This window comes from Rhipicephalus sanguineus, chromosome 4 (assembly GCF_013339695.2).
Source record: "Rhipicephalus sanguineus isolate Rsan-2018 chromosome 4, BIME_Rsan_1.4, whole genome shotgun sequence".
Taxonomy (NCBI): domain Eukaryota; kingdom Metazoa; phylum Arthropoda; class Arachnida; order Ixodida; family Ixodidae; genus Rhipicephalus; species Rhipicephalus sanguineus.
Window position 1 is genome coordinate 65,209,735 of NC_051179.1, and position 144,179 is coordinate 65,353,913.

General features: G+C 46.3%; 3 protein-coding genes and 8 non-coding genes across 12 annotated transcripts; 7 read left to right on the forward strand and 4 right to left on the reverse strand.

Annotated features, from left to right (window-relative positions):
• Positions 1-2,797: 2,797 nt before the first annotated feature.
• Trnak-cuu (transfer RNA lysine (anticodon CUU)) lies at positions 2,798-2,870 on the forward strand. The gene has a single exon. It is a non-coding gene; the product is annotated as a tRNA-Lys (tRNA).
• A 19,802-nt stretch (positions 2,871-22,672) lies between these two features.
• On the forward strand, positions 22,673-22,763 carry Trnay-gua (transfer RNA tyrosine (anticodon GUA)). The gene is given in 2 exon segments: positions 22,673-22,709; positions 22,728-22,763. It is a non-coding gene; the product is annotated as a tRNA-Tyr (tRNA).
• Positions 22,764-25,758: 2,995 nt separating this feature from the next.
• Positions 25,759-25,831, reverse strand: Trnak-cuu (transfer RNA lysine (anticodon CUU)). The gene has a single exon. It is a non-coding gene; the product is annotated as a tRNA-Lys (tRNA).
• Positions 25,832-30,131: 4,300 nt separating this feature from the next.
• Positions 30,132-30,222, forward strand: Trnay-gua (transfer RNA tyrosine (anticodon GUA)). The gene is given in 2 exon segments: positions 30,132-30,168; positions 30,187-30,222. It is a non-coding gene; the product is annotated as a tRNA-Tyr (tRNA).
• A 307-nt stretch (positions 30,223-30,529) lies between these two features.
• Trnay-gua (transfer RNA tyrosine (anticodon GUA)) lies at positions 30,530-30,620 on the forward strand. The gene is given in 2 exon segments: positions 30,530-30,566; positions 30,585-30,620. It is a non-coding gene; the product is annotated as a tRNA-Tyr (tRNA).
• A 307-nt stretch (positions 30,621-30,927) lies between these two features.
• On the forward strand, positions 30,928-31,018 carry Trnay-gua (transfer RNA tyrosine (anticodon GUA)). The gene is given in 2 exon segments: positions 30,928-30,964; positions 30,983-31,018. It is a non-coding gene; the product is annotated as a tRNA-Tyr (tRNA).
• Positions 31,019-35,072: 4,054 nt separating this feature from the next.
• Positions 35,073-35,163, reverse strand: Trnay-gua (transfer RNA tyrosine (anticodon GUA)). The gene is given in 2 exon segments: positions 35,073-35,108; positions 35,127-35,163. It is a non-coding gene; the product is annotated as a tRNA-Tyr (tRNA).
• A 960-nt stretch (positions 35,164-36,123) lies between these two features.
• Positions 36,124-36,196, forward strand: Trnak-cuu (transfer RNA lysine (anticodon CUU)). The gene has a single exon. It is a non-coding gene; the product is annotated as a tRNA-Lys (tRNA).
• A 9,203-nt stretch (positions 36,197-45,399) lies between these two features.
• LOC125756102 (solute carrier family 13 member 4-like) lies at positions 45,400-68,208 on the reverse strand. The gene is made up of 13 exons (XM_037656203.2): positions 68,017-68,208; positions 67,229-67,378; positions 63,711-63,826; positions 63,066-63,202; positions 62,704-62,752; positions 60,883-61,014; positions 58,548-58,664; positions 56,873-56,959; positions 56,228-56,335; positions 49,848-50,025; positions 47,575-47,736; positions 47,246-47,383; positions 45,400-45,654 (listed from the first exon to the last, which is right to left on the reverse strand). Exons 1-13 carry the CDS (start codon positions 68,194-68,196, stop codon positions 45,424-45,426), a joined length of 1,785 nt encoding a protein of 594 aa, XP_037512131.1. The 5' UTR covers positions 68,197-68,208; the 3' UTR covers positions 45,400-45,423.
• An 8,582-nt stretch (positions 68,209-76,790) lies between these two features.
• On the reverse strand, positions 76,791-94,115 carry LOC119388793 (tRNA (cytosine(72)-C(5))-methyltransferase NSUN6). Of its 2 annotated transcripts, none has more exons than XM_037657711.2 (9): positions 93,787-94,111; positions 93,251-93,388; positions 92,218-92,407; positions 90,577-90,730; positions 88,645-88,846; positions 87,100-87,232; positions 82,713-82,855; positions 81,632-81,757; positions 76,791-77,002 (listed from the first exon to the last, which is right to left on the reverse strand). In XM_037657711.2, the coding sequence occupies exons 1-9, from the start codon at positions 93,952-93,954 to the stop codon at positions 76,838-76,840; spliced, it is 1,419 nt and encodes a 472-aa protein (XP_037513639.1). In that variant the 5' UTR covers positions 93,955-94,111; the 3' UTR covers positions 76,791-76,837. The 2 variants fall into 2 exon arrangements, with proteins under 2 accessions (XP_037513639.1, XP_037513637.1); XM_037657709.2 differs by lacking the exon at positions 76,791-77,002 and adding an exon at positions 79,573-80,092 and having other exon boundaries at positions 93,787-94,115.
• A 4,174-nt stretch (positions 94,116-98,289) lies between these two features.
• Positions 98,290-101,777, forward strand: LOC119390147 (THAP domain-containing protein 11). Its single transcript, XM_037657712.2, has 5 exons — positions 98,290-98,591; positions 100,359-100,520; positions 100,737-101,013; positions 101,113-101,223; positions 101,528-101,777. The coding sequence occupies exons 1-5, from the start codon at positions 98,410-98,412 to the stop codon at positions 101,576-101,578; spliced, it is 783 nt and encodes a 260-aa protein (XP_037513640.1). The 5' UTR covers positions 98,290-98,409; the 3' UTR covers positions 101,579-101,777.
• The last annotated feature ends 42,402 nt before the right edge of the window (positions 101,778-144,179 follow it).

A 144,179-nucleotide genomic window follows, 5' to 3' on the forward strand; every position in this document is an offset into this window, starting at 1 on the left:
GGAATTGGATAGTTGTCGTAGGGTTCATCCTTTCACAGTTGGCTGATTGTAAAAAAATTCAAATAAATGTCTTATTTTAACTTAAGCATCTAGGAATAGAACTCCATGGAAATAAAATCCACCCACTACTCGGCTAATCCCCTGCATTAGGTATGAGCAATGGTCAGAGGAATGCAACGACAACGACAGCAACAACGAAGACGACGACGACTACCTGCAGCGCGAACAGACGAATACGAAAAGAGACACATGTAAGCACGGATTCCCCCGATACCATGGCATAGTCAGTCGAATGGCCACACGCTTTCGCCGAATACACTTTGGAATTTACAAAGTGTCCTTCAGTTTTTATTCCACGGAGACGAATGAATGAATGCACAACTTTATTTTTCCCTGGTTAACGGGAAGGGGGCAATGGGACAGAGGGTGGGGGGAAGACCTACTTCAAGTAGGACTCCGCTACCCTCTCAGCCCACTCCAGGATGGCCTCCTGAATGTCGGGCCTCGAGCTGCGCAAGGCAGCCTCCCACTGCTCCTCACTAGAAATTACGCGTGCCAGGAAATGAGGAAGAGGGTTTTTAGGGCAGCGCCACATGATGTGGTTTAAGTCTGCTGTAGAAGCGGCGCAGAATTTACAAGAAAGAGAAGGGTAACTGGAGGGATAAATGCGGTGTAGGAGGTAAGGGGAAGGAAAGGTGCGAGTCTGTAGCTGTCGCCACAGAATTTCGCACTTGCGCGGGGATTTGTGAATGAATGGCGGAAAGGTTAAACGTTCTAATCGGTAGTGTGTGCAGATGTCGTGGAATGAAATAAGCCGATCCCGCGCAGTAAACGGTGCCTCCTCCGTAGCGAGTTGCAACATGTCGGATGCTTGTAAACCGTTCCGTGGTAGAGGTATATACAGGTTCGCTGTAAAAAGAAAAAAAGCCGTACTTATAACGAAGATGTGCTGGCTTTTTTGCTCTGTGGTTTAACCAGAATGATACGTTAACTAGAAATATGCTATAATGCCAACATACGAGCTACACTACGAAGGAAACATCAGCAGCGTACGTTTCTGCTATTGGCTGCTCAGTGCTCCCTGACCCGGCGCCGGGGCCCATGCTTGTATCCTTTTTATTTGATTTCAAAGCACGACTGTGATTTTTATATAATTAAGTAAAGACCTGTATTTATATAAAAACAAAATGGCACACAGAACTAAATTTACAAAAACAAAACAGAAAAGTACCGGTTGGATTTTCGATCTGCCAATTGAGAGACCAGACCAAAAATGTTAAAAGTATACAGACTGGACTCTATATATACAGAAGAAGCCCGTTACGCCATCCCGCATTGATGAGGTCGAAACTTATTGATCTGCCTTCCATAAAAACCTAACTGTTAGACGTTGACGTGAGACAGTACGTACAAAGTGGACGATTCAGTGCGGAAGCATCTTGGAATTGGCTAGTTTGATTCACACAAAAGAAATTCTGCGGCGCGAATAAGACAAGGAGGACGAGCGCTGACTTTGAATTGAAATAATCACAAAAGTGGCATGTATATATATGTACGCGCATATAATCGAAAAATCCGAAGAAATCTGTTTCGTACTTCAGATGCATCGAATAGCTGTCATGCGCGTAATCTTTACTCGTCAACAAGAAACTTTTTAAAAGAAAGTTATGGCCAACTCTGCATACACACCACACACACTAGACAAATGGCAGCAAGCTACCCGACCTTCGAGTGAAAATACTTCTACGCGATGCACACACTGTCAGACGCTGTGCCGAGCAGATTTAGAATTTCGACATGCGCAGCTTTCTCAAAAGGCAGACGGCACATTCGACATCTTCTGCACGCCGACATGACAGCTCTAGGTAACTTAATAAAGTCTGACCATGAAGCACAGAAAGCTCTGGCAATATACGGTAGTCAAAGTGGCCTGTTTCGAGTGCTGCAGGGGAGGTCGACTGGCTCGTGCGATGGCTTGACATGAAGTTGCTCGTCGCCCATTAATCACCTTAGCCAGCCCCACATCGTCCCAAACAGCAGTCAAGAGTGGTCCTTTTCTTTCAATAAATGTCACATTCATTCATTCATTACTGATTGTGATAAAACTGTCAGTTGTTCAGGGCACGTGCTTTGTGCTTTATACACCTCGTCTTACCGTCCCTGCTGCGCTGCTCCTTGGACTAGACCCTTGCCTATTAATGTTTATATGCTTGTGCATCCTATGTATTTTGAGCAGTATAGCACACCTCCCTCCAGCCCCCCCCCCCCCTTTTTTCCGTAATAATGATTCCGTGGGTGCTGCAGCGTCTTTAAAATATTATAACACACACGTAAATATGGCTTCCGAAAAAAAAAATCGAGAATAAAATTTTACGATGTAAAAAAAAGTATGACAACGAAATCACGAAGAACACCTATAAGACAAGCTGCATTTTCTACTATTCCACGTAGGGGTATGAACCATCGAAGGTGGATAATTTCGCTAAGGAAACGATAACAATAGCCCGTAAAATTATCGCGGACGATGGTTTTCTCGTTGGCTTTAACGCACTGATGCTTACTGCTAGTGTTAGCGCAATGGGGATACGTTGTCGGTGCTGCTGGCACGATGCCACGCTCTCGACGTTTGCTTCCAGGTACGGCGCTTTGGAAGCGCGCCTATTACTGTGCGACACAATGAATTTTAGCCACGTGATCGAGAATCTACATGAGGATCGGGGCGAAAAATAAGTCTCGTGTCACTTGCATTACAAACGGAAAACATACTAGATGATGTTAGTACAGTTCGTCGTCAGTCGCCCGGCTAGCTCAGTCGGTAGAGCATGAGACTCTTAATCTCAGGGTCGTGGGTTCGAGCCCCACGTTGGGCGTGAAATTTTTTTCTATTGATTTTCTTATAATGAAAAACAATTGTAGTTTACTCATCGTGTCGAGCTGGAAGTCGCGGGTTCCATCTCAGCAGCGGTTGGCTCATATAAATGTAAAATGACAAAAAGGAACGCGCTTGTACTTAAGGTGCACGTTAAATAAACCCAAATAATCCAGAGCACCCCACCCATCACGTTGTGTATCACACAAGATCGTCCTCTTTGGCACGTGGAACAACGCAATTTAACAAAACAGTTTAACCTTTACAAGCTTAACAATTACAAAACAGTTTAACCTTTGTTTTTTGTTTTTTTTTTTTCAGCGTACCGGTTAGTTCAAAATTAGGGGTGTGCGAATATCATATTTTTCGAATACGAATCGAATACGAATATCCACCTTCGAATATCGAATCGAATATCGAATATTAAAGGCAAAATGCCCCCACACTAACAATATTTCATTTAACATGTAGCTATTTGAAAAAAAAAAACATTAACAGCCTGACTGGCAACACAACATACACTGCTATCTGCAGAACACAACGTCCAGGCTAGCACAATGCACCTCACAACACAACCAAATATCACGGCACAATGAAAGTAATGACTACATGTCATCATGAAGAAATATGAGTTGCTCCACATAATCAGGCAGCAGGCGCTCCCTTGTAACAGAGACATCCCCCCCCCCCTGCCACTGAAAAGGCACGCTCGCTTGGAACAGAAGTGGCTGGTATAGGGAGTTACATGGGGCAAAGCTTTGCCAGACTGGGGTATCTGAAGGTGCCTACAGTCCGCCACCAGTCACGTGGGTCACTGTCTTTCTTCAGAAGTGGTCCCGCATAGTGAACGAGTGGTAGTGCGGCACGTTACGGTCGCATAATATTGAAAATGTGCGGTTACATGATCGCCAACAGCGCTGCACGTCGGTGATGCACCAGCAATAAATCATACGTATTGGGGCGCTCGTCGCAGGCAGATATCGTGCCTCCGTGTACTTACGATGTGTATCGCTCCTCTAGGCAACGTTTCTAGCTATACGAACGCAGCAGAAATGTGGAAGACGAGTTATTTTATGCATGATAATCGAATCGCATATTCGAATTTTTCGAATATTCGAAACTTTTCGAATACACGATTTTCGAATCGAATGCGAATATTTCGAATGTAATATTCGACGAATATTCGAAACTTTCGAATATTCGCACACCCCTATTCAAAATAGCTCTAAGGATCACATAGATAAAAAAAGATGCTTTTACTAATGTCTTTCAAATAAAGTGTTCTCTAACTTTCAATGTCCTTCCCCCTCTCTTCTTTCCACTTCGCATTTTCAATCACGTTGTACATGCTCAGCATTAATTCCTTAAGTAAAATTCTTTTACAAAAGTGAACCAGAGCTTGCCGGAATCTTGGAAATGTTCCTGAAAATATAAGACAGTAAAAAACGCCAGGCCTGCGCTGAAACCGCAGCACAGTCACAGCAAAAGCTGGAAGAGCGGCGTTTCTAGAGCCCGTTAAGCTCTCTTGGGGCTTCAATACAAGTACACTAGAAAGGTACCCACTACGCCATAAATCACAATTTTTGTGTAGTTGGGAAGCACCTACTAAGCCATTATTCGTCATTCTGCGGAGAAGCGAGGCACCAGCTACACGTCTCTAAGGCATTATGTGCACTTTGTTGACGCGACGACTGATGTCGATGAAGAATTATGGCTCAGCCCTTCGTAATGGGTTGGAATCTTTAAACGGCCCACCAGTTAAATAATTTGCATTGGGTGACGCCCGGTCGCTATTTCCCTCCCCCGTCATGCTGTATAACATAAGTTGACGTGGGAGAGAAACGGGGAGGGGGGGCGAAGAACTTTACTGGGACCCCTAGGAAATGGATCACGCGCTTATGGGCTTCCTTGGCCACCAATACAAGTGCACTTGCGAGGAACCCACTACGCTATAAATCATTGTAATTTTACTGAGACCCCGAGGAAGTGGATCATGCGCTTATGGGCTTCCTTGGCAACCACTACAAGTGCACTTGCGAGGAACCCACTACGCTATAAATCACTGTAATTTTTTAGAAGTAGGGCCGCAGGCACTGTGCCATTTTTCGTCATTCTACGGAGAGCGTTGGTACCTGCTAAACGCATGTAAGGCATTATGCGCACTTTGTTGATGTTGCCTGTTGACGATGACGAATTACGGCAGAGCCTTTTGTAATGGGTTGGAAGCATTCAACAACCTACTCGTTGCGCAATTCGCATTGTGTGACGCCTGGTTACAGAATTCGCGTTGTGCGACGCTTGGTGCTTATTTTACTCTTCTACCACGCTATATTGCATATGCTAATGTGGTTCCTTTCCGGCATGAAGCCTGTATAGGACCTTTTTGCAAAGCAGTTTCAAGCACCGGCATGGCTCAGAGGTTGAATACTGGGCTCCCAGGCAGAGGGCCCAGGTTCGAACCTCGTTCCATCCTGGAATTTTTTTCTTATTTCGAGCGATACTGGTTACGGACACCGGCGGCGGCGGCGGCGGCGGCGGCGACGGACAACTACGGCGCCAAAAACGGCCGGTGAAATGATCTCATAACAGCTTTCGCTGTAAAATGTACGTACAAATAATTGGAAGTGTAGCTGTCGCACGATTGTTCCTGGAATGAACATGTAGACTATGTGGTTTCCAAAGCCGCAGCACCATTGAATTATGTTCAAAGATATTTGAGATGCGCAGATTCTCACCTTAGAAGCACGGCTTACCTCACTTGTACACGACCACTCTTAGTATAGGCCTGTACTCTTTGGGACCCATAACAAGTAGGTTTGATCAATGGGCTAGAGAAAATTCAAAAAAGAGCAGCCAGGTTTCTGTTGGGTAGGAATGAAAAAAAAAAAATTAAAGTTGTACCGAAATGAAAAGGAGTCGAACTGGGAATCACTGTCGTCCCGCCGTAAAAGATTGCGGCAGAAGCTTTTATATCAGATATTTAATAGTAAAACAGGAACTGAGAAGAAGATCAAGAAGGGAGCCGACGGATGGATACACGTTATAGGTTTCAAAACAGGAGAAAGTGCCTCAGATCAGGCTGGCCGACGTTTCGATAGGGGACCTATCTTTGTCAAAGGCGCCTTGTCATCCCTGGCGTGAACTGAGAAGGACATTTACTTGAAACAGCCAATTTATATATCAGAATGCACAGATCGCAATTACAAAATAAGGCAATGCCAGGCCAAGAATCTGTATGAAAATTCTTTTTTTGTTAAAACTATTAATCAGTGGAATTGTCTGACGACTAAGCAAGAGTGCAGGGTGAATAAACATTTATTTTCTTCAAATTTGTAGCCTCCCTGCTATATCGCCTTTAGGCAACTCGAGGAAATGTGTGAATAAAGAAAAGAAACAAAGAATAAAGACTTTCGTATCTGCTTTTTCTCGTGTCTCAAGGGCAAAAAAAAAAAGCAATTGAAGAAGGTAGTTACTCCGTCGAGCCGGATTCAAACTGCCGACCTATGGATGTCCATAGTGAGCAACCTCTGCAGTCCATCGCTCTACCAACTCAGCTATCGACGATGTGCACACCTCTTTTTGCAATCGCTACACCACGACAGTTCGTGCACTGCATGATGCCTGTGCTGTGGTGGACACGTTTGACAGGACAGTGGTCCCGGCGTGGCTTGCGCTGTTTCTACACGAATGACCCAATTTCTACACGACTGACTCCGATTCAGTGTTACTGCACTATTACGGCGAAAGCCTTTAATGCCTCATCAAACGTGAAGAGTGACCGTCGGCGTCCACACAAACGATGCAAAAAATCATCATGGCGTGATGACGTCATCCCAGTGTCGTACACGTTCCTCTAAAACAGGAACGAAAGCTCGTTCCTCGTTCCTTCCCAACCTTGGAACGAGTTCCCGCTACAAGTTCCTTTAGCATGAAAGGAACTCGTTCCAGTTAGATTTCAAAAATTGGAACGTGTCGTTACAATAACGTTACATTTGAATTTTTGATCAAAATATAGGGCCGGATAACCCTGAAGCGAATAATGTGAGCAATTTAAAGCTAACATTGAGCTACAAATATTTTACGAATTTGACATCCCCGGCAGTAGGTTATATATAGATAAAATGAATCTAAAGAAACGCTTCTAGACGAATTTTTAGGAGACCACCGGCCATACTACAGACATTTCTAACAGCAACTTTCGTGCTCGTCTATTACAAGTGCAACACATGGGGCACTTTCCATGTCAGTCTTCAAATTCGCCGTCAGAATAATGCGCTTCAGATATTCAAATAGAAATTCCCACACATGGACCAATATAAACAATATAAATAAGTTTCTTTCACAGGAAACCACACCGAAAAGAACAATACATAGGTGTTTACTGATTGCTGATTCAATATCGCAGTGTGAGTAGAAAATTATGTCCAGTATATGCATATTCGCAACTTAGTAAAATCCCTTGTTTGCGCTCAGCAAGAGTCGCATCTCGATGTTTTGTATCCGACAGAGGAACCTGTTTTCTCGTCAGCACTTCGTTGGCAATGTTGAATAGCCGTTCTATCAAGTGCTTGAGGGTACCGCCGTGTTGTACACAAATAGGGACAAGTCAACCGCGCTCGCCGTGGCGACGGCAGGCTCAGCGGGCGCAGCAATAATGTAGCGATGGATGTACGCGTACCGTTTATTGCATGACAGACGCTATCGGTGCGGCGGCTGTCGAACTGAACTATAATAAAGTTATAGAACGATAGCCGCGGAGATAACTCGAATGTTGAAGGGATGCTTGCCCAAGCGAAACCATCGAAGGCACCGGACAGGCGCCACTGTAGCACCCGCGTCCACAGCGTTTCGGTCCTCTTCCCCGCTATCCACTCATCCGGGTGTCAACAGACAGATTTGTTGATAGCTGCCGGCGGCATGCACGAGATACTAAAGGGACGATCGAGCCAGCCGCTAAAGACCACACGACAAGGGAAACATTTCCAGCAACTGGGCCGAAGCTTCGCAGTCGGCAGCGCGAGAACATAAAAAAAAAACACGGTTGATCCCTCCGTCATAGGAATCGGAATAACACGAAAGTAAAGCGTGCCCTTACAGAAGTAACTGAATGCTTACTGTACATTCATATAGGAGAGTTTGCACAATGTATATTGATGTCTGGCCGCTAATCGCGCCTTTTAACGTGTATGCACCCACTTTCATGATTGGTGGTACATCTCCATCCCGACGACTAACGTCCATGTTAAATGATTAAACAAACCCTTGTGGCAGCTGTAGTAGTTTACGGTGAAAGCGTAATCAGAGAACTAAGTTTGACAGCCATAAGAGCGTCGCATTTTGGATGCAGAACTTGGTCGCCGTCCCGCGGCATGTTAAAATGTGATTGAATACCACGGCCGGACTAGAGGGAGGTAAACGCAAAGCGCGTCGTGCCGCCCCGGTAGCCCGGCCTCGATTTTTCTCGAGGCGAGCGCGTGAGCATGGAACGCGGTGTTACAGCCAGGTGAGGCAGGCGCGCGTCGCAGAGCTATTTTTCGTTTGTATTAGCGTGATGCTGAACGAGGCCGACGCTTTTACGACGCTTGGGCAAAGGTCGCCACCTCGCGGTGTGTTAAAGCATTGACAAAATTCAACTTCTATTGAAAACGCACCGAATGGGACGGACGCGTAACGCGTTGCAGGTGCTAGTCGCGGGGCCACAGCAATGACGAATTACTTCACCTTACCACCCCCAGAAGTCAACGCCACCTAGCCGACCGGGAGAGTGGTAGATATAAAAGGCGCGTTCGTACGGCCTCCAGAGTGTGACCGTGGCGCAGTGGATAGCGTGCCCGGCATCTGTTGTTGCGGACCGAGTGGTCGTGGGTTCGATGCCCGTTGTCGGGTACCTTTTTTTCTTTGTAATCTGATTGTGTATATTTTTTCGACGTCATTTCCGTGACGGAAACACGTCACTGAAGTCTTGGTGGACCCCGGCATAAAACACTTTCGTGTTAAAAAAATCACAGCATATCCACGGAGTGAATGATGATGAGTGGGCGAAGCTGCGGAGGTTCATCGGTAAACCGTGAATCTTCCGTGAATTCTGCCCAGTACATCATCACCGACGTGAGATCGGGCGCGTTTATACTAAAGGTTCGATGAGTTATGACGACTTGCAGCTCACTTTAATTTTACATGTACGCTGTGAGTTTTCATTGTTTAGAAAACCATTGCTTTAGAAAACATCTGGCGTCTTTCGTTAGGCAGCTGGCGTCTTTTCGTTTTGCTTTAGAAACATCTGGCGTTCTTTCGTTTTGCTTTTACAAAACATCTGACGTCTTTCGTTGGTTTATTTCATCAATCAACGGCGTTTTGAACAAAATTTTTATTGTTTAATCACGTACAGGAGAAATCTCACCAGGCACTACCTTGGAGGTAAACAATGGCTGCTAATGGCAATGAGAGACAGAAGAAGTCGGCTTTTAGCTAACACTTACACTTCTACTTCTACTAACGTTTCCTACTGGAACATGCCAATGGCTGCTAATGGGGAATGAGAGACAGAAGAATTCGGCTTTTAGTTAACGCGCACGCTGCGAATTTTTTATTGTTCAACAACGCACAGGAAAAATCTCCCACCGGCACCACCTTGGAGGTCAAAGCGTAAGACTGATTACGCACTACGACTACTACGACTACGACTACGAGGGACGAACGGGTGCCGCCTTAAGGAGCTTCGCCCCTAAAACAAGAAACCGTCGGAAGAGTACGCCGCACATGGCAAGGCGCTCATTGCCAAGGGGTACAACAAAAGTGAAACTTCGCGACTGTTACGTTGGGGCCTAAGACCATTCATGCGCAGTGGGAGGCCACCGCGCGGAATTTCGGGGGTTAGAACGTAGGTGCTTCACTAACTTTCTGTGGCCTCTGGCGTTGTGATTGACTCCTCTGTACCATGCGCGTCAAACACCAGATTCGCGACGATGATTGGCGCCGTTCGAGGACTCCGCGGAACCACGCGCAGGTGCCTCGACTACGGTAAGTCGGCTCCCCCACTTTTCACTATGCCGACAAGGCCACGGGCACGCGCAGCAGAACCGCCCGAATACGCAGCACCCCTCCCCCTCCTCCATCCCCTACACACACAAAAGCTACTTTTGAGTTTAGTAAAACTTGTTCTTGGGCTAGTTGGTGCATGTTACAAGAGTTACTTTCGAGTTGGCCGAACAGAAAGTCACCGAAGGAAAAAATTGCGTGCCCTATACTGGCGGCAGCCTTACAATTGGGTTCGATGATTCTCGAATGTCAAGTAAATGTTCTCCAAGGTGTGTCTACACTCCAGAACGGCCCGTGGTTGCTGTCAGACTGGCTCTGAGAAAAATAAAAAACAAATCAGTTGTTCCTCCCGCGCGATGTTGGTCTTGCATCGCGCGCTTCCCTGCGCCCCCTGCGGGCGCCTTAAAGGGACACTAAAGTGCTAAACGATTTTTCTCATATTGGTAAAATACTCTTTCAGGATACCAAAAACACCACGCTTGCTGCGAGATGACTCTTAGTAAGCGAGAAAACGCACAAAAAAAAATGTGGGTGGCGACGCCACCTTGAAGTTTCCGCACCATTCGCCGTGACGTCACATGTTTGGCGGCGCCTACCAGGGACTACGTCGTTCGAAATCAGTAAAAATGAAGTACATTGTCCTCTGAGGGGGCCATAGGCTTTTCCTACCAAGTTTGGGGTAATTTTGCTGAGCCAATGGCGCCAAAATACGATAAATACACTTTGAAATCCATCACGTCACGCGGGGAGATCTCGGCGCAAAATTTACAAATTAAACTTTGAACTTGATTTTCTCCTCTATTAATAAACCTATGATGGCGAAATTAACGACATTAGAGTTCTCAGAGCACAATTTATCGGTCTAGGCCGATTCATTGTTTCTCTTTAGTGTCCCTTTAAAGTGAAAACCAGGATGCAGCATAGTCAAGTGACAGGTGAGCGGTAGATTCTTGCGCTTCACGCGGTCGTCAATCCACCCTGTTCTGCATGATGGGCTGTGTGCGGGCGCCTGTTCAATGCCGAGGAACGTTTACAGAAGGAAAGCCGTTCCCTATGCCGTTCCTGCGTAAATGTAACGAGTTACCGTTACAGTTACCCCGATCCTCAATGGAACGGTGGCGTTCCTCCGTTCCTCCAAGAAGGAACTAGTTCCTGGAACGTCGTTCCTTGGAACGCCGTTCCGTACAACACTGCGCCGTGCTCCCTACTGGGCTGCAGAAATAAGCGTCTTTTCTTCCTTACGACCACCAACAACCAACATTTCCCTTCGTGTTACCAGCGCGGCAGTCACGTACGTGACATGAGTTGATGTTTCGAGGCTCGCGCGTCCGCTGGCTCGCGGCTCTCGCCGACCGATGGACACAGGGTTGCCTTTAGCAGGTTTTGAAATGGAGCCAGAACTTAAGCTAAAGGTAGCCAATGTATCCATGCCATTTAATAATATCGCCAAATTTGTAGCCAACTAGAACAGAGGCAGTATGACGAGTAGAGTCTTTAGTATTGATCAGGTCTTTGAATAAGAAAGCCCATGAAATAAAGAGCTCAATTTTTTTCCTATTGCTCGATGTTCGAACCACAGATAAGTTGCGGATAAATAAGCAAATTATAATGAATTTATTGTGCCTACACACAGTTCATGTAGAAAAGAAAGAGTTCTTGCTAGATACTATATATTAGAACATTCCACCCTGCAAGAGAGTGGGAAGTATAAACGTTGAAAAAGATTTTCCTTGAAGCTGCAGACCGAGTCTGACTAGTACAGCTTACACGGTACAAGTCCAACTTCAGATATACAGTGAAATCTGGTTAAAGATGAACACAATAGCTTCATTCTGGTGTGGATCCGAAATTTTGTCAAGTTTACACGAGAACACGAACTGCGCATCAGAACTATTCGTAGAAATTTGCGCGTAATATCAGCATAGACGGCGGACAGCATGAGCAGCGTTCTTGCCACATGTTTACCAACATGCACACACCTCTAATACTCCGCATTTGCAGACGCGCCAAGCGTTGGGTAAAGGTGACTCGATGCACACCAGCATGCTGGTGGGTGGAGGACGCCCGCGCGTCGGCAGAAACGTCAGAAAAGATTCAAAACAATTTATTAAATGCGAAGCATTTCTTAGCGAACTTCTGCGACTTTGAGCGTATCTATCTATCTATCTATCTATCTATCTATCTATCTATCTATCTATCTATCTATCTATCTATCTATCTATCTATCTATCTATCTATCTATCTATCTATCTATCTATCTATCTATCTATCTATCTATCTATCTATCTATCTATCTATCTATCTATCTATCTATCTATCTAGCCGCCTACGACTTTGTGCTCTCCTGGTCGCTTGGTTAATCGAATGTACACCAAAATTGGTATGGCGTAACATGACTGTATGACGAACATAAATGACAAGTCATAACATGAAAATCATGACACGCATGTCATGTACAGCATGATTTACATACCACGCTCATGGTGCGCTGGCGGCCGTTTTGCTAGCTTGATATACACCAAAATTGGTATCTTCCGACATGACTGTGTGATGAACATAAATAACACGAGTTAACATGAAAATCATGACACGCATGCCATGTACAGCATGACTTACGTGCCACGCTCATGGGGCGCTGGCGGCCGTTTCGCTAGCTTGATCTACCCCGAAATTGGTATTGCGCGACGTGACTGTGTGACGAACATAAAAACACGAGTTAACATGAAAACCATGACACGCATTTTCCTCAACGACATACAAGACGATGTATGCAGCTCTTTGCTGGCTGCTTCGCATTACATCGATTCCCACAATTAGTGGGATCTGCCGTCTTTTTTTATCTGCAAATAATGAGAAGAGTGGCTTCTTAATGCGCCAGATTAGAAGCTCAAATGTAGCCAGAAAGTAGGCATGGAACCAACCGGGAAATATTGTCGCCAAACGCGGTCGAAAAGTAGCCAATTCGGCTCAATCTAGCCACCAAACGCAACCCTGAATTGACATGGATTCGCGGGAGAGGGGAACAAACCGACACTGCACATGTCCGTTGCAACAACGACGCAAGTCCGAGGGCCAAATGGAGAATTTTGACCTTGGCTGAGCTTGAACGTCAAACGCATGCATGCAGGCGTTTTCTGGTATTGCACCGGAAAGATTCTAAAACAGCACGCAATTCACATGCACAGAGAACAGAAAGACTAGGCACAGGCGCTGAGCTAATGGGCGAGGTTTCATTGTTCGCACACCACGATAAATATGTATCAGGCTGCATATTTACCGGGGGAGACATGTTTACTTACCGGATACCCGTATGCAAACGGTCGCTTAACCCCCTAACAAAAGTCATCTGCGTCAGGGACTCGTGGCGTTGCGCGCTTAGAAAACATAGAGAGTATTTAGAGCCCCATGTGTTCCTGCTATGGGAGAGCGGCGTGCTGTCCCTAAACAAGTAATTACACTCTGTTAAGAACAAATGGTGGACGATTTAGGGTACCGTACACTCTATTACGGAAGAGCCCTAGGCCGTCCAGCTACAGCTACTTCACAGTGAGGAATAAGCCACAGTGCTGTCACTGCAAACGGAGCCAATTGTACGAGGGTTCTTTAGCAGTCGTCTTTTGTATAAGATGCACGAGCAGGACAAGATTTCTCTTGAACTTCTTTTTGATCGAGCTATCTAAACTAAGAATATATTCGCATCCATGTCAATCACAAGGTAACTTTTCTAATCAGGCACACAAGTTTTTGTCGAAAGTGGTAACGTTAACAAATGCACAAATGTGATATTTCTAAATACCGATGCTTTTTCATCCAAGCATTCACCTATAAATGATTACAGCCTAAAAAATTGCCCGCTATCCCGTCCTGCGAACGTGAATGTCCAACGAAGCTGTATCAAACACCACACATGCTGATGGGGTGGTGGCGGCGGCGGGGGGGGGGGGGGGGTAATCTTAACTATTACTTTATTTTAACGGTAGTGATAATCGCTTTGTGGTCGCTGTGGTAGACCATGATTGGTTCCGCGACCGATTGTTCTTTTAGCACGGCATTGTATTCACGCTGTTCTTCTGGTGTCCTTAATTTCCGTGGTATACCCATGGCAGTCTTAGAATGAACTGAATGAATTGCTAGACGGGTCTCCCTCTATATGAAAGCGGGAAACACACGCGAGGAGAAGGAAAGGCCGTTTGACGTCATTCGAAGCCTTCCTATGAAGGGCATAGCAGCTGCAACATACTATTTTCCGGGAACGCGTGGAAGGGTGCTCCCATTGTTCACAGGCGCCTTATCATCCAGCATGCGGCTTTGATGCTTGTTTTGTGGTTTTCTTAATTGAAACGAATACTGAGCTATGTGCTGTGTGCCTGATTGCAAATAAAGATGCCAGTTGTTAAAGGGCCCCTAAACCACACAGACGCTTGCGTGCTCCTCTTCTCGTGCCTTCACCTGTTCGATTAGGTGAGGTCGCGAGCAACAGACGCCGTCAGTGGGCGAACAAGAGCCTGTTTTCTCTTAGCAGGTGCGCGCGCTCCTCGCGTTTTCACCTCGGACGCTGAGGAAGGGCATTCGGAGAGGTGGACAGACGAGCCTTCGAAGGCAGCGGAGTGAAGGAAAAAGCGAAACGAGCAAACGCGTGTAACCCTGTTAGCGTTCGCTGTACACGTGTGCACAACTGCGACGCCACAACTAAACTTCGACGTATTGGGTGGTTTAGGTGCCCTTTAATCGGCCCCTAAACCACCCAGGGGTCGAAATTTATTTGTGGCGTTGCAGTTGTGTACGAGTCTACAGCGAACGCGTTGGTCGGCTGGTCTGTCCACTTATCCGAATACCATTCTTCAGCGTCCGAGGAGAAAACACAAGGAACGCGCGCATGTGCTATCAGAGGAGCACGCAAGTGCGAGCGTCCGTTTGTGGTATAGGGGCCTGGCGTTTCGTTTTTAGCCCACGGAGACGAAACCGCTCCAGGGTAGCTTCGCTGTAAAACAGCAATCCCGTGCACTTCCACACAGCACACGTGTGACGTATCCACACTAACGGAGCTAGGGTACTGCCACCTATAGGTCGATCTCGCGGCCAATAGTATAGTAAGTATTCAGAAAAGGAAGTAAGGGTGAGGAGGGGGGCAACGAAACCAGCATCGCAGTTGCCTCAGTCTTCGCACCACTAATGCGTAGCTGGCCCAATTCGTTTCAGAGAGGAAGTTAGAGGTTCGAAATAAGATCATAGCATGCATAAGACTGCCCGGAGGAAATTATGCGAAGGCCTGCTAAAACGGCCACATACGACGCGTCTCTCGTTTACTCTAACGCCAGGACGAATGCTACGAAAAGCGAGATTCTCGACGGTCTGTTGTGAGCTATCAAGCTTCACAGCTCGGCTGTTAACGTGCAGGACAGCGATCTTTAGACATGTGTTCGGCAATCATCAAGTGGAGTATGGTATATATATAAACAACTGTCGTTTTATTTGCAACTCTACGCCAGTTCGTTGAGAATACCACACAGCATGGAATGCCACGGTTTAACTCGGTTAAACCAAGCTTGTAGAGCGATAGCGGAAACTACTGCGGGAAGCGTGCCGCGGCGGTGTCTCGCGCGTCGGCGCCCCCACGCAGCGAGCAGCGGCACGCTGTCCACATTTCGCGGGAGTCACGTGACAGGAGTTGAGGTTTCGAGGCGCGCGCCCACAGGCTCGCGGCTTTCGCCGACCGGCGGAGAGGGGTGCGCGGGAGAGGAGAACAAAACGACACTGCACATGTCCACTGCTATGACGACGCAAGTGCGAGCACCAAGTAGAGGAAACTGACCTTGGCTGAGCTGGAAGGTCAAACGCATGCATCCAGGCGCTTTATGGGATTGTACCGGAAGGGGCCTAAACAGCGCGTATTTCACAAAGTCAGAGAAAAGGAATACGAGTCATAGGCGCTGAGCTAACGACCAGAGTGTCATTATCAGGACACCGGGGTAAATAAATAGAAGGCTGTATATTTTCCGCAGGAGTCCAGCATATCTCTCGGAGGTCCGTACTGAGACGGCCGCTTAAGCCCCATGCAAAAGTCGTTATCTGCTTGAGAGATTCGCGGCGTTGCGCGTTTAGAAAAAAATCACAGCATATCCACGGGGTGAATGATGATGAGTGGGGCGAAGCTACGGAGGGAATCATCTGTAAACCGTGAAACTCTTCCGTGAAATGCGCCCAGTACATAATATAAAGAGTGTGAAACATCGTGTATATATTAAACATCAAACTTTTATTGTACTGTTGGTTTACGTGGTCCCTTCATTATCACTTGTGATCGGTGAAATGCAAGGAAGAAGTCCGCTCCCGAGCGAAAGAGCGCCAAGAGCGACCGCATTCCCCGCTCGCCCTGTGCGAATTAAAGGCAAGGCTAGAGGGAAGACAGGACGCGCGTTCCACGACGCGAGGTCGGTAGCATGCCCAACGAAAGTCAACGGAACGCGATCGTGCAAGTGCTCCGGCTTCGCATCGCCTCATGGTTCCATTTAGCGTCCCAAAACCAAACATATTGCTCAAGGTGTGCCTTGCGTTTTTCGTAGAAATAATTTCTTTATCATGTACATTAAGACGAAAAGTTGAAAGCTCACTAGAGTGTATCGCCCGCAAAGTATGTCTTTTAGTGTGATTTAACTCTCGTACGGCAGGGTCCTCGCGCCGTTGCCGGTCCACCTCGCCCGTTGACGATCGGGCGAGGTGGCTACATGCAACTACTACTACTACACTTTAAGAAAAACATCTGGCGTTCTTTCGTTCTGCTTTTACAAAACATCTGGCGTCTTTCGTTGGTTTATTTCATCAATCAACGGCGTTTTGAACAAAATTTTTATTGTTTAATCACGCACAGGAGAAATCTCACCAGGCACTACCTTGGAGGTAAACAATGGCTGCTAATGGCAATGAGAGACAGAAGAAGTCGGCTTTTAGCTAACACTTACACTTCTACTTCTACTAACGTTTCCTACTGGAACATGGCAATGGCTGCTAATGGGGAATGAGAGACAGAAGAATTCGGCTTTTAGTTAACGCGCACGCTGCGAATTTTTTATTGTTCAACAACGCACAGGAGAAATCTCCCACCGGCACCACCTTGGAGGTCAAAGCGTAAGACTTGTTACTCACTACTACGACCACGACGACTACGAGGGACGAACGGGTGCCGCCTTAAGGAGCTTCGCCCCTAAAAAAACTGAGACTACTTAGAGCAACATAAGTTCAATGGGTGGGTGATGTGCTGTTCCGATATTGCCCGTGCGGTGACTCTTCCTGTTGGAGCCAATTACAGTGGATTCTTTAGCGCAGCTCTTTTCTTTAAGAGGCGCAAGTGGGACAAGGTTTTCGCCTAACTTGTTTTTGATCTAGCCATCTAAACCACGAATATATTTGTATTCATAGCAATCACAACTCTACTTATCTAATCAGGCACGGAAGTTTTTGTCGAGAACTGTAAAATTAATCAAAGATCGATTACGCGAAGTTAATATTCCTACATACGCAAGCTCTTCTCATGCCAAATGTCTACCTATAAATGGTTACAGCCTACAAAATTCAGAGCTCTTCCACTGCTGTGAAGACAGAAGGTAGCAAAGCTGCGACTATGGCTGGACTATGACACATTAAGTAAACCTGGTTGTTCAAGATTATTCGGGAGCCCTCTTACCGCAATGTTGTGTCTCACAGTCAGGTTGCTATGAGAAATCGTTGAGCAGGGAACGTCGCTGGAACCAACGTTTGTACAGTTGGACTTGTCTTCGTCGGGTTTCTGCCATGACGAAGACGAATCTATTGTGGAAGCGTTGGCAACAGTGGCCTTCCCTGTTCAACGATTTTTCATCACTGCATGTCTCCATTCCCTGAACTTCAATTGAATTGTTTCAGTTCTGGCATGGAAAACAGCAGAACTGAAAACTTCAGGTGGTCTCTTTTTTTTCTCCACGCGGACCCAACAGCTCGTTAAAGCTTGGATGAAGTAACGAAAAATTCTCTAATGTTAGAAAAATATTGAATTTATAGCATTCTATTGTATTATTAGATGTGGTGCTAGATGTGTAGTGGCAAGCTTCAGACACTTGTGAGGCTTCTGCAAGCAAGGTTCATCGTTTTCAACTGAATCCGTCTTCATTCCGTCGTGGATTGAAACAGTGATAGGTGCGCCGTTACTTTCCATTACTGACAAGAACAGCGCAGCAAGCTGGAGAGCTTCTCCTTTGCCGCAACGGCAATACTGTGAAAAGAATGCAATTAAGTACGTTACTTCAAACTTCACATGCAAGTGCTCTACGGTTTCGACGCAGACTTCGAGTAATTTTTTGTACATTGTTTGAAAATCTTTCGATGTTTCAAGTAACAACAGCATCCCTTCTCCAAATTAAGACCGCCTTGAGTAATGCACCAACGTTAACTAGCCGATTAATTATTTTTTGGAAATGAACTTTAAAAGTGCTAATTTAGTGCCTATCTAGAGGTTGTTGGGCCTCTGCATTTGCGAATTTATCCTTCTTTTTTTTTTTGCGCAGCGATTCTTCGCCATTACATTTGCCGCTTTGTTCTGTTAAGGACATTTCAATTGTACGTGTTGCCTCTGCGTCATTCCATGTGTTTATTTATGTCCATGTTACTGAATTATGTTTTGTCTTTCTCGTGAACGTATTTCTAGCAAGAAAACGTCATGTTCAATTGTTATTGATGTTAACCGTTTGTGATACAATAAATTTTTCTAAACACACATTTCTATTCTCTCCCCCATTTCGTGTCCCCAAACACAGCTTATCTATTCAAAATGCAGACGGGCAAAAAGAAAAATAAACACTCCGCCGAGCCGGATTCGAACCAGCGACCTATGGACGTCCATAGCAGGCAACCTCTACAGTCTACCGCTCTACCAACTGACCTATCGTCTTTCTTGTTGTCTTGTCTTAATTGCAGGGCTTCAGTTTTCAACAGTGACAAGAAAGTCCATTCTGTCTACAATTGTTTCATATGCAACAGTACTTCCATGCGAGGCACCCAGTCGGGTACATCGTTCTGCATTTTTTGCAATTAAAGAAACGAAGTCAGTGACTCCCGAAAGTACTCTATGGCTCGTCCAGCATCAACATCAGCGTTCGACGGGGATAACTTCGCGATGCCTTCTTCCTACTGCTACACCGCCACAGCTTGTGCGGTGCATAAATCCTGTGATGCGTGCTATTGGTAGTTGCATTTGACTGGACAGTGTATTGTATCGGTGCGAGCTTGCGCCATATTTTTTTTTTTTTTTGTGAAAGTAGATGTAGATATAGATCCTAATATTTTCACTCGCACCGATCCCGGGGGTTCGGCCAATAATCGGGTAGTTTGGATAAAATATTTAAAATATAGAAAAGATCATACTTTTTTCTTTTGTTTGATAAGATTTTTTTTATCAGAATTATTTTTTAAGTAAAGAAGAAAACGGGGTTCGAATCGATTCTTAGCGAATAAGAATTAATTTAATAACACAAAAGAAAATATAACAGACCCTGCTTTGGTTGACTATAAAGTTTTGGATCCTTGGTTATTGTGTAAATCTCACTGACTGTGTTATGAAATCTTGAACAGCCTCGCATACTTCGCCGTCGCTGTGCCCAAGGGTCAGTGCACCTAGTAATAGTAAATTTGAAGGTGTTAAGTCAAATTAAATGACGCGTAACGGTGTTTGTAGAGATCTCTTAATGCGGAATACCTTCGACAAGAGTTCAGAAAGTGTTGTATTGTTTCATCTTCTCAGCAATAAGAACAAAGCGGGGAGGGTGCCAAACCAGGTCTGTATCAATAAAGACTCACTGATGGTGCACGACAGCGCAGCCTAGTAATTATACATACAAGGCCTCTAGCATGACACAATGCCCTTTTCCAGGGCGTGTATAGGTGACTAAAATTCGCGGAATTTCTTAGAGACGATATACAGAATTCTCAAATCATCCGTTGCCTCCGTAATTTGGCTCCCGTAACACGGCTCCCGACCTGGTGTATTCTACGTGGACATAGCAGGGCCTTCGCCCAAGGGATTTTACACGGCCTCTGTAATTCACCAGGAAAAACACGTCAATGGGCTCTCCTTCCGAGCACAAAATTCAGAGCGAGCTGAGGAAGTAGCGATAGCGCTTGCTGCCGCGGATCCCAATTCGAAAGTCATCATCACGGACTCCCGTAAAGCATGTGCTCACTACTTGGCAGGCGATATATCCCCCTTAGCCGGCCAAATTCTAAAACGGGCTGCCATTGATCCTACCCCAAAACGAATTATATGGGCTCCTGGCCATCAGGGCTTACGAGGTAATGATGCCGCTGACGCGGCCGCCCGAGCGCTTACCCACCGGGATCCTCACCCTGGCTCTTATGACTCGGAGGCCAATACGCCGCTGCTACGGTTCAAAGTAATTCTCGCGTATTATCGCGACACTCACCGCCTTTTCCCGGCCCCTGCAAAGGGGCTGAGTAAGGCGGATGAGCGAACTCTAAGGCGCCTGCAGACAGGTACTCTAATCTGTCCTGCAATATTAAAACACTACGATCCGAACACGGATGGGTGGTGCTGTGGGGAGACCTGTGATATCTTCCACATGGTGTGGTCTTGTACTAAATATCCCCACCTGCCCCCTTCCCCTACCCCTTCATGAGAGGCATGGGAGACTGCCCTCCTCAACTGCCCCTCACTGGAGTCGCAACGGGCTCTGGTGCGACGGGCGCGAGACGGGGCCTCGTCATGCGGTGTCCCGGACTAGGGACGCCGACCATGTAGCGGGGTCATGCTTTGGCCCCCAAACTTTCTTTCTTTTTTCTTTTTATTATAGATGTTTTTCATCATCATCATCATCCGTTAGTACTACTGCGGAGTTTGTTTTTTTTATTTTTTTTTTATTTTATGACATACTGCAGGCCCAGGTAAGGGCCCAAGCAGGAGGGGCATGGTAAATACAAATAATGATGTGGTGAGTTTACGGAGGGCCATTACTACAGCTGAAAATTCTGCAAAAAAGATGGGTGTAAAATCGGGAATGCGGAGCGAAATCGACCACTCGAGGTTAGGGTAGTATATACCGATGTCATTCTTTTCTTCTCTCTGCGATGCGTCCGTAGCAATGACGGCATGTTCTTGCATACGTAGCAGGTAGTGCTGTGGAGTAGCGCTTAACATTTTCCTCGGCAAGTCTTTGGCATTATTGAGTGCCCCAACCAAATTTTTCTTGTTCTTGTTCTTCTTCTTCTTCTTCTTCTTCTTCTTATTATTATTATTATTATTATTATTATTATTATTATTATTATTATTATTATTATTATTATTATTATTATTATTATTATTATTATTATTATTATGATTTACTCTTCATATTGCGTTGAGCTTCTCTTTTTTTCTCGGTGTTCGGGGATCCGTCCGGCTGCCCTTTCGTATGCCACTTACACATTATTTCCGTCATTTTGTGTGTGTGTGTGGGGGGGGTGGGGGTGTCAATGAAGAATCATTAAAAAAATGTCTTCCTTAAGATACTGGCTGTAGTCGGGCTGTACACCGCCGTCAAGGTTGCGCGATTGCAGTGCTCACACTTTCCCTCTTTTTCTATTTAGTTGTCTGCATTCCCTTACCTCCAGTGCAGGGTAGCAGACCGGGGCTGATTTATTCGACGTTTCTCTATCTCACTCGCTCCCTTTTACAAGCTTAGCACGAACACCTCATTCACAAAGCTGCGGGAAGGACGGCAGAATTACTTCAAGCGCGCAACTCAGTTTATCTCTTTCCTTTACGTTAGAATAGAAGCTGCTAGAAAATGAACACGCCTTCCCAGCTAAACTGCAACACAACAAATGTCAAAAAGAAAGTGCAACCAGCAGCAGAGTCGAGTGTACTAAAGAGTTTTAGGAATTCATCTGAAGTGAGTGATAGACTAATAATTACAATATCTCGGGTTTAAAGTCTCAAAACCACGATATGATTATGAGGAATGCCGTAGTGGAGGGGTCCAGAAATTTCGACCACCTGGGGTTCTTTAACGTGCACCTAAATCTCAGTACATGGGCCTCAAACATTTTCGCCTCCATCGAAAATGCAGCCGCCGCGGCCGGGATTCGATCCCACGACCTTTGGGCCAGCACTCAAGCGCCATAATCACTAGACCACCGTGGCGGGGCTGATAGACCAACGAAAGAATTGTGGCGCAATCTGAGAATGACAAAAAAAAAAACGCGAGAAGACAGGACAGGGCGCCGACTATCGTGTCTTCTCTCGTTTTTTCACGTTCTCAGTTTGCGCAACAAGTATTTCATGAAGCTACGCACCAACTCGCCCTGCAGCGTTACAGTCTGACTGATAGACTTCTATTTGCACCCTCTTTGCATTTGCTTGAGTCTACGTTCGGCGACGTGATAGGCCAGCAGAAAGGTAAAACAGATAAATAAAACAAAAAAGGTAAAACCTTCGCGCATGAGCGGCTGTAAGCCTTATTCCTGCTCGACCACAAAGATTAAGCAAAGCGAATATAGTTAGTAACTGAACGATTATGAAAAAATTCACATTACAGAGGATAATGTGAACTGGAGCAAGTAATGATAATGATAAATATGAAACGGGGTCAGTCGTACAGAGAAATATTGACGCAAGGCGCAACGAGGCCATTGTCCAGTGGAACTTGTCTTGAGTTACGCCGCAGGCTTCCGCGTACGTATACAATGCATCGCAGGGCCAGTGCCGGCGTAGCGGTAGCAGGAAAAAATCGGCATTCGCAACACCCGTCGATAGCTCAGTTGGTAGAGCGGTGGACTGTAGAGGTTTCGTGCTATGGGCATCCATAGGTCGCTGGTTCGAATCCGGCTCGACGGAGTAATTTTTTTATTTGAATGTGAGCCTTCTAAGAAGATTTTGTTTTGCTCGGAGCTGGAAAATTCGAAAACAGATAGAGAGAAATGGTATATTTTAGCGATTAGATATCTAATGGCGAGGAACTTGCTGAATGAAAAGCGGAACAAAAACGTTTGCAGTAGTAAATTCAGAGGGCCACAAAATTTTATACTGACGCTAGACTGATTATCTGAAAGCATCCTTATAAACGAAAGGTAGTTTAACCCAGGTGCAACACTTCTTTTTAAAAAATGTTTACACTAGCGCGATTAAAAAAAACAAACTTTACTGTAAATCAGGAACAGAGAACTAGTCTCGAGTTCCGTTCCAATTCATCATCAGCGCATTTATTTATTATGGCGTCGCACCGAGGGCTCTGGTTCGATTGCGGGCCACGGCGGCCCTGTTTCTAAGGCGGCGAAATGCAAACAACACTCGTGCGCTTATATTTAGGTGCACGTTAAACAAGCCCCACTACAGCGTGTCGCGTAATCATATCGTGGTTTTGGCACGTAAAACCTCCGCAATTATTATTAATGCTATTATTGTGACGCCACGTATTTCAATATATCCTCTCAGGGTTGTGCCATCTTGGCAAAGGAGAAGCACTCCGTTGGAAAAGCAGTTGCTGTCGTTAATGGAAAGGTGCAGCCCAATTAACCCTGTATGAATGCATCACGGAATGAAGACCAGCAGTTGAAAAGAAGGAGGATGAACGCCGTTTCCCGAAGCTTCGCAAAAGTTGCCTGCAATTGTCCGCAAGTGTATTACTCATCAAGTGCGACGTAGAATCTGAATGCCACCATGCTATAACCGGAAATGCAAGGCCATATATGATATGCATCTATGCAACAAAACTCGTTTACTTTGGGAACTCTGGTTTAGCAGAGCTTGAACGAAAACTACCGCGTACCTCATTAGTTATAATGGAAGAGGAAAAGTCTAACTTAGACAGTTGAAGAACATTTGCAACACTGCAATGAGGAGTTCGTAAAACGGAAGTAATGATCGCTGACAAGGAACCAAGCACTACTGATTGAGTCGGCAGGATTTTGTAGATAGGTTGGCATTATTTACACTACCTTTCTTACACAGCCAGGAATAAGAGGCCTCGGAAGACGACCTATCTACCTACTGTGATGGACCCGTTCAAAATGGCACATCCTATAAGCTGGTTGCGAATACCTTGTTTTTTTATTGACGAGACATGAACATTAAGCAAGACTTTCGACTTGGGTTAGTTGGTTAAACTAGGGAAAAGCAGCATTGAAAAGACGAGGAAAAAGAAGACACAATACACGGGACGAGTGCTGAACTTACAACTGAAGTTTCAATGCAGCCACCACTCATTTTTATAGTGCACAGCAACATGTCACATCTCCATACAAAACTGCCACGTGAAAAAGCTGCAGAAAAGCAATCTGCGTCATCACCCCACGCCTACACGTAAAATTGAATGTCACTATGCTTGCGCAACCACGGCGCTCAAGAAAACGGCTACAAGGTGAAACAGATAGAAGGCCATAACACAGATATATTAACAGTCAGCAAGACAATTAACAATCAGCAAGCTCATTTTCAAGAAGAGATACGCTAAGTGCGACATTTCATGTAAATGAATCGATGAAATCAGGGAATGAATTTACTAAAGCAGAAAATCAGCGGTCTCAAACTCAACTCACCTAGCGGGTCGCAGTTACGAAATTTGGTCTCCCGATGGCCGAGATGGGAAAGGGGGGAAGGGGGCAGTTTGTGCTAAATGTCAGTCAGTTAAATTTGCCATTTGCAAGGAGGCCTTTCCCATATCTCATATCATTTCTAACGGGTAGTCGACTACAAGTTTCGAGAAACACATCGAAACTGATCACTCCGGAATGGCTGAAATCTTGACCCCGATTCTGATATACACAACGTTTGTTCCACGCTTATCTCTTAACACATAAAGATCGGATGAACTCTCTCACGAGTAAATGTTTGACACTAGTCCCGTATATGTAGCTCATGAACATACTTATTAAGAAAATGAAAAGAAAATGTGGGACTGAGAGAGTCATGTGCGGGCCGGGCCGCTAGCGAAAGGTCCGCGGGCCGCATGTTTGAGGCCCTGTACTGAATGAATCTTTTGATACATTCTATCTCAGCATTATATATAGTGATTAAAACAGACGGCTTGCGCCCCTCCACGGTGGTCTATAGTGGTTATGGCGCTCGATTGCTGACCCGAAAGCCACGGGATCGAATCCCGGCCACGGCGGCTGCATTTTCGATGGAGGCGAAGATGTTTGAGGCCCGTATACTTAGATTTAGGTGCACGTTAAAGAACCCCAGGTGGTCGAAGTTTCCGGAGCCTTCCACTACGGCGTCTCTCATAATCATATCGTGGTTTTGGGACGTTAAACCTCAACAATTATTATTAATATTACATATGCCTTGCTGATGGAAGAGTCTCCGGCTTCCCTGATATAATCGCTGCTAACAGAAGCCTCTATGCGATAATACGAAATAAGTATGCTTGACGTTTATTTGTTTCACAATATTTCATATATGTAACTGATAAAAGGCGATTATGCGTTATCTTTCTGCCCTGCTTCATAACATGTGTCCATTATTATTATTATTATTATTATTATTATTATTATTATTATTATTATTTATGATTATGCTATGTAACCCTTTGTACGTATTGCATGCTTGTGTGAATGCATGTACCACAATATCTGCAGACCCTTTCAAGCTACTCCTGTAAAAATTCCAGATGGCCGGGATTGACAATGTCACGAAATAAATAAAATTTTCTGCGAGATACCACATTTTTAGAAAATGAGAACTGGAGACGCTGAGCCCTAAATGACCACGCAATATAAGGTTTACAGAGACGCATAAGATTACTGGAAGCGGATCTATGCATTGCAAGTGGAACACACAACGAAGTGTTTCCTCAACAAAAAATAAATAAAACAGCGAAGCAAAAAAAACTCGCCCAACGTGGGGCTCGAACCCACGACCCTGAGATTAAGAGTCTCATGCTCTACCGACTGAGCTAGCCGGGCTTTTTTTTTTTTCTTTATTACTTACTTTTGCACCTCATACAATAATATTACAGTGCATAAACAGTACATACAGAGGTAATTACCGGAATGGTTACATAGTGACTAGAATTCCTTTATACGGATAAGTGGCTCAAGATACAGGGACTCTAGAAGTTAAAACGTGGATGCATGAAAGGGGACTGTTTGTACCGTGGGGAACGCACTGTTTTCTCTGTTGTAAACCTGAAACCATCGAACATGTCTTTCTGGATTGTTGGGAAGGGGTGTTCTTCTGGGACATTCTGCAGAGAACTATAAAAAAAGATTTACCGATTGATGCCTACGGGATCAGGTTTTTACCAGTTAATGAAGAAGACGATGAAGCACCTTATGATACTGTTATGTTGCTCGGCCTTCACAGTATTTGGAAAAAGTACCTGGCAGTTCGCCATGCTGATATCGATACACTGCCCATTCGTGAATATTTCCGCCAAATGATCACTGAGCTAGCCGGGCGACAGTTACCACGCCGTCCGGATATGTCATCTCTAGGCCTGCGCTATGCATTTTCAAGATTTAAGTGAAAGGACGCTTGGTTTTCTATTTCTTTACTCTAGTGCGCTTGAAGATATTCGACCACGTGGCTCAAGTTCGTTGTCCCGCGCAGTAATCGGCGATCTTCAAGCGTATCACGTAGTTCGAGGCCAACGCAGAGCGCGTGGCAGCGTGCCAACAGCACCACGAACGTGTCTAACGTTCAGCAACTCTCGCGGCTGGCATTGCAACGCTGAAGTGTACGAGAGAAGCGCCGTTCGCGATAATTCGCGATAATTTTGGCAGACGTTCTGACAGCGTTTGTTCAACGAAATTTGGTACAACTTCCCCAATTTCTTTTTTCTCTTACTGAAAATTTTTTCCGAAGACATATCCCTGTCTGCGTCACACGCAACAATATTAAAATCGCTCGCGTGAATGTCGACTTCAATCTGGTAGAAGAATCTTGGAATTGGCTAGTATTCGTAGGGTTCATCCTTTGGCTAGCTGGTTCATTGTAAGGAATTCAAATCAATATTGTATTTAACTATAGCAACTAGAGGAATAGAAGTTAATGGAAAAGTCCACCCACTACTCGGCCAATACCCTGCATTAGGTATGAGCCATGGTGAGAAAAAGCAACGACAACAACAACAGCAACAACGAAGACGACGGCAACGACGACGACGGCCTGCAGCGCGAACAGACGAAGACGAAAAGAGACAGACGGAAACAGGATTAGCGCTGACAGTCCACTGCACGTTTAATCGCAGTAACATAGCGGGAGAGAACAAGAACAAAGAGAGAAAGAGAGAGAGAGAGAGAGAGTATAGACGTTAGTTGTAACAGTTGAGGCGTTTGCTGCGGCCAGCTTGCTCAGTCCTGCATAATGGGAGATCGTGGTCTTTAGTTGAACACGCCGCCGTATTGGTCAGCCAGAACTATACTAGCCTTCCAGGGACTGGCTTGACAGCAGTACCTATGAGGGTTGTTGGGATTTCTTAAAGTAATCGCAGGAACGGTCCTTTCGTGTAGAAACAGCTCAACGCCATGCGTCGGAGAGTATTCCGTTGACCTTGCCGGCATATCGGCAGTGCCGCGCTGGCAGAGGCCGATATATCTGTATGTAAAAAAAGAAAGTGCCACATTGGCACGTGTTGGTTTGCAAGCGGCGCCTGAAGGTGGGCTGTTCGCAGTCTGGCTTGCGGTATAATGAGAAAAAAAAAAGCGCGGCCAACGTGGGGCTCGCACCCACGACGCTGAGATTAAGAATTTCATGCACTCCCAACTGAGCTAGCCGGGCGGTAGGAAACGCCGCAGAGTGAAATATGTGTCATCCATTATATGCGTGCACTACGCTTTTCGGTGATGAAGCAACTGAGATCATATTATTGTTCTCGCACCCAGATTACGGATGCATGAGCACGCGCATCTGATTTGGTGTCTTGTTGTCCTGTACAATGATCGACGCATTGGTACACTTTGCAACATATGCAAAAATCGTGTGCATGGTACCGCGCATCGTTGTCGCATCGCCAATGTTGACGTTACTGTCTTGCTGTGCTTAAGAGAATCGTCCGCGATAACTTTGACAGGCAATGAAGTCGTTCATATGGTAAAGCTTTATGTCGTCTTGTTCACGACGTTCTCTCTTCATTTTCTTCCTCGGAAGGTAGCCTTTCGACAAAGAAAATTCAATAGATTGAGCTGATTTCGAGGTAGCGACGGAACAGCTATATATAGGCAAGGCATCCAAAGAGTGATAACACCCTCGTTCAAGTGCTTTTGAGAGAAGGAGGCAAATGTTTATAGAAAGGCAGAGAAGTCGCCGTGTCTGCTGCTCTACACCGGGGAAGGGGGATGGCAAAAAGAGGCAACGGTGATTGTTGCTGATAAGCCGAGGAGGTTTAAATGTACAGGGGCGATGGAAAGAAACGCGAACGGTGCGGAATCTACGCGCTCTGCTGTATCGCATTTATTTTCAAGCGGCTGTAGCCTAGATGGTAATAAAAGGTTACTAGAGTCATCCATGATACAATCAAGGACTACTCTAGCATCTTTTTATTGCTCCCAGGATCAGCACGCCGCTATGTTCACGTTTCTTTCCAGCGCCCTTGTACAAGTTAGTCACGTTGAGGCGAATCCAAAGCCATGCGCCTTGAGTATTCAGAGGAAGCCTATGCACCTATCCAATAGGGCTGCTTGGGCGCTGCCATATTGCCCGCGTCGCTGTTTTGGCAGTGCACTTTTTGGGGGTACCAGAGAAGCAGTCCCTGCCTCGGCGGTGCACCCCAGAAATGTGCTGCCGAAGCAGCGACGATAGCCTTTGTACTCCCGCACAACCTTCCTGAAAGGAGATGCTCCCTCTCTCCGATGGAAAGGTCACTGTTGGCACTAAGTCAAGGACATAAAACAAGATCGTCTGACGACGCTTTCTTTTTCGATATGCGCGATGGAAGCAAACATTTAATGTATGCGTTGTCCAATTTATATACATCTTCAAAGGTGTTTTTGTCAGACTGACTTCATAGTGGTCGAGCTATATAAACGCCTTCTGAACCTCTAGTGATACGCCAGCGATAAGGAGGCTGCCTTTGGCAGAGACGTTCGCAATATATCCGGAACGCTTGACGATGTTTCATTTCTTTACCTTTTGTGACGAAGGTGACACGCATGTTATGCATTCGTTCTAGAACATATTCTGCAAAAAGGAAAAACAAACAAACAAACCGGAGAGCCTGTGAGCAAAGAAATCGATATCTATTTCATAGGGAAAAAATACGGAAAGCTAAGTCGCCATATTGCGGATGACACAAACTGTCACATATTCATTCGCTGGGAATCATATACCCAGCGAATGAATATGCGACAGTTGTTTGACTCGCATAAGCCTCGATACGTGAGTATATTGCTTGAGTACTCTTGTTCCCATAAAGAATGTGACTCAACGGCCTATAAAATCTTCATAATGACAATTTGAATCCAGCTAGTTGGTGAGTCGTCTTTAAAACCCATATATAGAATAAGCAAAAAAAAAGGAGAAAAAAGACAAAAATATACACGAAGCGTTCTGTATGTGGTTTCCATTATTTTTCTTGTGTTTTGCCCTTCACGCCTGAAGAGAAATTGTGGCAATAGTTGTAATTACTCCATAGCGCCTACAGATCAAAATGCGAATAGCTGTCTGATCATGTTCGTAATATTTCTTGGTGAATTCATACATTGGACACTTTAGAAAGAAACATGCTTCAGACAGTGTTGTTTTTTCCTTCTTCTATTTCGAAGGGAGGAATGCAATCGAACGTAGAATACTTATTATTTACTACTACTTATTACGTTAATGCTACTGCGACCACTACTACAATAACTACAACAACGATTTCACACCAGTGGCTGATGAAGAAGATGATGATAAATTGCTTTTATCGCACTGGTACTTGACTATGATCTAGCCTTTCGCATTAAACTGCCACGTCACAGTTGTTCAAGCTTCTCTCAAGAGAGAAAATGTCATTACACTAGAAAGAAAATAACAGTCCGCAAAGCACTGCAGCGCAAGAAATAGCTTGAAAAAAGAAAGAAAGAAAGAAAGAAAGAAAGAAAGAAAGCCAACAATACGATTATGACTAAAGCATGCATATGTGAGCTGTGACGTCAACAAACTCGAGGGCATTGTTCTTTACTAAGTAAAGGAGCTTTCTGACACGTCGCCTTCTCGGGAAAAAAGAAAGAAGAAAATCTCCACCTGCGACATAAAGGAGGAAACTGCGCCCCTACTTCCCGTCTTCCGTCGATAGCTCAGTTGGTAGAGCGGTGGACTGTAGAGGTTTCCAGCTATGGGCATCCATAGGTCGCTGGTTCGAATCCGGCTCGACGGAGTGTAATTTTTGTTTCTGCGGTTCGTTTTTGTTTTAAGGACTAATTTGCAAATGATCGACACTTTCCAGCTACAAATCAAATTGGAAAGGTGTTACATGCACTTCGAAGCGCGCCGACACCGGCGGTGGTTATATGCACAATGAGTGGCAAAGTTGTATAGGTATCGCTGCTTTGCCGGTGTCAGTGGTTAGTCTGTGTCACTGATGCATCGTCGTGCACCTCCCCGGCTTTCACTATTTTGCGAGCATCACTACTCCTAGTGACACCTGCGACAAAAGGGGAACTTGAGCAGGAATTTCTCGTCTTCCGTCGATAGCTCAGTTGGTAGAGCGGTGGACTGTAGAGGTTTCCAGCTATGGGCGTCCATAGGTCGCTGGTTCGAATCCGGCTCGACGGAGTGTAATTTTTGTTTCTGCGGTTCGCTTTTGTTTTAAGGACTAATTTGCAAATGATCGACACTTTCCAGCTACAAATCAAATTGGAAAGGTGTTACATGCACTTCGAAGCGCGCCGACACCGGCGGTGGTTATATGCACAATGAGTGGCAAAGTTGTATAGGTATCGCTGCTTTGCCGGTGTCAGTGGTTAGTCTGTGTCACTGATGCATCGTCGTGCACCTCCCCGGCTTTCACTATTTTGCGAGCATCACTACTCCTAGTGACACCTGCGACAAAAGGGGAACTTGAGCAGGAATTTCTCGTCTTCCGTCGATAGCTCAGTTGGTAGAGCGGTGGACTGTAGAGGTTTCCAGCTATGGACATCCATAGGTCGCTGGTTCGAATCCGGCTCGACGGAGTATAATTTTCGTTTCTTCTGTTCTTTCTTGTTTTGTTTCTTTTGTTCTTTGTAAATGCAGATAACAAGCCATTATTAACATTAGGCTATGCAGGGTCGCCAATTACTATTGAGGAGGCACTCCCCCCCCCCCCCCCCCAGCCCAAAACCCCCTCGGGATGTACACTTTAGTAGGCCCCAATCACCGGCTGCATTTTGTTCCAGGCACGTAAGTACAAAGACTGCTGGTGTAAATCATGCGTTAATACACTACCAAAGTTTCACCCCAACAGTGATGCCGATTTTTCTGTGTCTCCTGTGCACGGTTCTCTTTTTCCCAAGCGAGAACGCGAGACAGTGCGCCCGGAAGAGGTCCGCGCGTATACGCGCCACATTTCGGAGCGCTTGCACCGTCTGCGCATGCGTATAGCGCGTGAACGCGCGAGGGCGAGCGTACGTGTTGTTTGAGAGACAATTTCTTTTCGGGTACTATCTATCAATTCCATTGGCTGAACTAGCTCCCTCTGTCTAGCAGAAAACTGTATGGTTTTAAAAAAGGAGGCAAATACTTGTGCATATTATATTCTTTACGTTTGCTCATTATCTACTTCACGATAAACAGATCATCGTATGCGTGCGTTACGCCACCATGAAAAGCTGGTGCCCACCACGTACAACATCCGCAGGGCGACGCGTGTGGCGAGGCCCGTATTTCCAGCGCTGCCCCGAACACCGTGGAGGCAAGATGGTAACATAGTGTAGCACGAAAACTCAAGTGCGCATTTCATCGCTTTGCTGAATGCAGATAGTCGGAATATTTAGGTGCCAGGATATTGCTGAGCTGAGAAAGACAGAGGTGCGCACGATTCCATGCAAGACGCAAATCCCTGCACGATCCCTGCACTGCGGCCTTGTCTATATACATGCGGGACTTGGGCACCATGATCATCACTTCCCTGCTGGTCGTGCTCGGCGTAAAGAGAGCCGGCTCGGCCAACCGAATCGCTCTGCGCATTCTCTACTTCGTTGGAACAAGCAACTCCATGTAGCCGTTGTAGCCGTTACAGTGCAGTCTGTGGCACTAATTAAAAAAACGACAGGCCTGCGCTGAAAACGCAGCACAGTCACAGCGAAAGCTGGAAGAGCGGCGTTTCTAGAGCCCGTTAAGCTCTCTTGGGGCTACAATACAAGTACACTAGAAAGGTACCCACTACGCCGTAAATCACAATTTTTGTGAAGTTGATAAGCATCTGCTAAGCCATTATTCGTCATTCTGCGGAGAAGCGAGGCACCACCTACACGTCTGTAAGGCATTATGTGCACTTTCTTGACGCTATGACTCATGACGATGAAGAATTATGGCTCAGCCCTTTGTAATGGGTTGGAATCTTTAAACGGCCCACCAGTTATGTAATTTGCATTGGGTGACGCCCGGTCGCTATTTCACTCTCCCGTCATGCTGTATAACATACGTTGACGTGGGAGAGAGACGGGGGGGGGGGGGAAGAACTTTACTGAGACCCCAAGGAAATGGATCATGCGCTTATGGGCTTCATTGGCAACCAATACAAGTGCACTTGCTAGGAACCCACTACGCTATAAATCATTGTAATTTTACTGAGACCCCGAGGAAGTGGATCATGCGCTTATGGGCTTCCTTGGCAACCAATACAAGTGCACTTGCGAGGAACCCACTACGCTATAAATCATTGTAATTTTTGAGAAGTAGTGCAGCAGGCACTGTGCCATTTTTCGTCATTCTACGGAGAGCGTTGGTACCTGCTAAACGCATGTAAGGCATTATGCGCACTTTGTTGATGCTGTGCTTGATGACGATGAAGAATTATGGCAGAGCCCTTTGTAATGGGTTCGAAGCATTCAACAACCTACTCGTTGCGCAATTCGCATTGTGTGACGCCTGTTTACAGAATTCGCGTTGTGCGACGCTTGGTGCTTATTTTACTCTTCAACCACGCTATATTACGTATGCTAATGTGGTTCCTTCCCGACATGAAGCCTGTATAGGACCTTTTTGCACAGCAGTTTCAAGCACCGGCATGGCTCAGAGGTTGAATACTGGGCTCCCACGCAGAGGGCCCGGGTTCGAACCTCGTTCCATCCTGGAATTTTTTTCTTCGTTTTTTTTCTTATTTCGAGCGATACTGGTTACGGACACCGGCGGCGGCGGCGGCGGACAACTACGGCGCCAAAAACGGCCGGTGAAATGATCTCATAACAGCTTTCGCTGTAAAAAATCACAGCACATCCACGGGGTGAATGATGATGAGTGGGGCGAAGCTCCGGAGGGAATCATCGGTAAACCGTGAAACTCGTCCGTGAAATTCGCCCAGTAAATCATATAAAGAGTGTGAAACACCGTGTATATATTAAACATCAAACTTTTATTGTACTGTTGGTTTACGTGGTCCCCTCATTATCACCGCTTTGTGATCGGTGAAAGCAGGGAAAGTGTCCACTCCCGAGCGAAAAAGAAAGCACGCCAAGAGCGAGCACCTTGTCTGCCTCCATCCGGCGACTCCGAGCGAAAGAGAAAGCGCGCCAAGAGCGAGCGCCTTTTACGATCGCAGCCATCCAATGACATGCGCCATTCGCATTATACAAGCGCCATCTGTCATATTTAAACAGCAACTCTAAGAAATACATGAAACGTCATCTAGTGAGCAATTCATTAAACTATAGCTCTAAGAAATACATGAAACACCATCTAGTGAGCAATTCATTAAACTAGAGCTGGCTACATACATACTACAACAGAGGAGGGAACGACCCCCACCCTAAGGAGCTACGCCCCTAAAAGAAAAGCGCGCAGTGATACACAGCACACATTCGGTGAATATAAGCTTTGTGTTAGTTTCTTCTTATGTAGTTGAACTGAACAGCCGCAATAAGCTATTATGTATGAGTAATGTTATATGCCCGAAAGAGTGCGCCGAAACCGGAAGTGGTTACATGCACGACGATTGGCAAAGTTGCACAAGGTTCGTTACTTTGCCAGTGTCAGTGGTTATAGACAATGGCAAAGCTGACACTGGGGAGAATAGGGAGGTGGGGGGGGGGAGGGGCAGGAATTATACTTAGCAATAATGCAAGTACAGTGATGAAATTACAGTAATTAAATTACTTGTTGCTTTAATGAGTAATGTAATGAGTTACTTCAAGCGAGTAATTTAACGAGAATTACTCATTAGATTCCATATTTACTTGACTAACATGTAGCATCTCCGCTTCCCTTATATGGCATAAAAAAATCGATCTGAAAAAAAAAAAACAAGATAATCTAAGCACCAAGCCAAGCGTGGGAGCGAGGTAGGCCCAAAAAAAAGACGCGTAGCATCCGAACTCGAAGCCTGAATAACGTTGCTTGAATAACTTTTATTCAAGTAATTCCAAAGTAACTTTATTACATTTTCGTAAGTTTTAGACAAGTAATTAATGTTCTTAAAGTATTATTAAACTTGTCCTTCAAGAAGTATTAAAGCAATAATGTAATGTAACGTCATTACTTCGGATCAGCAGTAATTTGTAATGTAAATTTAATTACTTTTTAGAAGTAATTCTGTCATCTCTACCAGTACACTACACCGTGCCGCTTCGATGTTCTCGAACCGTGCGCTCTTGGCGCCACGCATGCACTGCTAGACGTTGTTGAACTTTTGTGGCCCGTCGGGAAGGGAACAGACTGTTTGCACCTCGAAAGCTCGGGGTCATGTGACGTGAACAGAAACGTCACCTATAACGCGTCACCTAGAGCGGCACGTCGCGGTCGGCCCTGGCTCTGGCAGTATGATGATGCTGTCAGAGTAGTGAGATCCGCAAAGCGTTACGGCATAGGTTACTGGCCCTCCACTGACACAAGCTAACCACTTAAACTTGCGAAATAGCGATATACTCTTGCAACTTTGCCGATTCGTCGTGCATATAACCACTTCCGGTGTCGACACACTCCGTAGTTCTCACGCCATCGTTCTAATTCCATTCGCTGCTGGAGAGTGTCGAACATGCACAAATCAGTTCTTAAAGAAAAAATTAAGAAGCACCAAAAAAAAAAATTCACTCTGTCGAGCCGGATTCGAACCAGCGACCTATGGATGTCCATAGTTGGAAACCTCTACAGTCCACCGCTCTACCAACTGAGCTATCGACGGACGACGGGAACCGCATGCGCGGTTTTCTTCTTTGAGTGACAGGTGAAGTTTTTTTTCTTCTCTTTTTCGAGAACGTCAGTCAACGCTGATCCTGTTTTCATGTGTCTCTTTTGGTCTTCGCCTCTTCAAGCTGCAGGTTGTTGTTGTTGTTGTTGTTGTTGTTGTTGTTGTTGTTGTTGTTGTTGTTGTTGTTGTTGTTGTTGTTGTTGTTGCTGCTGCTGCTGCTGCTGCTGCTGTTGTTGTTGTTGTTGTTGTTGTTGTTGTTGTTGTTGTTGTTGTTGTTGTTGTTGTTGTTGTTGTTGTTGTTGTTGTTGTTGTTGCCCTTTGACCACGGCTCATACCCAATTCTGTGGATTGGCCGAGTAGTGGGTGGATGTTTCCACTAAGTTCTATAGGGTGACATTCCTAGATGCTATAATTACAGAATATATTTATTTGAATCCTTTACCATGAATCAATTAGCCAGTTCCAAGATTCTTCTACCACTACGAAGTCGAAATTCACGCGAGCGAATATTGTAACATAATCGTATGTAATGCGCACAGGGATGTGCCTTCGGAAAAGTATTCAGTAATAAAAAAGGGGAGGGGGAGGGGGGGGTTGTGCCACGTATCAAATCTCTCTGAATAATCTGTCAAAAAATCTGCTAAAAATATTGCAGATTAACTGCGTTTCTCTCGTCCACTTCAGCGTTGCCATGCCAACTGCTAGTTGCCGGACACGAGACACGTCGGCGGTGCTGCTGGTACGCTGCCACGTGCTCTGCGTTGGCCTCGATCTACGTGATACGCTTGAAGCTCTGCGATTACTGCGCGGGACAGCGAACTTGAACTACGTGGTCGAATATCTTCGAGCTGACTAGAGTAAAGAAATAGAAAACCAAGTCTCCTTTCACTTAAAAACTTAGAAATGCACAACGCACGCCTAGAGATAAGATATTCGGACGGCGTGTTGACAGTCGCCCGGCTAGCTCAGTCGGTAGAGCATGAGACTCTTAATCTCAGGGTCGTGGGTTCGAGCCCCACGTTGGGCGAACTTTTGCTACTTCTTTTTTTTCTTTATATATATATATATATATATATATATATATATATATATATATATACATATATACATTTTTTTTTAATGAACATAGACAAAGACTTCGTTGAGTGTTCCGCTGGCAATGCTTAGATGAGCTTGCACTCATCTTGTGCGTCTCTGCGTAGCTGATACTGCATGGTCTATTAGGGCTCAGCGTCTGCAGTTTTCATTTTCCGAAAATTTGGTGTAAGTTTTCAGGTTTTTTTTTTTCTTAGACCGTGAATTATTGCTACATATAAGTTTTGAAATGGTATAAGCGATTTTAACAGGGAATCAGGAGAACGTTTCATCAACACGCAATCTGTTTTACTCACGGACGCTGAGATCGAATATTGTTGATCGATTTCTTGGCTTTCCGATGTGCAAATTCTGTATAGATGTGTGGCATGGGGGCGTGAACTATATAAACACGCGTTGGCTGCAATGAAATTTCAATTGTCTAGTTTCAGTTCTCGTACAGTGGTCTGTGTCTTCTTCGTCCTTGTCTTTTATATGCTTACTGTTCCTAGTTTTCTATGAACCAACTCGCCCAAATAAAACGCTTGCTTAATGCCCATGTCTCGTCGGAGAAACTTCGCCCCCCCCCCCCCCCCAAAAAAAAAAAAAAAGATGAACCCCGCGCACGCCTCCGGGTGTATTGCAAGGTGTGCCTCTGTCGTTATACACGCCTTTTAAAACTATATCTGCTTTGACATGCCTGATACACTGCGCTATGAGCTTTGCTTAAATCAGGGGTCTCAAGCTCACCTCAGCCGGCGGGCCGCAGTCACGAAATTAGCGGGAGGGGGGGGGGGGTTGTACAGAATATCAGCTAACGCTGTCATTTGAAAGACGACATTGCCCATATCTAATCTATGGGTGATTTCTGAAGAGGATTTGACGTCAGGATTCCAACAACATATCGATACTGACCTCCAGATTGGCCAAAATCTGGACGCCGATTATGAAATATAGAGGTTTTTTTTTTTTACGGTTATGTCTGAGTACATAGTGACCACATGGGGTGCCTCACGAAAGAAGTGATTGAGACCAATCATGTCTGTGTAGCTCATGAATACACTTATTAAGAAGACAAAAAATATAGGACGAAGAGTCATGTGCGGGCCGCGGGCCGCTAGCGAAAGGTCGACGGGCCACGTGTTTAAGACCCACGGCTTAGATTGAAGAGGGATCTTCCCACAAAATCTGGAACTCATAATGGCGCTATGTAATTAGTAACTAAGGCAAAAACATCTAAGTTTCATGTATTCCTATGGGTCGGCAAAAAAGCTATCAGTCGACCATCGCTATCATCGAAAATTAAACTTATAGTATAACGATTCTTCGTACGATGTAACCCTGACCTAAATTTATAGGCAGCTATAGTCCTTCTGCAGCGGGTTTATTTCGCGTAGACTGTAGGTCAGAGCTTCGCTGTTTCATGCGCTTGCTTCATTTTCCAGTGCTTAACCTAAGACTCTCATCTAGCGAGCAAAACGACCTCCCGGCGACAGCAGCGACAAGAACAGCAACGATTGTAGAATATCCACCCAATTCTGAATGCCTTATACTGGCATTCCATAAGAAATAAACATTCGTTTGTTTGTTTGTTTGTTTGTTTGTTTGTTTGTTTGTTTGTCTGCTTGTTTGTTTGTTTGTTTGTTTGTTTTTATTTTTAGAATTGTTGTATTAATGATTAAACTCGGCGCAACGGACACGAGATACAAACGAAGCATACACGAAGACAGGCGCCGAACTCGTTGTGCCGAGTCTAATCATGAAGCCGTACCAACTTGCCCAATTATCAATGTTATTGACGTTGTATGCTTGAAATTCCCTTTAATAACAAATATTTGATTTTGTTTTTGTTTTTTTCGTATCTTGTAGTATATATCTACATGACCACGAGTGAACCACCGTTTTCACACGTTATCTTGTTTTAGCCAGCCTTTTCCGCAGGCGTGTATGTTTGTGCTTGAGCGTGCTTGAATTAAATGAGATGGAACATCAGCGTGGCAATCTACCATACCGTGCTCTCTGTGTTAACCGATAGGAAAACTTGTTTTCGTAATAGATAACATGCGGAGGCAGTTATTGTTTCTGTAAGCGTGACAGTTCAACAACAGCTAGTGCTACTGCTAGCTACTATACAAAAATGACTCTCAGTATTTGTAATATACTAATCTGCAATATCGGAGCTTGCTTTAAAAGTCACCGTATACGTTTCTCAGAAGTCCGTCGTCTGGCCATTTTTTTTATTTATTTTGCAGCTGGGGCACGAGCTCTTCTTGACAGTGCTATGCGTCTCCGTGGTCATAATACTGACCAGCACGTGATCCCGTTTCGTGCTCCACCTCAACGAGTTCCCGGTCTGGGCAATGGATAACGCCACGTATTTCCACAACGTCAGCACAACAACCGGGATCGCCGAGAACGAAACGAGCCTCGTGCGCTGCTTGCAGCACTGACGTCGCTCCAGAACGCGATTCGTCAGCTGCACATTTGATGTTACTTCCCCGATTTCTTTTAATTTGCGCCTCTCGCATACTCTGATAGATATAGTGTATAAACTAATGTAATAACGAAGTGTTGCCTTGCGCCATGTTACAGCAGTTTCTGTGCATTGCCTTCTTATCTAGACAAAAACTTCGTCGAGCGGCGTGCCGCAGTTTATTGCTCACTGAGGCACCGCTATTTGCCTTCACTACGTACCAACGGCGATGACGAAAAAGCTAGCGTTTATATTTTATTGTGCGGAATGGCGTTGCATTGCACTGTTTACAATAAATGCGTGCCCAAGCGGATTCCATTCGATGCTCACCAAGACCACTATGCTTCTGTGCTTTCGAGGAATGCCGTTAATACATTGTGTTAAAAAGCGTGGTCCATATGCTTTCTTTAAAATCAACTTTTTTAAAATAAAATATGCGAATGTTTTAATAAAGTAAGTTGGGTATAGCGCATCATGTACTAGTTGCGACCCTCGCACCGAAACTTGACAAGAATCATGTCTGATAACTGAAACGACTCGAGAAAACTTCGCTGAAGTTTCCAATGAGCGAGTTGGATCTCGTTGCCCCGTTTTACTTTTATGTGCATTGTCGCGCACGTTAACTGACAGAAAATGCTTGTTGCAATATAACATCTTGATTTTTGCGCTAAGAAAGACGAACACACGAGAGAAGACAGCACAGGCGCTACTAACAACTGGTTTATTGCAGAGGTTGCAATGAAATATATAGCACAGTTATGCGCAGACGTGCTATATATTGCGGTACGGGTATCGCGTGAAGAGGCGCCGCTGCTGTTGATGACGCAGCCTTGACCGCGAAAAAGCAAACGCGGCTAATGCACGACGATTCTTCTTTGAGGAATCCCTAAGTGATGCCAGTGCGGAAGATCAAGATCCTATAATCAGCGACACGAGTTCCCCTGACTCCGGCACCGGCCCATGCACCTAACAAATATCTGAGGTTTTACGTCCCAAAATCAGATATGATTATGAGGGACGCGGTAGTGAAGGACTGCAGAAATTTTGTCCGTCTGGTCACAGTACACGGTCTTCTATCATTTCGCCTCCACCGAAATGCGACCGCCGCGGCCGGGATCGAAGCCGCGACTTTCGGGTCAGTAGCCGAGCACCGTAACCACTAATCCACCGCGGCGGACTGCACCTAGCAAAATAGACACTGGTATGAAAGAGAAAAATGGCATCCATAAATTCGTAGGACAAACGTACAAGGAAATTCAAATGATTTTCACAGAAAGGAAGGGTGTAACAAGACGAGAAATTCTTCCTGTTTCGGGGTTCGAAACCGGGAGGACGCATTTCCGAGACGGTAGCGCCAGTGCGCGCTAGTCGCGGCTCTCAGGACTAGTTTGACCAACTGACCAACCAACCAACCAATCTGGAAGGTCGGAGCACAAAGTTGAATTATTCGACGACTCAAAGTGTGCGGATACCGAATATGGCAAATCAGTTTCTCTGAAGTGTGCAAGGCGTTGTGAGACTAAAGAAACGAAAATAAGTTTTAGGACACTTAAGCTTCACCTTTAAAGTGCACTGCGATAGAGTAATCGGGTGCCATGCGCTCGCGTTTTCATCTTCTCGGTGGACACCTGAGCCGTGCTGTGAGGGAAGGCACGTCGGCGCGCGTGACCTGCTGTAACCTCTCTTGGCACATACTGCGAGTGATTCTTATTCATAGTATAGGGGAAAGAAAGAGGAAAAAGTGGGGAAATGGGGGAAGAGTGCTCGATAATGGCACCTACTGCAAGCACAATTGCGAAGCGCCCGGCCACTGCGAGAAAGAAGGAGAAAGAGAAATTCTTCGCGAAAAAAATTACCGCAGCTTGTCAACCAGTCTACAATCAGTCTACAAGTCGCGCAAGACCGGTTGACAACAGAGCATGGTGGGCACGGTTCAGCTTCTTTGAGCGCGTGCCGGTTCATGATGATGATAATTTTCTATCTACGACACACGGCAAACTTCGGCTATTACGGCTCCGCTGTAAAAATTCTTTGGCGAGGCGAGATTCGAACGATCCGAAGGCGAGCGTCGTAACCACTCGGCTATCCAGGCATGCTAGAAGAGCATAGCATAACCTTGTATAGTATAGTGTAGCAAGGGGGTAGGAATAGGAAGTGAGGGTGAGAACGGATTTGAGAATGAGTAGGAGGGGAGACGAGTACACAGAGAGAGAGAAAGAGATAGAAAGAAAGGAAAGAGAGAAATAGATAGGAAGACAGAGAAAGAAATAGAGATAAAAAGGAACAGATAAAAAAGGATAGAGAAAAAAAAACAGAAAGCACAGTCATGTAGAGTGGGAAAGGGGTGGGAAAGAGAGAGGTGAGAGTGTAAAAGCCTAGCCAAGTCAGGACCAGCTTGGTACCGACCAGCTCTGATGTGACGCAGCCGGGCCCGTAGCCAGGTGGGGGGGGGGGGGGGGGGGGGTAGCCCCCCCCCCCCCCGAAATTTTGGTCACGTGGGTGCTTTCACCAAAGATAAATAATGAAAATAGGTGTTTTTCTCAAATAGTCAAGGTCTTCAGCAAGTGCCCCCGCCCCGAAAAAAATTTCTGGCTACGGGCCTGGACGCAGCCCTGCGCGGCTTAGTTCTAGAGAGAGAGAGAGGTTTATTTATAGAAAGGCAGAGAGGTCGGCCTGAGCGATAGTATGCTCTAGCCTGCTACTCTACACCGGTGGTGGGGAAAGGGGGAGAAAAAAGAATGATGGATGACGATGGTAAGTAAGGGAGGTGAGTATGTACAGTCCCGTCTAGGTGTCGCAGTGCTATAGCCGCGCATCAAGTCCAGTTGCTTGTAGGAAAGCTGCGACCGCTCTTATGACCACAGTTATGCTGTTGGCGTCAGGCCAGGGGCCAAACACAGACTCATCAGTTAATGGCCTATTATGCACTCCTTCAATAGAGGAAATCAGTTTCTGTCGTTCGCGTGCGTATGCTGGGCAGGTACAAAATATGTGCTCAAGTGTTTCTGGCACTTGACAGTGATCACAGTTGGGACCGGTGTCACTGCAGCCGATGATATGTGCATAACGTCTTGTGAAGGCCACACCAAGACGAATTCGGTGAACCATACTTGCGTTGTGTCGTTTTAATTTACGAGGCATACAGAACCTCATTTCGGGGTCCCATTTATGTAATCGCCGGTGTCGTCGCTCCGGTTTGGTCCAGTGCTCAAGTGTGAGGTTACGCATTATGTACCGAAGCAGGGCGTTCGTGTCTGGCCGTGAAAACGCAGTGCGCACTTCAGGGCCACTGGTCAAAGCTCTTTTAGCTTCGGCGTCTGCGTCTTCGTTTCCAATTATGCCGCAGTGGGCAGGAATCCACTGGAAGGTGACGAGGTGGCCATTTGTTGAAGCAACGTGAAGAAGTTCTATAATTTCTATGGCTAAAATATAGTATGGACCTTGTCTCATGACGCAATTAATGGTTTGCAAAGCGGGTTTTGCATCGCAGAATATTGTCCATGTACGAGGTTGCTCTCCAGAAATGAATCTTATTGCCTCCCGGATAGCAACAAGCTCTGCGGCCGTTGATGTGGTCTTGTGGTCTATTTTGTAGCGTCGAGCTATAACCATTTGTGGGATGACAAAGGCTGCAACAGAGGTACATAGCGTGGTAGATTCATCGGTGTATACATGCGCGGTGCCGCCATATGCTGTATAAATGTGATGTAGGGTCAGCTGCACTATTTAGTCAAGGCCTTCAACAAGTGCCCCCCCCCCCCTTGGAAAAAATTCCTGGCTACGGGCCTGACGTAGCTGTACACTTTATTGATACTGTGGCAGCTGATGATGATAACGAATTATGGCTGACCCCATGTAGCGGGCGATGTGACCGATGATGATGAAAACTTATGGCTGTCCCTGCGTAATAAATAGAGAGCATTAAACCAACTACTCGTTATGCTATTCACATGGTGAGACACTATGCGATTCTATGGACTTCTACGACGTAATATTACGCCTGTAAACATGACTCCTCGCCCATCGTGACGCCTGCAAGGCTCTTTCTCCGAAGCACCTTCAAGCAGTGCCATGGCTCTGTGGTAGAATACTTGACAGCTCAGAATTGTTGATCCCGGCAAGAACCCTCGATTTCTACAGCAGTTACGGCAGAGCTGTTATGCCCGACATTTGCCGTGCGTCGTAGGTAGAAAATTATCATCATCATGAACCGGCACGCGATCAGTCGCCGCCCAAGCACTCTGTACAGATTGTTAACAATATTAGCTGAAATGTAGGGGAATTTGTCTAATTTCTGTGGCGCACATTCCGGCTAGAGCCCCCGATTTTTTTATTCTTTGCATCCATCAGAATTTTGCTCTCAGACAACGCCGTAGACGTCGACAAATGAAACCACCAGATTTTCTGTCACACGGGCTCCATAACTCTATAGTGTTCAAATTGACATCGACCAGTTCGAAGCACGAAGCTGCGACATTTTTTTTTTCTTTTCTGAACGATACTATGCATCGCGATAACGCGACGAAATGGTCTCAAGTGTTTTAGGTCACTCAAATCGCAAATAGCAGTCGCAAATGAACGTTTTCGGACTAAAAGGGACCATTTTGCGACTACTTCACCGATCGCTTCGCGACTTCAGTGGTCCAAGAAATTTGCGACCATTTCGACCTCCGAGCCGTCAGTGTGCCTTTTCTTGCTTTTACTGCTGGTATTGACAAGACACAAGACAGCAGACAGTTATACTGGTCAAACCACAGCGGACGCAGCCAAAAGCCCTTAAAAACAAATCGCAACACTTTTTTTCCTTCACAGGATAATTAAGTCTTAGACAAGAACAAATGTCATCGGCGGCAGAAGTACGCGTAATACCATTTATTTCAGTCAAAACATCCTTTTACAAAACACTCTCGCGATTCATTCGTTCCATCGAGTCAGTTGCATCACCTCGATTCTTCTCGTTATTCGAAGCGCGTCACACGGGGATAACAAAGGCTCATTTCGGAATCATTGCACAGCTACACTGCAAAATACTCCAATATCAATAACATCGCTCGTTTCATTCTTTGTAACTATAACAGCACCGCGAGTGTCAATGCCATGACCCGTCTAGCCTTAACTTACTTTCTTTGTCATCACGTCGCAAAATGTTCCGTCTGCACCTTTTATCAGCGCAGCTGGTTAAGCTTTTCGCTGCACCACGTTGTGTTAGCGAAAGCTCGGGCGCGTATGCGCCAGTGGCATTGGGCAATCCTCACTACCGAGTACAAGAATTCATGGGAACCATATGAATGCGTTGCTATGGGCGAGAGAACGAGAAAAAGAACGAGTGGAGAAGGTTTGCGCATGCGCAGTAAGGGTGGTCACGCCGCACACCAGCACCACCACCGGAATGAACTCCGCTATAAGATGCTTCACATCTAAAAGGCAACAGTTAGCCCAACAAATGACTGCGAAGCCTTTGAGCCATCATCAGAGCATCGCAGTCCTTGTCAAAGACGAGTACCGCGGGTGGACAACCGAGGACGATAAGGCAAAGATGGACACCAACCTTGCTACAGCCAAATTCAACCTCGCTACAGCCAAGTTCAAGTCAGGTTCAACCTCACTACAGCCAAGTTCTGCCTAGATACAGCAATAAATAAGTGTGACAACGACCAGCTTCGCTGTGTATCGAGCTTTAGCGCCGCTTAGTGCAAGCTTTGAGCAATTTTTTTTTTCGTAAGTTATTTCATGATCCGCAACTACGCAACAAACGTATCTCTCCGTCTCCATATGTAGCACCCGGACTATAGATCATATTCAGAGAGTCGGCATTCCATCAATCAGATACAACGCCTTCTTGCAATCATTTGTACCGCGCACTTACAATGAATGGAATAGCCTTCCTGCCTCGACTGGTCACCATTGCTGATTACCAGTTATACAAGAATGTCGATGTATATCTAGCTGTCACTTGCTTTTGTATACATTTTGTTTTGCTTTATTAACTCCGGTTCATTGAATTAACCCGTTTTGCTTGTAACCGCTCCCTTCTGTAGTATAATGTAGTATTAGCCCTGAGGGTATATTAATTGAATGAATGAATGAATGAATGAATGAATGAATGAATGAATGAATGAATGAATGAATGAATGAATGAATGAATGAATGGTGCAACAGAAATCAGCGCAGCTCCAGGGACCGTCAGAATTATTACTACTTTGTTTTCCTGTGAAAAGCACAGGGCGCAAAAGGAAAAGAGATACGAGGATGCAAAGGCCAGATCACTGCATGGAGACCTTTGATTACAGTGATGACAGGAAAAACGAATTGCAACAAAATTAAATTCAGAGCCCTGTATGGGCAAGAACGAGTAAATTCTGTCATAAATCTACGTAAAAATGTAATTGACCAAGAAGCAAAGATAAAAAAAATCACATCGCGTAAATGCGGGTGTACGAAGCGTTGAAGTCACCAATGAAAAGTAAGTACAATTCACGGCGTGATGGCGTTCGCGCTGCAAATCAAAAGGACGCGCGAGGATCAGTGCGCGAAGCCGCAAAGTTCATCGCGCAGTCTTAGCCGCATATCCAGAAAACGCCGTCTTCCTAAGGAACACACTAAAATGAAAGGCTGCAGTTTGGGGCCCTGTCGCAAAGCGTGGCAAACAGCAGTCGAGTGCCCATGCAACGTCGGGTGTATACTCCAGGCGGGCGCGCGCGATGCGACTACCAGCGCGCGTGCGGACCCGACGGCGCCTGCACGGAGCCGGCGACGTCGACGGCAGCACGGCGCGCGGCACGGGCCACGTGGCTGGTGTTGGTGCCGGCCAAGTTGATGCTGTAGTCCTTGGCCCACCAGGGCATCGAGTCGAGGCCGAGCAGGTAAACGGCCACCACGTGGACGGACACGATCTCGCCCGCCACCGTCATCAGGTTCATCAGCACACCCGGTCGTGCCTGCAGGAGGCGGGCGATGCCAACAACACCGAGCAGGAAAGTTTCAGTGTGTCGGGAGATTGGTGAGGCAGAGGAAAAAAAATATCACAGCAGGAGGGCGGAGAGCGTCTTACGTTTATTCCAAGTAAAATAAAGGTAAGTTTTGCCGCAATGGTGAAGCAATGAATGCGATAGCAACAAATAGGAATGCTATATACTAAGTAAGGCTAGCAGCTAACTCCTTTTGCATCCAACATGGCGTAACTAAACAAAATGACGGCGTTAAAGAAGCCCGGCCCCTGCAGCGAGCGAAGCGACCTTCGTGCTGTCCGTCGTTTCAACGAAACTGAACAGTGAGAACGCAGCACGTACAAGGGTATGAACCGTCTGCTAATACGTATCAAGATAGGGCGCACGCGCCCGGTCGTTCAAAATACGCAGCTCATGTCGGAACCATGCAGCCCCCCTTCGGGACAACCCATAGGCATCTCGCGTGACGTAAGACGGCCGGCGCATTTCTTCTCCGCTTGAGCCACGACCATCGGCTGCCCTCTCACGCTTTCACTCGCACACAGAACGTACGACGAGCGGGGCGATGTTATCGCCCCTGGACTTTATGTGGAACATCAAGCGGGACGGCGAGGGAAAAAATGCGCCTGGAGTGTCCATACGCTTGCTGTCGTTACAAGAAGTCCGCCGAGTGCGGTGAAAAGGAGCGAGCGAAAGAAAAAGCGAAGGGACATGAAGCGCGGGCAAAAAGTGGGGGCGCTGCCTCAGAACGATGGATTTCCTGCCGTAGTGATGGTAGAGAGGCTAGAAGGACTAGAGAGGCTAGAAGGGAACCCTTCTAGCGTCTCTAGTGATGGGTCCGCCGGCGCACGTGGGCCGCCGCCAGGCGCGGGGATGGGTGGACAATATTCCAATGGACCCGTGGTCAATGCAAGTGGTATAATCATCAGACTGAAGTGCGTCAATGTCGTACAGTTGGTGTCTGAGAACTATGAAATGAGTAATTACGTCACAAAGTGTTACGCAAAGAGGACGTGTAAGGAACGCATTAGATGAGTGCACACACGTTAAGCACGTTAAGCGCTAGTTTTGTAGATCATATCAGCGAACAGAGGAAAACAATGAGACGTAAATATTTATAGGAATCGATATGGGGAACATAGCGATACAAGTACGGTCATTTAGCGATAGTTTGGAGCACGTGCATGCAGCGACGTTCTTTGACCGCATGAAGTGGTTTATGGCTAGCTATGTTGGAGACCTTCGGTATCAAAAGCCAGACGTCATTAACGGACATGCCGCAACCCGACCTTACCTCTGCCTCGGCTAAAATAGACAGCCATTTCTCACCCGTGCATGGAATTATTGCTGTTGTATATACCTTCACTGTACGCCCTTCATCCACACCTGTACAGGCAGCAAGCTTCAAGCAAAAAATTAAGCACCAATAAAGTTTTCAATGCACATCAGACGAGGGCCTTATTTGTTCCTTACGCATTGTTAAGATTATTTGAGCTTAAGTTTTTGCAGATAAGACGCGTGTATGCTTATGTATGAGATGAAGACAGCTCTTGCGAAAAAAACGTGATCCTTTCGGTCATACCATGTCACGTGGCGTCATGTGACCGAGGTGGTAGACGATGGCGTTGGTGGGCGTGGCGGCGGGCAGCATGAACGAGAAGGAACAGCACACCGCCACAGGCAGGGCGTAATACAGCGGGTGGTTCTTCGTGAGCACTGCCTGCATGTTCAAATACGGAGCCTTTAGCATACCACGTGTGCTTTTGTATGCAGGAACGTGCATCTGTATGCTCATCGCGTGCTCATAAACCAATGCTCATCAATGCTTATAAATTTATAAAAGGGTCACCTATTTGTGGTGCATAGAGATATGCTGCTTTGTGCTGCGCTACGCGAGAGGTATTGCTTTACCAGGTCGATGACGACGGGTATCATGAGGGAGCTGACGGCCGAGTTGCTGGCGAGCTCGCTCGTGAACGAAGCTAGCAGGCAGAGAGCCGACAGCACGAGCTTGCGTGGCACCGACTCGAACCACGCCAGTGTCGTCGCCACCGTACGAGACAGGCCACTTTTCTGAAAAGACAGAGGAGGACTGGGTACTTCAAATCAGTTCTGGCGCATATTGCAAGGGGGCAGAAGAGTTATGAAAGAGAAAATTGACAGACACCTAATTTTGTAGCACGAGACTCCAAGGAAATACGTACGGATTTCTCAGAAAGAAAGCTTCTTAGTTCACGTCCTGGTCCAGGGATCAAACCCGGGACCAACGCCTTTCCGGGGCGGTCGCTCTATACCAATCGAGCTAACCAGGATGCTAGACAGTGCGAGAGAGAATTATTCGACAAATTTGTCGATTGATTCGCCCTCGCGCTGCCGATTGCACCATACGGTTCTATCCCTACAGGGGTCACGCGACACATTTCTGAGCTAGTCGGAATACGCTGCCGATATGTAGTGAAGACTCCCGTGAACATTCGAGCCAAATATAATAGCACTGCGCCAGCGGCGTAGTCATAATTTTATTACCAGAGGTGGAAGTGCTGGGCTTCAGAGCTACAAAGCAAAAAAGAATCTAGAGCTCGAAGCCAAGTCGGGCTTTTACTAGAGCAAATAAATGCAAAACGCGGAGAGATTGCACTTGACTGGGCTCCAGGTTATTTGAACGAAATCTTGTACTTCAGAAACAAAGTTGGATTCTGGTAACTGCGAGAAGCGAAATCTCCATTTAAAATCTTTTACGAAAGTTGTCAAAAATCTTGAAGCATTAAAAATGTTTTGTTGTTGGAAGCAGAATATTTATCAACTGGTAACTAATCACCAAAAAAATATATATACATATATTGTCGTTCCGCCACGTGTACCTGCTGGAGCATCTAGAGCGAACAAATTTCATATCTTTGTTCAGAACTCGCATAAAGCATTTACAATACTTAGAATTTTCGTAGAAAGTCCTACGCAAGAATTGGACGCATACTTTAGCGCTGCATATAATGCTTGTCCACTCATTTTGTTTTAACTATAGCGCATAGGTACAGTTTGCGTAATGGCGATATCCTTATTTAGCATCGAGTCAAGAGTTGAACACTCTCCTCGTTGTTTGCGCGCAATACTTTTTATTGATTTGGGGGGGGGGGGGGGGGGGGATAACTTAAGTAGAAAAAGATGACCTTTTTATAGCCACTGCATATCCAAACATTTTTCCTTTAAAAGCAGCGCACCAACTCAAATCAGTTCGGTGCAGGGAACACCGAGCATCACGATTTCTCTCTTCCGGTGTATTTAGATAGAGCTCAAGCTAATGCTTCCGAGTTGCCGCCACTTGCTCGTGTCGTTCGCGTGAAGTCCATAGCTGCGGGGACTGCATCAGCGTGGCCCGTATGGAGGTAAGCACGACGCGTCTGGCGCACTGGAAAGACATGACGCAGACATGACGCGCCAATTGGCGTCAGGTTTTATCAAACGTGACGCCTTGGCGAGGTGTTCATCGCGAACACCAGGACGCTTCGATTTGTCGTCTCAGACATCGGCCACAACTGCTCGGGGCGATGCTTTCAGCTAATGGGCGCGCTGCGTATGCAGCATCTCGGACATGTCCTGAACCGTCAGAGAACCATATCGCTTGCGTGTTCGGCGCGAAGGGTGCGCCATGCGTGTACTTTAAGGCGAAAGCCTTATATGCCTTATCAAACGAGAAAAGTGACCCTCGGTGTCGGCGGCGGCGTCAACACGAACGAGGTTACAACGTGCGGTCAAATATTACGGCTTGATGACGCATTATGTGACGTCACCATAACATATCGCCAAAGTTTGTGAAGTCATTATGATGTATTCATGACTCTGCACCACATGACCTCACATGATCACATCATACGAGATCATCGCACGTACAAAAGTGTGCCAATCTCGGAGGCAGTGCAAAACAAGGTGAGGTGCAGACACCTTGCAATGCTTCCGATTTAGGTGCATAAAGCTTTCGGGGGTTGGGAGGGGGGGGGGGGGGGGGGCAAGGATCAATACATCGACTGGGAAGGAAAAGAAGTATAGATGGCTTTCGCCTTCGAGTCGTCTTAGGCGAACGCATAAGGGACCTTGGGAGTTTTGCGATAGCAATTATATGGGCACTCCGGCCGATTTTTCGCCGTCGCCGTGATGTTTCGTATATACGTACGTATGCGTTTTCTCACCTTCGACGCTTCGGCGAGCGTCATGCCACCGCAGATGACAAGCACGGTGCCCCAGGAGACGCGGTTGTTGACTTCGTCCCACGTCAGGATGGGGATCGTGTCGGCCATGCAGGGGTCACGCGGAATCACGAACAGCAGCACGGACACCACTACCATCGGCACCGACGCTCGGATGTAGCTTCAGAGAGGAGGCGTTATTTAGGCAAATCCACTACACGTTAAGTGAAGAAACTACAATAGAATCTCGCGGATGCTAGCGTAAATATAAACGGCCCTGAAATATAAAACGATGAGTTTCAGAAGAACACTGAAGGACCACTCCTGCTGTCGCGCGATCCAATTCACATAAAAAAAGCGAATGCATTAACCGCACGGACTTATGACTTACCCTTTTCCATATGGGACATTGGTCAGAAAAGTAAAATGCATTGCACGCTCCCCCCCCCCCCCAAAGCAAAAAAGAAAAAAATTGGGGGACCCTTAAGCTTCGCCTTTAAGAGTTGAACGCAATAGCGAAATCCGGCCCCTAGTGCGCACTTCAACCACTAAGTGCATACTTATTAATGTGTATTGTTGCACACACGCGCGCGCGCGCGCGAATCGTACAGGTTTTTGATCTAAAGTAAGAGTCGCATGGCCTCCAAGATACACGCCGCGCGCTCGCCATCTCGGAGGCCATGAGGAATCTCACAATGACTCACAGATGGCAGCACATTATCTAGCGTTTGCTGTTTGCTTGTTGATATGTTTTCCGCTAGATGGACATAGTTGTCCATATTTAGAGCTGTTTGAAAGTTCGTGTGTGTTTTTAGCGGCGATGGCTGCACTATCCCGGCCTTTTTCGACATAGTTTGATGGCCTCCCAAATGCGCCTACAAATCGCCGAATGGGCTCGTTTTCGTCGCGACGCCTGTCCAACAAAATGCGTTAAGGAGACTCCTTCCACTACATGGCATTTATGTAGTGTTTTTTCCCAAAGCAGCTGCAAGTAACATCGTGGCTTTGTGGTAGGACACCTGCTTGCCACGCGAACGGCCCGTGTTCGATCCTCAATGGGTCCGAAATTTTTATTCTTTATTTTATTTGCTTCTTTCTCGATTTTTCGCTCACGGTCGATTTTTCGCTCACAACCAACGGTGCCGACGCCGACGGCGGAATTTCTGCGACACGAGCTCTCTAACGCTATCGTGTTAAAAAAGAAACGTTACGTTCATAATCGTATCAACGAGCTTCCACAGTGTTTTAACGCGACAGTTACAGAGCTCGTTTCGCAGAAATTTCGGTGTCGACGTCGGCGTCGTTGGTTGCAAGCGAAAAATGAGCGTTGTTCGTGAACGAGAAGTCGAGATCGACGCAAATGAATAAATAATAAAAAATCTTCGCTCCGAGTGAGAATCGAACCCAGGCCTTCTGAGGGCGAAGCAGGTGTTCTACAACAGAGCCACGCCAGTGCTTGAAACTGTTCCGGAAAAAACGCTATACGAATGGCATGCAGCGCGAGGAGACTTCTTAACGAACGTAATGTTGGGTGGCAGAAGCGTGAAATCGAACCATGCAGGCGTCAGAATATATGAATTGCGCAACGAGATGGTGGTTTAAAGGAGCGCACATGACGTCCAGGCACAATTAATTACCATTGTGATCGACAGCATCAACAAATTTTGCACGTGCACGTGTTACCTTACGGAGTAGCAGCGGGTACATCGCCAATACGCGAGAGGAAGAATTGTGGCGTAGTGGGCACTTCGCAACTGTGCTTGCAGTAAGCATTCTACGATTGTTTGACACGGCCAATGTTACGCGCACAGACGTCCCTTCCCTTGTGGCACGGTTGAGGTGTCCACCGAGAAACGAAGGCAGCCTATAGTGATTGAGAAGGCGATGAGAACGGGGCCCAATCACGCGCTATCGCTTTCTTTTTTTCTTTTTACATAACCCGTGCAGTAAAGCCTCGGCGTCTGTAGCGACACTTGTCGGCGTGGTTACGCACTTTATTTATATATTTACTCGTCTACTTATATTTATATCAGTTAAGGATCTGTTCACATAAAATCGGGAATTCCACAGATATCAGACTTTATATTATTAAGCGCTACTGGAAATTGTACGAATTTTTGTACGTGAGAATGACTACGTATAAGAGGGAAATGAAGCTGGGTAAGAAATGTTGCATAACGGAGGGGAACGTAAACGAATGAAAAGCATTACTGCTTTGACTACAAACGTGCTTATTTTAGAAGATGGATGGCTAGTTAACACAAACTATAAATATCCGAAGGTCAGCAACAAACCAACCGTCTACAGTGACTCGACAGCATACACACAACAGCAACAAACACAGCGAAGAGGTACACATAATGGGCTTGGTGACATCAGCCACTACAAACATTGTTTTCTAGATGCGAAGCATCTCTTGCTCTGGGGTATGTCCCACGGCCTAGTAGTCCGCACTCACACTGCGCATGCGCAACTCTCCTCCTTTCCTCTCTCCAACAGCTGCGCGTTACTCTCTCCACTTCTCTCCAGGAGCTGCTTGCGCTTCTCCTGCGTTCTCGCTTCTGCTCTCGCGGCGCATGCGCTACTGTCCTCCTCTAGTCTCCTCTCCTTCAAGCGGGTAGAGCGCTGCGCGCGTTGTTCAGCGCTTGCTTCGGTTGACTCCTCTGAAATGCGCGCTCGATCAACGCCACTAGAGTGACCTAGAATAGGGGGAGTGTCCAAAGCGCCGCGCGAATACATGGGAGGAGCGAGGGCCTTTTGCGGTGAACTTCCGCGCCGCGGCGCTGCCGTGCCGGACCCGTGGGCTTTCTCCGCGGCGGAAGCCGCGTCAATGCGGCGAGCGTCTGCTACGCGCGTGATATTTCGGCCGCTATTAGCTAAAATTGCGGAGATTCGGGCAATATTTAATACTGCGTCACTGCAACATAATACTGAAGCGACTCATCACACAGAAAACGCGTTTGTTAGTTTGTGTGTTGTGAAACGGGGATTTTGTATATATTATTTCAGCTGGTTTCAGCGGAAGTGTGGACCGCATTGGTCCACACTTCCGCGGCTGTTTGAGGAACGCATCCTGCGCGCACTTCAGCGTGAGAAAAGGCGCTTAACTTACTTTCGTGTGGAATGACGAACGAAACTGCAGGAAAGAATAAACTGGAGATAATCAAGAGAACAAACACAATGCACGTAGTAACTAGCTCATGCATGCTAACGCGTTTGCATCCTTCATATCCTATCTTTAATTTCGTGCATTCGATTTGTTTTACAAGGCTGCCTACGGCGCTCTGCTGTTTCAAGCCATTTCATGCGAAGCCGAATGTGTCAGTCGGCGTGGCCGCGGTACCAAAAGTAAAAAATTGCTCGCGTCTCGTTGACGTAGTATACACGAAAATTAGCACGGAGGGGCACGAATGTACGTATGCCCAACACGACCGATAGGCCATGGCATCACTAACCTGACATGCTTGCCATTTGCGTAACGACTAACAATAATTATATGGTGTGTAGCGCGCAAACACGCTTTCTGTAGCCAGAAATAATTCTGACGATGTGTGGTCTGACGATTTGTTTCCGTCACGTTATAAAAAACGTGGTGGTCACCTGTATCGATGTAAACATGTTAGACTTACCCATACATTGTGAAGGACTGACCGCATAGGTAAAATATATGCGAAAAAATTACATAGTCTCTTATGCATTCCCCTGAGATGACTCGAAAACGAAAGCCATCTTTTTCGTCAGTCGATGCATTGATCCTCCCTCGCCCCTCTCCGAAAGCTTTCTTCTGTACATAACGTGCTTTCGGACTGCCGACAGGATAGAAGGCATTGCAAGCTTTCTGCACCTCACCTGCTTTTACATTCCCTCTGTGATCGGCCCCCGATCACGGAGGCAATGCAAAGCGACCGTGTCATGTGATGGTGTCATCATATGACGTCACGTTGAATGATGTCATGGTAACGTCACAAGTTCTGTCGACGTCATCGCGTGATGATATTGTGCATTACTCGTGTTGGCTACGCGGGACGCCGACGGTCAATTTTCGTGTTTGATGAGGCATCTAAGGCGCTACCTTAAAAAAAAAACAAAAACAAGACAAATCAAAGTAACTGAAACGATAACAGTGCATCATCGTGTATGCCTCGCTTCACGTTACGAGCGATCGCCCGAAAACAAACGTGATTCTCAGTTCAGAGCAGCTGATTGCACGCGTCTGCGGGACAAAAGAGGCTTGCTTTACCCGTCTGGCCAACTCTTTATATTTATTCAAGAGATGACCAGACTCGCTATTTAAGTACTCCGGAGCTTCAGCACGAAATTGTAGTGGACGCTATATTGAGGTCATCAGGAAAAGGCTGGAAATTGCGGTCGGGTGCCCTGTTGGCGCGCACTTAACTGCCGCGGAAACAATTGTATTTTATGTAACTACTCGTCCACATCTTTTTGTAAAGTCTCTGAACCACGCGAACGCTAACCTCCGAGAACCGTGAAAACATCTGAAGTTGAGAATAAGTTGTTTGAAACTGTTTTCATTTCGTACAGTGAAGGCTTGCACGCATCTCGCGCGAACGTTTCATACTGACGTCAGCGATCCAATGCAACGTGTGATTATATATATATATATATATATATATATATATATATATGTCTATTACCTCATGTTGCATTTTTTCAGGCTAGGTACATAAGGGATCTCTGCATTTGAACAATTTTCTGAAGTGATTGAAATATTACACTTCTATTTGTCAATTTCTTACCGTATTTTCGTTCAGGCAGCTTGTACAGCAACAATGCCGGCATTTGTAACTTTGTTGCATGATACCTGGATATTTGTAAAGCATTTTCTATATTACGCCTTTTATGCAAAATCTTGTGGAATAAAGTTACTTTACCTGGCATTGCTTTTCTTTCAAATGTTTGCGCACGGTGACACTTGTACGCTACCTCAGAAGCAAAAACATAAGCCAACAGCATTGCGGTCGTATGGCCGTCTCTACTCTTTTTTTTTTTCTTTTTTTCCTTTCCCTTGCGTCTTCCCTGTGTGCTCCGTCAATAATAAAGAGCTAGTGGAGGCTAATGAATTGTCGAATAAAGCGGTGTGCGTATGGCTAGCAAACCAGTGGCGACCATGAGTAAAAAGCTCGTAGTGTGAAGCGGTCACTGCGCGCAAGTATTTCAGCTGACTGCGCGTAGAATTTACTTTTTTTTTATTACTCTTAATTCGAGCATGCGTGATGCTATTGCCCGGTTACTCGTGCGAATAAGGTTTTTTGTTTTCGTTCTTTGCGTGCGCGTGTCCGTTTTGCGCGTTTTTACACACGCACCAACGTTCTCGAACTCTGTGACCGGAACTCGGGCACGCTGATGCCGCTTGACACGTGATTTTTTGCATTCTGTTGTTGCCCCAGCACTAACACAACGCTTAAAGATGGATAAGCTCCATTTCGCACCGCATTATAAAAGTTAAGTAGACTTTAAGTGCCCTGTGTGGAAACGCGGCGCAAGAAACTACAGCACGTAGCAGACGCCCCTCGCTTTCCGCGCGCTTCCCGAGCGCGGAAAGCCCACGGGTCCGGCGCAGCAGCGGCGCGGCGCGGGAGTTCACGGCAAAAGGCCCACGCGGGAGCCGGCGCTTTGGACACTCCCCCTATTCTAGGTCACTCTAACGCCACCTAGAAAGGCTCGACATGCCGAAATTCTCTCCTGCGCAACGCCGCGATGAGCGCCAGCGCATGCGCGTCCCCTCTCCCTCTCTCCTCTCCTACGCTGCCCCCCTCTCGCGCGCCCGTAGACCGCGTTCCCCGCTCGCCCTGTGAGAATTAACGGCCAGGCTAGAGGGAAGACACGACGCGCGTAGTGTTCCTCTTCGCGTTCCACGACGCGAGGTCGGTAGCATGCCCAACGAACGCCAACGGAACTCGATCGTGCAAGTGCTCCGGCTTCGCATCGCCTCATGGTCCGCTTTAGCGGGAGATGGTGTAATTTTTTTTTCTTTCCGGGCAACTCCTCATGATTTGAGCTTCCAGGCATGGCTGCATACAACTTTCCCATAGTAAAGCACACGAACACTAAATTGTTCCCTTTTTTTAGGCATCTTCAAACAGAATACTCACAATGGATCTCTTCTATTTGTCACTCCCGGACTGCAGTCGACTCATCCCCGACTGATCGAAACGCCGAGCATGCAGAAAGCTCATGAGTTGAAAGCGGCGACGCGCTAGTAAACCTGGCCAGTTTAGGGCGACAAATAAAATTCACCTCGGATCTATCCATATCTAATCGACGGAACGACAACGAGCCGCCAAATTAGGCATACGTTTACGAGCTACACTCCAGTAATAAAATACTACATTGTTCTTCAAACGAAAGGAAAAAAAACGTACTAAGGCTCCGGAAACATCGACGCCCACCCGGGCAGAATCTGTGGCCTCATCGTGAGCAGCAGGAACACCGTGAGCACCAGCATGAACACGACCGTCGCCTCCGCGAAACTGCGGAACGGGAAACGCCATCGATTACTTGGCAATCGTCGATGACCATTTCATACCATTTAGCATTAACTCTGTGAGCACAACACGCATTATAATAACGAATGATGTCGAGAATATAACTGGTATCTCAGTTAAAAAAATTCCAGAGTTTTACGTGCCCAAAGAACGATACGATTATGAGACACGCCGTAGTGGAACGCTGCGGAAATTTCGACAAGCTGGTGTTCGTCAGCGTGCACTGACATCGCACAGTACACGGACCTCTATAGCCATTGGCCTCAGTCGGAATGCGACCGCCGCGGCCGGAATCGAACCCACGTCTTTCGAGTCAGCAGCCGAGCACCGTAACCACTGCACCACCGCGGCGGACCTGGCATTCCAGTTAACACCTAAGACAGAGATGCAGCGACAACCGTACGGTAAAGGGTTTGGTGGTCTGATGTACAGTTTGCTTGTGCGTTCCTAAAGACTAATGACCACGTTTGGACGCTAAATTCTTTTTTGAGAAAAGTGTTAATGGAACTTTTCGGTACTTACGTCAGTGGGCCTAGGTCGTTGTACCTGCGGGTGACCTCAGCGGTTAGCCTGGCTTCGGCCGCTTCTCCAAGCATGGTAGCTCCGCCTCTGCACGAAAGCGACGGGATATTATAACCCCGCTAACACTAACATAGGAAGCTTTAACCGTTCAATCACCATGTCTCAAAAAAGATTGAAGAAGAAGAACAACAACAAAACCGTGTGGAACACTGAAATGGCAACAATATCTAGATTTGGGTGGGTTTGATCATCTTGAAGGAATGCATGAAACGCGCTAAAGACAAAGACGAAAGAGACGCATGCGAAAACACATCCGACAGGCAGCGCCTATCCTATCGTATCTGTTCCTTTCGTCTTGTGTTATTAGCCAGTAATTTTAATCGATAATTTAAGCGTGACGTAAGACAGCCTTGATAATAAGTGAATACAAAACGGTTTTTATCCCTGGGCATTTCTGTGGTTTGAGCGGGGTGTTGTTACAGGACCCCTGACACCGAATTCGGAAACTCGAGATGCTTGTGTTGTTTGATAGTCCTGCATACGGGGGCACTTCTGACCGATTATGAGTGACGAGCGTTGCCTTTAAGATATTTTAATTTCGTTTTAAAGTAAGCCTGAGTGCTCATCTGAATTTTGAACTCCTATCAACATAACCACTAGTATGACGTAGACGTAGACCCCTTGTGAAGTTGCAGAGGTAAAGCAAGTGTTGTCGACGTCACAGACAGAAATATGCGCGGTGCACTGTGGTATATTGCGAAACATGTTTGCTCTTTGCTCCTCCCACCTTTTCCTTCTTCGGTACGTGTCGGCAGGCAGCGTGAGCTCTCCGTGTGTGTGTTCTCCAACTGGCAGTTCAACAAGCGCGTGGCTGACGTCCCCCAATACTGAGCGCACATCATCACGCGTGCCCCGAGGCGCGACCGCCGCGGCGCGGCGCTAGTTTCTTATCCTCTTTCGGCGCGCGTTTTGAACCTACACTAAAAATGACCATAATTAACGCTGCTAGGATTAATTAGACATCACGTAGGAGCATTTACGGTGTTATTCCGTGATTACAAGACATAGACCTACTTATTACAACATAAATGTCACAAACAAAAATCGGCTGTCAGGGGCCCTTTAACTTAAGCGCGGCGTAAACAAAGGCTTTATAAGAACTGACTACGAAACGGATTCTGTCACTGGACGTTTCTAAGATTTGAGCAGCGAGTTATGCGGGACAATAATTTAAGCATGACGAATAAGTGGGCAGGATGAGAACTGACGGTATAACAGTTTCCATCACTGACCATTTCTAGGGTTTGAGCAGGGTGTTATATCGGGGATGATTTAAGCGTGACGTAACAAATGGCGTCATCAGAATTCACTACAAAACGGATTCCACCGCAGGACGTTTCTAGGGTTTTAGCAGGGCGTTATACGAGCGCATAATTTAAGCGTGACGAATAGGCGAGCGTGATGAGAACTGAAGATAAAACACTTTCCATCAATGGGAACTTCGAAGGTTTTAGATGGGTGTTATAGATAGGGAATAATTCAAGCGTGACGTAACAATGACGTCAAAAGAACTGACTACGAAACGTATTCCGTCACTGGACGTTTCTAGGGTTTCAGCAGGACGTTATGCGAGCCAATAATTTAAGCGTGACGCAAGAACGGGCGTGAGACTCACTTCCGCTCTATGCTCCACTGGACGTAGGAGTAGGCCAGGAGCACGAGCACGATCATGGCGGGCACGTTAAGCAGCATCCACCAGGCGTACGTCAGCTCATTTGCTTCCGGGAACCGCCTGCACACGCACACGATGCCAATCAGTTGACCACAAGCACGGAACCGCTATCTCTCGGCCTAATATTAATTAATTTCATTTAAAAGTTCGTGTCATATGCATTTGTTTATAGCAGAGGCGTGCGAATACTCTAAATTTCAAAGACAAATCCAATAGTACTTTGTTCTTTGTTTCTTCTTTGTTTCTGGAATTCGAGAAGAGCAAAACTAATACATTGGGCGCCTCTAATACTGTAAAATACCACTCGAATTGCAATGAAGCATAGCGCTGAGTCATGAATCTGCTTCGGTTCAGAAAAATCACGCCATTGTGTTGCGTCAAGAAATACGAGTACATCACACCGTGAGCGCAAGTGAACATGACAATTGCATGGTCAGAACCGTTAAAAGTTCTTAGACAAAAGACTTAAGTGTGACAGCAGCTCCCTTTGAAACGTCGCTCAAGCGTATTTGAATGTGTGAGTCAGATTCTGTCTTTCGGGGACCGGACGTTTCACAAAGTACATAAAGTTTCAGTTCATCGAAGTTGTGACCTGCCAAGCTGCCACATTAAAATGCTGCGTCGGTGCTTTCGGCAATTTCTTCGCCGCATCCGCGCGATGCCCGTTTGCTGTAACATTAACTGTTTGTCTTGTTTCGCCAATGTAATGAGTGTGACAAGGTGGATATTCGAGTATGTATATAACGTGGATAAAACTAGATTTTATATGATGGACAATCACATCCCGTGCTTTTAGATATAAAATCATTTTAGCTATAACGTCTTTAACTATGTCCCTAAGTTTAACTATAACTAGCTTAACTAACTTTAACTTAACTATAGCTTTAACTATAGCGCCTTTTAACGGCTCCAGCGACATTCCCTGTTCAAGGATGTTTTTCTCATCTCTACACAGTTTTTTAGCAAGTCATACACTGCGCGTGCATTGTGCTGCATGATGTTAAGTTTTTCACAGCAGCCATTGCCCCGATGCAACGGATACAACCACATTTTCTGTTTCTCATTTAAAGCTAGGCCTGATACTTTTTAAACGGCATTAGATGTGTCAAACAACATAATTCGGTACTGGCCTTTCGGAAATTGGAAATACGTTACGCAAGCACCCATCTCGAAACTTTTCAGCCTGAAGACAACCATTTTTCGACCACTACAGATAACGTTATCGTCGGTCGTGAGCACTACACACACACATTGCGATAAGATCCTGAGCTTTCCAGTGATATGTTTCGCGACCATACATTATATCAGTCAGGGCTGGGCAGAAATACTCAGAAGAGTATTCCGGAATACAGATATCGAAATACATGAGTTGGGTGCCTAAAATACAGATACCGAGATACATTTGTTTTTGACGTAACGAGATATTTTGGGGATACTTCTGCAAAAACACGAAAAAAGAATCCAGGAATACAGATACAGGAATACAGATACAAGAATACACATACCAGAATACATTTTTATTTCAGGTGGCTGATGCCCGGGAAATACATTCATTAAGGGCAGCGTAATATTGTGAGTAATGTTGCAGCGCGAACGTCAAGCATATCGCTAGAGTGACTAACGAACACCAGTAAATTAAGAAAAACTACACATTTATTTTACAAACAAGACCTGTTTTGCTGAGAATGTTGCTGCGTTAAATGCACTTAAGCGACAGCAGCTTCTCGAGTGGACTGTCTTGTAGGCAACGTCGGTTCTGCCTCAACGCAGGGCTCGCAAACTCACGAAATGCCTTGGCGCCCGGAAAAGAATAGAGGCGCTGCAACGGCTTTGACAAACAGCGACTTTCATTGGCAGAGGCCGACAATACTGCCTCCGCGATTCTGACGTTAGCGGCATCGGGCGCTTTACCACTGGTCATTCTGCGCATGTGGGAAATCCTTTGGGCCCTCCCTGTGTCGCCGACCGGCGGCGCGCCTATGCTTAGCTTAGCACAAAAAAAAACTTCCTTTTCCTTCTTGAAACGCATCAGTGCATTGCCGACAAAAAAAGTAACGAGATACTCGTGTCCTGCAAAGTATCTCGATATAATCTAAACATCACAAAAGTATTTCACTAATGACATACATTCTTCAAATATATATTTATCTCGATACGGAAACACAGATACTCATAAGTATCTCAAAGATACTATGGTGATACTCTTGCATTGTGATACTGCCCAGCCCTTATATCAGTGAGTATCAGGTATACGGGCTGAAACGCAGTACATACTCACTGGTCGAAGATGCTCTTGAGGATCTGGTTGGGCGCGGTGCCGATGAGCGAGCCGGTGCCGCCAACGTTGCAAGCGTACGTCACCGACAGCAGCATCATCTTGCGTACGTACGCCGCTATCTCGCTCGAACGCCTGCGTTACATGCGATTCCCGAATGTTCATCACATTCTTTTCATGAGAGAGACATTGTTTGTCGCCCTTGTAATGTATGTATGTATGTATGTATGTATGTATGTATGTATGTATGTATGTATGTATGTATGTATGTATGTATGTATGTATGTATGTATGCACTTCATGCCCGTAGCCAGGAATTTTTTTCGGGGGGGGGGGGGCACTTGCTGAATACCTTGACTATTTGAGAAAAACCCCTATTTTCATTATTTTGGTAAAAACACCTACTTCACCAAAATTTCGGTGGGGTGAGCGGGCCCTCAGCTCCCCCCCCCCTCCCCCTGGCTACGAGCCTGGCGTACTTTGATTGGAGGCACACATACAAAAACAAACTGTGTTGAGACGTTTTGGCTGAGGAGACGGTCTCCATCAACGCTTTTTGAAAGCCAGTCCTGGGTCGAAACGTCAACAAGAACACACGCACACACATATCATGCGTGTGCGTGTGTCCCTCCTCCACCCCGAATTAAAAGTGAAAATTAAAAAGCTGCACGCATTATTGCTTATCAATCACTGCATCCGACACAAAGAAGGGTCGCCTCATTCATAGAAGCGCTGAGAACCTGAAAATATTAATCATTTCACGTAATTGTGTTACTACAACCAGACTCTGCTACAAATTACCAACAACTAGAAGGCAGGTTTCAAACCAATTACTAATGACGCTCGCATAATTCTTTACCTAACACCGTGTTACACATTCCTGTGCCTCAAATCGTCTTGCATCTAACTGAATAATATGAACACTAAAAATTTCGACGCTCGGTGCTTGCCTCTTCGTTATACAGTAAAAGCTCTATAAATCGAATTTCCACGGGACCGGAAGAAATGTACGAATGAACGGAATGCCGAATTATCGAAAGTATCAAAACAATAAGCAAACGTGTGTTACATCAACACACTCATTTTAGTGATAAATACGTAATTCCTGTACTTATTTTGCATAAGAGCCGTGTAAAAGGCGCAATTTTCGTCATCGTGCGACTTCGTTCAGAATGTGACCACGGCGCCAGACCCGTGTTTAATTAGCCCGAAACGTGTTGTGCACCCCTCCCTTATTACGTACCACCACCACCACCACGCGCACGCGAACATAGTTCTTTCACAGGTAAAATAGCCGGCAACTGATGCTTCGTCCATCGCGATGTAGCAGCGAGTTTTATGCCGCGGCTGAAAGCTCATCTTCAACAGCTTCCGCCATGTTTGAGTTTTGTGGCATTGCGCGCGCATTGCATCAAGTTAAAACGAAGCTGCTGAGTGCCGGATCCGCATGTGGACAAAACCGTGGTCACTAATTGATGAAGATAGCGCCGCCTCGGTTTCGGTTGTCTGCGAACGCCGTTTTCGCTCTTTTGTGCCGCGCATTTGCGGCGCTTCTCGCTCGGCGAGCTCCGATGATCGTCCGAATTAACCGTGTTGCAGCTAAATATGACCGAATTAACGAGAGTTTCACGCCATTAAACAATGCACACGCTGGCCGGGACCAGGGAACATGTCCGATTTGATTTTCTGAATTAACGAGCGTCGAATTAACGAGTTTTTACTGTATACGAGACTACGATTGCACGGTCAGTCAGGCCTTTATAACAGTAATATCTTTCATACGCGAACTGTATTATTAGGTGCTGCCAAAGCGGTTGTACTTACAGCTGCTCCTTGTCCATGGCGCTCGCAATGTCCTTGCGCAGTTGAAATCCTGTGATCGAAAGCAAGACACGCAACCAATCTTTGACACATCAACTTGCGTTGCCGCCGTATTTGCAGCAACTTTTCTGGCCCAAGGTCTCGCACGGACTTTCTATGCCTATCACCGGTGCGAATGCGCATGCGCGCTACAGCTTGTAAACGTTTCGGCTTCTAAACAACGTTTCGCTTATGACAGACGCGGTGTTCGATAAACGAAATCGCATCCGCGCACATCGTCTCGTTTGAAGCGTGCGACCATCTATTCTTAGGCCCAGTAATTCTCGTCGGATGAGGCACCTAAGGCTTTCTCCTTAATGGCGCACCTCTTCCGAACTTGTGCGACGCCTTCTGCATCTGGTCGGCCACGGCGACGGTGATGGGACCCATGATGGAGGCGGACGCAGTGTTCGGGATCCACAGGGACAGGAACATGCTGATCATCATGATGGCGAACACGATCCTGCGCACAGAATGAGAACTCTGTCGTTTGTCACGGCGGCTGTTAATATATAACACCGGACGAAAAAAAACTGGAGGACGCTTACCCTGCGCTCAGACTTTCTAGTTCCTCTCTCAGAATCGCGTCTATACACATATGCGCGAAGTGTCACGCCATCGTGTTCATGTAAACCTAGCGCATACGAAAAAAAAAATCCGTATTTATCCCTGCAAGTTTAGCGCGTGTCTTACATCATCGTTTCATTACAAGAATGAGCGTGTTGTTTTTCTGAAAAAGTTCGCGGCTTTCTTCGCAGCCCTTCTGAACTTCTTGATCTTAGTAATGTGCCGTTGGAGAAATATCTGATGTCCTTTCTTTCTGATTGAATGGAACGTGCTATACTAAAATGTGACGTTCCGCACAGTAGATGACGATCCATAGACAAGAATTTACGTATCCTGTAATGTAATTAGTTCGCTTACGAAAGATAAACAAAGGGTCCGGGTACACGTATGGCGTGGAGACACACCTTCGCTTGCTCATGCCGAAGATGAGCAGAGACTTGAGGGCGATGCGCTTGTGCAGGTTGGTACACTCCACGGCAACGGCCAGCGTCAGCGAACTCAGGATAATGAAGCCGATGTCCTGCGCTCGGAATACGGTTTCACGTTTCATATACTTCTGTGTGAAGAAGTTTACACTCTGAAAGAGACGCTCCACGTTATGTTGAAATTTCCCCATACGGGGACAAAACAGAATTGGAAAATTCGACACAACAACATCTGGTGTCAACACTGACTGTATACTCAACAAAAAATGACGCCGTTTCGATATGAACAGATCCGATTGTTTACAATGAAATCCCTATATATGTTATGCTACACTTTTGAAGCAATCAATCCCTTAAAAGTCCCCTAAACCACCCAGAGGTCGAAATTTATTTGTGGTGCTGCAGTTGTGCACGAGTCTGCAACGAACACGAAACGACGCAGTTACACGCGTTTGATGACACAAAAGAGGTCCTCGCTCGTTTCGCTCTTTCCTTCGCTATGCTCCGTTCGTCGGCTCGTCTCTCCTCCTGGCCGTGTGCTCCTTCTCACCGTGCGAGGAGGAAGAGCGGCGAGCGGACGTACCACCGAGCGGACAAACAGGTATTGTGGATGACGAGCAGACGAGAATGTTGACGTCATGGCGAACGCTGAGGAATACAGAAGGGCCCGGAGAGGAGGAGGGATCGTTTCTTGGAATTTGTGAGGCGCCCGTGGCTCGTAGCGCTGCCGCGTTTGGCATTGTTTATCGTGACGGCCTTCTGAACTCGATGAGCGCGTTTACTTGAAATGCTAAAAAATTATCGCTGGTGGTTTAGGGACCCTTTAACGTTAGCCCGTGAGCAGCACATACCACCAGCGATAACCTAATATGATCACTGAAACGTTCTTAAATCACGGTTAGGCTACACAGCTAAAGTAAATCATTCACAGCATAATTTAAGCGAAGCATCTTCTATCAAGGCAGCAACGGGAGATTAAACGTTACCCTCCTCTCAAACCACGATCTTCCTCGTAGCTCGGGACTAAGTTCAGCCTTCCGTGATCGTCCACCGGCGCGCGGAAGTCGCGGAGGCCACGCTGCGTGTTTCTCAGGTTGACCTCTGCGCCACCAGCCGCCGCCACAAACACGGCTGCTCACGTTTTCCTGACTGGTACAAGCGCTAAGAAGCCAAACAGATTGGTCGAACGAATGACGTCCCACAACACTATCTAGTTTCATAGCAGGTGCGGCTGAAAACTCGGTTTGGCGGCGCGCTGCTGCCTTTAGCGATGCGAATGTACAAAATATTACAAGTTATGTGACGCAGACCTCGATCGGCTCGGTCGGCTTGCACAATCGTGAAAACTGTTTCGCGTTTTCTTTTACGTTAAAATTAACATTACGGTCAATGGCCACAGGCTTTTGTTAGGTTTAATAGCTATCACTGTCAACACTTTCGTGTCACTAGATAAGACTTTCTATCTAAGGACCTACAGTTTCCGATCATGGTGCACCAGTTATTGGCCACAAAAATGTGCGGGTTTTGATGAGCGTCTTGTCACTACAGGTGTACATTGAGATGACTTTCCTGCTTTGGCTCAAGGATAAGGGTTACCATACGTGCGACCAGACCTATATCAAATGAGAAGCATTTCTTAGCGAACCCAAGGCACTTTTAACGTTTCTATCTACGTATCTATCTAGCCGCCTGCGTCTAAGTGCTCTCGTGATCGCCTCCTTAGCTTGGTGCAGGCCAAAATTGGCATGCGAGGATAAGAGGGTTTGACGAATATAACTGTCTGGCCATGACGTGAATAACGTGAGATTCATGTCACGTACGTCGTCAAACCCTTTCCTCCAGACACGTGTGGCACATACCCGTATACAACAGGCCATGGTAAACGGGGATGCGCCACGGGTGATTGGCAGTTTATATGTACCCAGGAACGGCGAGAACAGACATTGGTAATTCAAATGCGCAAGCGTAAAGAAAAAGCGACGTCGGCAGCGTTGACCCGACGACTGCAAAGAATAAAAAAATGTTGCAGTGGCTTAGCTCGGCTATGCCAGGATAACGTAGCGTTAGCAAAGGTTCAGCTGATTGTTCTTAGCTTTCCTGATTGTCTAGGATTAGCTTGATTATCATGCTTACTGCTGCTCCAATGACACACACATGGTATACATATTGTGTGGACCACGTATATTTATTTTGCCAGGCAACTACTTCGGGATCCGATGAGTTCAGCTTCTCCGCTCTTCTGCGCCGTTGAGCAGCATTTGCGCTCTCCTTCTCCATGGCTAAACCACACTGGCAAACGCCAGTCAGAGGCGCTATCAAGCGGCTCCCGCGCAGTGTCAGACGGCGACTGCACAGCGATGGCGAATAGCTGCGCGCGCGCCGGCGCCAGTACGTCTGCCTCGGCTACGACGTCACTCCTCTGGAAAGCGCAGACCGGCGGCAGCGGCGGAGTGCGCGGGCGGTCCTGGCTCCGATGCGCTGTTCCTCGCGCATGCGCAGCACGGCTCTTGTGGAGCAACGCGAAACTGGTTCGTTTAGGCCAGTGTAGCTAACGCTACAAAACCAGGATCCCGGCAGGAATCGAGCCCAAGCATTCTGCATGGCAGTCAGGCATTCTACCACAGAGACACGCCACGTCTTGAAACTGCTTTGGAAAAAGACCCCATGCAGGCGTAATCTCGGTGCAGCGTCAACTGTGGTTGCAGTGCTGGCTATCTAATTTTATAACAAAACATCATTAAATATGTGCTCCTATAATGCAGGCGTCATGCCGGGTTAACTTCAGTTGTGGTTCCAGTGCTGATTCCACTTTTATAGCAGTCTAATAAAAGTTACGTTTGTATTTCTATAATTCAGCATGCTATATTCAAGCGCTGCTCGACCCCAGAGGAATACGCAAACGAAAGTTACATATAATAATAATAATAATATCTAGGGTTTAACGTCCCAAAACCACGATATGATTATGAGAGACGCCGTAGTGGAGGGCTCCGGAAATTTCGACCACCTGGGGTTCTTTAACGTGCACCTAAAAGTTAAGTACACGGGCCTGAGACATTTTCGCCTCCATCGAAAATGCAGCCGCCGCGGCCGGGGTTCGACCCCGCGACCTTCGTGTCAGCAGTCGAGCGCCATAAGCACTAGACCACCGTGGCGGGGCGAAAGTTACGTATGATATTCACATCATCGAACCTTAAACTGCACTTCGTTATACTCATGTCTGCGCTCTAAAGTGAGTGCTGACGTTACGTCAGACCATTAGTTACCCTTTAAACACCAGTGTAGTCGACGTGCCTGGTAAGGCCATGATGTACACACAACTACAACGCTCACAAAGGCACGTCGATCCACCTCGTAACGATTGGCTCTAAGCCAAAAAATGCAGCGTATACTCGCTGATTGCTTCGCATGAAACCGATTCCCACAAGGCGTGGGATCTGCCGAATCTTTTTAAGATTGCAAAAAAAAAGAACAAAAACATTGACAGCGAGGCCTACGTTGAAGTACAGGGCGGTCGTTTCGCCAGTGCTGAGGATGCCCAGGAGCGGGAACATGGCCAGAGGCAGCAACGCCGTCGCCGGCAGCGGGATGATCTCGGTGGTCCAGTACATGGCCATCCACACCATGCAGTAGACGCACCAGCCGGCCTGCGTATGCGTCCATCGCGCGTTCTTTCATAGACAACACGCTGAATTTTAAGCTAGTTGGCGTACTTTCTCAGTTCTTGCAATGCGCGTAGTACAGCACAGAATATAACGGGAACTGTTCGAGGAACATGCACCAGTAAGAAAAGCACAAAGCGACGCAGTTTCTGCTTCGTGCGACAGTGTCACATTGCGCATTCCACTACGGCCGGTGAACATGTTATGTATGTTAGTTTAAAAATTATAAATGAGTGCTTTGTCAGTTTGGACAATTTATACATTTATAAGCAATTTAGCACAAGAGAAACATTTCGTCGCAATTAGTTCCTATACTGTCCAGGGAGAATAATGACCTTGTACGACACTTTAATGCGCAGGACACCAATAAATGGCTTACCGATAGTAAAAACGTACCAAAATCGGTACTTAACAGGCTATGGAGGTAATCCGTTCGCCCAGTATATGCCTGCAGCTTCAAAAAAGTCTCTTTGATCCCCTTGACGTCAGTGAGGTGTAGACAATGTTTTATAGTATACCCACTGATAGTATATACCCTCGCTAAAGTACAGACAGGACCAAGAGTTCCCAGGTCGCCATGTATGCACCCTTCCAATGTGAGAGCGCATTAGTTTTCTCCTCACCTTGCTGTTCATGTAGAGGGGCAGCGGTAGCAGAAGGGTGGGCACGCCCACAATGTACGTCATGCGCCACGACCGCTCCTTGCGCTCTTCCTGCTCAGCTGCTCGCTGCATCTGCTGCTGCATGAGCAGCAGCTGCTGCTGCTCTTGCTGCTCCTGCAGCATATGCGCCTCGTAGCCCATTGGACTGAGAAGATCCTGCACAGTGAAAACACGAACGTCTCTGTCTTAAAGGCTCGTACAGTACGATACGTGTGCAAAAAGCCGGTACATGCTACGTTCTTAAGAAATCGTGCATATTTGCGTAAAATACTATATACGCGTACATGATTAAATTACGTCAGATAACGCACTACGGATGTATGCTTAAGGTATACCGCTCAAGCACAATTTGGTGGTATATATAGTAGCATAAAGTGACACAGGAAGTGGTTATGGGCCTACTGAGGTTTCTCCGGTTTTGGTTCATTTAGCTGTTGCCACACGATAAGTGCACGAATTACGGCGTGGACAGGCAAAGCAATAAGGACCGAAGGAGACAGGACTGCTCGCCGACTAAAAACGAAAAAAATGATTCAATCAATCAACGGAAAATCAAAATTTTGCCGCAAGGGCGAAGCAATGAATGCGATAGCAACAAATTGGAATGCTAGATGAAGTAAGACTGGCAGCTAACACTTTTGGATCCGACCTCGCGTAACCCAACAAAACGCTGGTTTAAGGGGATACGGCTGCTCCACAGGCCGAGGCGGTTTTCGTGCTGTCAGTCCTCTAAACGTGAAATCAGCATTGAGAGCACAGCAAGCTTACGCACCGTCTCCTGATGTTTGTCGAGATAGCGCGCGCGCCAGCGCTCTCGAACGACGCAGGCTCCCTATCCCAGCCTCTTCACGCACCTTCCCGCTACTTCGCGGAGAGTTTCCTCACTGTTTGACGAGACATGACGCCAGGCATCGCCCGCGGCGCAGTGTTGTCGCATGTGCCCTTCGTGCTACGGAGACGGCCGGCTTTTTTCATCGCTGCTGCAGCCGCGCTCGCCCCAGCGTTCGCGCGCTTTTACTAGCGTGTAGAACACACAATGCGCGAGGCGATGTTATCGATTTGGACTTTATACGAAGCATGACGGCGACAACAACGCCGACGGCAAAAACCTGCCGAGAGAGCCCATATAAGTGCTACCGCAATAATAGGTGACTGTGCTGTGCCGTCCACTCAGGAATGCCTAAGGCATACCGTGTCAAACCTAGCACCGCGACTTATATAATGTGACAGCAATCTACAGCTGGTTAGAAAATGAGAAAAGACAAGATGCTGCCACATTCACTATTGTCCAACCCAAGGCGACATTACGTTGGTGCTCCATCCAATTGCATTGGCTCACTCATTTTCATGACGTCAAGCACTTTTGCATGTTTCGAACAGTGATTCCGGCCTGCTTATTTATTTATTTATTTATTTATTTATTTATTTATTTATTTATTTATTTATTTATTTATTTATGTCCCTGGCTTAGGTCGCAAGCTTGAACGATCTGGCGAATTTTGTGAATGATCGTGATAGCAGCGGTCACCCCACGAAATTTCAAAGAGAAACTAATTAATTTCATTTTCTGTTAATTATGCCTAATATTTGCGTTAGCACGAAAAGAACGCCTAAGCTTCTTGAGGGCACCAGCTGGTACGGCTCTCTTAAGAGATGGAAGGTTAGGTGCACCGCAGGCCTTTTTTTATATTTTGTTTGTCTTTCCGGGGTGGGTGGGGGGGGGGGGTCTAAGGAAATTAGCACGCTTCGATTCCACTTTCTATGTGGCCTTGCGTCGGTCAGAAGCATAGTTCCAAAAGCTGAGTTCGTGTTTTTTGTTCATTATTGCAGCTGCGGCTCTGATAAGGTATACAATACCTTATCCCTCATTCTTAGGGGTTTGCGAATAGTGAATTTTAGAACCGAATCGAATGCTGTTCGAATAGTTTTCGAATAGATAAGGCAACCATTTTCAAAGCAGCCCTAGAATGGTTATGTAACCATTTTCGAAACAGCCCAAGAATTCCATAACATTTTGTTTGAAACAAATATTCACTAGCTTGAACAAATGAACATTACTATTACTTTTAACCGACAAAAAAGAAATACCACGATGTTGTAAACTGAGGCAAGCTAGTATACAAAACAGTAGCAACTATAGCCTTAGAAATATTTTTGTAACTGCAGGTTTAAATACACAGGAGTGACTGTAGTTTTAAAGGTGGCACTTTGTCAACAGCGTTTAAATAAAAATGACACAGGAATATCAAACAATATTCATGAGTAATCATCGGTCATGTTGAAGATAGCGGAATAATGACACTCTCGCTTCGGCGGCACTGGAGTTCTAAGCAAGAAAGCCTTCATCTTGTAATCAAAATAGCGTCGGTAGTCCCGTAAAACCCTGGGCTGCATGCATCTCAGTAATTCGATGATTAAAAGAAACGTTAACCCTTTCTGTTCCAACGTTTCGTTCCTTCGAGGTTTTTTTCGTAGGTGCTTATTCGAAAAATATTCCGTATTTCTAATATGCACTATTCGAATACAACGCTACTCGATTCACTATTCGAAATTTTCGAATATTCGCACACCCCTACTCATTTTCAACACTAAGAAAGTCTTTTCTTTTCTCCTTTAAATGTGCACGTTTGACAAGCTAGATTTGTTGCCGATATCTGTGCTGGAAACCTATTTATTCACCAACAATCCCAATCAACCACCATTTTATGCTTATATTACAGAAGACAGGGTCATGTGTGTCCCACAGCTATTCGACCTCGTCAGGCCCCCTCCCCCCCCCCCCTTCCACGCTTCCTAAACTTCGGAATTGCGTCAGGAAGACGAAAATTCGGGCCGAAGTTCTGAGGTCTCGCAGGGCACGGCGTTGTACGTCACAGGAACAGTTTCTCCATACCTGGTACTCCTCGACGTCCATACTGCGACGGTAGGAGGCTCGAAAGCAGCGCAATTCACAAGAACGTCCGGCGCCTTGTTCTCCTTCTTCTTCAACTCAAAAGAAGCGCGCGCGCCACGTGAAAGCACGAGATGATGCCGATGATGATGTTCCTTCACATGTGGCTCGTACCCACACTGGGGGACTGGCCGTTGCGGAACGCCGGCCAGCAAAGCGACGCGAGCATTGCTACTGTTTTTAAAATCGACCGGTTTAAGCGACCGCTTGTAGGCGTGCAATGAATGGACAGGCGCATATGTACCCTGACAGTGCCTTCTTCCCTCTTTCTTTTAATCCCTTCATCCCTTTCCCCCAGTGTAGGGTAGCAAACCGGACGCGCGTCTGGTTAACCTCCCTGCCTTTCATTCATTTCCTTCCTCCTCCTCCTCCGGCCTCCTAAAGGTAAAACCTTCAGAAAGCCGGAGCTAGCGAGCCCCGATGCGTGCGCCCGAGAGAGCGCGCATGAAGGCACCCTAGACGGAGCCGCGAGACACAAAACGAATGCCTTTAATGGCGAAGATGGAACACACAAAAGTACATGATGATGATGATAGTGATAGTGTGATGACGATGATAGTGGTACACGCACTGCTGCGGAGACAGCAGCCCACGATCTTCTTCGTCGTCGTCGGCTGATCTCCGTCATTGGCCAAAAATTGCTCATATGCAATCTCAAATATGTGCAGTATTAACTAATGATTAAAGAGAAAAGAAAAGCAAACATATAAAGGAGAGAGTGCAATAATCATGTACTCGTACGTTGTGACCAGACAGCTAAATAGTTACCTTGAAGAGAAGTTAGAATAATGAAATCAAAGTTTAACCCCACCTTTTCGTCATCCACCCGTTGACACGTGCCGACAGTGAGGCTTCGTTTTCACTGTAACCTGAGAATTCGATAAGCCACCAGGAACTGGCAAGCAGAGAGAAAATCGTTTTATGACTAAAAAGAAAAAGTTTCGCTATGGGCCGTCCAGCAAGCCCGCGAGGCGGTGAAGAGGCAAGACCTCGACGTCCCCACGTGGGAGGCCTAGGCCAAGGAACTTAAATTGCTGGTTGATAATAAAGTTTATTCCTCCTCCTCTTTTTTTGCGATCAGTCTAATTGTTGGCATAGAACTTCGCGCCTTTTGTCAGTGCCTGCACTTATTGGTCACGATTACAGCTTGTCAAGCGAACTGCTTTTTTGCAGCGACGTAGCAAAAAAATAATAATAATAAATAAAGCCAGTTCCACGCCTGCGAAATCGGAGTATAACTACGCAGAGCTGGCAAGCAAGCGCCGCCACCTGGCGAAGAAGAGCCTGATGCTGAGCCTGTTGGTACACCTGGCGAACGCAGATTGGGTGCTTTCTTCTTTCTACATCTTCGCTTAAATCTATTTCTATATTGGCCTCGCTTCCTTTTCCCCTCGGTAAACTATACTATACAAGACGGCACCATGATTTACCCTCTCCCTTTCCTTTCTCCCCACCTTCACATCAACCCTCCTCACTCACGCTTCCCTTTCCCACCCCCTTTCTATACTATACTATGCGTGGCTATGCTATGTTAGGCTTGGCACATACCCGCTTTCTGTGGCGCATACCCGCCGGCTTCTCTGCAACGCCGCCCTTACTCCGAGATTAAACCGATCCGATGTTAGAAAACTGATGAGTAATCATCTAACAGGGAATGAGCGCACGTTTAGACAATGGGACTGTCGGGGCGTGGGGTACAATGACAGGTAGGCTTAACGAGGCACGAGCCGGCTGGGACAAAAGAGGCGATTAGCCAGTTCCAGACCACAACGAGGACTCTCCTTTATTCGCATAACATTGAAGTGATGGAAGGGACTGTAGTCTTCACTCGGGACATCGGTGCTGTTCCAGCTCCAGACCTCTTGGCCAGCGCTGTCCCGCGAAGCTCGCGAACACACCTTGCAGGAGACCAGAAAGACCCAAGGAGAGAGGAGGCGCAAGGAGGAGAAAGACAGAGAAAAGAATATAAAAAAAAATTATGGCAGCTTTGCACTGGTGGTGCCAACCCTGAAGGAAAAGCGAAGCTGGGCGGCCTTCTTTGTTTCTCTTTATTTTTAGGGGCGAAGCTCCTTAAGGCGGCACCCGTTCGTCCCTCGTAGTAGTGCGTAACCAGTCGTAACGCTAGTACCAGATCTTGACCTCCAAGGTGGTGCCGATGGGAGATTTTTCCTGTGCGTTGTTGAACAATAAAAAAATTCGCAGCGTGCGCGTTAACTAAAAGCCGAATTCTTCTGTCTCTCATTCCCCATTAGCAGCCATTGGCATGTTCCAGTAGGAAACGTTAGTAGAAGTAGAAGTGTAAGTGTTAGCTAAAAGCCGACTACTTCTGTCTCTCATTCCCATTAGCAGCCATTGTTTACCTCCAAGGTAGTGCCTGGTGAGATTTCTCCTGTGCGTGATTAAACAATAAAAATTTTGCTCAAAACGCCGTTGATTGATGAAATAAACCAACGAAAGACGCCAGATGTTTTGTAAAAGCAAAACGAAAGAACGCCAGATGTTTCTAAAGCAAAACGAAAAGACGCCAGCTGCTTAACGAAAGACGCCAGATGTTTTCTAAAGCAATGGTTTTCTAAACAATGAAAATTCACAGCGTACATGTAAAATTAAAGTGAGCTGCAAGTCGTCATAACTCATCGAACCTTTAGTATAAACGCGCCCGATCTCACGTCGGTGATGTACTGGGCAGAATTCACGGAAGATTCACGGTTTACCGATGAACCTCCGCAGCTTCGCCCACTCATCATCATTCACTCCGTGGATATGCCATGATTTTTTTCGTTATCTTTCTGCTTTTTGTACCTATTCCTTTCTATTGCTTTCTTTTCGTTGATTTCTATTTCTTTCTCGCTCTATCTTTCTCTTTCCTTTTCTTTCTGTCTGCTTCTTTCTTTGTTTCTCTTTGTTTTTTCTGTCTTGCTGTTTTTCGTGTCAGTTTCTTTCTCTCTCTTTCTGTGTCTTGCTTTCTTTTTATGTCTTTATTCCCTTTATTTCTCTCTATTTCATCTTTCTTTCTATTACTTTCTTTCTTTCTCTGTTTCACGTGTTTCACTTCGCCGAGCAGTGTTGTCGTTTAACGATCGCACCTGCTGTACTCGGCAGTAGGGGCTTGTCCAGTTCCTGTGGCGCAAACCCACCTGTTGTTTTCTGCGGACACCGCTAAAAAGTAAGAAAGTATGAACATGGACATGATACATACCATGGTCGTACTTTTTCGAAGCGAGAGCTCCGGAAGCCTGGCATTTCCTCCTCAAAGGCGTATGCACAGAAGCCCCGCACCAATGGGCATGCATTCCGGACTGACGTCATCAGCCGGACTGCCGGTGACCCCTCCTTCGGAGAACATTGCAGGGTGCATGCGCGGGACTACTTCTTCAGTCGTGGAGGCGGTCGGCTGCGGTGCTTAGGCCGTCTGGGCGGGGCCTCTCCGGACTTCTTAAGTTGTATTCGACTATAGAAAGCCACACAAGTGAGTGGAATAGAAAGGGTGTCGCAAAAGAGAGAAGTAAAAGAATGAAACGAGCAAAGAGCAGCACAGAAGCATGGTTGGTTTATAGATGGCTTGCACCGACGTCACGGAAACCCCGTATTATAGAGCACCGGCATGTGGAGACGCGACGTTTGTGATACCGCAGTAATGTTTAATCAAAACATCACATCCAGGTTCTTTCATTATGCACGCACAGAGACGTTCCTGCTACGTCGTTTTCACATTGACGCAATTTCTTTGTCATCAAAACCGCCATCGTGGAGTACCAGTACATTCAGAAGCTGCCCCCATGACGTCACGTGCAAACGTCCGGAAGCGACTCACGCTATGAGAGACGCCGCAGCGGAGGTCTCCGGATATTTTCGACCGCCTGGGATCCTCTGCACTGAAATCGTGCAGTACACGGTCCTCTAGCATTTCGCCTCCATCGAAATGCAACCGCCGCGGCCGGGATCGAACACGCCTCTTTCGGGTCAGCATCCAAGCACCGAAACCACTGGGCCACCACCGCGGCACCCGACGCAATATCACGTCTGCGACGCGCAGGTAGCTGGTGGCCGTGGCGTTGAGCTAAAGACATGTAGACGCGTTCTCTCACTCTCCTTCTGTTTCACTCTTCCTTCCTATGTGTAGGATAGCCAATGGTACCAACTCTTGTTAACCTTCCCAATTTTTCTTTTTTCTTTCCGCTTCGCTGATTGTATTCCGATTCGGAACGTATTAGATCTTCTTTGACTTAGCGGATTTCACAACGGATACATTCCATTGCTCGCGATTTCTTGAAGAAGCGTAGGTGTGGCATCGACCGACACGACTTCGGATTTCATTCATTCTTGCGTCTATCCAATCATTCATATCGGTGCTAATCGTCGTCACAGTAATTGTATTGGCTGCGCACACTTAAAAGTACTTCTCAGTGCAACGGGTTCTATTCCCTACGTAAAACGCACAGTAAGGCAGGCTCCTCCACGCAAAGACCCATGCTGTGGGGAAGCCACCTTTACGCATCTTCTTTCCGAAAGGAACCAACGGACGATAATGAAGGAGAATGGCTTTTGTTCTACGAGAAAACTTCAATCGCGTGTCTGATTTTTCGGCGAAGACGTTGATTCTACAAAATCGTAAATGCGCAGATAAAGCGACCGCACAGATATACGTCCACAGCAAGAGAGCGTATAGGCATGCTGGCACCTACAACAGCACGAGAGCTAAATAGTGATCGCAGCATTTGTGCGTGCGTGTGTGTACACAAACTAGATATTTCGGAATGGCAGGAATGTTTGAAACAGGAATGTGATGTGTAGCAATGGGCTGAAGTTTCAAATACTTCGAACCGCTTTTGGCTGGAAACAACTCCTAGATCCAATAAAGATGCTCATGGTAGTTAATGCGACAAGGTTTCCAACATGACAAATCAAAATTAAGAGCAGGGAATGGTAGGTGCGGCAGTGTGACACGGTATTGAACAAAGACCAAGGCTAAGCAAAACAGGACATAGCCTTCCGACCATATTCTGATGCAGTGTCTATTTACAAAATGGCAGAGAATACTACACTTCGGAGTGTGAGAGAGTAGACTTCAGATTTAAGAAAATGTATTGAAGAGAGTGCATGTACACAAAATCATAACTGTCAATTCTAACACGTTATCAAGATAATTGTGTTTACAGCACACTGAAAAAGAGTGAAGCACACAGAACAAAAACACATCCGTGACTTCATACAATGATCATGTAACCACCAACGAAATGGCTTTCACAGCAAACTGTTCATTTTTCCATTGCAGGCAGGCTACCAACATCAATGCTTTTATAATGTCTGCAATGGTCAATTCTCATACTCTCAAGATATACACATTCTTTCTACTTGCACCATACCAGCGTATAATCCGGAAAAGCACCGTCCCAGATCTGTGAACTGTTGTAATGGCGCTGTAGAGCCTTCATAATGCATAGCACGTCTTGTCCCCATCGGCATGCATTTCTTTTCGTACAGGCCATCCTTCACTGGCAAGTCATCTAGACAGCTGCAATACAGCCTTCCCCACTTCTTTAGTTTGTCAGTTATCTTCAGGATGGTAACACCTATGACTAGGTGACACCTATAACTAACACCTATGACTGCGCAAATGAATGTTGTCTAGCTTCTTTATCTGCTACATATCCAATAGTGGACAGAAGTATTTGGATTGGGGGGGGGGGGGGGGTTGGGAGAAGGGTTCCGCTATGCTACCCACGATCTACGCCCATGTGTGGCACAAACTATTGCCCTACCACATAAAATAGGCTCAAGGAAACAGATTTCATATAACGTTTATTTACAGACTAAAGGTGCCATGTCATGTCAGAGTCCTTCTTTTTGAAATAGTGCAATAAAAAATCCTATTGTATCGACATCATAGTCACAGCCTTCTTGAACCAAATGGACTCCTTCAAACCTCTGTACAAGGTGCCGCTGGTCTGCATCTAAACCAGCTCCCGCTTGGCCAGCGCCACCGATGTGTGGTTTCTGGAATCGGAAGATCATAAATAATCCAAGGCAAGAGTAATAGGTAGTACTGTACAGCTGAACCCTCATATACTAATTACATGACAATAGGTTCTGCATAGATAGATGTCCTGAAATTCAATTGCAAGTCATAATTAAGTTACGAATTTCTAAAGATAAAATCTGGCTGGCATTGCAAGGATTTTTCAGAAAATAAAAATGTACGAAACAGACAGAAATGCAGTCTGTGGCTAATGAAGTAAGCTCCGTGGAAGCCTGCAAAACGGGGACAGTATGATTCAGGATAACTAGTTAACATCCACGACTCAGTGTTGCAAAGCAGAAGCGCGAGGACAGGATGCTTAGAACGCGTGCAATAAACTCTCAATAATTCAAACTCTGATGATTGAAACTTTTGGTTAATTCAAACAAATATGAAATTTTTGGTTGGCCCACTATGTTTTCAATGTACTTTAAAGCCGCTTAATTCAAACTTCCCCACTGCAAAAATTCAGTTAATTCAAACTTTTTGCTCGTCAATACCTAGAAATATCTGCTGTTGTTGTTGCTTCTTGCTGAACATTCGCATTTTTATTAGAGCTGTGCGAATAGCAAAATTTTGGGTGCGAAGCGAATTTGAATATTGAAGTGTGAGTGCGAATCGAATCGAATATTTTTCGAATATTTCTCTAATATTTCTAGAATAATTTTCTAATACTTCGAAGTGTAATTTCAGAAAAAAAAAGTTAGAGAGGATTCCTAAGCATATTCTTATGAGATAGCAACATGAAAGTGTTTCTTTTCGCTGGGTTGATGCAGCGCTGGCGAGGTGGTGTTTCATAGTTGTCTTATCAAGAATGAGGCAATGTAGAGGCCGAATTGTATTTATGTACATGATTTGGTGCAACCAAAGTGTTGCCGACAACACATCACACGTGATAGGCAAAGATGCCATTTTCTCAGCCTCTCCTCCTCTTTCAACTTCTGTGGAAGCCCAACTGATGTGGCGGACAAGGGCGTGCTCCTTTCAAGTCCGGAGTTCCAAATCTACCTCGTAGACATCGACATATAAGAACGTCTGAAATTTTGGATGCTAAAAAGCTTCGGCTTTCAATTTTTTGGACTTCCTGCCCAAATTTCAGGTCCAAAACAGCATTAATTGAGCCCCCACCTCTGCCACATCTTTCATCTCCAAGTTGGAACCACCGTTTTCTTGAGGTAATACATTGGCGACCGTAGCGGAGCTTGAAGACAGCTTTGCTGCAATACCGGGGTGTGATGAGGTGAAGCATATTGAAAAATCTAGGGACCACTTCCAATCGGACGTTGACTGTCTCTTGGCAAAGTTCGGCCGTAACGGAGCTTGAAAGGCAGCTTTGCCGCAATACCGGGGTGTAATGAGGTGAAGCATATAGAAAATCTAGGGACCACTTCCAATCGGACGTCGACTGTCTCGTGGCAAAGTTCGACCGTAACGGAGCTTGAAAGGCAGCTTTGCCGCAATACCGGGGTGTGATAAGGTGAAGCATATAGAAAAATCTAGGGATCATTTAAATCGGACGTTGACTGTCTTGGCAAAGCTCGACCGTAACGGAGCTTGAAAGGCAGCTTTGCCGCAATACGAATGTAATGAGGTGGAGCATACTAAAAATCTGAAGGGGTCACTTTCAATCGGACGTTGACTGTATTTGTTTTTGGGAAGTTCGAATAGTTCGAATAGTAAAATTCCAGTGCGAATCGAATCGAATAGCAAACACTATTCGAAAAATATTCGAAATTTCGAATATTCGCACACCCCTAATTTTTATGTCACTGACAGATGCAGATAAAGACGACTGCCTGCCTACAAAGCAGCCAAACTGGCCAAAGCGCGCGCACCGACAATCCCTTGCTGACCGAGGATGAAAAAAAAAATAACGAAACGGTCTGGCCTTGGTCTATCATGTGCCAAACGCTTCCTTTTGCTGCAGTTCCTTTTGCTGCAGTTCACTGCTGTTATGCAGGAAAGTGTCCTAAGAATGGGAAAGGGCTACTAATTGTCAAGGGATGCAACACACTTGGTCCCTTAAGTACACACGCATGCATCCATTGTATGATTACGAGTACCAATACGATCGCTGATGTCTAAAAACTTTATTGGCAATCATGAAGAGCTGTCTATGATGCTGCAGCAGTGAGAAACAATAGACATCACAATGCTAGTTGGTACGTTGCCCTAAATCATATCTATGAGAACTTCTGGAATTCAAACAAAATCCTGAGGTACCCTCGAGTTAGAATTATCGAGTCTACTGTAAGTAAATTAGGGCTGCAAATTATTTGGTTCAACAAAAGTGCTTCTTTCTTGTGCTTGCATGCTTTATTTTCGTGTTCTAACATACTGCCTTCATGGTTGCATGTCAAGAAACTTCAATGCAGGCAATTTTTCTATTTCCCAAAACGTCATGTCTATTGAACACCATGTATTTTTTTTACTTCAATTATCAAAGCATGTTTGTCCACAATTTCCACATAACAAAGTTTCACTGCTGCTGCAGAGGAAGACCAAGTCTATACAGTTTGAGACCAAGTCTATAAACTTTCATTCAATAATGAAAGTTCTCAAGCACAAAATTGTCGTGGCAACGAAGAAATCTGGCGTCCCTTGCGAACGTCTCTAGAGTTCAATGCACTTGCCTCCTCTCAACAGCAAAGAGATTTTAAAAAGCACTCCCACAATAACGAAAGTTTCAGATAGTGATCTGCAACTTTTCTTTCAAACGATGAGCTTGTTTAGAACCTAGAAGTTTGAAAACTGCAGCACCATTCATTCGAAAAGAGGGGCACATACGTTTCCACCAACAAGCATCGGAAACAGACGGTTTTATGGCCCTGAAAATGCTTGCCACGGTGAGGACTGTTACTTTGGCCGCCGTCATCCAAAGCTGCTTCAAGCATGCCGGTTTCGCGACTTGTCTGCACGCCTCGGCAGCTTTGCCGGACACGGTTGTTCCTTCTGCAAGCACCGATGACCTGCAGACTCCAGCTGAAGCATGGGACGCGCTTCGCAGTGTCGATGGAGCGATACCAGACGCTGTTGAACTGCAGGACTTTTTGTGTGCTGACGTCGACCTGATCGTGCACAAAGAGTTCAGCGACGATGTTATCATCGAAAGTATGCACAAAGAATATGAGAGTGACGATGAGAGCGAGGAAACCAACAAAACGCAAGAAAGGCAAGTAAGTTCAGGCGAAGTTCTTGATGCTTTCGATATCATTCGCACTTTCCTTGGCACCCATGATGACGACTAAGCTATGCAAAGCTTATTAAGTTGCGAGGCTGAAGCCGTCAAGCTCCTTCAAAGCAATGTGACTTCTCCCAGCAATCAGCGGCTTCCTTCAATAAATTTTGGTTGTGTGAAGTGACTGGTGTGTGTATTTTTCTATTTTTGCAACAACAAAATTCTCACGAGAGTGAACAAAAATCGCTTCCCTGGCAATTTGGTTATTGAGGGGTTCCACTGTAAATGGAAACTTCTAGAGCCAGTGGTCATTCAGTTGAGTTGCACACAGTTCTCACAAAGGCCTTTTTCAAATAGCACGCTGCGCGACAGAGAGCATCCAGCAAAGTGTAGCGGTCTTTTCCAGCAACAGCTGTGGAGGAGAGGCCACCCTCTCCAGGTGAATACCCACAAAACCGAGCAACAGCACAGGGGTACCTCCCTCCCCACTAGAAAACTGAGGTGCCCTTGCCCTATCAGGAAAATGGGGGCAAGCGAAGTTTGGCGTGGGCATGCCTGACATACTACTTTTATTTCTTCCCTTCTATCGCATTTTGCAATGCTCCCTCATAACTGTTTCCTACACCCCCAACCCCCGCCACCGGGAACTGGACCTTAATCTAAGTGCTTAGCAGCGCAACATTTCAATTCTTATAGGCAACAATGACAGCCACATGTTTATATCCAGGCAACAATGACATGTGGTGACGTGAAATGACAACGTGATCAGGGGTAGCGTACCTGACTCAAATCCTCCTCCCAACCCCTCCACCCCAGATAGAAGATCAGACTGCTATATCAGAAATGTCTGATTTCCAACAAGCCGACGACCAAGACAGCATCAATTACTGGAAAACAGCGGATACAAATAGTACATATGTGACTGGCGCACCTTTGAGGGCCGTGTTTTTGTAAGCTTGCCGGCGCTGGGTTTTTCAGGTACGCCGCCGCCACTGAAATCTGTGAGTTACGAAAGCTTCGCTTAAAAAAACCATCACCCCGTGCCGTAAGCAACACGATAAGCATTCAGGTTCCCCTTGCCCCTTAACCGCTCCCAGAAAAGACGTTGCTCCAATTTGCAGTTGCTCTACTGTGCGTGACATGCAATTTGAAAAATGCATTCGCAAGATCTCCAAGCAACTCAACCATTTCACCACTGGCACCAATATAAGTTTCTATTTATTGCATCAGTCTACCTTTGCAGCAGCAGTGAAACTTTGTTACATTGAGGTCATGGTGTTCTACGGACATGAAGTTTTAGAAGCTTACATACTTTATTATATTCCAAATTTTGGTATATTTAAGTCCCTTATATGTACTGATGCTTAACAGTATATAATGTGTTGTGACAAGACTGCCAAAGCAACACTAGTTTGCCACCTGTTCTTACCTGTTTAACTAAATGAATCTGAGGAAACCGGTGAAGGGCCCAAGCAACGATGGCTTCATTTTCAGCAGTTGACAGACTGCACGTGCTGTATAACAGCAGGCCGCCAGGTTTGAGAAGCCTCACAGCCTGAAGTTAGTTTGGCAAACAGGTGAAATCAATATCAAATACCAACACAATTTTCATGACCTTTTTTTTAACTGATAATTCATTTAATCGCAAAAAACAACAAGCTCAGCAAACATTCCTCCTTATTGTAATGCCCTCCCACAAAAACAAGCATTTTATAAACCTGGTGCTAGTAAAGAAAGAATACATGAGCAATTTCAACATGCAGCCTTCAACTCGATAAGAGTCATGAATACAGACTGTCCTCCTAAATCCCATAACTGCTGCATTCCTCAGCTTACTCAGCCACAATATCGCCAACGAATGAAATTGCGGAGGGGACAGTGATGTAACTCACAGAAACATAATTATTGTATGCAATTCCACTGGCACCACCAGTTGCAGGAGTGAAAGAGCCAAGCACACACAGCATGCTTGCATGACTACCTCAACAAAAATTAAAAGACAACGCGCGGAGACCATGGGAAGGAACAACTATCCGTGCCAACGCGATAGCGGCAACCAAAGCTGATTTCAGGGGCCTTACCTCTGCTAATGATCTGGCGTCATAGCCAACATGTTTAAAAGAGCAAATACAGATATCAGAATCTATGCTTTCGCTGGCAGGAATTGAAAACACTTCATCAACATCACATTGTGCGGCTAATCCCATATTCAAGCCAGGCCCAGGCCAAGATGCGTGAGAGGTCAACATGGCCGCTCTCCATGACCACTTATTAAGCCAGTTCTCGACATACTGTACTTTCTCGCAGCACTGGTTTGAGGTGTTTGGATTGAAACAACTTATTTTGATTGTCATAATTTTATGTATGCCATAGTTTAAGTTTGAGTGGGGATTGAGTTGTAGTGAGGTTAATGTATGGATGCATAAAGCAGGCTGACGCTGCATTGCCATGCTATTCAGCGGAACTGATGTTTCGATAGGGGCAGCGTCAGCTGCTGCTGAGACACCCACCGTTTCCAAGAGCGCTCTCTGCTGGGGAGGGTAAGATTGAAGTGCCTTCGCCGACTGCTCATAGCTCAGGCGAGGTCTTCCTCCAAGGGCACTACAGGGGGCATCCAGGAGAATGCGGTCAAACTGGTCTGGAATCTCTGTACCTGTATGCACGCGCAGAGTGGAAAAAAAATTGGGTGTTCCTTAAGCTTCACCTTTAAGAGTTGGACGCAATAGTGATGTTTGAATGAGAGTGCGCGCACACACACACGACATACCTACTAGTAAAGGTAAAGGTTTCCACCTTCTTCAACAGCATTTTTATGACAACAGTGTTTTGTGTGTCCAAAGTACAAGCAAGTATTGTGCGCTGGTGCACTGTTAGGGCAAACTATAGACAGTGCCATGCACCTCTGTTCTCTCTGCATTTGTATGCTGTGAGTTCACTCACTGCACACAAGCACACACACTGCACTGACACTTTCCGTCACTGCAGTCAGTCACTGTAAGTACACAGAATCTATCACAAGTGCGGCAACAATCCAGTGGCGTGAGGGAACGTCTATGCGCGTGACATTTTTTTCGAAGTATTGATGAACTCTATATGTCTGTGTAAGAGAATGCGTGCACAAATGTGTGTGCCCTTTGTTATGGGTAACTAGCGATGCACCCACTACATGTTTGTAAGGGAACATCCGTGCGGCGTGTTCACGCCATCTCTCGGAGACAGCGAGAAAACTGCGGTGCACCATCGCAGTGCCTCCAATAGATGGTGCAACCATACCGGACGCCTGTCTCTCTTGTGGGTGGTGGCAACAAGAGTGGAATGCGATAGCGTAATCAGGCCGTGTTTGTATCACCCTCCAAGTCACTAGCCTGCGTTTGCTTCTTGGTGGAGACCTAAACCATGCCGCAAGGAAAGCCAAATTGCGGACACCCTCCGGCTCATATCTTTTGGGATCTTCAGCTGGCGGCACTTGTGCGGTGCCGTACGTTCGTCTGGTCACCACGCGTGTGGTGCCACACGTTCGGCTGGGTTGCGCACGACACGAGTGCACGCCACCGCGCCATCGTGGAGGTCGACGGTGGAGCGTGGTGCAATCCCGTCGTTCAATGCGCTCTGGCAGACGACGCGGCGACGTTCCATCAGTGCAGGCGCAATTTACAGCCGGCGCTGCAACAGAACACGGCCGGACTGCAGGTAAAACATACGTGCGCTGTAAAGCGTCCGGCCGTGCTCACACATGGCTACTTTTGCTGTCAGGATTTCACCGGAGAGTGATTTCAATGCAGAAACTGCTAACCTTCGTTGAGTTTGTGTAAAAATCACGCAGCATAAGTGCGTGGAGAACAGACGAGCACACGCTGGACGCACAGCATCTCTAATCGTCTGGTTTTCCGTCGTTTGCGCTCTTAATCCCAGCACAAATCCGCCGTTGCAAAGTGTCGTCTGCTGAATTTCGACTGCTGTGCGCGTCTCGGAGATGGCGCTGCTGTCGCAGATTCGAGTTTAGTGGCTCACACGTTCGTCTGGCCCGTAGCAGGGCCTGAAACTCGGGCAGTGTTTCACGTAACTTCCCTTCCACCGCCACGGTGCTAGTGCGCCTCAGCCGAAGATGCCATTTATTTGCACCTACCTCGAATTTTGCCTCACGGACAATGCTGCTTTTTCGCTCACAACCAAAGACGCCACCGACGCCAACACCGGAATTTCTGTGAAACAAGCTTTTTAATGCTATTGCGTTAAAATTCACAGGTACGAAATCACACCGATCCTCAGCTCTTTCCGCGACATGTGTTTCAGCAGTAATGCACAACCAAGATTTTAAAGGGACCATGCTGCACTTTTCTGAAAACAGTAGTCAGAAAACGCTGTCCATCTGAAGTCCACTCCAGTGAACACTTGAAACGGGTAACCAGTGGTGCGACCTTGTACGCATTCCAAATAAACACGGAGACGTGGCGTTACATCCAGCCGCACGCGAATGGCCCATGTGAACCGCGACAGACGTCACAGCCCTGCATTGACCAATCGCGTGCGGTCACGTGCGGCTGGATGTAATGCCACGCCTCCGTGCTTATTTTGGAACGCGTACAACATCACACCACAGAACGTAGTTTCATAGTAATGCTTTGGTTTTGTGCTATGTAGTATACTATCAGGTATGCGCCATATTCTGGGGTTTCGAGTAGCAAGTAAATTCTGTGTAATGAAACAGCAATGTCTTTCATCTTTCATGTATGTTTAGAAGACGATATTTTTTCTTGGGATACTTGAATGCAGAAATTTTGGTCTGTCTTTCTGTCTGTCTGTCTGTCACACAATTCAGCCACTCGGCCAAAGTTTAAGCAATTGCTCAACGCCCAGCCATCTTGAACTGGTAGCTGCTTTCATACTTGTGAACATTTTCGATCAAAAAGCAAATAATACGCATATCTAAGGCACAACATCAATACGTAAGTATTAGGTGGTGTGTTCCTTTATTATAAATTCATAGACACGTAATTCTCAAGACCCTAGAGTTTATTAGGCTGCGCTGAAAATGCGACGCTATGCACGAAAAAGCCCTCTGCTGACGATATGTGCCACCTGGCAGTGGCCCTGGGAACAGCATCACGGGTGGCCGCGGATGAGACCAGGACTCATGTAGTACGGCCAGCAAAAGACTATCGTCTTTCGACGACATTTGCAGCGAAGCACGCAGATACGCGGCCAATTTTTCCATTTGACATACAACATCTTGTCTAGACAGAATTCGTGAGGAAATGGGTTTCAATGGCAAGATCACTCCATGATGTAACTTCAAAATGTGCTACAGGATTCCTTTAAGCGCTTGAAAGAACAACAGTGGTGAGAATGTCAGAAAGGCACTCCTTGTTCACAAACAGCAAATGAGTGTAAAGTCGAAAAGTAAAGAATAACTCTAGGCGTGGGCGAATATGCGAGCGCTTTGAATATTCGGATGAACATTATGTTACTCCAATTCATATCACGAATTGAAATTATTTGAGGTATTCAAATAATAGAATGAATAAATGTATATTCATTCAAGAAGAAATGAACGAATAGACGCATATTTGACCACATGTACCCCCTGAAAAGGTGGTTTCACTCCACTGTCGGGCTACTATGGCATGAAACGACCTACCCAAAAAGAATCTGCATTTCTGCGATGCCACTCTTCAAGGTTAAATGTACAGTTGTCAGCAAGCTTAACTTGAATGCTGCATAGTGTGGCCTTGTTAGGTTTGACTGATAGCAGTCGCGAAGCACTGGGTGCTGTTGCCGAGACAATACCTCGGTATGCTAGGATAGTATGTCGGCATGCATTGGTAAAATCTCAGCAACAGAATCCAAAGCTACATGGTGCTGGCATCAATCAAAACGTTTCAGGACACACTGCGGAGCATTCGAGTTAAGCTTGATAACGACTGTACATATTACTTCCACTTCGACTAATTATTTCTTTAAGGTTAAATATGTGTTATACAGGTTTATATGCGCCAAGTATAGAAAATTTTAAAACGTAACGTATTTTACCGCTTATAACTTGCACCCCATTACTATTCAAATCCTGCTACTATTCAAATTTGCTGTCGCTTTGAGCCAAAACAAACGCCTAGTTCTCATTTTTAAAAATACTGTGCAAATATTGTGCAAATTAGTTGAGTAATGACAAAAATGCTCATTTTCCTTAACAATATGCTATGTATGCCATCCGATTCTAAATTATTCGACCAAAGCATTACTCGCTTTGAAACTCAAATTTACTATTCGCACACCCCTAAATAACTCCAGTGCATTCCCAGCTTTCTGCAGTGAGCGACTGAGCTGCTTGTAATCACTGCACTAGGTAGACTGATGAGCGCAGCAGCAGTATCGCATGTCCGGTTTTCACCATCTGATTTTCATGATATGTGGAGAAGCTCTCGTTGAAACTGCTTATGTGATAATGCTGTGTGTAACTTGGCCAGTGCTCTGAAATATCCCTATTAAATTGTGGTACACTAGCTCTTGATTTGACATGCATTCAATTGGCTGATTCACTACAATGTCAGTGCAGAGCCGACCGCGTTCGAACAATACCACCGTGATCAAGTCAGTACAGCATGAGCACACTGGCAATCGAATCACCAGAGCATTATTTATTCAAGGCTCCCAAATTACCTCTGCAGTGCATAAAAATAAGTGAGAATAACTTGCTTCAAGTATACTCTGAAATATTCCCCAAAACTACCGTCGGCATTGGAATCCTTCCCTCCCTGTACCACAAAAAGATTATAATAAAAATTAACGCACAAGTTACTCTGTGGAACCAGAAGGATTCTGATGTTCTCTGTCACGAGCACAAGACTGTAATGCATTCGCTGTCTGAGGAAAATGTCGCCTTAGGAGATGTGCACTCACCTTCACGCGGAAGCGAGTCAAACTCGTTGGCGTCATGTGCGAAGGTGCGAACGCAAGAGATCTGCCAGCGTTCGCAGTTGCTTCGAATCTTGGACACACGGTTTGCAGACCTGTCCAGGGCAACCACCAGACCCTGAGACAAAGCGCAATGGATAAATAAAGCATCAGAAAGGAGAAGTACACACCGACTGCAACACCCTTGAAATAGCAGTCTGAGCATGAGGTCAGATGTTTATGATACGAGCGAATTTTCAATGTACTTGAACCACCTACCCCGCACACTTGTAACAGATAGTGGACCTAATGGATAATGGCTTTCCGCTTCCACGTCTTGGCTCAGAACCAAGTACAGCACTTGACTAGCGCGTCCTATCATTCGCAATCGAAGGTTTAGCGGAGGGAGCCATAAGGACCTTGAAAGAAGGCCTGGAGAAAAACGAAGGAGTCCAGCGACAAACACCGGTTTCAAGACTTTTGCTCCGTCATCGTCGCACGCTAGTGAAGGAGGGCGAGTCACCAGCAGAGCTTTCGCTGGGATACCAAATAAGAATACAGTTCCACTGCATCGCGCCAGCTGACGAGGTAGCAAATGCCGAGTCGTGAACCGAACATCAAGAGCAATAGCAAGTTAGACAGCGTTTGTGGACTCGAATGTTTCGGCTGCTTAACTACAAATGTGTGCAACAATAAGGACTCAACAAAAGGGGAACAACAATTGTTCATCTCTTCAAGCCTCCATATTCCTCTGCACTTCCACCTTATTTCGATATACAACAGAGAATGACCAACGCAAGCTGCATAAGAGGTAATACTATTTTCACGGCACGTCAATGTTCACCTGCAACATTTGTTCCAGGTGATTAAAATGAACTGCGAATGAATTGTGTAACATTTTCAAAAAGAATTTCCTCTGCAACCCAGTTATTTTTTGGCATAAAGGAAATATTGTGCGCTTCAGCAAAAGCTATTTTAAAGTGAAGCAGCATTTATCTTTTGCAACGCTTTAATTAACCCTTTCACTACTGAAAAAAAAGAAGAAAGTTGCATCAAATTTACCGAAAAAATTTTTTTCCTCAATTTGTAGAGCTTTTTTTTTCTGAATAAAACGATACCTTTCTTTTAGTTCAATGGGATTCCTTTATTTCACTAATTGCATAAAAAAATATATCTGGAAGACGGCTTCCCCACATGGCAATACAGTGAAAGATGGCCATAAAACGAAAGCCGAGACAAATGGCACGACATGGACAAGTGAGTGGCCATCTAGCATCAACAAACACAACTATGATAAGCATAGTCGCCATTGGTATCGTGTGGGACAGATTTTTGCTGATGACGATTATAGTCGTCATTGGCCATTTCGTACAAAATCTCACGATGACTATTCTCGTCAATGGGAGCAAAAGGGTTAATTGGTATGGATAATCTTTTGGGCATGAGCCCACATTAAAATGTCCAACATAAATATCCGAAGCACTTCTGGATCACTTTCAAAAGGGTCAATCTTTTCACTGCCGTGGTAAAGCTCTCCTGCAGAACACATACTTTATCTTTCATAAGGGTGGCCAGATGTGTTGTTTTGCCTCCAGGAGCAGCACACATGTCAAGGACAGTGTCCCCGGGTTTCGGCCCCAAAATGTGGCCACAGAGCGCCGATGGTAAGTTCTGCAAGAAGAGTTGTGACGGCTCCAGTCCTCCAAGTGGAGGGCAACCTGACAATGGCTCGGTCATTCGCACGGCACAGCCCCTGCAACCAATCAAAAGCACAGGCAGGCTTACTCTGTAATACTAAGTGCTACTACTGCTGCTGCTGCTACTACTACTACTACTACTACTACTACTACTACTACTACTCTTACTACTATACTAGTAGGTACACCCAACAGCAAAGTTTACGGGACACTGCCTGAATAACAAGGGAGAATTTTCGTTTTATTAGTGTGTAATGCTTTTAATCTAGGTAGTGACTGTGTAGGCCACAATACCAACTATACAGGCTGGAATATTTACTTGGAGGTTATGCTCCCAGACAAACCAAGAAAACAGCTTTCTCAAACATTCCGTTTCCTGCAATCTTTTCTTGTTGGCTGTACTACTAGTACCATACCTGCCAACCTAGGGACTTCTGAAATCAGGAGACTCGCCGTGTGGAGGGGAGGGGGGGGGGGCAGAAAAAAAGTTGTTTCGGGTGACACCTGTGATCAGCCAAAAAAATTGTCCGGCTTGAGGCTCCCGTGTCCGTGTCCTTGGAACATTCGAATCGGGCCTACGGCCTGAATGAAACACTGTTACTATAGAAGCATTACAGCCTCTCTATGTGCTTTGCCTAATACCACCGTTGAGATTTGTGCTCATGCGCCTGTGGCCGTTTGCACAGGGAAAGCTTACGTGTAAACACTGCAGGGGTTTCGCACCCAGCACAAACCCTTCGGAATGGTGGAGTCTGCGCATGAATATCACAGGCCACATGACACAATTGTGGCAGAAGTTCAGGGGAAGATGGAAGCTTGGTGAGATGACAAATTCGTGAACACAGTCCAGGGGCGTAGCCAGAAATTTTTTTCGGGGGGGGGTTCAACCATACTTTATGTATGGTCGTGCGTGCGTTTGTATGTGTGCGCGTATATATACGCAAGCAAAACTGAAAAATTTCGGGGGGGGTTTGAACCCCCCAACCCCCCCTTGCCTACGCCCCTGACACAGTCTGTCGCTGGAGCTGACGTTCTGACATGCGGACTTGTCTTCTTGAAGAAGACAAGTCTGCTTCTTGAAACGTTGGCTCCAGTAACACCCCGTGTTCACGAATTTGCCATCTCTTCGGGACACCATTGTGCATCAGTGAAGGCAACATTGTGCGTACATCACTAAAACATATGCATAGCTTTCTTGGGAAAGTGGCAGCATCCACTACCACAGACTGCTGCTGTTGAGCGAAGTAAATGAGGTCACAGCAGGGGGAATTACTGATGTGTACAGACCTTTATTATTATTATTATTATTTGGCTATTTGGCTCAACCACCAAGGACGCTGAACTGTTAAGCAAAGTCAATGAGAGATGAACAGAATTAAAAGAGGCAAAAACGTAGGCTGGTACAACACACTACTACAATCATTCTATCCGGCTGACATATCAGTCGTTCATTACTAGTTAGATGTGATGGAAGACCGTGACAAGGGTTTGGCTCCAACCAGTAAGCAGCTTATTGTCCCAGGCAGGTGGCAAAATCAAATGATGCGTGCTTCCTTATGCAATTTTCACTCTTTTGAAATGCAAGAACCCAGGGTCCTGTACTGCCCAGTAGGTTGGGAATAAAGGCACTACTTTTATTTGCTGTGCACCTCGGCACAGTCATCATCATCATCAGCAGCAGCAATAGCAATCCCCCCCTCCTCAAAGACAATTCTGTACAGTGGCCATCGAAAAAGGCATGCAAAAATAACTAATCAAATAAACAAACAAAACCGAGAGCACACACTCGGACACCTGGTTGACAAAGATGTCCGCCCTGGAGACCAGCGCAGTTCCATTGCCAATGAAGACCCGACGTCCTCGATACGGCCGAGTGCGGCCCCTCAAGCACTGGCCATCAAGGTCACCATAGACAGCCACCTCTTGGCCAGCCTGCAGTCCTGCATTCCAGTTGGAATATGCTTACAAAAGCAACCCAGTACAATTGTTAACACAAAACAAAGACTGTCGGAGATCAGCAGACGACGAAGAAGAGGAATTGATAGTGGGCTGCTGTCTCCGCAGCTAGCGCCAAGAAGTCCGTGCACCACTATCATCATGTACCATTTTTGTGTTCGATTGTCGCCATTAAAGGCATTTCATTGAAGTCTCATGGATCCGTCTTTCTGGTGGTGCTAAGGATAGAAGGCCGACGTTCCGCAACAAAAGAGTTCTCTTGTTTTGCGTGTCTAGTCATCGCTTCTTTCACCGCAGCTCTCTCTTCAAATGCAATGCCGCTTCTTGCAACACTGAGAGCATTGCTATGATGTGAGATGAACGAAATTAAGAGGCAAAAACCTAGCCTATAACCCAAGAAGAGTGGAAACTGGACCTTGTTGGTATAATATATGCAAGTAAAGTGCAAAGTGTGAAAGGCAGAGGACAGGTTTATGGTCTCCCTACATCACCCAACAGAGGGGTCTAAAAAAAAAAACGCTATATCCTTCCTCAACAGTGTACTGCAGTGAATGATAAGTTGCGCCGGTAACTAGCTTTTTTTTTTTTATGCAGCTTGTTTCACTGTTCCCTCAGTGTAATACTAAGCACAATGCAATCACAAACATCCACACAGCTGCACTGCTGTTGACATGCTTGTTTAGTTCTGAATGGCTTCAATACTTTGCAGAATGTTAGGTCTGTTCCTATCCTGGTTTGAATCTGCATCGTGTTTTTGATGCTCACACAGAAGGCTCACAGTATTTCTAGTAGTCATAGTAGCACTTCTGTTTGTTTTACATTGACAACAATGTGACAAGAATTACAAAAAGCAAACAAGACACAGGATTGGTAGAATTGTGACAAGCAGCTCCGCAGTGCATGAATAAGCTGATAGTGAGAGTAATACGCTGTGGCCTCATTTGCAGGAGAAGTTTAATCTAGTAGCTTTTAGTACAAGTACAGAGTTTTTTGTGTGGGGAAAGCTTGAAAACAGTGCCACTTATACTCAAAGTGTCTTCAAAACAGTTTGATTATTAGCGTTCTTATATTAACATTTACCATAGCTTAATCAAAATAAATGTTTTGTTTTATGGAACCTCTTGCAACCTATTTAATTAAATGACAAGCCCCGGTAATTCTCGAAAGAATTTGGCACCAGCCCCGCTTGCACAAGTGGTGGCATCTGCGCATATATTTCACAGGAAACATGAGAAGATACCGCAGTACACGAGCGTGACATTTGCACGCATTAGAGAGAAGGAGTTGTTTTTGAGAGCAGTGCTCACTCTGAAAGCCTGTTAAAGTCAGAGTAAATTAGTTCAGGGCCAGAAAACTAGCGGAACTCCACAGATTATCTTCATCATCCCCACCTCCCAGCTTAGTCCCTACTGACACAGTTTCGCTTCAGAGAAAACGTTTACAAGCCTGTCCTCAACTTCAAGTAAGGTACCTTTAGGAGCACCCATAACACCAGGGATGTAAACGTGAGCTCCTCTCAGAACGGCTTCAGCACAGTCCCGGCGAACCACCACTTCTCGCAGGGATGGCTTCACATGAGAAGAGTTGTGCCGACCTGCCAGCACCAACAAGTCCGGAATGGAAGGATGGCACAGGACTTGTGGTGCCAGTACATTGTAGCTCTGGAGTGTAGAGAACAAACATAAGTCCGCACTTACCGGAACAGCATATCATCTACGAGACAACACGTCAATCTAGTAGCAGCACAGACAAGGAATGAATGTAGAAGAGATGTACACATATATGGTCCTTGTTTTTCATGCTGTTATTAGATAATCAGAAATAACCAAATTACGTGAATTTCTGCTCTAGTGAAACCACATGTGATGGACATATAAGCGAAAAACACCTGTCTTCACTGCATAGATAGCTTCTATTTGACAAACAGAAAATAAATGACAGCATGCAATTGACAGCTTAGGCTGTAACTACCTAAACTACCATGATTCAATCTGCAAGAATGTGAATCTGATTGAGTGTGCAAATTTTTATTGTTTCTCGCAAACTGCACTATTGACATTACTGTTTAACACGAGATATTTAACAGGGATCCCAGGAGGCCAAGCTCACTTTGCGGTACTTTTTGTGTGGGCAATCACAGGACAAACCCACTTACACAAACAAGAGTGCCTTGTATCCTACACGTTAAAACTAAAGTTCAGGTGATCGTCAAGACGTGATGTGATGACCAAATAGCTCAACAGTGAAAGTCGCTGGATTCAACATTTCTACAAGTGGACTCGTCATTGTCAGATGCCCTGATGAAGATAAATTCAACGGACGAAGACAAATACACTTCTCGAAACGCAGGCTTCAGCGACATTCCCTGTTCAACTATTTTTTTTCATCACACATTAAGAATGTCTGTGCACATATTTGTGTAAGTGCATGAAGAAAAGGCAAGTGCATGCCGATTCAGGTTTGCAGGATTATACTGGAAGTGAGCACGAAATTCTATCTCTCACCTCATCAAGGTGACGCTGTAGAGATTCCTTGGCCGCTTCTGTGCTGGTGAGACGCGTGTTGACCCGCACCGTCGTGTACTGCGGCGGCAGGCTCAACCAGGATTTGAGACGTGATAGCCGGTCCTCTGCGTCAGTGACCTGGTAAGACTTGTGTAAGCAAGTGCAAACGACATCTCTCCTGCCTCATAATAATGCTTTATTCCCACTAACACGCTGCACACGTACAATCATGAAATTGTACGTCTTCGCAATACGAATAATAACATGTGAGGTTTTACGAACCAAAACCACGATATGATAAATGAGGCACGCCGTAGCGGAGTCTCCGGATAAATCTTAACCAGCTGGAGTTATTTAACGTGCACCTGATATTATTACACAGGTGTTTTGTATTAAATGAAAAATGGCTATGGGGCTTTACACAAACGATATCGCGTGTCGTATCGACAGTGGTTAGGAAGTGTAACACGGGAGATTTCACGTCTGACGGCATATAATGAGCTATTCGTATACTCAAATCACAAAGAGAAACTTACTCCCGCCGTCCGGAACTCTTCTAGTAGCACACTTTCGACGTCTGGAAATTTCGCAAACGGATTGTTTAAGCGCAAGTCGCCCATCGTATGAAGAGCGGATCGAAACAGCGACGGCACACAACTGCGGTTTCTGAACGGCTCGAGTCTCCAAACTAAACTGACGATCATAATAACGAGACCGAATTCATCAGTCTCGATGTGCACGAAAGGTGGTTACACGGCGACGACTTGGTGCTGAAACTATTCATCTCGGAGCACCGCAAACTTTGTAAACTACACTTTCAACTTTCAACGATGCTTTCAACACACCGGAGACGCGACAAGAAACGTGGTCCATGCCGACTAATCTTCGACTTGTGTTAGCTTATGTTGGCTGCACGCACGGTAGTTTCAGTTTCGTTTCCGAAAGACTTCATATTTTGTAAATAATTGTTTGTGTGCTTTCATAAGGTGAAAGTTACCTTTCGCGGGTTTTAAGACTGAAACAAGTCGAAGCTCACGTGAAGACGCGTACGACTCCGGCGGATGCAGATTTCGGGGCATAGTTTCCCAACGGGGAAACTGTGTGTGTACGTGTGTGTGTGTGTGTGTGTGTGTGTGTGTGTGTGTGTGTGTGTGTGTGTGTGTGTGTGTGTGTGTGTGTGTGTGTGTGTGTGTGTGTGTGCGCGCGCGTGTGTGCGTGCGTGCGTGCGTGTGTGTGTGTGTGTTTCCTATCTACCCTGGCAAAATGGGAAAGGCGCGCATGTTTTCTCCGAAGAATATGAAACTCTGTTCCCTCTCGCGCGGAGATCTTTGCTTGATTGCTATGGCTGAATGGTGCGCAGCCACTAGCATTTTCTAATTTTATGCGATTTCTTTCAATCGTATTCTGTTCTTCCGAATTCGCCTATTTGTTTATGATATTGTATTACGAAAAAGAGCGCCCTAAAGGTGTCTTATACTTTTAATGTAAGCGCTCGAAGGAATTGCTCTGCTATAACAACGAGATCAATCCCGATCAAAATATAAATTCACAGGTTGAAGTAATAAAACGAGACATAGCAATTTTATATACACAAAAGAAAAGACAAATGTAAAGAAAAACATGTCAGAACAATTAAAAAAACAACCGGATGAAGTGAAGTCGCTTATTTGCGTCAGTCCAACATTGAATGTGCGCGTGTCGGGCAAGCTTCAAAGCTTCAAAAGCTTCCGCGACAACGGTTTCTTTTGATAAAGCTTGGCCACAGATTTTTTGTCGATGAAGTCGACAGCATGGTTTGTGAACAGCGGCTTCATAAACTTTCTGCATACAAGTTCTATTAATCTGCGCCTTTGGCTTTGGTCGCAACGGTCACACAGCAGTACGTACTGGCAAACGAACAATTACATCCACACTCTTCATGACGCACGTCTCCAGAGGCTTATGGAGAGATGCGCAGTCCAAAAGCATCGCGTCCACAAATCTTTTCAGGGCATGCAGGACACGCACGAGCTCCGGCATGGGTTAGCACAAGCCACCTCTGTCCTGGTGAGAAACGTCCGTAGCATGCTCCCTTTTGCCTTTAAGACCAGCGACACGCAGCGCTCGCAGTCAGTTTTCTCGCTCACAACGCGGGATATGTATCCTGCGACGAGTGAAACTGCTGCTACATCTGGCGTAGGCAGAAACGGCTTCGAGGAAGTGCAGTTCATGCAGTAGGTGCTGCGCCGAGTTCACTGCTGCGGACGCGCTTGTTGTTGATGGCGTGCTGCTTGTCTCGCCGCTCCTAATAATGCTCCCCGAGGAAACGAACGAAGCTGAGCTTCGCACGTTGCTTGTGTGCGAAGCCGCAACGATGCCCGTCTTCAGCATCTTTTCAAGGCCCGAAAGAGCGCTTCTCACATCTAGCATATCATTGCAGCCAGCGCTGCGTCGAAGGGTCCCAAACAGGGATTCGATGGGGTCGCTTGAAAATTTTCTAGTCAATACAAATTTGAACCCTCTATCTAATAAAAAATGGATACACTGGTCGTTGGCAACAGTGGTGAATACTAGTACATGGTGAGTTTCTTTGGTCAGGAAGTTCATTGGTGCGCTTGCAGCCTTCAGCTGTTCAACGTATTCTAAAAAAAACAAGTTCCAATCCAATGAAGTCTGGAGTCCTCAGGACCAGCAATCTCCCTGGTGTACGGGTAGTTCTGGTGAATATGCTGCTGGCAATTGCTGACGTCCATGAGAGTAAACCATCTGCTCACGTTATTCATGAACTCAACAGTTGGGCCGACACTGGCGAACTTTGCATCGCACGTGTGCCCTGCATGGTCTTTCATGAAGGACATGCTGAAAACAACTGGACGGCAGGCTTCACTCCCATTTTTTCGATGTTCGACGGATAGAGGTGTTTCCTCGTGAGGAATTGGACCGGCTTGAGAATCGAGCCCCGCTGCATCTTGTAGAGGTCCTTCATGTAGCTTGACGAAATTTCACCATTTCTTCCCAATTCTCGTGCCAGAAATTGCGATCGGATGTTTTTTAGGATGTGACTCTGATCGAATGCCAGAAACAAACTGTGGCTAGGGTCGGCGGGATGAGGTACTCGGGTTTTCGGTTGCCCACCTGATAATACTTCCATTGCAGCGACGTTTATTCTATGGTTGTCAGTCACAACTCGAACTATCTCAAATCCCAAATGTTCAGTTTTTTTGATGACGTGCTTGGTGGTTTCCGCAAGTAGTTCACCAGTGCATGCTCTGGTAAAGAAGTATCCCACTGGGATCCGTAACCTAGCATGAAGGCCACAGATCAAGAAGCACAAAAGCGAGTTCGCTAGTTCGCTCCTTTCCGAGTCCGACAAAACTTTGTTCAGAGCACCCATGTCTACATCGCCCAGGAAAACATCTCTCTGTTTGTTGTACTCAAGCCTTTGCTTGATCCTCATTTCATCTACGACGAGGCTGCACATTTTGGCCTGCTCCGTGGCACTCCATTTCAGCGTTGAGCCTTTGCCTCACTAGTTCACTAAAACCTATTTCTGTGACAGTAGTTCCCAGGTACTTTTGAAGCGTAGTTCTGCACGGGAGCGCGAGGAGCTCTGTCATATATTCATACGACTTTGTCGAGAGGTTCCGTAAAATTACACACTGTCGTATAGTGGCTTCACACCACTTCGTTTTTTTCGCCTTGTAATTTAGCACTTCATCCATAATGACTCTGGCTTTAGTGCTGCCCTGATCTGAGTCCCTGGCGACTTGAAGAAATTTGCTCACGTTGCACTCTTCCTTCAATTGTTGCAGCTCCTTCTTGTAGGCATCGACTGTTGCCTGCAGTCTTTCATTTCGTTGCTTCCATGCTCTTTCCTTCTCGCGCCATTTTTTTCGCTCCAAGAAGGCTAATGCGGTGCTCCTACTGTCGGCTTGAACACCAACTGACCTCAAGGCACGCGCGCCTGCACCCTCTTCCGCTGGCTGCGCATCTGGTGGCTCAAGGATGTTTGCGGACTGACATTAGTCACTAGCCGCTGTCACAAAAGGCAAGTCTTGCATGTCGCTTGAAGAAACACTTTCTGGTTGTTGCCGGCGCCACTGGGCTCAGCGACTTCTTCAGGCGTGTCCGCGCGAACTTCCGGCGCCGATGCAGGGCGCGAATCGATTTTTTGACTTGGCAGACTTGCCAGCGTGTTCGTCGAAGAATCACGCTTTCTCTTCTGTATGCTGCTGCAGCTTCTCTCCTTAGGTGGCTCCTTTTTCATGTACGATGGATAATGAGGAAACACACTATAGCACCGCATCGGGCTTTAGCATACGCCTCTTAGTATTTTCACGAAAGTCAGCTGCCACAAAATGTAGGCTGCACACGGCCGAGTAATTTGAGGTGGAATTCGGCACCCAGTCCTTTCTTGCGATAACTCGTAGCCATCGTTCACGTAGCTCAGTGTTCGCTGGTATCTCGTGAAAGGACACTCCTGCTTCTTTCTTTCGCTGGCTAGAAGTGCAGAACGGAACGCAACAGCAGCGCATAGTGACCGATGAAAAGGCAGGAGGACATCCCCACTGAAGCAAACAGACATATACCTACAACTGCCTCTGCGACCAAACGACGAGTTAAACTTGTCGTCTGCAAGGTGACTGCCACGCGAATTATCACTCCGGTAAGAGTCATACTGACAATTTACTTCACCTTTATTCTTATTTACACATGAATATTACTTCTTTTAATGTGATGGCAACAACTCCGAACAACGTTCGCGCTTCTTTTTAGCAGACGACAGAAAAAGCGCCAAAGGCCGGCGCGCGAGCGGAGGAGAGCGTCGTCTGCAAGAGGTTAATAACGCAGCGCTGCCAAGCGGCGTCTAGGGGCGAAATCGAGAGAGTAATGGGAGAGGGCTCGACGGTCGCCGCGGCGCTCACGCGGCAGGCACGTGTGAAATGAGCACTTGCGTAGGTTCGCGTGTTGCCAGTTTGCGGCGCGACGACAGCGCCGCGCCAGCCGCGCTGCGGCTCTGTCGGAAAGCTCTGAACCTTATGCGCGGCCGACTCAGCCCCTTTCACGGTAGCGGCAGCGCGCGTGCGCACGCGTTCTTCTCTCGGTGCGGTTAACTGGGGGGCCGTCAGCTGGGTACGTTGAACCGAGAGACTTGCTGTGCGAAGCTACGCATTTCCGCGATGGCAGAAGCGACCCCACGGAAGGGGAAACGAGGTTGGAAGTATTGCTGTGTCGTGGGCTGCCACAACAACACATACAACGCCAAGGCACGCGATCCGCCTCTAAAACTGTATCGGTTCCCGGGTAGGTGGTACGAGAAAGAAAGGCGACTAGCGTGGATCACCGCAGTAAGGAGAATCAAGTAAGTCCTAGCTCTGTCTCACCTTCTGTTTTGGCCGTCTCAATTATTCGCTTTCGTTCGTTTCGACTACCTGAATCGGTACGTAACGCGGTGCATGCACGCAGCGACTCGCATTGTGAAAGTGCAGTTACGTACGGTTATTGGTGAAACAACTTTGTGTTTCGATTCCCCGTGTTCGTGAGACCTACCCGTCATTGTTGAACGTTCACACTCGCGTTTTATAACGTTAGCGTCGCGCGGTTGGTTGAATTCAGCTGAACTCGGCACATTGTCAGAAGTTCGGCGCCTGCAATTTACGCGTCGGGAAGGCTGCTTTATCACGCCGGAACGGACGTCTATGCATTTTCAGCCACAGGTCGGCAAACTCACTCATGTGTCGACTCACTCAGACTCAGATCGAGACGTGAGTCTGAGTCTGAGTGAGTCCGAGTGAGTAATGTTTTTGTGAATCTGAGTCCGAGTGAGTCCGGTTTAGAAAAATTATAGTGAGTCTGAGTCCGAGTGAGTCCAATTGGGGAAAATTTTTGTGAGTCTGAGTCTGAGTGAGCCCTAAGGGCAAGATATATTTCATGAGTGAGTCTGAGTGAGCTCCACATTTTTTGCCGACCTATGGTCCTGTCGCCTCAACTTCAGCATTACTATCAGCCTTATGTCGGCTCACGCTTATACTCACGTCTACTCACACATACTTCCACGCGCTACCGTTCATACGTCAGCTCGATATTTATTGACCAGATGCGTCAGTAACGCAAGGAGAGGGAGAGAAGGTGCCTTGACCTCCTTCTGCAGATTCTTTCACGGGAAGTTGTTGATAAAAATATCTCGTATGAGCCATCTCTTTTAATAAAAATGTCCTTACTGAATTGCAAACTCTTGACAACTCGTATTTGAAGGTACCAGATAAAAATATGCAAAGTAGAGCACCGATTATGCAAGATATTGGTGTTAAAGAGCAATGACACTATGGTAGAAAAAGTGAAATATAGGCGAATGGACTCATGAGTCGAGTCACTCAGACTCACTCAGACTCAGATCGAGCCGTGAGTCTAAGTCTGAGTGAGTCCGAGTGAATCCGGTTGAGAAAAATTACAGTGAGTCTGAGTCCGAGTGAGTCCAGTTGAGGAAAAGTTTGGTGAGTCTGAGTCTGAGTGAGCCCTAAGGGCAAGATACATTTCGTGAGTGAGTCTGAGTGAGCTCCACATTTTTTGCCGACCTATGTTTTCAGCAAACTTTGACATCGTTCTGCTGGTTTGCTTTGCTTTTGTCACTTTATTAGGGTGATATATATTTAAGCGGCTAAATAAAACTGGCACTTAATACGTACAACTTTGTGTCCTGATTCCCGTGTTTGTGGGACCTAGACGTCGTACAATTTTCCCACTCCCATATGTCATACCGCGGTTAGTGTTCTTTGCGCTGTCGCTTGAGTTCAACTGCACTCCGCACATCTTCAAAGGTTCGCTGCCGGCAATTTACGCGTCGGGTTAGCAAACTTTGACATCGTGTTGCTGGTTTCCTTTGTTTTTGTCGCTTTATTAGGGTGGCATATATTTAGCCCGCTAAATCTAACAGGAACTTAATACAGGCTTAGTAGTTGCCACCTTCGGAAATTGTGCGATTTTCTTTCACGCGCTCGTGTGTGTGCGCGCTTGAGTGTGTGTGTGTGTGTGTGTGTTTGTGTGTGTGTGTGTGAGAGAGAGAGAGCGCGCGCGCGCACTTGCGTGTCATGACGGTTGACAACAGGCAATGCTGTTCTTTCTATCACAGTCCCGACGGAACTTTGTGGTTGCCCAAAGGGTATACACGAATTTGCAGCGCTCATTTTGTAGGAAACTGCAAGAGTGACGTTAATGGACATCCATCCTACATCCCAACCATCTTTCCCCCTGTGTACAGAAAAAAAGAACCTAACCGGCAAAGGGCACAAAGGTATGAAAGCAAAAAGGTGAAGCTGCAAGCGAAAACAACATACATTTGTTTTCTGATAGTTCTGTTGACTTCCCTGATTCACGAAATAATAAAATTGTCTGCATGATATAAATAAAAGCTGCATGGACTTGCATTTAGTGCTTTAATTTCATGGGAGGTTTGCCTGCAGCGTAACACCACAAGACTGGCATTAATCTTGTCCTTTGTGAAATGCAGGTGGGAAACACGCCTCAACCGGTTAGTCTCATCCAAGGAACTTGTTACAGGAAATGACCAGCCATCACAAACAACAGCTGATGGAGCAACGATGCAAGGGTCGGAAACCTCCACTCTGGCCGATGTACCTCGTGACTTGAATGTAGGGGATTTCAGCGATGCATCTCTGGAAACATTCACAGCCGGTCCCTCATACAACAGCACGATCAATTTGCATCTTTTGGTGGAAGCGTGTGGTGTAGCAGAAGAAAGTAATTGTGCTCCAAAGGAAGACGTGGTGAGGATATATTTAATTTCAGTATTGTTTTTTCAGCTGCTCCATGCAGTGTTGAAAATCTGTAAATACCACAACATATTTTGTGTTTCATTCCTTCAGATATGCCAAACAGAGGAATGTGTGACTCCAGAAAAACTATCTATATTTCTCTCAGTGACAAATGGTACCGAGGCATCTACTCAAGTTGTGCACACAAAAATGAGCCACAAGGTTGGAAGATAATGCTGCTGCTCTTTATATATTGTGCTTAATTGTGATGGTGCCTTGCTGTTAGCATACAAAGTCTTATTTCATTGCAATTTACTTGCATTATTGGGCACTTGTTTATTTGCTACTCCTGCCTAACGTTCTTTATCTTATAGTGGTGGTGCTTATTTTCCTTCGAGAATGAATAAGTTTAGTTTCAGTGGAGTGCAAAATGTTATTTTCAATTTGTTATTTGTCTTGCATAAGTACGTTTGTATTTTTTTTTTTTTTTCATGTCATAATGCTGTGTGTTTGTTGCTTCCTGAAGGTTGCAAGCACGGACAGCAATTGGAAACGAAACTGGGTTTCATGGCTTTGAGTCTCTCAAAGAAAAGGAAGAGGCACTGCAAGATTTTTGTGGCGTGACATTGCAAGTGTTCAGCCTTCTTTTGAACTTACTGCCTCCGCCGAAGTACAGGTGTAATGCGATGTCAAGAGAAGACAAACTGTGCTTGTTCCTGGCCAAGCTGCGGCTTGGGATAACATACAGTGCCTTGAGAGCTATATTTGCCGTTACAGCCACAACAGCGTCAAATGTGTTTATGAAAACGCTTGGTATTCTAAGCATCGCTCTGAAGGACTGGGTCTTCATGCCGTCCCGGGAAATAATCAAGCTTTCTTTGCCTGTCCCATTTAAAGAAGACTATCCGAACTGCACCTTAATAATAGATTGCACCGAGATCCGCACAGAAGCACCCTCAAATCCTGATTGCCAACACATGCTGTATTCACATTACAAAGGAGGATACACCCTGAAGGTATTAATAGGCATAATTCCTAATGGCATGATAAGTTTCATATCCAAGGTGTACGGAGGACGACATACCGACTCGTTCATAACTCAAGATTCTGGCTTCCTACAGCTTGTCAAACCGTGGGATTTAATTTTAAGTGACAAAGGATTTCCAACTATCCGAACAACTGTAGAGGGGAGAGGTGCAGTGCTGCTTATGCCTCCTTTTAATTCGTCAGGTGGCCAGCTGTCTGCAGATGACATGGAGAAGACATATAAGATTGCGTCTGTGCGCATCCATGTTGAAAGAGTAATTCAAAGGTTGAAGATTTATCACATTCTAAAGAACAGAGTACCGCTAAGCCTGATCCCACAGATAGACAAAGTGATTTCAGTGTGTGCTGCCCTTGTGAACATGCACGCACCAATTATTAAGAAGTAGGTGCTTTGCCTCGTGTGACGTAAGTAAATTGGTTTGTTTCCACGTATTGCATATCTGATGAGAAGTCCTGCAATTTTGTAGCGCCAAAGTGACTTGACAACTGCACTTAAGTGCAGCTTAACCAAAAAGTAGCTACATTAATTACAGCAAGCGTATTTTAAACTGAATTTTATTTTGTGATGAGAAGTTCAATTGTCAGCATGTGCTTTTGAACTGCAGGTGCATGCTTTTGCCTCTTTATTAAGCCATACAGAGCTGCAAAAGGCTGAAATGGAAGCATTGATACACGCCAGTGCATGGCACTTGAGTGATATCACAGCATTCAGCTCTGGTTTATTGAATGTGAACTATGAAGTACAGTGTTTGGTCCATCAGCCCAGTGTACAACGTCGTAGTACACTACACTGAAATAAAAATTTTGGAATGCGATCTATGCTTGTGACAGCTGCCCTACCTTGTACACAGAGCTGTTTGCAAAAGGCAAGCAGATGACTAGTGGGATGTTCAGTAGGCTGCACTGAGTGATAGATTAGCATTTCCCTTAATACATTAACCCTACTACAGCAAATGAGATAAGCAAAGCAACACAGCTGAGCCACTTTCAATGCTTGGAGCCATAGCCCAGCGAAAGCTACAATTACAGGGAAAATCAATGCTAAAATACACGTAACCTAACACTTAAGTACAAAAAGCATAAGTAGGTTTTACTCCAAGATGAAGTCGTATATACAAAATGATTTAATTTACCCAAAAGCAGAAGTTCCACTTGAACGAAGCATCACGCATTAGCCCACAAATAAAAGCATGAAAACCTAGAACAAGGACGGCACCAAAAATCTGAAATAAAAGCACTCCAACTTCGGTATGAGTTCCCAAAGGAAAGCCTCGTCCCGACCAACAGTCACCATTACTGAATGCTTTGGGCTGTAGACAGAGAAGGGCTCTGCGCAGGTTCAGGATGTATAGCTGAACCTGAATTTGTGTATAGTAACAGTGTGTGGTTTTCAGCAGAATCACATCCCCATTAAATGCTAAATAGGGGAGCAAGCTTTGCCTTTCTTCATAGTTGATGAAAGATTCCTCTTTGTACTTGAAGGTGCACTTGATTTCAATCAACACTGTTTCACTGCCCATTTTTGCCAGTCCATCTGGGCTGCAGCACAGCCACGGCTGTTCTGGAAGCACGACGAGTCCTGTCTAGGAAATTAATAATTGGGATTAGTTCTTAAGTTCAGATAAGCAACAGATAGGAGGCGGCTCGCAAAAAATAACTGTTGTGATGTAAAATAGTAAACAAACTTACCTGCACAATGCGGATTCCAAGCTTTTGTTGAAGCTCTTCTCGTGCTATGGCTTCTGTTTTGATGCCTCGTAAAACATTTTGACACGCTAAACTTTAGTGCAAAGAAATTATGAGGATGGGGTTTGCATTCAAGCTTGCTGTACCGCGACTGAAGATGGTGTTTCGGCTACATGCCTAAGCACTGCATATGTTTTCTTTAAACAAAGTTATATGTTGTTGGAAAACATACCGTAGTGCATCGAAGCACTTGTGTATGACGACGTTTTGCAAAGCTGTCTGGCAGCTCTCTGCAGTCCTTCGTCATCCCTTTTTGTGCGGATGGCATGCGCTTTAGTACTGCTAATGCGAAGCCTTCGCTCTTCGTGCCATCTGTAAATTGTTAAAATTGCAAATTTGATACCATGCAAAAATGAGATCTGCTGGCTGCCGTTTACTTGAGTTTAGTTACATACCATGAGCAGTTTGCCTGTCCTACGGTGCGGAGGCAGAAGTCAGCTGGGGTTTCTGTAAGCACTACTTTTGATTTGTACACTTCGGCTTTCTTTCACTTTCACTAGTGTTCTTTCATTCACTAGTGTTCTTTCACTAGTGTTCTTTCATTCATAACATCTAGGTACCTGTAGACAGGTCGGTGGAACATTGGCTGAAGCATTTCATCTAACGTGTCTTTTTCCAATGTTTGTGATGCTCGATGAGCGCTGTCATTACAATCATCCACACAGGTGGCATCTTCATTTGTGTTGTTCTTGAGCTCCAATATTTCTTTCAGTGGGCAGACTATCTCCGGATAGTTGAAAAGAATATTTGGGTCAGCAGGTTTAGTTTCAGGAATGCTGGTGTCCTGGCCTGTTATGGAGGACGAGACAAGAGGTGAAAAGGCTATGATTCATTAAAAAAATTCATATTGCAGCTTCAAGGTGGGGCACGTTATTTGTTTAGAAATAAGAAAAACTGGCGTAGCTTGCACGAGAGGCGCAAGGATAGAACCAACAGCGGTGCTGGGCGGCCTTCTGTGTTTCTCCTTATTTTTCTCTTTTTTTCTTCTCTCTGTTTTGCTTCTACGTCTTTTAGTCGCTGTTTCTTTATATTTTTTTCCATCTCTCTATACTATTTCTTTCTGTCCCTTTCTCGCTCTTGCTTTTTTTCTCTCTCTCTATTTGTAGCTTCCTCTTTCTTTCTCTGTCTATTTGTTCCTTTATCTTTCTTTGTTTTGTTTTTTATTTCTCTTTCTGTCTTGATCTCTGTTCTTAGCTTCCTTTTACAGCAGAGCTGTTACGCCCGCCTTTTGTCCGGTTCGCGATGTAGACAAGAAATTATCGTCATGCCGGCGCGGCCAAGTTAAGCGTAGCTGTGCCTAGTTAATCCAAGTTAATTATACCCAAGCTAATTAAGCCTAGCTGAGCAGGGGAACACCTAATTAGCTAGGGATAATTAAGCTATTTCCGTCAAATCCTAATTAAGCTGAGTTGACATTTTGGTATGCCCAGTCATGCCGAGCTCGGCAAGGTGAGCCAAGCTAATCCTAATTAAGACAGCATAATCAGGCTAATTAAACTACAATTAAGGCTATGTTGACTTGGGGTGAAAGCTAATTGAGACTAAGCCTCGATTACGCAAATTAGACCAATTAAGATACCTAATTAAGGTGATTACGCTACTTGATGCTGTGGGTGCCGAACGATTCCCAGTCGAACCCGACCGATATCTAGCCAATGCTCGCGATTTACAATGTGATCACGTGAACACTTCGTGCATCGGCGTGTGAATGCACGTGTGCTTAATCAAGCCAGGACCAGCCGAGTGCCGAGCAGCTCCGCTCTGCTGCGGCCTTGCGCGACTCTATGCAAGCTGCGCAGTGTCTTTTTGTCTATTTCTTTCTATCTCTTTCTCTCTGTCTTCCTACCTTTTTTTCTCTTTCTTATTTTCTATCTATGTCTCTTTCTTTCTCTCTCTCCCACTGCGTCTCTTTCTCCATTTCTAACTATTTTTTATCTTTTCTCCCTTTATTTCTCTCTCTCTCTGTAGTCGTTCTCTCGCCCATCCGAGAACGAAGAGAGAGCGCGCCGGCATGATGATGATAGTTTTCGCAAACGCTCCACGGTCCCGACGTGGGAGTCGCCCACTGCGCGCTGGGGCACGTCCCGCAGGACCTCATTAAAGTTATTTCAATCAATCAATCCGCGGGGGTTTGCCGACAATAAAAGCTCGGGTGCTAAAAAATCAACTAAACTGTCACTATCCAGAAAGCATGTGTAAAATGTTCATTAGTGATGCATTTACGTCACTTAAGCAGCGCATATACAGCATGAAGGCTTTTCCAACTCACGTGGGAAGAGTTCCAAGACGTCCTGTTCAAGGATTCTTTTCGGTTTCCCGCTTGGCTTGCCCCAACTCTGGGGCTGACTGGTGCATGAATTTACTTCTTCATTATTTATGTGAATGCACACCGCAGCTGCGTGCTTGCACTGAGCTGTAATGCCAGCTTTGCAGGTGCATGTGCCTTCTCGAATACAAAAATCCCGCTTCTCCTGGCATGACCATGCCAGCTATGAGAGCAAGAAAAAAAGGTGACACGGGGTAGCCAGTTGCCACTGTTTTTCACATGCAACTGTCTTCCCAAGCTTGCCTCTACAAATGTTCAGCAACGTGTTACACGACGGTGCACATCTTTAAAAGTAACTTCAGGTTTGCACGTCTGCCACAGTGTTCCAGGAGCGCGTACAAAGCGAAAGTTAAGGCGACAGAACATGCTTGGTAGTTTATTAAACTCCGCACAGTACTCCGAGTGTGCGTTCACGCGCGCTAATTGCGCGATCTTTTCGCGCGCCCGATGCCACATCGCGCCTGTGAATCGGCACCTCCCACACTGAGCGGCATTCGCGCAGCAGGCCTTATGCGCCTGTAAAGTCGATATTCTCATAAAAAGAGACTGCAAGCATGCATGACGCGAGAGCCGAAAAAAAAAAAAAAAAAAACGAGGCGAGCAGTTCAACTTGCTTCGCAGTGGTTAAAGCTCAGCTAGCTGCCTCGCGGCTCTGTCAGCGGGTGATGCTACAGCGGCACGGAGGATTTGACTCTAACCTCCTGAGGCTTTCTAAAAGCTGCCAAGGCCGTATAAATGTATAGTTTTTTTTTTTTTCGCACACCGCGAGCGTTCGTTCACGACAATAGGCGACTGTTATTGCAAGCATGCCATATCAAAACAACAATCGTATGCTTTTCATATAGTCGACAACGCCGAACATTGGTAGAGTGCGCGGACTCATTTCGCAGTGCATATAGACCGTCAAGTATTTTTAACCTATGACAGACTGAGACTTACCTCGAGGTATATGTCGTATACGGTTTTATCGCGGACTTGTGAAATGCATTTTGCATTGAGTCGGGCGTCGTTATCGTCTATCGTCTGCGTAACATCGTAAACGTGCTTAACGAGCTTTTCTCCTTTGATTATGTTTGCCTTTCGGAAGTGCTTGTCCAGCTGTGAGATCTTTTTGAACCCGCACTGCAGGCGGTACATAGTGAGGCGCCGCGAGAGCTCTGCACGTGCACAGAAGCGAGCGGCAACGCGGTGGAGAGAAGGGAAAACGCGCGACACCCCAGTTTCTGTTTTTCTGCCAGAGATAGCGCTGCCTGTCAAGAGCAGCAGCGACAGATGTAGTGTGCACTTCGCAACTGTACCTGAAGTATAGGCTTCCCAAGCAACGCTTAGCGGCGCTGCTGCTCTTGACAGGCAGCGCCATCTCTGGCAGAAAAAGAGAAACTGGGGTGTTAGCAGCGCGCGTTTTCTCTTCTCTCCACCGCGTTGCTGCTCGCTTCTGTGCACGTGCAGAGCTCTCGCGGTGCCTCACAATGTACCGCTTGCAGTGCAGCTTCAAAAGGATTTTCAAGCTTGACTGGCACTTCCGAAAAGCGAACTTGATAAAATGAGAAAGGCTCGTCAATCACGTTAACGGTGAAGAGCAGACGATCGACGACAACGACGCTCGACTCAAAGCGAAATGCATTTTCCAAGTCGGGATTACACCGTGTAGGACGTATAAGTCTCATTCTGTCATGTTAAAGATGAATAATGGTCCACATGCACTCCGAAATGAAGCCGTACACGCCATCAATGTTCTGCGGCGTGCACTACGAATCATATGATTGTTGTTTTGATATGGCATGCTCACAGTAGCAGCCGTGTACTTTCGTGAACAAACGTTTGCGGCGTGCGAAAAAAAAAGATTATACGGCCATGGCACTTCTTCCTGAGAAGGTTAGAGTCAAGTCCTCCGTGGTCCGTACCGCTGGAGAATCATCCGCCGATTAAGGCGCGAGGTAGCTAGCTGAGCTTTAACCACTGTGAGGCAAGATGAACTGCTCGCCTCGTTTTTTTTGGCTCTCGCGTCATGCTTGCAGTCTCTTTTTACGATATCGACTTACAGGCGTATAAAACCTGTTGCGTGAACGCGGCTAGAAAATCGCACAAAATCAGAAGGTGGTTACTTCAAGGTTGCAATTGCAAAGCATGTATTTGCCAGTTATATTTAGCGGCTTAAATATATATCACCCTAATAAAGTAACAAAAACAAAGCAAACCTGCAGAACGATGTCAAAGCTTGCTGAAAATGCACAGACGTCCGTTCCGGCGTGATAAAGCAGCCTTCTCGACGCGTGAAATGCAGGCGCCGAACTTCTGACAATGTGCCGAGTTCAGTTGAATTCAACCAACCGCGCAACGCTAACGGTATAACGCGAATGTGAACGTTCAACAGCGACGGGTAGGTCTCACAAGCACGGGGAATCAAAACACAAAGTTGCTTCACCTACAACCGTAACTCGCCTTTAACATATGCGAGAAGACAGCGAGTAATCATTACTGTAGTCGCTGCGTGCATGCGCCGTGTTACTTACCGATTCAGGTAGTCGGAACGAACGAAAGCGATGAACTCTGACAGCCAAAATAGAAGGAGAGACAGCGCTGTCAGCTATCCACGCTTGCCACCTTTATTTCTCGTGCGACACGCCCGGGAACCGATACAGTTTAGCACGTGAATCGTGTGCCTTGGTGTTGTCTGCACTGTTGTGGCTGGCCACTAAACCGCAATATTTCGGACCACGCTTGCGCTTCCGCGGGGTCGCTTCTGCCATCGCGGAAATGCGCAGCTTTGCACAGCAAGCCTCTCGGTTCAACGTACCCAGCTGACGGCCCCCCAGTTACCCGCACCGAGAGAAGAACGCGTGCGCACGTGCGCTACCGCTACCGTGAAAGGGGCTGAGTCGGCCGCGCCTAAGGTTCAGAGCTTTCCGACAGAGCCGCAGCGCGGCTGTCGCGGCGCTGTCGTCGCGCCGCAAACCAGTGTTACTCGCGCAGAGGTTCCTTTTCTTGCGGCATGGCTGAGGTATCTACCGAGAAGCGAAGCGAGGCTACCGATTGAGAAGGCGATGCGAACGGGATCCGATTAGGCTATCGCGTTCTACTCTTGAGGCGAGGCTCAAGCATCCTCCAACTTTTTGCATCACCTATGAGGTGTTGCTGCTCTAGTGTCGCGCTTCCTTCGTACGCACACCCGTGCACTTCCGTCCTCGGGTCGTCCCAACGTATGGCTCAGCATCCCCTGCTTGTTTACGTACTCCGTGGGGCTTCGGAAGAGCGCAACCTGAAGGGCGCACAGCCACGGCTTTCCGCGTTTTTGTCGCGTGGCTCGACCCCGCCGACATCTGGGTTACAGCGCTCAAGACCTGAATGCGCAGTCACGAACGCGGAATCACAGCGTCACGGTTATCTAGGAGGGACTCTGCGCCGCGAACAAGTGCGCTGATGCTGATGATAAGGATGCCTTCTTCTGGTCATGTTATGAATGGGAAAATATTTTATACCAACTACCAGAGGATTCGGAAGTGTTCTTCAAACTTCAAGACGGAGGGCGATGGGGTTATATTCTGCGATAACTCTTGCACCAAATCCTTCCCACTTAAATATTTCGGCTGATTCTTCAAGAAATCTGGAGCAATTACACTAGCACCTGTTTTTAAAACATTTGTAATGAATAAAATACGGAGGCTGTTCAATAAAGGTAGTCTATATACGGCGGCTGTTGTCGTGCACACACACACACACACACACACACACACACACACACACACACACACACACACACACACACACACACATATATATATATATATATATATATATATATATATATATATATATATTATTTCGTGCCCTTTACGTATGGTTCTCTGTATGCTTAACCAAGAGGTCTGGGAACATTATACTCAATCGAATACACCTCTTCGCAATCCATGAAAGGCGATGCTTATCATCCACAGGCAACTAATGGCACAATTGACTGGTCGTTTTCGAGCACTCCGGAGGCTCTGAAAAATTGATGTGAATGTGCAACTAAGCATTACTACTAAAATAATCGGGCGAAAACGTGACAAGGAAGCGGGAACATGACTTGCACACCTGCTTGTTCTCGGTGTAGAGTTTTAAAGCTGTTGAATTCACCACTTTGAAGCACAATCAGAGCGCTTTCAAACGACCACCCGAATGTGTCATAAGTTACCTGACTTAGTGGCGTTGCCGGAGGGGGGGGGGGGGGGGGGAGGCACATCGGACACGTGTTCCTCCCGAAATTTCTGCCTGCCATGGGATCCAAGGCACAAAATGACACTCGACCACACTTGCCTGTGCGACCTCCACTTCGGATTAGGGATCTGCCCCCACCGAAATAAGGCTCTGCCTACGCCACTGACCTGACCGAACGCATGAACGTGATCTATTTTCGGATGCTGATCTTAAAAGAATTTGCGAACTTTACAACTCATTCCCTCGAAAACATGCTGCGGGGTAACATAATCACTGCAGCTAGCTCACGCTGACAAATATTTCTTACAGGAGCGCGCTTGGCTAGTTGTTCTTCGATCCCCCCCCCCCCCCCCCAACTCCCGTGTTTCTTCATCTCATGCTTCGTGGGTGTTGTGAGTGGCGTTCCGCGTGTAATCGAGACTCTCGATCCTATCGTGAGTGGTGGGTGGCAAGGAAAAGGAACAGAATTGGAGCTAAAGAAACCGTTAAGTTCAACTCGGCGTCTCGGCGGACGCGTGTACAGACGCTGTGCTTTTTTTTTTTTTTTTTCCTTGTGGTTATCGGACGTACGCACCACACACACGCATGCCTAAACCCATACTCTGTATACGTTACGGCGCCGGCTGCTGCCGCCGATATGAACGTGACCCTTATAGATCTAGTGCAGCTTCGGGTTGTACTCCTTCGCCGGTCTGGTCTCTGTTTACGACGCAGTGCCTCTTGTTGTGCTGCTCTTGACCCCAATTTCGACGTCTTGGGAGCGGTTAATCTGAAATAGAAAAAAAAAGAAAAATAACTCTGGGTCCTTTCGGCATCCTCGATAGTGTGCCTCGATGTGTGCGCCCCCCTTAGGGTGTTGCCATTCTTTGAAGGGGCTGATGCCGCCAGGACGCCATTTTTTGCCCCGCGTCTCGTGCCTAGGCACCCTAATCCTCGACGGTTGCACGCGACAACGCCCACGCAGCGACCTGCTTTTCGGCGGTGGTGCCGCATACGACCGCTCTGCCCCCTGGGATGCGTTGCGCGCATAACAAAGAATCGACGACTACACCACTGCGCGACCCGGCGTAAAACCAAGGGTAATGCTACGGTCTCTAGAATAGTAATGCTTAGGTCTCTGCTCAAGTTTACTCACGTACACAGGTCTAGCAAATTCAGATTGGGCGAGCATGCTGTCAACAGCGCCCAGTCGTAACTGTGTGCTGCAATGTGTCTTCCCGTTTTAATGGCGTTGGAAACGTACGATAGCGAAATTACGTCACGGGAAGTCAGGTGCCATAAAACGCATTTTCTTTAGTTCACGTTGGTCTTGCAGTCGCTAGAACTTGTGAGATAGGCTACTCGACAGAGGCGTAGCCAGAAATTTTTTTCCGGGGGGGGGTTCAACCATACTTTATGTATGTTCGTGCGTGCGTTTGTATGTGTGCGTATGTATATATGCAAGCAAAACTGAAAAATTTCGGGGAGGGGGGGTTCAACCCCCCCAACCCCCCCCCCCTGGCTACGCCCCTGCTACTCGACATAGAGGCTACATGAGCTTTTAATCACAGTCCAGCAAACTGCGCTGTCATCGATACGTATTACGATATAATATTCTCTTTTGCATAGTCGGTGCGTTACTGCGTCGAGTCGGGTCGGGTTGTCACTAGCGGAAAAAATAAAAATACAATACCGACTAATTAACGAAAATTTATCACTTCACACTTGGACCTTAAAATTTAATACTAAGGGTGGCTTGAATTTCGATGCCTGAACCATCAAACTTTCCGTAAAAATGCTGAGTTGCTTCAGTTATTTTTTTTAAACCACAATTTCGTGCACTGAAGCCCAAAAATAACTGTGACGCACGTGTATTTGGTTGCACAGTCTTGCAACTGGCGTCATTCTGAAAAATTCGTTCAATATACGACCGCTGGGAATGGACGGGCTACAATTAAGACACTTCAATATCAACTGCGAAGTAAAATGACATGAAATGAAATGAATAAGTTTTGTTAATTAGCCGATTGTGTATATTGATCTGGTACGCAAGCAAATTCCTCCGATCGACGTAATTATCAGCTCCATAAATGCAAATTATGCTGTCACAGTTGACTTTTAAACATAAACAAAACAGTATTTATTTTACGTGGGGTCATATACACCGGCCACCTCTTATCATCACTTGTGCACTAATTTGCTGCATGTGTGTAGCGCCGACGCAGAGGCTAGAATCGTGCCTTCCGTTGACGTAGCCAGGGAGGGGGTCTTCTGTAGTAGGCAGCAAAAACACCAATACTGAATTGATAGAAAGTTAGAAATTGTCTAATCCGGCGTTTTGCAAACTGATCTACAACTTACTCATTGGAATTTATTACCCAGGTTCCTTGCTTCAAAAGTTGGTTAATTAAACATGCCTAATTAGCCAATTAAGGAGAACACAAAAAAAAAAAAACGCCAGGCCTGCGCTGAAACCGCAGCACAGTCACAGCGAAAGCTGGAAGAGCGGCGTTTCTAGAGCCCGTTAAGCTCTCTTGGGGCTACAATACAAGTACACTAGAAAGGTACCCACTACCCCATAAATCACAATTTTTGTGAAGTTTTGAAGCACCTACTAAGCCATTATTCGTCTTTCTGCGGAGAAGCGAGGCACCAGCTACTCGTCTGTAAGGCATTATGTGCACTTTGTTGACGCGACGACTGATGACGATGAAGAATTATGGCTCATCCCTTTGTAATATGGTTTGGAATCTTTAAACTGCCCACCAGTTATGTAATTCGTATTGGGTTACGCCCGGTCTCTATTTCTCTCTCCTGTCATGCTGCATAACATACGTTGACGTGGGAGAGAGACGGGGGGCGGGGCGAAGAACTTCACTGAGACCCCGAGGAAATGGATCACGCGCTTATGGGCTTCCTTGGCAACCAATACAAGTGCATTTGCGAGGAACCCACTACGCTATAAATCACTGTAATTTTTGAGAAGTAGGGCAGCAGGCACTGTGCCATTTTTCGTCATTCTACGCAGAGCGTTGGTACCTGCTAAACGCATGTAAGGCATTATGCGCACTTTGTTGATGCTGTGCCTGATGACGATGAAGAATTATGGCAGAGCCCTTTGTAATGGGTTGGAAGCATTCAACAACCTACTCGTTGCGCAATTCGCATTGTGTGACGCCTGGTTACAGAATTCGCGTTGTGCGACGCTTGGTGCTTATTTTACTCTTCTACCACGCTATTTTGCATATGGGTCATTCCATGCCAAATCACCCAGCGTTTTTCCGACCATCACAAATATGACCGAAAAAATTTCCACGCTTTTCTTGAAACTCAAAACTCGTTCTGCTCGTTTATTTCTGTTGCCAAAAATTTTCCCGCCTGTTTGTGAGAGCGTGTAGTTTTGCGCCGACAGAGCTAAAGGGCATCAAACAACAATTTTTTTCAAAGGGTGTTTATAGGATGCACTCAATAAAATGGTATTTCCGGCAAGCTAATCAAGTGATGTAACTGTAAAAATAATGACTTGTTTATGTATATCGATTCTTCGAGGGCTTTTCGCACGAGCAAAATTGAATAAAGTTGCAAAGTTTGATATTTTTTTCCAGGAACAAGGCAAACTCAAAGGGTAGAAATTAATTATATACTGGAAGCCTTTTCGACATACTAAAAGAAAAAAATAATTTAGTCGCTGAAGGTACAGCAAATGGTCTGAAAAAAAAATTGCGAATTTCACTTTTTTTTTAGAAAAGCTCTGTATTCATCGTCAAAAAACTTGCCTTGGTGGTCGGACTAAAAATATGCACTATACTTCATTTGAAAGCTCTATGTACTAGCTAAACATAGACAAAGTTACAAAAGGGTATTATTTTTTTAACTTGAGACATATTTTTTTGAAATTTTGTATCTCCACCAGCTTTTCGCCGACGTAACTCAAGCGGCATGAAGCACTCGCAAAGGCAATCTTCAGCCCATGCCCACTGACCTGGGATGCAGACGTCAAGCATGGTGCTGTCTATAAAGCAACCGCATTTCCTTTTCCATCACTTTATAGACAGCACCATGTTTGACGTCTGCATCCCAGGTCAGTGGGCATGGGCTGTAGATTGCCTCTGCGAGTGCTTCATGCCGCTTGAGTTACGTCGGCAAAAAGCTGGTGGAGGTACAAAATTTCAAAAAAATATTTCTCAAGTTAAAAAAATAATACCCTTTTGTAACTTTGTCTATGTTTAGCTAATACATAGAGCTTTCAAATGAAGTATAGTGCATATTTTTAGTCCGACCACCAAGGCAAGTTTTTTGACGATGAATACAGAGCTTTTCTAAAAAAAAGTGAAATTCGCAATTTTTTTTCAGACCATTTGCTATACCTTCAGCGACTAAATTATTTTTTTCTTGTAGTATGTCGAAAAGGCTTCCAGTATATAATTAATTTCTACTCTTTGAGTTTGCCTTGTTCCTGGAAAAAAATATCAAACTTTGCAACTTTATTCAATTTTGCTCGTGCGAAAAGCCCTCGAAGAATCGATATACATAAACAAGTCATTATTTTTACAATTACATCACTTCATTAGCTTGCCGGAAATACCATTTTATTGAGTGCATCCTATAAACACCCTTCGAAAAAAATTGTTGTTTGATGCCCTTTAGCTCAGTCGGCGCAAAACTACACGCTCTCACAAACAGGCGGGAAAATTTTTGGTAACAGAAATAAACGAGCAGAACGAGTTTTGAGTTTCAAGAAAAGCGTGGAAATTTTTTCAGCCATATTTGTGATGGTCGGAAAAACGCTGGGTGATTTGGCATGGAATGACCCATATGCTAATGTGGTTCCTTCCCGACATGAAGCCTTCCCGACATGAAGCACCGGTATGGCTCAGAGGTTGAATACTGGGCTCCCACGCAGAGGGCCCAGGTTCGAACCTCGTTCCATCCTGGAATTTTTTTCTTATTTCGTTTTTTTTTTCTTATTTCGAGCGATACTGGTTACGGACACCGGCGGCGGCGGCGGCGGACAACTACGGCGCCAAAAACGGCCGGAGAAATGATCTCATAACAGCTTTCGCTGTAAAACATAGTGTGACGTACTCCAGGAAATAGTCAGCAACATGCATTTGGTCGCGTCGTCATAGAGTGCGTCGGCGTATTTTTAAACACTGGCTAGAGATAGCTGGGGCACCCTGTATATACGAGTCGCTTCTTCTGCAGACCGGTATTTGTTGTCCATTAACTGCGCAAGGTATACGGGACACAGGGAACAAAAAAAAAAAGCGATGTCTCGCAGGCAAGGGTTATAACGTGCACTGAATGGAGAATGCGGCGAGCAAATAATGTTACAACTCGCCCTCACGTGATGCTGTAGCCGGCGTCGACAGCTTCATTGCGAAATCACGCACGTAGCGTCGGTCCCATTTTTATCGCGATTTATGCAGTCATCCCAGAGGGCAAGATCTTCCGCGGTACGGTGCTACGTATGTATACACGTTCAAGTTGATCGCGGCGAATGAACGTGCATGTATTAACAGCGTTGTATGCGTGCCCTCATTTTGCTAAGTGGCACCTCTCTATAATTGGCGCTGCTACGAATCTGATTCTATCTATCTATCTATCTATCTATCTATCTATCTATCTATCTATCTATCTATCTATCTATCTATCTATCTATCTATCTATCTATCTATCTATCTATCTATATCTATCTATCTATCTATCTATCTATCTATCTATCTATCTATCTATCTATCTATCTATCTATCTATCTATCTATCTATCTATCTATCTATCTATCTATCTATCTATCTATCTATCTATCTATCTATCTATCTATCTATCTATCACGAGACTGTGCCGATTTGACTACTCATGTAAAGAGTGTGGAAAAACGCCAGGCCTGCGCTGAAACCGCAGCACAGTCACAGCGAAAGCTGGAAGAGCGGCGTTTCTAGAGCCCGTTAAGCTCTCTTGGGGCTACAATACAAGTACACTAGAAAGGTACCCACTACGCCATAAATCACAATTTTTGTGAAGTTGGGAAGCACCTACTAAGCCATTATTCGTCATTCTGCGGAGAAGCGAGGCACCAGCTACACGTCTGTAATGCATTATGTGCACTTTGTTGACGCCACGACTGATGACGATGAAGAATTATGGCTCAGCCCTTTGTAATGGGTTGGAATATTTAAACGGCCCACCAGTTATGCAATTTGCATTGGGTGACGCCCGGTCGCTATTTCCCTCTCCCGTCATGCTGTATACCATACGTTGACGTGGGAGAGAGACGGGGGGGGGGGGGGGGGCGAAGAACTTTACTGAGACCCCGAGGAAATGGATCATGCGTTTATGGGCTTCCTTGGCAACCAATACAAGTGCACTTGCGAGGAACCCACTACGCTATAAATCATTGTAATTTTACTGAGGCCCCGAGGAAGTGGATCATGCGCTTATGGGCTTCCTTGGCAACCAATACAAGTGCACTTGCGAGGAACCCACTACGCTATAAATCATTGTAATTTTTTAGAAGTAGGGCAGCAGGCGCTGTGCCACTTTTCGTCATTCTACGGAGAGCGTTGGTACCTGCTAAACCCAAGTAAGGCATTATGCGCACTTTGTTGATGCTGTGCCTGATGACGACGAAGAATTATGGCAGAGTCCTTTGTAATGTGTTGGAAGCATTCAACAACCTATACTCGTTGCGCAATTCGCATTGTGTGACGCCTGGTTACAGAATTCACGTTGTGCGACGCTTGGTGCTTATTTTACTCTTGTACCACGCTACATATGCTAATATGGTTCCTTCCCGACATGAAGCCTGTATAGGACCTTTTTGCAAAGCAGTTTCAAGCACCGGCATGGCTCAGAGGTTGAATACTGGGCTCCCACGCAGAGGGCCCAGGTTCGAACCTCGTTCCAACCTGGAATTTTTTTCTTATTTCGTTTTTTTTTCTTATTTCGAGCGATACTGGTTACGGACACCGGCGGCGGTGTCCCGTTGATCCAAAGTCCCAAACAATGGTATTGACAGTGCCGCAACCAAAGAGCGAGTGCCCACGATGAAACAACACTGCGGGAGGGCACCTAACCAAAAGAATTCTCTGTAACCTCAACCGTAACCTGATATGTAAGTTCGAAGGGGGCAATGCCTCAACCGGCCAGCCTGTGCATAGAGTGTGTAAGGATGGCCGCTGAGAAGCCGGCGAGTCAACGAACTCGTTACGGCGGTGTCGCGTGGCGGCGACGATATAATCACCGCTGGACGTGATGCTGGTCGTCGTCCCGACTAGCTGTACCCCGTGACCAAAAAAATAAGTAAACAAATAATAAAATCACTATCGCGGAACGAAAAATAAAGAAAGGAGGCTTGAAAGTGAGAGGAGCTCGCTGCAGCAACAACCTGAAAGCGAGACGGTCACGAGAGATAGGATTGTTGTCGGCGCGCACGTCGTGAAAGCGCAAGGTGGAGCAACGACGCCGACCGCACGTGGGGCCGATCAAGATGACAGGGCCGCAAGGGTTCCTCGATTGTCCTCGGCTGCAGTGGCGCGCCGCTCACGTGCGACCCAAAAGTGGGCACCCGCAGTGTTTTAGTGTACGTGGCAGTTCTCGTGTGTTGTGTATAGCTGCAGCCGCACGGGCAACGTTATTAGTACGTGGGGACGTACTATTATTCGCACTTTCCAGCACCTATAGGTGGCGCGGAGAACGTTTCAACATGGCGGGACGAGAGGTGATGGAAGCGACGCAAAAGCGTGCACGTCTCGAGAACCAGGCGGCTTACCAGCCTCTGGATCTCTAAGCGCGATCCTTGACCTTGCAAAGGAAACACAGAGATGTGTTTTCCAAGGAGAGGCGGCATTTAACGCTGGCCATATAATATGTTGTGGAGTACGCGAGACGGCAATGCGGCCGTCCAGGCGGAGTCCCTCTGCCTTCAGACAAGTGCCATAAAAGGCCCGCCGCATAGAATGAATGTTCAAGTTTGCAACGCAACCGGTGCCGTAAATGTCAGTATTTCTTCTTACGTTTTGTAATCTATATATGATGTACAAGAATTGACACCAACCAGCCGTAGCGCTCGTGTGTAAACAAAGCGCCGTCCCCCCCTTATGCGCTGCCTAAAATGTAGTGTGTGCGTTCAAGGCGAGATACATGGTTCCCCGCGCCGGTTTACCTGTGAAAGGATTGTTCAAGAGTAACACGGAAGCAGTTATGTAGTGGCGATTCAGCAGATATGAGCGCGATGATCACGTATGCCAATACCCAGCTTCCCGCACGATTGGCGTTTTCGCGTGCCGTGGGGTGGTGGGGAGACACTACAGTGTACTAGAGACACTGTCACTTCTTCATTCTAGTGTTATAAAAGTAGCAATATATTGCTTAAAGCTTCCCGGATTCATTATGCATGTGGCAGCTGTCGCATTTTACCCCGCGAAAATTACCACAGTTTTAATGTCGTATATCCTTATCATTGATTTGTTTATTTTCAGGGAGAATGCACATGCAAGGCCGGTCTCTCTGCTCAATGCAAACATGTGTTTGCCACACTGATATATTTGAACAGGTTAAAAACCAGGCCCGTAGCCAGGAATTTTTTTCGGGGGGGGGGCACTTGCTGAAAGCCTTGACTATTTGAGAAAAATGCATATTTTCACTATTTTCAGTAAAACACCATGTATCATAAAAATTTCGGGGGGGGGGGGCGCCCTCCCCCTTGCTACGGGCCTGTTAAAAACCATTTAACCACATGAATTTATCATATTTTGTTGGTTGTCTTCTGCAATGTGCACCGAGGGACTAACAGTGAATGTGTGCGATATGCCGTACTAAAAGCTTCAATGTAAAAACAAACATAGAAGCATATCGCTGCAATAAAAGGAAATGAAATTGCATCTGGTGGTTGTTGTTGCACTCCCAACCGTGACTTTTAATAACATGTTTCTACTTAGCAGTCACATATTAGTTATCCTTGCTGAAATACACACGACCATTTGCTAACTTCTTTCCCAATGCGGAGCTTGATTGTCCACAACTTCCGTCGTTTTTTCTCTTTTGGAAAGCGGTGCAAGCTGACTTTTCCAAGTATTGCACGATTTCTGCATTGTGGCACACTGCACATGCGATTGCTCTTCGCTCTTAGCCCGTTTTTCTCCATGGCGCACTACTACGACGCTCCGGTAGAGTGACCTAGAATAGGGGGAGTGTCCAAAGCGCCGCGCGAATACATGGGAGGAGCGAGGGCCTTTTGCGGTGAACTTCCGCGCCGCGGCGCTGCCGTGCCGGACCCGTGGGCTTTCTCCGCGGCGGAAGGCGCGTCAAAGCGGCGAGCGTCTGCTACGCGCGTGATATTTTGGCCGCTATTAGCTAAAATTGCGGAAATTTGGGCAATATCTAATACTTCGTCACTGCAGCATAATACAGCAGCGACTCATCACAAAGAAAACGCGTTTGTTACGCATCCTGCGCGCACTTCAGCGTGAGAAAAGGCGCTTAACTTACTTTCGTGTGGAATGACGAACGAAAACTTGGTGCAGGAAAGAATAAACTGAAGATAACCAGGCGAACGTAGCACATAATGCACGTAGTAACTAGCTCATGCATGCTAACGCGTTTGCACCCTTCATATTCTATCTTTTATTTCGTGCATTCGATTTGTTTTACAAGGCTGCCGACGGCACTCTGCTGTTTCAAGCCATTTCATGCGAAGCCGAATGTGTCAGTCAGCGTGGCCGCGGTACCAAAAGTAAAAAATTACTCGCGTCTCGTTCACGTGGTATACACGAAAATTAGCACGGAGGGGCACGAATGTATACGTATGCCCAACACGACCGATAGGTCATGACATCACTAACTTGACATGCTTGCCATTTGCGTAACGACTAACAATAATAATAACCCGCTTTCTGTAGCCAGAAATAATTCTGACGATGTGTGGTCTGACGATTTGTTTCCGTCAGGTTATAAAAAACGTGGTGGTCACCTGTATCGATGTAAGCATGTTAGACTTACCCATACATTTTGATGAACTGACCGCATAGGTAAAATGTATGCGAAAAAATTACATGAAAAAAAAAAAAACATGGTCTCTTATGCATTCGCCTGAGATAAATCGAAAACGAAAGCCATCTTTTTCGTCAGTCCATGCATTGATCCTCCCTCGCCCCTCTCCGAAAGCTTTCTTCTGTACATAACGTGCTTTCGGACTGCCGACAGGATCGAAGGCATTGCAAGCTTTCTGCACCTCACCTGCTCTTACATTGCCTCTGTGATCGGCCCCCGATCACGGAGGCAATGCAAAGCGACCGTGTCATGTGATGGCGTCATCATGTGACGTCACGTTGAATGACGTCACAGGTACGTCACAAGTTCTGTCGACGTCATCGCGTGATGATATTGTGCATCACTCGTGTTGGCTACGCGGGAGGCCGACGGTCAATTTTCGTGTTTGATGATCGAGGCATCTCTACCTTAAAAAAATACAAGACAAATCAAAGTAAATGAAACGATAACAGTGCATCATCGTCAATGCCTCACTTCACGTTACGAGCGATCGCCCGAAAACAAACGTGATTCTCAGTTCAGAGCAGCTGATTGCACGCGTCTGCAGGACAAAAGAGGCTTGCTTTACCCGTCTGGTCATCTCTTTATATTTATTCAAGAGATGAGCAGACTCGCTATTTAAGTACTCCGGAGCTTCAGCACGAAATTGTGGTGGACACTATATTGAGGTCATCAGGAAAAAGCGGCAAATTGCGGTCGGGTGCCCTGTTGGCGCGCACTCAACTGCCGGGGAAACAATTGTATTTTATGTAACTACTCGTCCACATCTTTTTGTAAAGTCTCTGAACCGGGCGAACGCTAACCTCCGACAACCGTGAAAACATCTGAAGTTGAGAATAAGTTGTTTGAAACTGTTTTCATTTCGTATAGTGAAGGCTTGAAGCAATGCACGCATCTCGCGCGAACGTTTCATACTGATGTCAGCGATCCAATGCAACGTGCGATAATATATATATATATATATATATATATATATATATATATATATATATATATATTTCGAAAGAATGTTCCTGGCTATTGGTTTAATCATATGAAAGAAAACTAGTCACAGTGAAAAACATAACAACATTTATTCTGAGCTTTCGGCCGGGGACCGGCCTATATATATATATATATATTATATTACCGCATGTTGCATTTTTTCAGGCTAGGTACATAAGGGATCTCTGCATTTGAACAATTTTCTGAAGTGATTGAGATATTACACTTCTATTTGTCGATTTCTTACCGTATTTTCGTTCAGGCAGCTTGTACAGCAAGAATGGGGACATTTGTAACTTTGTTGCATGATATCTGGATATTTGTAAAGCATTTTCTATATTACGCCTTTTTTGCAAAATGTTGTGGAATAAAGTTAGTTTACCTGGCATTGCTTTTCTTTCAAATGTTTGCGCACGGTGAGCCTTGTTGTACGCTACCTCAGAAGCAAGAACATAGCCAACAGCATTGCGGTCGTATGGCCGTCTCTACTCTTCTTTTTTTCTTTTCTTGTTTCCCTTGCGTCTTCCCGGTGTGCTCCGTCCATAATAAAGAGCTAGTGGAGGCTAATGAATTGTCGAATAAAGCGGTGTGCGTATGGATAGCAAACCAGTGGCGACCATGAGTAAAAAGCTCGTAGTGTGAAGCGGTCACTGCGCGCAAGTATTTCAGCTGACTGCGCGTGCAATTTACTTTTTTTTTATTACTCTTAACTCGAGCATGCGTGATGCTATTGCCCGATTACTCGTCCGAATAAGGTTTTCTGTTTTCGTTCTTTACGTGTGCGTGTCCGTTTTGCGCGTTTTTACACACGCACCAACGTTCTCGAACTCTGTGACCGGAACTAGGCCACGCTGATGCCTCTTGACACATGATTTTTTGCATTGTGTTGTTGCCCCAGCACTAACACAACGCTTAAACATAGATAAGCTCCATTCCGCACCGCATTATAAAAGTTAAGTAGACTTCATGTGCCCTGTGTGGAAACGCGGCGCAAGAAACTACAGCGCGTAGCAGACGCCCCTCGCTTTCCGCACGCTTCCCGAGCGCGGAAAGCCCACGGGTCCGGCGCAGCAGCGGCGCGGCGCGGGAGTTCACGGCAAAAGGCCCACGCGGGAGCCGGCGCTTTGGACACTCCCCCTATTCTAGGTCACTCTAGCTCCGGCAGCCACACAAACATGCACACAAGCGTCGCGAGTGGGAAACCCACCACCATAGGTCGGCACTGTAAGAGAATACTCACTCACACTCACTCACCCCAATATTTTCAGCCTTCGCACTCACTCACGTTCATACTCACGCCTACTCACACTCATAGGCACTCACTCACGTTCATACTCACGCCCACTCACACTCATAAGCATTCACTCATGTTCATACTCACGCCTACTTACACTCATAGACACTCACTCACGTTCATACTCACGCCTACTCACACTCATAGACACTCACTCACGTTCATACTCACGCCTACTCACACTCATAGGCTCTCACTCACGTTCATACTCACGCCTACTCACACTCATAGGCACTCACTCACGTTCATACTCACGCCCACTCACACTCATAGGCACTCACTCACGTTCATACTCACGCCCGCTCACACTCAAAGCATTCACTCACGTTCATACTCACGCCTGCTCACACTCATAGACACTCACTCACGTCCATACTCACGCCCACTCACACTCATAAGCATTCACTCACGTTCATACTCACGGCTGCTCACACTCATAGGCTCTCACTCACGTTCATACTCACGCCCGCTCCCACTCATAGGCACTCACTCACGTTCATACTCATGCCTTCTCAACTCATAGGCACTCACTGACGTTCACACTCACGCCTACTCACACTCATAGGCACTCACTCACGTTCATACTCACACCTACTCACACTCATAAGCATTCACTCACGTTCATACTCACACTCATGGGCATTCACTCACGTTCATACTCACACCTACTCACACTCATAAGCATTCACTCACGTTCATACTCACACCTATATACTGACACTCATGGGCATTCACTCACGTTCATACTCACACCTACTCACACTCATAGACACTCACTCACGTTCATACTCACGCCTATCTCACACTCACTCACGTTCACACTCACGCCTACTCACACTCATGGACACACTTATTCGCGTTCATACTCACGCCTACTCGCACTCATAGGCACTCACTCACGTTCATACTCACGCCTACTCACACTCATAGGCACTCACTCACATTCATACTCATACTTACAGGCGCTCACGTTGATACTAACGCCTACTCACACTTATAGGCACTCACTCACGTTCATACTAACGCCTATTCACACTTATAGGCACTCACTCACGTTCATACTCACGCTCATGCTCACGTTCATACTCACGCTCATACTCACGTTCATACTCATAGACACTCACTCAAGTTCATATCCACACCTACAGGCGTCCGCGCGCGTTCTGTGTCGTTCGGGCGCTCGCACTCGCATGTGTTTATCTGAGTATTTAGGGACAGATTACGTTTATAAAAGACACGGTAAATAACCCGTCACGGCGTGCCCATGACTGCCGTTGGGTGCCCTTAGGCGCCGGATATGCTGCGCAACGCTGGGCTTACTCCGGGAGCAATTTGTGATTTTTCCGGAGTGCTTTCATTCGCGCATAGCGTGCGACTATTACAAAATGAGGTTCCCGCCTTCTTTTTTCTTAAAATTTGTTTTCGTTGAGAAATTGTTAAAAGCAAAACACTCGTGCCATAGGTGTGTATAGTTACGGTGCGTTGCGTAAAGGGCGGGTTTAAATCCAAATCACTCACTTTTATATTCACGCTCATCGGGGCTCACTTACGTTCATTCTCATTTCCACTCACAGTCGTCGATACTCACATTCATCGGCACTCACTCACGTTCGTACTCACTTTTACTGACTCACGTGCATACTATGCCTACTCACACAAATCAGTACTCACTCACGTTCATTATCGTCTAGTCGCACTCACTGGTACTCAATCACGTTCATACGTCTACTCGCGCTCACGAGCACTGAGTCACTGTTATACTCACGCCAACTCACACTCATCGGTAGTCACTCACGTTCATAGTCGCGTCCTCTTACCTTCGTCGATACTCACATTCATACTCACGTCTATTCACTTTCGTGAGAGCTCACCCACGTTCACGCTCACGTATACTCACAGTCATCGGTAATCACTCACGTTATACTCATGGCAACATAGTCATCGGTACTCACGTTCATTCTCACGTCCACTCACTGTCGTCAATACATACTCACATACAGCTCCCGTCTACTCACACTCACGCTCATACTCACGTCTACTCACACTACTCGCACTCATTTGTACTCACGTCTACTCACACTCATGAGTACTCACTCACGCCTACTCACCCTCATGAGTGCTCACTCACGTTCACGCCCGCTCACATTCATGAGTACTCACTCACTTTCATACGCCTACTCACACTCACGAGCACTCACTCACGTTCATACTCACGCCTACTCACCCTCATGAGTGCTCTCTCACGTTCTCGCTCACGTCCACTCACACTCATGAGCGCTCACGTTCATACTCATTCCTACTCACACTCATGAGTACTCACTCACGTCCACTCACACTCATGAGCACTAACTCACGTTCACACTCACGCCTACTCACCCTCATAAGTACTCACTCACGTTCGCACTCACGTCCACTCACACTCATGAGCACTCACTCACGTTCATACTCACATCTACTCACACTCATGAGTACTCACTCACGTTCGCACAGGCCTACTCACCCTCATGAGTGCTCACTCACGTTCACACTCACGCCTACTCACCCTCATGAGTACTCACTCACGTTCACACTCACGTCCATTCACACTCATGAGCCCTCACTCACGTTCATACTCACGACCACTCACACTCATGAGTACTCACTCACGTTCATACTCACGCCTACTCATCCTCATGAGTGCTCACTCACGTTCACACTCACGTCCATTCACACTCATGAGCCCTCACTCACGTTCATACTCACGACCACTCACACTCATGAGTACTCACTCACGTTCATACTCACGCCTACTCACCCTCATGAGTACTCACTCACGTTCACACTCACGTCCATTCACACTCATGAGCCCTCACTCACGTTCATACTCACGACCACTCACACTCATGAGTACTCACTCACGTTCATACTCACGCCTACTCATCCTCATGAGTGCTCACTCACGTTCACACTCACGTCCATTCACACTCATGAGCCCTCACTCACGTTCATACTCACGACTACTCACACTCATGAGTACTCACTCACGTTCATACTCACGCCTACTCACCCTCATGAGTGCTCACTCACGTTCACACTCACGTCCACTCACACTCATGAGTACTCACTCATACTCACACTCACAACGTTCAAATGAGTGTGAGTGAGTGTGAGTGAGTGCACTCATGAGTGAGTGTGCCGACCTATGCCCACCACCGTCTCCTGCCTTCCGAAAATATCCGCGTGGTGGCGCTAGCTCATCTGGAAAGTGCGAATAGGCGGCGACCCCTTCCTCATGTACGCACGACGTGGTGCGATAGCTGCGCTTATAAGTACAGTTCGAAACGTGCGTGCGCGCGTGGTTATTGACTGAGTCATAGAGAAGCCATTGTAGGCGTTATTAGCCGTGGTATATAAGCGTTTTTGCGGTGGAGATGGGGGCGGGGGGGAAGGGGGGCGGGAGTGCACAAGCCGGACGACGCCCATGGAAGAAATATGTCCCGAATAACTTCCACTACAGTTTCAAATGCATTTCCCGACTTCTCGAAGCGATATCGACTGCAGTCCATTTTGCTGCGCACATTCGGAAATAGAAAACGAAACTATGCACCGAAACAATATGCGTCTGTATCCAGTCGCTCTTACGTCCATTTCTGGGCTCACTGACCTTTTTTTGGCTACATTAGTCTGCAAATCTGAAGGCAGAACCCACTTCCTCAATCCCTCAAATACCAAAATAAAGGCACCAGAAGAACAATAAATAAATAGGAAGTCATGGGATGGAGTTCTTTTTTACTTCCGGTTGCTTATGCTTACCACCAAATTCCAGAATGTCCCTTAACTGTAAGCTGCCTTTAGACATAAGAAAATGGGCAACACCGCCCTCCTGTAAAATTCACTGCGCATCAGTCGTACACCACTTTGCTTCACGAGCGAGAAGTACCCACTCTCCCTGTCTGCTCGAAGTTACTGTATTGTTGTATCTCACAAGCAAATCTTCATCGTACAAATGAATAGTTTCTCACGCGGCCGAGGGGTGACGCTGTATACACGAAATGTGTATACACGCCTGCGTCTCATGTATACACGCCTGCGTCTCATGAACGACCGCAGGTGGGCACGGCGCTTGTTCCGCTACACACACTTGACCGGAACGAGGACTGAATGGGCTGCGCGGTTGCACACCCTCCGCCGAAAGTTCGGGTTCTTCGCGAAGCCCGTGACGGCAACCAGGGAGTGCCAATGGGCTCGGGCCGTTCAAGAACAAATACGGGAAGAAGAAAACGAAAAGTGGCGGAAGGCGATGTGTTCCAAGACAACATTGACGGAGTACCGCAAGCACAAAAGTACGACACAAATGGGGTAGCGGCCTTTTGTTTGAAGCGCGGGCTGGGGCACTGCGAACACTTGTGTACCGCCGTCGATTCGACGAAGCTACCGACGACACGAGGGATTTATGCCGGGTGTGCGAGCAGGAAGAGGAAACCATCCCCCACCTTGTGCTACGCTGTACGTCTCTGTGCCCCCGCCAGCGAGAGGGCACTACTCTGCCCGAGGCACTGGGGTTTGCGCGCACGAGTGACATGGTGCTGCACGCAGGCGATGAAACGGCTGGTGCAGTGAACTATGCAGCAGTTCGCACCACCAAAGCAAGGCTGGTGCGGTGGTGGCGAGCGACGCAGCGGCAGTGAATTAGCCGTACAGACTTATTTACGGTGCTGTGAGTGTGAGTGTGTGTGTGTGTGTGTGTGTGTGTGTGTGTGTGTGTGTGTGTGTGTGTGTGTGTGTGTGTGTGTGTGTGTGTGTGTGTGTGTGTGTGTGTGTGTGTGTGTTTGTGTGTGTGTGTGTTTTTTTTCTTTCTTCTTTTTTTTTCGCTGGCTAGGGCAAATTAATCTTGCCCGCCCGATACAAAGGGAATAGCCCCAAGTCATCATCATCAGGTGGCGCGAGCAATTTGGAAATTAGTAATGGTGCAAGCGCTAACGTTTGCCATTGAAGTTCCGTGCTTGAAATAGGACGTGCTGTCGGTTTGGATGCGCAGCTCAAGACACGCACATACGCAAGTCATAAACTAATCAACCATAGATTACCAATGCAATGCCTTCTTACTCCCACGATCTCTCTCACCGACTGTGGGTTGCTGGAATGCGCTGAAACAGCGACACGCCAGGTCGAAATTAGCTCTTTCCTTCTTCGCTTTCATCCTCCCCTCGTGTTTCATGCATTCCATGCGCGGCCGCCCTTTGGCTCAGTGAACCGCAAGAAACGGCGGCATGTCTTCGCCGGCAATGCTTCACCGTCAGGAACGTTGATTCGCGATTGGAAATATAATTGGACTCGTGGTTTCTAATCGTTCTACGTCCGCGGTCACGACGTTCGTGAGCGCGTACCGCCGGGAATTTAGGCAGCGTCGAGTCGTTTCGGAATAAGAAGAATCAAAACAGCGGGCACACGCGAGCTCGTAGCAAGCACGCGCCTATAGTACAGCGGTCGTTGGGGCCTTCGCGTTGCTGGCACGCCTCCAGGCGGCTTCGCTAGGGAGACGCGCTCGAGCGCTCGCTTCGCAATTGCGATCAAGCCGCCGCGCGCCGCTGGCTGCACGAAGACCGCGGGACGCTGGCAAGCGTTCAAATCCCTTCGCTTTCTGTGTGAGCAAGCGCGCGTTCCGAACAGCCGACGTTGAATTATGCCGTTATGTATGGCCGCCACCGCCGCCGGGCAGATATATATCCCGTGGCGGTGATGCTTTTCCGGTCTCCGTGCTGCCATGGGACGATCGTGACGGTTATAGCATGACGTCGAGCCGCATCTGTAGAGGAAAGCGGCGCCTTTTTGGGCGGAAGAAGTAAGGTTTCGTGAAGCCACGCTGGTACACCGCGCGCAGACTTCCGAAACGGTCGTGCTGAATTGAGCGCGTGATGCGCGTCGGTTGCGTGAAAGACGAGCTTCCGCAGCGCGGTGCACTATGCAGGGTTGCCAATGGTGGCTACTTTTCGCCAAATTGGCGAATTTGAGAGGCCCGTGGCGACCTAAAATTATGAATGGCGACATGGCGAATTTTTGGCGATTTTCGGCTTAGGTCTCCACCGAGTTTTGAATCCTAAGCTCAGTGTCTTCCTAACGAATGAGCGGCAACATTCTCAGTACTTTTCTTGGTTTTAGACCCACGAGTAGAATGTGCACATTACGCGTCATTCGGTATGTCCGCCCTGTAACTCGTGTGTACCTCCTCAATTCATCTAGAGAGATAATAAAACGTTTATTTGATGTTCTGTGAAAATAAGATCAGTGAGTGGGATCCCTAGTTCGGGATACCATCTAGATGCAGGGGGTACTGGAACGACCCCCAGCGACATTGTAGCAAAATGTAAGTCAGCGGACTGCCTTGCAAACCGCGAGGGGGCAGTGATTGACTATAGGTTTATGGCTTTATGTGCTTTAAGCTTATCTGAAGTTTAGCATCTGAAGGGGCAAGACGACGGGTTGGCCGCGTGTTCCGACCATTTGTTCCGCCAAAGCTCCAACTACTCTGAATAGCTTGGCGACTTATTCACTGTTGCAGTACCCCCAATTCAGCCTGTAAGGACTGTTTTGGAATAGCGAAGAGAGGCGGATACGCGGCTATTTCTGCAATAAAAATTATTTATTGAGGCATTTTTCACTGTTCTCGGTGAGCGTGTGCAATAAAAACAATTGCTTATAACATTTTCAATTGTTATACAGCAATAACGCATCGGATTGACGCGTGTAGATATAAGGAACTATAAGAAAGGGTCAGTGATGTCCGGTATCATATTATTTCACACTGAAAAGGTGTAAGACTCACTATATGATCGGTTCATGTAAGAATTCTGTCGTGTTACCTTCAATGAACCTTTTATTCCTTTTAATTCATATAAGGGTACGTAAAGTTGTCTACAAATAATGCTTTCACGGTTTTCGCCCAAGATTTATACCCCACTTTTAGCTTTGAAACGAGAGGACAGGGAAGGAAGGATATCATGAGCGTTTCGTTCATTCACCCTTGCGCCACCACGCACATCTTGCGGCTAGTCGGAGAAGCAGCACCACGCACTCCCATGGTGAAGCGGGCGATATGACTGGCATCGAGAAACGTCAATATAATTTAAGGGTCTTGGATGGTACTGTATTCTACGGGGCTATACGTGAGTGGAAAGTTTTATTACTGGGTATGCTGCACATATCTAGAATGGCTACTTTTTTGGCGAAATTTGTAAAAAAATGGCGACTTTTGGCGACTTTTTGCTCGTCGTTTGGCGACATTTACTCGAAAGTCAGTGGCAACCCTGGCACTATGCACTTCAGAAAAAAAAATTATATAGGATGGATATATATAAGATATATATAGGATTTCAATTACATCCTCCGAAGAAGGCTGGACCACCAGCCGAAACTGTTAGGAGAAAATAAATATTTGTTTTGTTTCCTATATTGCAGCACGAAGTTTTTCACACACGCGCGCGCACGCACACACACACACACACACACACACACACACACACACACACACACACACACACACACACACATATATATATATATATATATATATATATATATATATATATATATATATATATATATATATATATATATATATATATATATATATATATATATATATATATATATATATATATATATAGACGATTTTCCGCAGCGGCGCACGGGCGCTGCCATGTTTGATCACGTGATCGTAACTGGCCTTCCCCCAGCCATTTGCCCCAGCCAACGCATTGGGCCAGCGATGCGGCCGTGGCCGTACCACACAAGCTGGTTGCAGCAGGGTGTAAACAAGTGACATGCTTGCGCAGCAAGACATAGTTCTACATGTAATCGCCTCAAAGTTGAAAACGTTGAGACATTTGCGTTTGTTTGGTACGTACCACGCCACAACGATAAGCGATATGTTTACTCTACTTCGTATTTATGGTGAATGCCTTTAATTGTTGTATTAGCAACCGCCAGTAGCTGGGGTTACAAGCTAACATGGCAGCACCCATGCAGACGCGACAGCCCGCTTCGATCCGAACTGGCGCTTGCTACTTGCCCGTTGTCCTCCCAGCAATAAATGAATGGCAAAATCGGCCATCGCTTTGAGTCAGCTCACGCTGGAGAAAAAGCGTCAGGTATGCTTTGTCTTTATTATTGCGATCAGCTGCGTTTATTTAGCCATGCCTGCTAAGCCTTGCCTCCGACAATATGAGAATGAATCTTGGAAACACTGCAAAATACCGACGAGAACATTGCTCTCGAAGCTTCAGGACGCGAATATAAAGCAAATAAATGCGTAGGTTTTGAACTTACGGGCCACACAGCGCAGGACGACGACGTGATAAATTCGAGGCGGAAGGAAACTGCATCCACAGGTGCCGCCATGTTTACTTTTCCGGCGCTGCCGTCTGCTCGCTTTTACTCGCGTGCGCGCAGACGCTATGGGAACGCCGAGCAGACGACGCGACGCGGATGGAGACATATTGAGGAGCACTGCGAAAGGCCACGGCAGGGGGATGGCCATGAAGACGGCCACAGTGCGGTGGCGCCATCTAGTTTTCATTGAACAAACCAGCTGCGGAAAATCGTCTATATATATATATATATATATATATATATATATATATATATATATATATATATATATATATATATATATATATATATATATATACCGGGTGTCCCAGCTATCTTTAGCCAAGGGTTAAAAAATACAATATTAGAGGCAGGCGAGTAAAATCAGTTGCAAATTGCTGAGAGCCACCTTGCGCGCTACAGACAATTTTTTGTTTTGTAATTAACTAATTTATTAATTAGGACGATTTAACTAAATTGCTAAATATTGACTTTAGGCAAGAAATCCTGCTTGCAATGTTCGAGAGCGTCCTCAAAAACCCCAACTGCATTATTTGCGATAAAGAAAGTCTCACGTATACCATTTTTTCCAAGCTGTAAAGAAAGCCCGCGAAATACAAAAAGAACCACGTGACTAGCGCGCTCGCGCGCCGCGAGAATGCTGCCCTCAGCCGAGGTTTGAGCGAACGAAATCACCTGCGGCCGAGACTCGCCGGCTCCGTTGCAGCGGTAGGCCTATAAGTGGGCGGTGGTTTTTTGGCCCGTTGCCAGCCAGCTGCTCGCCTGACGGTGCAAGTTGTAGCGAGCGCGGGCCAAGAAACCACCTTTAACTTATCGGCCTACCGCTGCAACGGAGACGCCGAGTCGCGGCCGCAGCTGATTTCGTTCGCTCAAACCACGGCTGAGGGCAGCATCCTCGCGGCGCGCGAGCGCGCTAGTCACGTGGTTCTTTTTGTATTTCGCGGGCTTTCTTTACAGCTTGGAAAAAATGGCATACGTGAGACTTTCTTTATCGCAAATGATGCGATTGGGGTTTCTGAAGACGCTCTCGAACTTTGCAAGCAGCATTTCTTGCCTAAAGTCAATATTTAGCAATTTAGTTAAATCGTCCTAATTAACAAAGTAGTTAATTACAAAACAAAAAATTGTCTGTAGTGCGCAAGGTGGCTGTCAGCAATTTGCAAGTCATTTCACTCGCCTGCCTCTAATATTGTATTTTTTAACCCTTGGCTAAAGATAGCTGGGACACCCTGTATATATGTATGCGGGCGTGATATGTAGCCAGGAATTTGTTTCGGGGGAGGGGGGCGGGTCTCTAGGCACCCCTCCCCCTTGGCTACGGGTGTGATACTATATGTATATATATATATATACCTAGGCACACACAGTACAGTTATACCTTTCACCAGGTAGTCCCAGAAATGCCCGCAAAGACGCTAGAAGTATTTGTTGGAGGTTAATTACCAAAAAGAAAAAGAAACAAGAGCACTGGAGGAATGATATCGGCGCTTGAGATGAGTTAAAGTTAGATATTATGTTCGAGCATAACAAAGCGTGTTTGTGCTCATATACTGCATACCGTATAGTGTAATCAGGCCTCGTTATCGAAGCGGATAAAGAAAAACCATTCGGAGTAATATTCGAAGATTTACGCGAAGTCTATAACATAGCTGCCCTATAGTTCTACATGATCGTTTAAATGATGCCAGATTTGCTGGCCCCAACCATTCACTGCTGCAACGTAGAAAAACAAAATTAACGCAGCTTCGCACCGGTGGTGCCAAGCCTTTCTTTTTAAAGTGAAAAAAGTATCTGCGTGTGTTGGTTGCGTCCTTGAAGTGAAGGCTTCGACTCCAGAAGGAACAGCGGTGCTGGGTGGCTTCTCTTTCTTTCTTTCTCTCTTCTGTTCTTTTTCTCTTTCTTTTTTTATCTCTTGCTATCTATTTATTTCTCTCCTTTCCATCTTTTGTTTTCTCTTTTGTCCATTTCTCTCTCTCTCTCTATCAATTAATAGCTCCCTCTTTCTCTCCTTCTCTCTCTCTCTCTCTCTATTTCTTTATCTCTCTTGCTTTGTTTCTCTCTATTTCTTTCTGTTTCTGTATTTGCTCTCTGTTCTTTCTATCTCTTTTTTGTGCCTGTTTCTTTCTATCTCTTTCTATGTGGTCATTTTTATCTCTCTCTTTCTATCTTTTTCTCTTCCTTTCTATTTCTTTCTTTCTCTTTCTTTCTGTATCCATGTACTCGTTCCCTCGTCCATCCGAGTTTCTGCGTCCCACGCCGGACAAATCGGCGCAGCGGGAGAGCGCTCGCCGGGCACACGTGCTCAGAGAGCGAAGCAAGAGACGAAGAGGAGGACGAAGAGCGCGCGCTCCGGCCGAGTTATTGCATTGCACGCGTTAATGGCAGCTGTGCCAGGCGCCAGGCGACGCGAGATGCCATTTAAGAGAGAGGCCATTCATGATGATGATAGTTTTTTGTTAACAACCTCGTAGCGAACCTCGAGCCTCAACGGCTCCGCTGTTCGAAACGAAGCAAGACAATCCGTGATGTTGCTGAACGCCTTTCCAGTTCAGACGGCGTGAATCATCAACGTTCCGTAGTTGAAGCTGCGATATCGTTTCTGTTTTATTCATTATCGCTGCCTCGCCCCTGTGGATATAGAGTATCTGGGCGCATGCAGACGACCGCAATCGCCGTTCTTCCCAGGCTTCTTGTCAATGCGGTTCACGTATAGCTGAACAAAGCTTCGCGTAGAGTCAACGTTCCACGAACAATCATGACGCACCCCTGACACAGCGCCCTGTCGCGTAAAACCGTCCAGCTCCTTCGTGTGTGAGCGGGTTTCGCGAGACAAAAAGAAAGCGCGAGAAACGCAGCCCTGTAAGACTGCCCTAAGAAAGTGACGTACGTATCTACCTGGCCATGATACACCCGAACATATTACAGCGTGTCTGCTATAGGCTAGTTTCTGGCCAAAAGTGCGTGTGGTGTGTTGACAGGGTGTGAAGAGAAATGCTGCATCCACAAGTGAATCTGACCGGCAAAGTGCCCGTAAAAAATTAACTTAAACTCCAAAAGCACGGCGTTCTTCATTAAGATCCATACTTATGTACGGCGATGCATGTGCCTCATACTGGGTCCCTATACATGTGTTGTATACCCTTCGAAGTACGCGTACGGTCTTCGCATGCAAATGGGTATACACGCGTGAAACCATTGGCGAAAGCCCAGTAGCGGGCAACTGCTACACCGCCGTTACGCACATTGCCGTATACGGAGAGGCACGGATACGGCTCGGGACGCTAATTAATATGCGTCTACACGCATGCGCGGACTCGTTCAAGGCGCACGTTGCGAATAAGGAAAGCGAAGGGGCGCCTCGGCTCTCACGCCTCTCGCATTGCGTGGCCTCAAGACGTGCAGCCAGCCGCCTTGGTTGTCAAATGACCGCACGAAGTAGGAAGAACTGCTACGCAGTCGTGAGCGACTGTGAACGATTCATCCGCGATGCGCTGATTCTCACGACCGTGAAATTTAATCTTCGATGCGAGGCAGGTCGCGGATATTATACAGAATGGACAAAGCTTTCTGTCTTCGTGGTACAACGCTGAGGGCGTGTGTTTCATCGTCCGCGATCTTTTGCTTTGTGTGTGTGTGTGTGTATTTTCAACAGATGATCCTACTTATGCACACGGCTTCCGCTACCTCATGTCAAATCGTCCGGAAGACCTATGAAGTGGGCGTGGCTTCCTGCGCGTATTTTAATAAGTGAAACGGAGACGGGGAGAGTAGAGAAGATAGTATATATACTCCAACTATAGTGTCTAACTTTTGCAGCCAGTGGAGTTTTTATGAAGAATTATAGCCTTTTTTTGTTCTCGAAAGTGGGAATCAGCATGAGGTCTGTCATGCGCGAAGGAAGAAATCACCGCTGTGAAGAGTCGAGCGTTGTCTGTGGGTGTGTGAGCGACTATATGATTCGAAATTCTGTGTCACCTACGTGACGTGTGCTAAACGGGTTCGCTGGTTATCCACCTTCAGAGAGTGGAATGGCTCCTCAAATTTTGACAGCGGAGCTCTGTTGAATCTCGGAGAACGAACAGAAATTATCATCATCATGAACGGACACGCGCTCTCTTCTTCCTCGCTCCCATAACACGAGTGTTTTAGAAGTTCCCGCTTGAAATACGTACAATCTTGCAATGTGGACGTGGATAACTCAAGTTCGTGTATGTTTTAACTACTTCTTCGATTTCCTCGCTTTTTTTCGTGACAGTAGTGCACAGACATCCACTTCATAGTGGTAGGCGCTGTATTTGCGGAATGTTAATTAAATCAAACAGCAGAAGTAGGTGTGCTCAAACAAATATGGGACGTTTCTCTGCTGTATGAAAAAAAAAAATGCGGGCAGTTTGCTCTAAGTCGCGCGGATGGCGGCCCCTACCGAGACCTAAGGCGAGGTTAAGAGAACCACTCCTAGTGTTTCAAGCCGGACCGCGCCGCGGTTGATTTTTTCGCCCTCGGTGGAGGTCTCTAGAACTTGAGTTTCTGGGCCCTGGGAAAGCCTCAGTGGCCGATATGCCAGCGCGACATCGTGGCTCATGAACAGACACTGCCGATGGAACCGAATGTAAGAGGCCCTACCCGCCTAACATCATCCTGGAAAGCCTTCGTGCTAGTTCTGGTTCGTGCAGCTTTGAGTTGGGCTGTCTATTCAAGATAGCTCTATTTGTAACTGCAAAATAAATGAATTGCAAAAGGAAATTAACTTTCCGTTTTATCCTTTAAGCAAGCGACTATAAGATACGGAAAATCTTTGAAATGGTGCCGTTTAAATGTCTTCTATGAATTCCAGGAAAACAAAGAGGATCTACCAAAAAATTTGTGGCAGCTACACACACTAGTGGTGCCAAGACTGAGCAAACAGCGGAGTTGGTGGCGTTTCTCTCCCTCCTTTCTTTCCTCCTCACCCTCACTTCCCTATCCCACCGCTCGTACATGGCTATGCTACGCTTCTTTCCCTCCCCACCTCCTCACCTTCACTTCCCTTTCCCAAACCCTTGCTATGCTATAAATACAAGGCTATGCTATGCTTTACTGTTTACCTTCCTCCTTTCCCTAGCTGCTCCTCAGCCTCACATCACTCCTCACACTCATTTCCCTTTCCCACCCCCTTGCATGTACAGGTTTTCTCTTTCTGAAGCAGCGTGCAACACGTACCGGCGTGGCTATGTGGTAGAACACCTGCCTGTCACGCAGACGGCCTGGGTTTGATCCAAGCTCCAACCCAAGACTTTCATTTTAGCGACCGCGACGCATACCCGTTCGATTGCCATGGCGACGCGCTGTGACACCATCGCTAGACGAGTTTTTTTTCAGTCCACGGAATACATCCGGCTTTAACATCTCCGCTGTCGAAGTACTGACCCGAATCTGGAATATTTACGGATCGTTGCTCTAAATAAAAACACTGGTGTCGAGAACCCCAAATTGAGTATTGTGGTGCCTGGGAATGCATCGAATATGTTTTGAATACCGCTACTTTAAAAAAACACTTTCGGTTTCGATAGCGAGGAGGCGGCTTCTCAGTGACGTGTCATCGCAGTGTGACGTCACGGAGAGACAGCAACTCGCGACGTACTAGCGGCAGATATGTCATGTACTCGTGGTGCACGTAAACAATGATGAATGAGTTGTCGTCCAGCGACCCCAAAAGTGATTTTTTGCGACTTAGGCTGCATGCAGGACGCACAATTCGCTGACTCAGTGGAACTGTGTTGACTCGTCGAGATAATGTCCATTGCAGTGGGGCTGGCTTGCAGATGCTCAGCGAGGAAAACTTTAAAAGCGAAGTAAAATATTTAATACATGTTGTCTGACTCCGGTGTGTGGAGAATGTTAACACCGCATATACCAAGGAAACGAAAAACGCCCGTTGTGTGAAGGCTCAAAATCGTGTCAGTAATCCTTTAACAAAAACAGAAAAAAAGTCACAGCATATCCAGGGAGTGAATGATGATGAGTGGGCGAAGCTGCGGAGGTTCATCGGTAAACCGTGAATCTTCCGTGAATTCTGCCCAGTACATCATCACCGACGTGAGATCGGGCGCGTTTATACTAAAGGTTCGATGAGAGTTATGACGACTTGCAGCTCACTTTAATTTTACATGTACGCTGTGAATTTTCATTGTTTAGAAAACCATTGCTTTAGAAAACACCTGGCGTCTTTCGTTAAGCAGCTGGCATCTTTTCGTTTTGCTTTAGAAACATCTGGCGTCTTTTCGTTGTGCTTTTAGAAAACATCTGGCGTCTTTCGTTGGTTTATTTCATCAATCAACGGCGTTTTGAACAAAATTTTTATTGTTTAATCACGCACAGGAGAAATCTCACCAGGCACTAGACAGATTTAGTTGGGCGTCCGCAACAACGTACGGACGCAGCCTGCCAGCCATTGGACAGATTTAGTTGAGCGTCCGCAACTGCTTTACGAACGCAGCCTGCCATAGGAAATGGCTGGCAGGCTGCGTCCACAGAGTTGCTGCGGACGACCAACTAAATCTGTCTAATTTCCTATGGCAGGCTGCGTCCGTACGTCGTTGCGGACGCTCAACTAAATCTGTCCACTACCTTGGAGGTAAGCAATGGCTGCTAATGGGAATGAGAGACAGAAGAAGTCGGCTTTTAGCTAACACTTACACTTCTACTTCTACTAACGTTTCCTACTGGAACATGCCAATGGCTGCTAATGGGGAATGAGAGACAGAAGAATTCGGCTTTTAGTTAACGCGCACGCTGCGAATTTTTTATTGTTCAACAACGCACAGGAGAAATCTCCCACCGGCACCACCTTGGAGGTCAAGATCTGGTACTAGCGTTAAGACTGGTTACGCACTACGACGGGGACGAACGGGTGCCGCTTCAAAGAGCTTCGCCCCTAAAACAAATGGTTGATCCCTTCGTCATAGGAAGCGGTATAACACGAAAGTGAACCATGTCTTCACAGGAGCATAGCTGATTGTTTATTGTACATTTATGTATGAGAGCTTGCACAATGTCTATTGGTGTTTGTGATCTACAGCACAGTTTGACGTGGATGCGTCCACGTTGACGACTAGTGGCACATCTCCATCCCGACAACTAACGACAAGGAACGCGATTTAATCCTTGTAGTAGCTGAAGTAAATATAGACCTGGACATCGCATAAGCTGAATCCCGCGCATCAACAAGCACGTAAAACTGGTACTCGATAAGCACTCATTCAAAGCGTCATCATTTGAGGAGAGAAACGCCAAGGTGTGCCCTACCGAGTAATAGGGTAACCTGGGCCTGCGCTCATGCATGCGCCACACAGCGGTTCAGGAACGCGAGAGGCCGAGTTCGTAGCTTGAGCCGTGAACGCGGGAAGGCGTTCGGCTTCCCGCTGGCTTGTCTGTCTATGCACCGAAAGCTGAAACAACGTCTGAAACTAACAAAGCACTCCCTGTCGGCGCTCGTGCGTGTCATGTTGCAGCACTTCACTTTACCGATCCCAAACGGCGACACTGCCACCCGCCAACCAAATTCACTGTGAAAGGGAGAAGGTGTGAGAGATATAAGGCGCGTTTGGGAAGCTTCACGCCTGAGCGTCTGTAACGCAGTGGGTAGAGCGCCCGACACCCATCGTCGCGCACCGAGTGGTCGTGGGTTCGACTCCAAGGTCATCCAGATTAACGAAACTTCTGGCTTTTCTTTGTCATCTGTATTTCACTGACGTATTTCTGTGGCGGAAGTATGTGGGTGAAGTCTTGGTGGACCCCGGCATAAAACACTTTCGTGTTTAAAAATGCTGTCACAAGCAGTAATATCGCCGACTAGCCTACAATCTGCCATGGTGAAAAACGTGGCGCTTGATCCTTTCATAACAGAATGATAAGTACACATTCGAAGGTCGCAGGTTCGGTCCCTGCCGGCGGCACGTTATCTTTTCGTCCACTTTACTTTATTCACATTTATATCCTAATTATTACAAATAACATCCCCTAAACTTTCCTTGGCATTATTGTCTGCTGGTTCTCATGAATATTGTGTCTAACAAAGGAAAATGAGCCCTTAAATGTCACCTTCTTTCCTTCAAGTACACACCTTGTCCTTTGAGAATGTACTCTACTATACGCGAGCTATGTATACCGTGCCGAGACAATTTTGACACGTCTCGGTATCTGCCTAGTGTTCACTCCCTATGTATAGAGCTCTTCAGAAGCGCACCCACGTTCCACCCAGGTGCGCCTTTGATTCGATCAACCATAAGGGGCATGAGGATCTGCACTCGAGACCTGGAAGTCGAGGCAATATCTCCGGGTGCACCATGACGTGGCTATTTCGGGCAGAGCGCCCACGGGACAGCGTTGATCATTCACTCAATAACCAGCTTCTCTCTTCCGGTTACTTGGAATATGGGCTCTTCTTCCAGCGATGGAGCTCTTTGGGTTGCTTACATTTATAGTCGGATACAGCTTTAGAAGTCTGCGGAATTTCCTCTTTGCAGGCGGGTATACAACACAAGCCTTCACCAATGGGCGGGCATTCTAGACTGGCGTCCCGAGCCGGACGTTCGGTGAACCCGCCTCAGGAGAACGCTGCCGAGTGCATGAGCAGAACTATTTCTTTAGTCGCAGAGGTGACCGACTGCCGCGCTTTGGTCAGCGGGACGGGGCCTTTCCGGACTTCTTAAGCTGTGTCTGACTACAGGTGCTGGCGAATAGTAATTTTTGGAACCTCCAAGGAGTAGCGAATGTTCGTTGTAGGGCCGGCAAAAGTCCGGCTGTTGCACTACGTAACCTTTGATGTCTTATCCGACGACGATCAGGAAAATTTTTGCGCCAACTTGGCGCTAGGTTCGGCGAAGCTGACCCTTTGAAATATTCGCAAAATAGTGGAAAATATCCGTATTTACGACTAGCAGCAGACAGATCCGAAGGTCGAATCGAATAGGACACAATTACATTCGATGTAGAAATTTCCTAATATTCCTACCCACCTAGCGTGTCGTTGTTTGTATCATTCTTTTCACGTAATCCTACTTGCTGGTTAACTGTACAGTACGGTGGCGGACATTATTTGTTTATGTAGCGCCATTACACCTTATACACAAAGGCACACTGTACACAGGGTAAAACTCTGTGCACAGGATCCTTGAGGTATTTTCAATAAATAAATAAATATGCCCCAATCTGTGTTTAAAAGGGACACCAAAGAAAAGAAAACGATTTTTCTCGTATTAGTAAATTACCGTTTCACAATACCAAAATTACCACACTTGCCGCAAGAAGGCGCTTGGTAAGTGAGAACACGGGCAAAATGAAAATGTGGGTGGCGACGTCACTTTGAAGTTCCCGCACCAATCGCCGTGACGTCATAGATTTTGGCGGCGTCTACTAGTGCCTACGTAGTTCCTGATGCGCAGATATGACGTACATGTTTTCTGAGGGGGCAAGAGGCTTAGCGCACCAAGTTTCAGAGAAGTCCGTTGAGTCAGTGTGGCCGAACTACGAATAAAACGTGTTGAAACCCGTGACAACACGTGTGGTGATTTTGGCGCGAAGTTTTAAATGAGACTTTAAGCTTGATTTCCTCTTCTATTAATGAACCTATCATTGCGAAATTAACGACAATAGAGTTTTCATCGTAGAATGTATCAGTTTAAACCGATTCATTCTTTCACTTTAGTGTCCCGTAAGGGTCCCGTTACAATTTTAGAAATCTGGAGGCAACCCTAATTCTTCACTTATGTTTCTGGTAGTGGCACTCGCACATCGGCGTTCGCGTGCCCTGGTGTATTTCTTGGGTTATGTCTGTGTGTGGCCTCCGAGATCCGAAGTGGATCTCGGAGGCCACGTAGAAAGGAGCGCGTGGTTGAGATCTGCTCCACCAGGGGCCGCAACAATCCCAGCTGCTGTATAGTTACTGTATATCCTAGCACATACAGTAACTGAGAGCTAAACCCGCCACGGTGGTCTAGTGGTTATGGTGTTCGACTGCTGACCCGAAGGTCGCGGGATCGAATCCCGGCCGCGGCGACCGCATTCTCCATGGAGGCGAAAATGGTTGAGGCCCGTGTACTTAGATTTAGGTGCATGTTAAAGAAACCCAGGGGGTAGAAATTTCCGGAGCTCTCCCCTATACGGCATGCCTCATAATCATATCGTGGTTCTGAGACTTTAAACCCCAACAATTATTAACTCTAAGCTGCTCATAAGAAAAGCGTCTGCTCATTCAGTTAAGCTTAAAAATTCTCCTGACAGTTAATTGGCCCTTATCTCACGTAAACTTACGCTCACATATCATATGCATCTAATATAACTCTTAACTAGAACCATGGCTTTTGTACCAGTTTTATTTTTTAAAACATATTATCAGACTATTGGGAAAAACGGACGTAAGCGCTCGATCGGAAGTGCTTGAAAGGGAAACAAGAGTGTCACTCGCTGCTCGCGCCACTGGAAATCTACATAACATATTTGGAAACGGCACGCAAGTCCTGCGTAAACACCTCGACCTCTGTCATTTCGACATTTGGAAATGCGATGGGTGCTAAGTGGCCCATTTGGAACGCGCCGTGTCCATCCTTGGGGAGACCTTGCGTCAATTGTGACTGAGCGTACACTACACATCGACTCTGGAATCACTCGGCCGGGCGTGATCTCACGTGACGCCCAAAGAGGCCTCGCGAGCTATAAATGACCCCACTCACGAAAATGTCGTACGCGCACTGAGCGCGCGTAGAGCAACCGAGGAACGGATGCGATTCGTCTTCATTGGTAAGGAATGTGGCCGTGGTGTGTGTCCAAGGCAGTGGGTGATTGCGGTTCCGTACTGCTTGGCGTGGTTAATGGCGGGGCTCGCGTACTTATGAAGGCCCGAAGCGTCTCCTTAAGACGGAGTCGCTCGTTTTCCATCCCACTTCGATCGATCATTGTAGCCGAGGTGCTATTGCGAACGTGTCCGTGCTGATTGGCCGGACGAGCTGCTATACTGCCCTTGTGATTGGCTCAAAATGCCCTCTTTACGTAATTTCGCATTATGGCCTGCATTGGAAAACTATGCCAGGGAGAAAGAGGGGTTAATACCAATCTACTCGTTTCCAAAAGAAAACCGTATTATTATTATTATTATTATTATTATTATTATTATTATTATTATTATTATTATTATTATTATTATTATTATTATTATTATTATTATTATTATTATATCATTATCATCATCAAGATTATTCATAGCTAGTACTCAAATGAGTAGAGAGTGCAGGAATATAGGAGGGAGGGAAGCAGCTATGTATATTACGATCGACGGTTCGACGTCGCACAGTTGCCGGTGACGCGACGACCTACGACAAAGCGCGGAAAAAAGGTCCATATCGCGCACTCGTCCATATCGTGCGACTGCTCGATCACGCAGTGGCGTACTTGTGTACACGTATCCCGATCTTCTCTCTACCTATTAGCCTAGCACGTAGGGTGTCAGCTCGAGGGCGAGGGTTTGATTCCCGACCATGACGGCCGCATTGCGATGGGGGCGAAATGCAAAGAACAGCTGTGTACTTAGATTTAGCTGCGCATTAAAGAACTCATCAGGTGCAACGCTGTGGAAGCCACGCATGAGGTTCGGTCAGCAATATGTATCACTCCGCGCGTCTCGTGGTCGGCTTTTGCCTCTGCAAACGCTTGTCCGAGCTTCCGCGTGACGCATCGCGACGGCCTGAAAGACAAAATACCAAAGAACGAAAACAAGAAGACGCTAAGCGATCCAGCTGCATCATGACAACCGTGTAACGGGGCCTGTTTATTTGTAAGTTACAAAACACGCTCATTTATACTCAACCTAAAAACGAAAAAAAAAATCTATTCTGGGTGGTAAAAACACCGAAACTATTTCTTAGTGCGAACGCATCTACTGCAAGAAGGTGCGCTAGCCTCCACAGCGTTGCACCTGTGAAACGGAGTACAGTGGTTATGGTGCTCGACTTGAAAGTCGCAGGATCGAATCCCTGCCATGGCAGCCACATTTCGATGGAGGTGAAATGCTAGAGACCCGTGTACTTAGGCTTAGGTGCACGTTAAAGAACTCCAGGTGGTCGAAATTGACCCGGAGACCGTATAAAGTTCTACGCCGCCTCAGCGACGTCATCTACGAGGTCGTTGCTGATAGTTCACTTTGTTCAAAACGCCGTCAGCATCTTCCTGAGACCGTGCACGTGGTGCGCATGAAGCCGAACCTTTCAGACTGACGTGGACATCGACTAGCTTACTGCACGTCGACTGCTACTTGGTGAGCGTCGAGACGATGCTCGCTCTGGAGGGAGGGTAATGCCGCGTCCCTGTTTGTGCCCAGCTATGCGTTGGCGCCGAGAAAGGCGACGACCGATCCGCCCGAGAGGCGCAGCACGGTTAACTGTGGAAGAAGGCGTTTTAGGGGTGAAGCACCTTAGGGTGGAGGCATGTCCCGTGTCCGGCGAGGCGGCGGCGTGTCTCAGTTTTGCATGGAGTCCGATAGGGGCGCTGCGGTGCACAAGGGCATATCATAATTGCGACAGAACGATATAAAACACCTAGAAGCACAAACCCTTTATACTAGTCGGCGATTTCAACGTAGAAGTTATAGACCTCAGGACCTAGCTTTGTCGTCGACGCTCACTGTACTCTGTCATGGTGGTTAGAAAACCGTTGCTATAGTCGAAACATATGTGTGTATGTGAATCAAAAGATGGTTTACAATAGACGAACAACAATCGTAATTTTTACAAAACAATATAAAAGACCTACAAGCACAAACCATTTATACTAGTCGGCGACTTCAACGTACACATTATGGACCTTAGGACCGAGCTTTGTCATCGATTCTTTATGTCACTTTAAATACACGAGAGGACGCTGCGGTGCAAATGAGTACGTAAGCGCGTTCCAGACCACACATTCTCTTTCTGCCATGGATATAAACGAACGTAAACTTGAATGCCGTCGACTGCCGTCTCAGACAGATTACTCAAACACTGAATGAACCCTTTGGGGGACTGGATATGATTCTGTGCGGCGACTTGCGTCAACTGCTGCCTGTCAGAGCCAATGAGGTGTACAAGAGGTGCCGGGAAGTCGGAGGACTCTTTGGGTCTACGATAAAGTGGCATTACATGGTATACTGTACACACGTGTTGTCACTCATTTGCATGCTCG

Excerpts from the sequence above, each read along its gene's own strand:
- LOC125756102 (XM_037656203.2), bottom strand. The coding sequence starts at position 68,196 with ATGGGCTACGAGGCGCATATGCTGCAGGAGCAGCAAGAGCAGCAGCAG. Across the intron at positions 63,203-63,710 it reads TTCGGCATGAGCAAGCGAAG|GATCGTGTTCGCCATCATGA; the intron begins GTGTGTCTCCAC and ends TTCTGTGCGCAG. Across the intron at positions 58,665-60,882 it reads CTCAAGAGCATCTTCGACCA|GCGGTTCCCGGAAGCAAATG; the intron begins GTGAGTATGTAC and ends GTGCGTGTGCAG.
- LOC119388793 (XM_037657709.2), bottom strand. The coding sequence starts at position 93,954 with ATGATCGTCAGTTTAGTTTGGAGACTCGAGCCGTTCAGAAACCGCAGT. Across the intron at positions 87,233-88,644 it reads CCACCCTTATGAAAGATAAA|GGTCTGGTGGTTGCCCTGGA; the intron begins GTATGTGTTCTG and ends GCTTTGTCTCAG. Across the intron at positions 81,758-82,712 it reads AGAGAGCGCTCTTGGAAACG|GCTGTGAGGCTTCTCAAACC; the intron begins GTGGGTGTCTCA and ends AACTAACTTCAG.
- LOC119390147 (XM_037657712.2), top strand. The coding sequence starts at position 98,410 with ATGGCAGAAGCGACCCCACGGAAGGGGAAACGAGGTTGGAAGTATTGC. Across the intron at positions 98,592-100,358 it reads ACCGCAGTAAGGAGAATCAA|TCCCGACGGAACTTTGTGGT; the intron begins GTAAGTCCTAGC and ends TTTCTATCACAG. Across the intron at positions 100,521-100,736 it reads AACCGGCAAAGGGCACAAAG|GTGGGAAACACGCCTCAACC; the intron begins GTATGAAAGCAA and ends TGTGAAATGCAG.